Genomic DNA, 121,896 nt, shown 5'->3' with positions numbered 1-121,896 from the left:
ATTATCCACCTCTCCAAAACCAAGTTTTTTGGTTTATTTCGAAAACGACTGCAACGATTTCTTTTATTGTGGAATTTCAGGATTGCAGAACGTTTAAATTGGAATTTCATTAAAACATATGACCTTTTTATGAACTGGCTCATTTTTGTGTAACTCTTCGGTTTAAATATTCAAACTTCCAACGGATTTTTAGATAAATTTTCTCTGATATACCTTCGAATCGGTACAGAAAAAATACCATAAACGGAAAGAGCTCTCAAGTCGGGAAGATTACTGAACGAGATAATTATCCCAAGACACTTTCCTACGATTTTCCCTCTGACCTCCCTCTCCTTCATTCACAATACTTGTGCACTTTCAGTTTATCTCGAAAACTACTCTGAAAATTTATTTTATTTTTTGAAATGATTTTAGGAGGTAGCACAGGTGAATATTCCATACATGAATATCTATAACTGAAAAAAAAAATCAGAATCGAGATTTTTAAGATCAAAGTTTAACCTATTTAAACTGGAAAATCCAAAAATGAAAAATATTGGAATAAAATCCATAATTTTAATCAATTTGTTTTTAGTGTACAATTTTACCCTCTAAGTGTCCAAATTTAGGAACTATCCAAAATTATGAGCTCTTCCCCTAGTAGGTAATTCATATCAAATTCTTTCAATCCGTTTTCACTTAAGCCGGAACTCCCTGTAGGCAGTAGCAAAATCAGTCTTTTTTAGCTATAACTCTTTACCCCATTAATAAATTTTTATATAAATTTCTCAAGATTAAGAGAAAAATCGGTAATGTACTCAAAATCCGGTAGTAGAACTCTATCTCATGAATTCGAGTATTCCACCAAACTTGGTTGCTTTGCCTTCTCTTTTTGCATAAATAACATTGATCAATAAAGGGTTGTACGTGGAATTCTTGTGGGTGGTGTACAGGGTTTTAACCATATTATCTTTCCCTTGTTTCAATTATCCACTAGAGGTCCTAAATTATGCACGTGCTACCCCCATGACCTCTGTGACACCTGGAGGGCGACTTATGGCGCCGCTCACGAGGCTTTCCATCGATCCACATAACTCGGAGGATGATTCATTAATTTTCACACGAACGCAGCCAAAAGAGCGTGTCTGAAGGAATCCATACGTAAAAAAGGGGACACAAAGGGCTCCCCAGAGGAATGGTTATTGGAGACAAAAGAGTCGCCATCGAATCCATCACGAAAAACCTTCCCCCAGAGACTCATATCCTCTCTCTCGACATTTTCTCCCGCACCACCTCTGAGTCAGCTGGTGGCCTAAATCACTAATTGCTCCACGCAGAATGACCTCGAAACAACCCCTAGAGCCATTCAATGACCTCTGTGATATATATCCACCCTGCCCCGGACCACTCCAGTCGCCTTTTCCGCCCCAAGAAATTTGAATATTTGATAACATGTGAGAAGAAACGACCGGGCTATTTCTAAATTTCTAACTGGCGTGCTCTCGGTGCCTTAAATGGAAATATTTCTGTGAATTATATTCTCATTTGGAGATTCTTTATTTGGGGAGTACTTATATAGGGGAAGAAAAATACTTCTTTTTCTCGCTAAGAGCTAATTTAAGTAAAATTGCGTGTAAATAAATTGTTAAACATTGTAAAATCAATAAAAATCTATTACAAGAGGGAAAAATTTAAATTAGTTAATTATTTCTATGAGAAATTGAACCTCTGCTGCGAGTTTAAATACTTTGTTATACTTTTGTAGCATATCTTGAAGTTTGCATCATTCATTTGAGGGCAAGTGGTAAGGGATAGAAGTTACTGATTATCTGATATGCCAATTAATTACCGATCATTAAATTAGTTTATTTGTAATTAATTAAGTGACTATTTCCACAAAGGTTAAATATTTCAGTCTTTGAATAACAAACAAAAGCTTAAAACAAAAATTATTTGCTGAAATAACAGTGTAATAAATGAAATATAGATTATTAAATACAAAGCAGGATTATTTTTTCATATCACATTTGGAAGCTTTTATTTTACGCTAAATTTTAGCTTGAATATTTAAATCTCATTACATGATAATTGCAGAAGCTTTTTTTTAATAAATTATGCTATATAAAATTGATCCATTATTTCAATACATGTAAGTCCTTTAAAATACATCATTTACGTTCATTTCCAATAATAACAGAGCTTAAATACTTAAATATGAATTATTTTCTAAAAGCAAATAATAGACTTAAATGAACAGAATTTAGCTAGAGGTACTCAGGGGGGGGGCTATGACCCGTTTTAAGGGGTTAAGACGAAACAGAAAAATAATAATATTTTCTTAAAATAATATTGCGCAATTATTGTATTGTGTACCCTGCATACTTAATGTGTTGCTCCTGGCATATACAACCTGCGAAAGAGCTTTCCCGCAGTTTTGCTCTGGAGGTTGCTTACCAACGCTAAGACGGCAGTGGACAATTGTTACCTCTATTCACTTTTCAAGAGTCAAATGTAGTAAATGAAATGATAAGACTTTTTCTTAATTTAAGCTTTTGAAAAAATAGTAGTTTAATATTTTTGAAAATTACCGTAGGTAATTTACGCACTGAGAGAAATCCGAAAAAGTAAAAATAACAATCCGGAAATGTTTAGTTTACTGTGCAGTATTGATCCGAAATCAGTGCAATATTATGCTTTTTAAGAGTATTAAGGGTTAAAGTTACCCTTTTTCATGTTAATGTAACCCTTAGAAAGGTGGAAAATTAACATTAAAAAATTGTGATATTTTTTACACGTAAAAAGTGTTAAAATTATGAGCAAAAAAAGTTAATCGCACCCCCGTTTTTTCTCAGTGCGGAAATCTTTTTGATAAATATTACTTTGTAGTACGCGCGATTACTCAGAATAGGATAATCATAAATCAGAAAAGCACATTATTTCCTGTCAGTACATGAGTTAAAATCGTAGGGGAAAGTACTCTCCCTTCGAACGTTCATGCCTCCGAATAATGTGAATTTTCTTTAAGTTTTCCTAAGAGATTTAAACATTTCTATTAAATATTAGCTAACTTATTCTCAATTATTGATAATTATGGGACGATCATCTGGAAATCTCTTAGGTAAAGTAAAAGAAATTCACATTATTCGAAGGCATGAACGTTCGATGGGAGAGTACTTTCCCCTATATGAAAGAAGAATTTTTGAAAAAAAAATTAAATCTGGATTTTTGGGAGCATTTTATGTAAAATATTACCATTTTTGGCGAATTTTACACCACATTTCGTCTTGTAAAGTAAGTTTTGATCGAGAAAAAACAAAATAGGCTACTTAAAAGTTATATGCTTTTTTATTTCAATTGAATGTACTCTAATGGCCTCTACGCACTAGAAACATGTCCATATTGAAGAGGTCTTCTTACCCAAACGTAGTTTTTGTTTGGCTTAAAATACGTACTATTTTTTACCATATTAAAAAAAAAGAATACAGAAAACATACGGTATTTTTTTTAATTTCCTTGACCCACATAACCCCAAACTATCACACATTGAACATAATTGCCTTGGTAGTAGTGAGTGGATTCAATTAGGAACATAATATAAATTACCTGTGTATTATTAATCCCCAGAAGTATCTTCGGATTACCCTGGACTAGACTAAGCGATCACAATGATTTAAGAAGCTATCGAGCTAATGAACGAGATCCTTAAAGCTATATAGAACTACAGAAGTTACATATTAAAGTTTCTTCACAAAAAAGAAAATGTTAAATAAAATGTAAAATATAAATAAGTAAAAATTAATGATGATAGTCCTCTTCATAAAACCAGTATTTTGTGATAAATAACCCAATATTTCTGCAAGTAAATTTTATCTTTAAAATCCGGAGTTATTCAATAATCGAAAATGGTTAAAGTATACTGGTTAAAATGGTTAAAACTTTCAAAATCTAATTGAGATCGTTAACTTGTCATTTTGATAGGTGGCAGACAAAATCCTGAAAGTCAAAATACCGAATGCCAAACCCCAAAATCCTAAATAGGCAAATTAAAAAAAAAACAAAATCACGAATGGACCAAATTAAGAATTATCTTAATTAAGGGGCTACGTAGGTCTCGCAAATTTAAAAAAAATAGCATTTTTTTTACATGTTTTTCTCCAAAATAGAAAAATTAGTTTTCGATGCTCGGTTAGTAAGTGTCTGGTTAAATGTTATACATTTTAGACCTGAGGAAGGAGCCCTAAAAAAAATCTATTAAAATCTGTGTGCTTCTTAAAAAAAAATCTTTAATTCGACCTCTTAAGTTTATGAAAGCACAATATTATTTTAACTATATTTTCTGAAATTTTTATTTCAAAATTTTTAAAATTTAGCCTTTGGGACCTGATTTTTCAAGTTGGTTTTTGAAAAAAAAAACATACTTTTTGGTGGACAAGATTTTTCAGAGTACCTAGGTATATTCATCTGACCTCAAAAAATTGATATTTCCGTTTAGGTGATGAGTTAAACTCGAACTTAAACTTGTTTATTTTGTATAAAATTTTGCTGAGAACCAAAACCAAGTTTAATTTTATAAAAAATGTACCATTTAAGTAAGACTTTAACTCATCAGTTAATAGGAAATATTAGATTTCTGATGTCAGATGAATATACCTATTCTGAGGAATCTTTTCCACAAAAAAGGCTGCATTTTCGAAAAAACTCTTCGAAAATCAGCTCCCAACTGATAAATTTTTAAGATTTCTATATGAAAATTTCAGAAAATATTGTTTAAATTTATTTGTTTTTATTTATTATTAAGTTTTATTTACTTGAAAACTTAAATAAAGATAAAAAAATAATATGTCGAAAAAAATTAGAGAAAATATGATGTTTTCCAATATTTTTGACCCACGTGACCCCTTAACTAATATAAAACTAATAGAATTTTTTAAAATGCGGAATATTTCAGTTTGTCCTAACAAAAACAAAACTAATAATTAACCGAATCTTAACTTTTTGTGATTTCGACCTATTCGGAATTTTGGTTTTTTGAAATTTGGCTTTCTGAATTTCGACTTTCCATATTTTAGCTTTTAAGATTCTAACCGGAATCACTCTTTTACATTACGGCTGGTAGGGAAAGTCTTTCAAAATTCACACATAATCTGGATTTGAACACTTCGTTTTTCCCATATTTCTTTGATAAATCTGACCTGATTGTTCAGGAAATGTTTGAGTTAATATTAGCTATTAATTCATATTACCAAAGGCCAAAATCTGTTATCTGTTTTCCAGGGTATTAGGTCCAGTTCCAAATTACCCCATTCCACCCTATGCAAAAATTTGCTCCATGATTTCCAATTACGCGAATTAAATATGTATGATTGAGAGAAAAGCCTTCAAATGATTTATTTGCACATTAGCTAATAATATTCCATCTAATGGACTGTTTTTTACTGTCAGTAATTTGATTTAATTTTTTAAAAATAAACTTTTAACATGAACTCAATAAAATCTATGTCAATATGAACACGAATTATAACCCGGATCGGATTTATTCCATTACTATGAAGTTCGAATTGTATTGAAAACGTTCCAGTCCTTATAATGACTTTCTAGGAGAAAAGTTTTATTAATTTCTTTTCTGTAGTACAACCATTATTATTTTTTTAATTAAAGAATTATTTTTAACATTCTTTTATTGCTTTTCCTCTTGCATATTATTTAGAGCAGAGGTGTGCAAGAACCGTTGAAACCGAATAAACGTCAAAATAAGTTTGTTCAGCTAGTGTTTTGACCATTGACCTATACGTTTCATTTGACGTTTGTTCGGTTTTAAACGGTTTTTGCACACCTCTGATTTAGAGCTTTTGCAAAGAAAAATGCACAAGTGTCTTTGACTCTATTTGCTAATTTATTTTTCCAAATTCGTAAAAGTCTAACATTATTTTTCCTAACAAAAAGAGGAAAAAAATTGAATTATTTGCTACGCTATTTGCTGACAAAGGTCTCCTGGCCTGAAGGAAGGCACCGAATTTGGGGAAAAAGCATGAAAAGCTGAGAGTCTTTTTTTTCCTACGCCTGTCGACCCAAGATAATATTTTTGGATGATTATAAGCGACACTCGCTTATTGTTTATTCACCTAAATAACTATGCGTTTCATCCTCAACCTCATTGTCCAATTTTCTCGGGTCTCATCTTCAGCTTTTCCCCCGTCATCGTTGTCGCCTACATTTGGTCTTTTTTTTTTTGTTTCTGCCCAGGGAGAAAGTTCACACATAGCCTAGGAAAATAGGAAGGTAAATATGTCAATTTACCTTCCTCACAGAGAGGCCCACCCACAATTTTTTTGAATGTCTCCTTCAGGCCGGCGCCCCCGTAACTTTCCGTCAAACAAAAATGTCTGAATAATTAAAACACTTTGCCAACAGGGAAATTTAATATTTAGGAAAATTCTATTTTCCACCCAAAATGCATCAGTGTGTGTGTGTTTTTTTTTTAAATATTACACCAGTGAATTTTCCAACAATTATTTTCATATTGATAGCTTTAAATTCACAAAAAGAAGCTTTGGGTTGAAAGCTTGATATAGAAACCAAATGGACATTAGTTGGAAAATTCTTCTATTTGCTTTATAAAAATAATTGTGGTGATGTTAAATAAATTAGAAGTATGTGAAAGGGCACATCCTCTGGAGTTACACGTGTATCAAACACTTGCCTACGTAAAACAGGGCACCAAAGAAAAGCCCAAGGAAAAGCCTCAAAGGGTAATGAAGAAAACGGATTAAGAATACTATAACCGATACTGCTTACAATTAAGGAAATTATTCGACAATTCTAAGGGAATAAACTATCAATTAAATTATCAATTAACACATACTTAAGTTAGTACAGAAGAAGTTAAGTTAATTGAGTTAATTGAATTTAGGGTAATAAAGCTTCAACTAACATTTGCAAACTTTGCTCAGTAGCAAATGCTTAGTGTTTTTATTATTCAAGAAGCAGAATGCTCAATTATCCTTGCCAAAAGAGAATCCTTACATTTTTAAGTACATCCAAATGATTCGGTGATGGTATTGATTGCTGATCAAAGCTAAAAATAAAGTCGTTTTGACTAGGGAACATTTTTTTTGAGGGAGAATTGATTGATTGATTACTTCTTTAGTGTACTTGGCCTATGTAAGGCCATTGTGTACAATTACAATATGAGGATAGCTTCATATTAAACTGTTACCCTTAATCTAATTGACAAAATTGCCCTAGCTCAGGTCTGACCATGAGATCAGAACTCTTATGCCCTAGACACACTTACGACTTAAGCCGGGACACGGCTCAGTGGAAAATAATGGAAATGTAGTTTAACCATTATTTCTAATATAATTACGCTAAGCCGTCTCTCGGCTAATCCTCATGTCTGTCAAGGCCCTTACAATATTTCAAAATAGTCTAAACCGTTAAAGCTTTTTACAAAAGAAAAAGAGATTAATTTAATTTAATTCAGGTACGTTTTAAGACTTTAAGAATAAATTTTGTAAAATAGAAATTAATAAATGTAATTTAATAGCTTGAACCTCTTGGATCCTAATTATCAAAAAATCAGGGCGGGCTTAAATGAATTAGGAATAGGAAATGGGCCCTAATTGTTCTTATTTCCAAAATACGATTTTTTTCAATTTTCTTGCCATACATTTGTTATTTCGAGCAAATTAATTAACCATTCTGAACACATTTGATCTCTTAGGAAAGGAATTGAATTTTTCCATATTTTTCCTTCTGCCCAATTCATAAGAATAAAAATATTCCAATGGTTTTTTTTTTCGAAATTCCCTAGGAAAAAATAAAAAACGTCACCTCGTACCTGGGTGAATTTAGGAGGTCACAATTAATGAAAAGCTGCAAAGGAGTGTTACGCACGATCTCTAGGTATACAGTCCCCGTTCTGGGGGTAGCATTACACACAGATCTTCGCAAGTAATCTTTAATATTTCCGGAAAACTCTGAGATATTTTGCAGTGATATAGCCGGGGAGAGTCGTTGAATTTTTCCCGCTTTTCCCAGGAAATTTCCTAACGATTTTCTGGAGAAATCTCAAAAAGACAACCGGAAAACTCGTAAGTTTTTCCAAGGGATATTTCTAGGAGAGGTTGATGAACTTCTTCCCGTTTTTCTAGGGAAATTTCCCATAGATTTTCTAAAAAAATCATCGGAATATTCTTGGAAAACTCGGGGATTTGTTTCACGGATATGCCCGCGGCAAAGTTTGATGAATTATCCCCACGTACATCTCAAAATTTTCCAAATTTTCCTGAACAATTTGGTTCAAATGTAGTAAAAAATGGGGGATTTTTCCCAATTAAATCTACAGGAAAGACTTCTGAATTTTACCCACCTCTATGTAGAAATTTCCCTAGATTCCCTAGGGGCACAGAGCTCGGTCGCTGCCGGGCAATTGGGCGCGGTAAGGCTTGGTCTCCTTAAGAATCTTTCAGGGCAAAAGCCCAGTTACAATATTAGAGACGCTGCTTGACCGTTTACTACTTTGACAGTTCTCAAAATGTAAGTAGGGTTAGTGTCGAAACGCTGACGTCGCGGTGACCACTAATAGTAACGTGCTTCAGGACTAACAAAAAGTGATACATTTAATTGAGAACATTATTTACTGTTTTTTTTATTATTATTATTCTACATAAAGCAATATTTCATCTTAGATTACGTTTATTGTTTATTTCTTGTTTTATTACATTTTGACGTGTTCATCAGCAATATATTGTCATGGACCATATTCATTAAGGAACCAGAAGCTTCAAAATCTTACAAAATGCGACGTTCAAAGGTTCCAGATCTGACTAAATCAATACGTCAGACTTACTAAAATTTACTTCATTAGAACTGGTTTTTGCTACTTGGGCATGTAATACATTAAAAATGTATAAAGATCATATAATTGAAAAATAAAGAAAATACAAATATAATCATATAAACAATATTTTGAGAACAAAATAAAATATAAAGTTATTCAGTATCTCCATAAATACGACATTACACCGTATTGGTTCTTGTACAACCTTTCCCATTGCAATTGATAAACTTTCAGGGAAACTTTTTAAGAAGACTGATAAATTTCTTTGGTCGAAGTTGCAATGCTGCGAATCCAACAAATTTTGTTTACTTGGGCAAATAAAATTCAAGCGTGTGATCAATAGTTCCGAAATTCGTTAAACTTCGGAAATACTCGTTAGCATTTAAAATTCAAACATTGAGCCTATGACTAAACTCACCAACTTCTTCCGTTGTTGGCTTCCTGAACGGAGCCGCTGCAGAGGTCTGCCCAAGAGTTGATTCCAGTGTATCTCTAGCAATGTACCCAGAAGTCGTGGGAGAATGTCCCAATGTGGCTGGATGCTGAAGACCTGACGTGAGTCCGAGTGGATGAAGCCAGGAAAAATTCATCCATAATTTGTCTTACACCCGATTCATATTCAGTGTCCTCCTCCTCTCTCTCCCTTTGGCCAGAGAGGGGCCTCCTAGCCCTAACCTCGTCCGCCCGGGGTTTGCTGTTGGTTAAGAGGTTAAAGGGCAAATGTGGCGTCTGGAGGTGGGGTTGGCAAAACAACCCAATTCTGATGTTTGAGGCTATTTTCTCCTCAATTAAAGTCTTCAAAACACTTCAAAAAAGTCTTTCTAGAGTTCCAAAATCCGAGAAAACACTGTCCAAGTGGGAGAGAGAGAGAACGAAGGAAGAAATAAGGTGTCCAAAAACACAGGAAAAGTCGCAATAGGAAAAAAAAATAATGAAAAACTTGTCACACACTCAGAAGGGGGTTTTGCCTCCCTTGAAAAACCTCTCAAGCACTCGGTGAATTTTTCTTTTAGTTTTGGGAGAATTAGTAAATGCTCCTAAAAACGAATTGCACTTTTGATACTTGTCTAATGATATGCTCGATCTAACATTTAGTTTTTTATGCACTTAACTAGCCAATTAATGATATGTATTTGATTTCAAACGATGGAGCTCACTTTGGAGTTCACGTCGCTTCGATATGTTTTTTCGTATGTAACATTAAAGAGAGGGACGAGAGAGCGATGGAAAAACTTTTTACCATTCGGCTGCTTTCCGGCACAGAACGTGAGGGGTTCCCTTTCGGTCCGGGCATGCGCCACCATCGTTTTCAGCTGGCGCCCCCCTTCGATAACATCGTGGAACCCTCGGATAAACCTTCGAGCGGGAGGGTTTTTCCTGCTGAAACCAGGAGATGACGCTTCTTATTTAACGAGGAAACATCTTATCACCAGTGTTGTTATTTATATCGCAAAATATATATCAATCTTGATAACAAAAATAACAAAATAAATATTTCAAAGAATCTTCTCTAAATAGCGAAAGGGAAACAAAAACAAGATAATTTATTTACTCACCTGCGATTTTTGAGATAATTATGAGAGAAATTTGATAAATCCTGAATAGATTATTTTCGCATAGGGTGAAGTCGTGATTTATAGATACGTAAGGCCATTTTAGGGAGAGGATATTACTTTCCAAGACTTTATATCAACCCTGAAGAGGCAAAAAATCTAGAAAATATTTCTTGGCAAAATTAATTGATAAACCACTTCAATCTAAAAGCCATTTTCTGTAACATTACGGATAGTTAATTAAAATATTTAGACCTCTAATAGCATTTTGAACGTTCCGTCTTGAAAGTAAATACTTGTATTTCAATAAGTCAATTACAGTTCTCCGTTAGAAGAATCTCCTTAAACAATGCGAGAAAAGCAGCAAAACAAATCTCCAAATCTCAGAGAGACGTCTTTCATAAAGTTAATATATACTCTTTAAAAGTATATTTTACAAATGAAGACTCATACCAGGGAATAAGGGGGATCCTGCTAGTTTAAGATGCGATGGATCATTCGTTGTTTATCTAAACAAATGTAACAAAAACACTAATCGACTTATTTTAATAAAGTCTACACTAATGAGTACACTAGCCCACAAAATCTCATGATAATTTTCTGAGTTTTGGAAATAATGCCTTAAGGGGTTACGTAGATCAAAAAGACTTAAAGAAAAGCATTAGGGTAAGTGTGCCAAATTTCGGCATAGTTGCATGCAAGCGTCAAAGTCTCAAGTTTGAAATGTAATATTTTAAATACAAGTTGATTTTTTTTATTCTTTCTTTTGTAAGAGTATTGCTTGGAACCTTGTAAAGAGTTTACCGTCTTTATTTACTCTAAAATCATTTTTAATACATTTTAAAATGAATAAAAATATAGACATAGCTTTGGTGCCCTATTTCGGCCACTTTCATTCTCATAGTTCCTTGCCCTTCATGAATTCTTTTAATATCTTTTTCACGTCATTCGTTCGTCGAAGCTACTTTTTTTGTTATTCATTTGCATTGTATAATCTCTAGAGTACGTAGAATCTAAAAGTTCATGAAAATTCGAGTAACAAAAAAGGTGGCCGAAATTGCAAGCTGGCCGGAATTTGGCACACTTACCCTATGTTTTTTCTGAGTTTTTTTCAACATGATAAAAAATTATTTATCTCAAGCTCTTACGCATGTAAAAGTACAACGTTTAAACTATATTTTTAATATTTTCATTTAAAAATTTTAAAAATTCAGCCACCGGAACCTGATTTTCGGAGACGACCTTTTTGAAGAAAAACTTAATTTCCAAGATTGGGCAATATTTCTAGAAGTAAATACATCAAAAATCAAAAATCAAAATAATTCCTGCTAGCATACGAGTTAAACTAGTTCTTGAACGTAGGATTTTTGAAAAAAAAATTGATTTTTTCAGAGTGTTTAATACAAAAAATTACCACTTTAGACGTATTTTATACCACGTTTTGTCTTGTAAAGTAAGTTGTGATTCAAGTTGTGTTAGAAACATAAAGTCCTTCGTTCAAGAACTAATTTAACTCATGTGCTATATTTAGTTTTTGAATTTCCGATAATTCTACTCAGAGTAATTTTGTCCACGGAAAAGTGATGTTTTTTCTAAAAGTTCTCCAAAAACAGAATCCAATATTGTTGAATTCTTAAAGTTTTTAAATGAACATATTACAAAAAATATGGTTTAAATTTTGTACTTTTATATGCTTTAGAACTGTAATTAAATAATTTTTTTTTATTGTGTTGAAAATATTGGCGAAACATGATTTTTCCAGTCGTTTTGACCCACGTAACCCCTTAAAGTCAAAACATTAAAAGTGTCTCAATATGCCGGCTCTCAACTAAGTAATAAAGTAGGACAGTGTATTTTTCTTAAAAAAAAAAGATATTTTTGATAATTCCTTATAATAAAAATTGTTTAATTTTATTTGTAGAACAAAATACTTACTTCAATCCATAATTGGTCAATAATGTGATGTTTTTAAAAATGCGAAAGAAGATTTACTACTTCTTATAAAACAAAACGAAATGATTGTGACACAACTGTCAGAGGTAGGGTGGAACCTACACTTATGGATGTTATACACACTTATTGACAACGCAAAAATATTAAATTATTACATACATTAAACAGATTACGAGATATCAAAATAATGTTGATTACATCATAAATTAATAATTTTATAACATTTCGAAATCCGTTTTACGTAAGAACTTAAGATTTTTGCACACTGTCCATAAGTGTATAACGTAGATTCCATCCTACAAGATTCCTTTAGAAGTTGATAGTATGACGGTTTCTAAAATATTCATAATATGATTAATTGTATGAGCCTAGATATTTTTACTAGAAAAGTATCTTCGTCCAAAATGGACGAAAAACTTCAAAAAGAAATTTGAAGCTTTTCGCTTCTAAAAAAAATTAGCCCAAGCTTTTTCAATGTTTCAAAATTGTTCTTCAATACTGATTTATCATATAATTTATAATGATTTATCGGATGTGTTTTCTAGTTAGTTCAGCTGAACTTTGGAAGTTTTTGGAATTTTTACGGAGAAAATAAATCCTATTTTAGGAAGGGAAAATGCACAAGTAAAACTTATCTGTACTTGGTTTGATGTGTGTAACTACAAAAAAGCAAAAACGAAGATAATAAAAGAATTTTATAGATATAATTAGGGGAAGGTTTTCATGTTTCGCACTTACTCTAGTTTCAAACACTTCACTGTAATTCTTTAATAAATCTCACCTGATTGTTCAGGAAATGTGTGACTTAAGCCTAGCTATTAAAGTACATTGCCACTAGGTCGGATTGATTAATGAAATATGGTGAAAATATGAAGTGTTAGAAGCCAGAGTGTGTGCGAAGCCTGAAATAAAAGTTTTCTGAATATAAATACGGCTCTTTTTCAATTATTTTTCCTTTAAAGATAAATATTATTTAATATAATTTGGAAAATTATTTTTAAAAAAAATTATTAGAGTTTGATATAATTTCTCTCTATGCTCATTACAACAGAACATTGCTTAAGAATTACAATACCTCATCATTTACAGATTACACAGTTTACCATTAAGGAAAATATTATTAATCGTATTGAAATATGTTCAGTCCAGGTATTCAGTTCTGTTCTTTAGGAGGGATCGAACGTACAACTTGGAGAGTCGCGCCAGGGATCTGACCATCAAAGAGCTAACAGCCTCCTTAGTAACTATGATCTACAAGATCCTCAGAATCTCATCTAATAGAGGAAAGTGCCCATGCCTTGCACGGTCCCAAGCTTCATAATTACTAAATTTTTCCCATGTTTCTGAATAAATGTGACACCGAAATATATTTTAAAAACAGGACACTTTCCTCTAGCTTTTAAAATATGGCTGTGATGAGTCACATTATTTATTAAAAATATAGGAAAAATTTAGTCAATATGAAGCTTTGGACCATGCAAAGCATGAGCACTTTTCCCTACTGCTATTTATCATGAGGATTTGTTACAATTTTAGTTATTGTGAGTCCTTTTAATTACGAAAAGTTACTTGAATTCAAATTCAGTTTTTGAGCAGTTAGTTAAACTAATTACCCAGCGAACATTGAATGCTAATCTATTTCAGTTCATCGGAAGACATTTGTATTTTGAGCTCAATTCTGCTAACCCTTAACGACACTCGCGTGACAGTGTCATTTCTATATATTCGGTTAGCACTTTTTATTCAAGAACTGCTGACCGGTTAGCATATTTTTGCTGACCGACTCAACAATACTGTGTGACTTTTAGTAAATATTTAGAGAGAACAAATTCTCTATGAATCACCTATGAACCTAGTGGTTCTCAGAGGGTTAAAGCTTGAAATGTGCTAAAGAAAAGCCGATCAGGCAGTGTGAAAGAAATTTGATGTATTTGATCAATAGAGAATTTCTGTGAGTATTTGGTGATACTGAAGATGATCCTCAAGGTGGCCTTCTTGTGGGTGTGGGAGTGATGAAGGAGCTCCAACAGATTGAGCATGTAATAAAAATAATACCATGCCCAAAATAGACTGCAAGTGCCGCGAAGAGCGATGTACGTTGAGCAAGAGATGAGCGTTAATTAAATCCAATTATCGGTTAATTAATGTGTTTCGGATGATGGAAGGAGAGATTAGAGTGGATCATCTATTTCTGGGTGGTGAGAAAGATACTCAAAAGTGCCTTCAACTGGCGTGACCTATTCTCTTTGCCATATTTTAGTAACCATACAATGTCCAACCCTCAATTTCACACGACAAATAAATTAAGAAATATTTCACTTTAAAGTTAAAAGACAAGTGCATAGTGAAAGTTTTCCGTTTAGTCAAAAGTTTGAATTGTCCCCGAAACTTTTAGTATTTTCCCTGCCTCTCTGCATTGCAGATTGTTGAGCATTTTTCCAACAATCCCTCTTTTTCCTCCTCTCACTAAAGCCTACCCAACGCAACCGAATGCGAATATATAGTGTACGAAATTGATGATAAATGAACATCATAAAACACTATTTCCGTGGCATTTTTTCCCATTGAGAAGGTCTTTTGTAGGGGCTTTTCTATTTTTTTTTCGGTTTGTGGTGCTTTGAGGATATTTTTTTGTGATTTATCGCAGGTAATTGGCGATATTTGATCTCATTTGAATTTATTGTGGGCAGTTTCTTTCCTTTCAGAAAGGGTTATTGTCCGGGGCTAGGAATATAAATCTCAATATCGATCGTTTTTTGTACATAATAATATTTTGAGAGGGTGACGGGGTAATTAAATTGAAACTTTGGTTGAGATAAGAGTTTCATTGAGGAGAATAATTTATTTTTATAGTTCGAAGAAAGTGTTCTTACACGCAATGTTTTATTTTCGGCCAAATGTTTACTAAACACTATTTAATTATGGAAAAATAATCCTAGTTAGCTCATTAGTTCTTTTTATTATCGTGATAAAAATAACCTTTTTATTTAAGAATAGAATTTTAAAATGAATAAAAATATGGACATAGCTTCACTGAGAAAAAAACAGGGATGCGATTAACTTCTTTTCCTTATAACTTTAGCACTTTTTAGGTGTAAAGAAATATATCAACATTTTGTAATGCTGATTTTACACCTTTTTAAGGGTAAAATTAACATGAAAAAGGGTAACTTTAACCCCTACTACACCTAAAATGCGTAATTTTTACACCAATTTCGGATAAATACTGCTGGGTAAAATAAAAATTTCCGGAATGTTATTTTAACTTTTCGGATTTCTCTCAGTGTTTGGATAATGTTTTGGTCACCTTGATTCTGATAGTTCCTTGTCCTTCAAGGCTTCTTCCAAAATCTTTTTCACATCATCTTGCTCATAGAAACGACATAATTTCTTATTTTTGTCATAGTATAACCTCTGAAGTATTCAAAAACCAAAAATTCATGGAAATTTGATGAAGAAAATAAGTGGTCGAAATTGCAATCTGTCCGAAATTTAGTACACTTACCATTCTTTCAGCAATTTTTTTCCTCGACTCCTTGAGACTTTTTTCTATCCATTTTTTTAATTGATTTATTGCAAAATTTCAAGCTGTCGATTTCACTTTTCCGGACTTAAGAATAAAATCAAGAATAATCAGTTTTTGTTTAATTTTTAATGATCTTTCTTCACAGTTTATTGTCGTTTCTCGACACTTCATAAGCCGAGAGGGGATACAATTTTTCTCTTATTAATTTCATTTTCTTCTATAATAATCTTTCACTTTTAGCAATTTTTTTTCATCTTTTTGTCATGTAAATCGAAATAAAACTTATGATTCTTTCCACATTTCTCTCAAAAAGTTTTTTTTTCTAAATCGTTTCATGTGTGATTATTTTTGCATTTCATTTTTTGTATGCAAGTTTATAAAGGTTTTTTTTTGGTAATTAAATTTTTATTTCTTATGTAACAAATATGATTCTTTTGGTAGATTAATTAACATTGCATTGGTTTTTCACGTTATCAAATCAATCGATTACAATTCAAATGTATTCTCACCTTTTTTTTAATAAGTGTGTATAGTAACTAGGTATCATTATGGTAAGATAAAGTTGTGTGATTTTTTTGTCTTCTTTTTTATTTAAAATGACTCTTCTCTGTTAATGAGGAAATTTTTTTTAAGTTTCTTTTAGTTTGATTTTTTTTTCTTATTAAAACTTGAAGATCTTAACTATTTTTGGTTTTTTTTTTCTTGAGAAATTTCTTTTTTTTTTTTCATTATTAAGTGTATGTTTAAGGATTCTCATTTTATTTTTACGCAATAATATTTTTTTATCTTTGTTTAGTTTTTTTTTGGACCAATATTGCACTTCTTACGCATGTTCCTCGACTTCTTGATCTCTCATCATTTCGTGCCATTACGCGCAGCAATCGAATGAAGCAGGAGAATTACTGAGTTGAGGTGACTCCTTTTTCATTCTCATTGACAGATTTCTTGGGATATTTTATGAACTTCCTTCATTTTTTGTCGTTTTGATCTGCATGTTTTAATAAGCAAAAGAAGTTGCGATACAGCTTAATGCAATGCTCAGAATTACTTTTGTTCTGTAAAGTTATGATAGGACCTGTAGGGGGATTCTGTAATCATATGACAATGTCATATAACAAAATTTGAATTGTTTTATATACTAAATTCGGGAAAACTATTCAGAAGTGGGATTCATGTCAATGACTGAGATTTTCATAGAGCTCTTTGCAATGGTCATTCGATGCTCACCGGCTTGTAATGTTGTCCCACTTCAGAAGTTAACTACGAAAATTTGTCATATGACATTGCCATATAATTATAGAATTCCCCTTCTGACTAGATCTCACTCGAACTTGCTGAACTGTCAAGCGTATCTTTACAAAACAAAAGTTATTATGTGCTTTTCAAAAGAAAACATAAATTAATTTGAATGTTTTTCGTGAGTATCAATCTTATTTATCTTTACGATTTTATAACTTAAAATTTCAAAAAAAAAAAATTAGATTTTTATTTTGAAACGAAGAGTCCCACAGACTTAAGGAATCGGAAACCAGACAATCCGACATTTTCAGTAGCATTTTATTGTTAAAGATCGATTTAGGAGCTTAATAGCTTACGATATTCAGGATTGCAAAATATTCGACTTCGAAATTTCGAACAAGTTTGATCCTTAGAATTCAGATCCATAGTCGAAAAGGATTCAGCAATATACAGGATTTGAGACCTAATGCTTAGCCACGTGGCTTAGGGCCCTGCACGGTGAATTTGATCTGTACCCGACTTGACCTGTTGAAATTTAGTGCTATACGACTCGGCCCGACCCAGCCTAATCCGTAAAAAATTATTACTTGTACCCTACCCGACATGAAGGAAATGTAAATGTACCCGTCTGTTTTTACTTAACCCGATAAACATTACTACAATACTTTTGTTTCATTAACACAATTAAAACAATTTAATAAAAATAAGAATCTAACATTAAAGAAATTTGGAGGTATATATGCCCTATATGCCCATGATTCCCGAATTTATTTTAAATAACATTCACTTTTCATTACTTTCGTTTGACGTAAAAATACGTCAAATACAGATGGCGTGCCAATAGCTGTTAGTTTCTTCAAACGAATTCAAATCTAGTTTTGACGGTTTAGAATAACCGAAAATTTCTGGTGGCTAAGAAACCGATTCCTTAAGTCTGAATGACAAATTTAAATTTAAAAAAATTGTTAGGCAAATGATAAAATTAAAATACTCTATGTTTTTGTGTATATTTTACGACAAACTATCTATATTTGACATTTAACAAAAATATATTTTACTTTAAAGATTACTTTCATGCTTTTATCTCTTTTTAAGTAATTTTTTTTGCTCAATATTTTCTCTCATTTCCTTTGAATATCAAATTTTTCTTTCATCTTTTATAAGTAATTTTAATTTAATTTATACTCTTTTTATCTATCTGGATGTCTCTTATAAATTTAAACATTTATTTCAGTGTGTGTCTTACTATTTTTTGTCGTTTTACAAATCATGTCGTAAGTAAAGATTAAAACACTTAAGTTTGTTTTTTTTTTGCTAAACTATGAGATCCATTCACAGAGAAGGGAGTTCATAGAAAAAATGTACAATTCGGTGAATTTGTTTCCATCTTTTTAGAAAGATCTTATTCTCACTTCTGGATGTAATTCCGTTCATTTCTTGTGTGTTTTTTTTTAGTTTTTTTTTAATCTTCTTTTTTTTGTATACTATAAGGCAAGGTATATGATTTGAAATATATTCCATTGTGGTTCGATTTTACAAATTCATAATTTATTAAAATTACATCAATATTTTCTCAAGTATTTTCTTCAACATATTTTTTGTTTCACAAAAATTTTCTGCTCAAGTGTCATCATTCTACAATTTACAAAAAAAAAAAAACAATAAATTTTCTTCATTAAATTTGTTTTTCTATGTATCTCTCTCTCATTTTAATTAATGGTTTTTCTTCGAAAGGTTTTCCTTGGCTTTGGGTTTCACTTAAGTTAAGAGAAATCGTTTAAGATCAAATTGTACAGAAAAATTTCTAATTTCTCAATTTTTATCTGCTATCTTTCCTTTTACTTTTTCTTTTCTTTTTTAGTAATAAAATGCAACATATAAAGTGTGACAAATAGGCCATCGTGATTGCGAACACACACCCAACAAATGAAGGAATTTCTCAGTGTGTTCTGGCTGAACTTTGCTGCTCTAGAATCCATCCCCAACGATCTTCTATTCTCTTTCTTACCCATTGATCTATATTTACAGGATATCTTTTTTTTTACTTTTTTCTTTAGCAATGTTTTTTTTGGGGCATTGGCGCTAATATCACGGTTAGAGATGTCCCAAGTATATGAAAATTTACTCTCATTTTCTTTCGGTAAAAATTTTTACACACTAGAGACAATTTCTTTTCTTTTTACTTTTTGGTAAGATAAGAAAGTTTTTTTTCTACGATTTTTTTGTGTGTTTTTTTTTTCTCTATATTTACATTTGACTCGATGTTAATCACTTTTGCAATTAAAAAAATAAAAAAATCTTTTTGAATCATCCGAAAGGGCATCGCATGTCTCTCTCTGAGCCCAATGGAGGAGAGGATGCAATATTTTCGGAGAGGAACAAATAGAATTTTATCTAAATATTTAAATAAATAAATGAAATAATTAAATCCAGGCCCTTTTTCTTATTGGTTGGGTCCCAATGTGACTAAAATGCTTTCGATTTTAACTAATAAAGGCTTTTATTCCCTTAAAGTGGGCATATTTGTTTGTGACAGTTTTTGGTACTTAAGTTTTCGTAGTTCAAATTCTACTGAACCGATTTAATTCTTTCATGGTGAATGGTAAAGGCCTTCGAAATGGCATCGATTCTAAGAACGAGAGAAGTTCGTGGATTTTATATTTATGAATATTTCTAATATAGCCGTTTCTCGGCTTAAGCCGAGAGACGAATTAGTCAGAAACTGAAGATAATGTAATCTGATCATTACTTTTATTATAACTCCGTTAAACCGTCTCTGGGCTTAAGTCGTAAGTGTGTCTAGGGCATTAGGATTTAGAATCAAGGATTACCGTTTTTTGCGCAAATTTCTATTAAATGTGAACATTTTGATTTCTGGAGGATTTCTTAAGCGCAACATTAATGCATTTTTCATACAGATAGAAGCATTCTAGTCATCATATGATGTCATCATATCAGTACCTAAAGAAAAATTGCTCAAAAGTTGAGAATCAGTGAAAACAATTTTCTAAAAAAGCCTTCTCAATTGATAAACTGAAAGTGATAATATTGTCCAATCCAACACAAAATAACGATACTTATAAAGTACAAAACACATAGTTTAGTCGACCACTGAAGAAGGTCCACATCCAGGACCGAAAGCTCTGGGAAAGATTGAAGAAGTGTTTTTCTTTGTGAAGTGACTTCAAATTCACTGGCCACCACCGGAAAGTCCCCTATCAATACACGTCACGCCAGTTCTTCATCCAATTATTCACTAGTTCTAGAGAATTGACAATCAATCGAAGGTCTTTGACTAAAACCTTTAGTAGAATTAAATCGGTTAATCAGAATAGGACTTACGATCATCAAAGTCCCATGAAATGACAAAACGGTTTGACCCAGATTACGGGCGTACAAGTAAATTCAAATCAAAACCGTAAGCATTTTTGTTATCTACTAGACCCAATCAACAAAAGAATATAGCTTAGGATCTCAAACACAAAATGCAATGGAATAAATTTCAATAAAGATATCAATATTAGAACTTGAAATCAAAATTCAACCATTTCAAATAAATCCTAAATAATTTCACCTGCAAAAAGGAGAATTGTCATCGTAACAATTGGTGTACCTTCTCATGAATATTCATCAATAAAATTTTTAATTACAAGTACTTGGTTCTCTTTCGAAATGCATTTTATACACATGAAAACAATGATTTAAATCCCTGAAATCTGACAGAAAACTTCTCCTTTTGGAAAAAGAGCTTCTTTCTTTTATTTTTCAGGGAGATTTTTTTAGCGAATATTTGCGTCAGTTCTTCGTATTCTTCAAACGACAATGAATTATTTTAGCGATAATATGAACTTTCTTGCACTTTACTTTTTTAAGGAGTGTTTTTTTTAGGTAAATCTTGAGAGTTTTTTTTTTATCTTACAAAATTCTTTAGTCACTCTAAATGTAACTCCATTCTCTCATCTCTCTGAATATTTAATAAGCTTTTCATGTATTTTAGATATGACACATGGTACAACTTTGTCGAAATAAACAATTCTGTAGTTCGTTGGTTTGCAAAATCTCTCTGAGATTTAATTAAAATTATTTGAAAAATAAATAACAATTAAAGTGAAACAATTAGACAGATAATAAAAATAGTTTTTATTTCACTGAAAATTTATCTCTATTTCTATTTGTTAATTTAAAAATATTATAGTTACCCTAGACACCAACCTATTTTAAGTCACCTTGAGGATACTGTCTGGATATTTAAGAAAATAAATTACGCAAGAACAACAAAAGATATTAAAAATCCCTTTAAAGAGTCTTTAAAGAGCCTTTTCAAAATAAAAAAAAAGGTTTTCGAAAATTAGTATCGAAAGCCCAACAAATGACACTTTTCACTATGTAAGGTAAATGAAAAAATATTCCTGTCTCATTACTAAATCCCTCCACAATCACTTAGTAACTCCTTTGATATCTCGCTACTGTGATAATGCATAAATTTCAGTAACTTCATGGAAATTTTTAATATGAAAATTCGATATTCAGTTTGAATTTTCGGAATATCAATGACATTTTGAAAAATAGTTCTATTAATATTCTAGCCAAGACACTTTTGGAGAATTTAACTACGACTGTGAGCACACAGAGTCCTTTATTATTCTCGAACCTCATGGATTTTTTTCTGAAACTCTGCAGGGCCTAACATCCGACTGATATGGTTAAACTTAAGCTTAATTTCGAAAGCAGCTCCAGATTTTTTTTTTAAATTTTCGAAAATGACTTAAAAACTTATACCATTATATCGGAATAAAATTATATCATTAAAAAAGCAACTATTTTTTAAAAAATTTCCACTAAATTAGGAATTTTAATTTTGTAGACCATTTTCTAATAATTTATGAACCTGTTTAAATCCATAGTAAAGTGTTAGTTATACGAGTTTTAGGCTAAAGGTTTTACCCAGTTTCGTAAAGTCTTGAAACTCCAAAAGACAAGCATTTTCTTGGTTTTTCAAAATTAAATAGATTCTTAAAACAATATTTCCAAAAAAAAACGTCAGATGAGAAATTAGAGAAATTGAGCCATATGGCTAAACCTTATGTCTGAAGTCCGTATTAAGACATAAAAGCAGTGCAGAAAACATATTTACGGAAAATTGTATAACGTGAGTTCGAACATTCCGCAAAGCTGGAACACTGCGACCTCTATTATTTTACTTAATTTTTTAATATTTTGTGTATTTCAGTATTTCCGTATTTATACTGTATTTCTTTTAATTTATAACTCAGGTGCCGATCATACATTAAAGCTAACTGAAGTTCAATTTTTAGAAATCAAATAAAAACGGAGATAGGGTAAAAAAAAGGGTAATTGAGCACCCTCTCTAATTTGGGAAATTCGAAAATAGAGATAAGGGCATAAACGATCTTTAACCTGGTTTAGATTTGAACCAGATAAATCTAAATCAGGTCAAAAACACATGTTTAAATATTCATTCAAACTTTTCGTTTTTATACAGATTCTGACTATGGTATACTTAACAACATTTTAGACCCTCTCCACGAGATCTCAAAATAGGTTGGTGTCTTGGATAAACGTTCCCAACAGTTGCAGGAAAGCAAAGGAAACACTGAGAAAAAATGAATAATTTTCGTTTTTTTATGTTTATTTCCACAAATTTCCCTGTAGAAACCTGAACATTAGTTTGTCTTACGTTTAAGTATCTCTTATACTTGATTTAACACATCTCGCAATGAGTGTTCTGTTCTGTACGCGGCAATGACGTGGCAAAGGGGATATTAATTAATGCAAAATGAGCAAGGTTTTTTTTGTTTCTGAAAGAGAGAGACTTTTTGGAATTTGGTAACTTTTGCACAACTATTTAATGGAAATATCTTCTTTGATTAGAGGGAGTTTATTTTATTAAATATAAAGATTGTGAACTGTGGAAGGAGATTTGATGTACTCTGAGTTTTTGTATTTTTTTCGTAATTTTTTTTTGTATTATTTGTTTTGTTTTTTTTTTCTTGTATTTTACTGTAGAAAAAGCTTTTTAATAGGTGATTTGTAGTTTTTTTTCATGCAGAGGTGTAAAATGTTGAAGGAAATTTTTGTTTTTTTGTGGATGAATTATTATACTTCCTAAAGAGAATGTAATCTTTGTTCTCTCACTTTTTTTTCTTTAATTTTTTATGACAATAGGGTTAGTTTAATTTAATGCTTAATTTAGATATTTTTTTTTCTTTGTTTTATCATTCTCTTTAATAAAGGTAGTAATAATTTATTTCTCTTTTAATTTAATATTTCTGTCAATTCCCAAGAAGCTTTTTTGTATATTTTATGTATCACTTACGCCTAATTATACTAAGTTTTTTTTTTATTATTTATAGTATTTTTTATCTAGTTTTTTTTTTTCAAAGTTTTTTTTGTGGATATGGTTTGGCGTTTTATGTCTCCGTATTTTTGTTCTCCAGCTATATTTTTTTTTAGTAAATATAGACTGGATAGAGCTAATCATGTCCCCTCTTTAACCAATTATTCTGTCACTTCGGTTCCTGCAACTTCTTTCTTTCCTATAAGGTTTCTTTTGGTAAAAAATAAATTAAATTTCTTTCTCTCTTGATTGAAATTTAGAAATTAAGCTTGTTTACACTGCAAGCAGAAACATTTGGTGAATTTTCATTCATTTTTCTTTTTAAGTTCTTAAAGAATATTTCCTTTTTTTAATATTTCTCTGGATTACGCAACAATCAAAGCTAATTTATAGGTTTTGCTATTTTTTTAGCTTCTCCAACGAATTCGTTATTCATCTTTCTTTAATTTTTTTCATCAACTTATCTAAAACAAATCTTTTTTTCTTTATATAAAGCTTAAGGCAAATTAGTTCATCTCCGTGTATTTTTTCACCCTTGTTTTTAGTTCATATAGTTTAATATATTTTTTAAAAGTTTTTCTTCAACTGTATTCACTCCAATATTTACTTCCTGCACTAGTTTTTTTTTTCTCTAGAAATTTATGTATTCTTCTGCAAATATAATGATATAAGCTTTCAAAAAAATAATTCTTCTCTTTTAGTGCAATCTTTCTTATACCTTTTCTTGTATATAAAGCGCTTTTCTTGCGATATTGAAGAAGGAAAAAATACTTGCAGTTCATTTTAGTCATCTTATCTCTTATTTTATATCTCTCAAAATCCAGTTTTTTCGTCTATTTCATGCCATTTTTAGTGTAAAATGTCTTACACTCTCATTTACCATTTTTTTTCGTAAGTTTTTTTCTTCAATGTATATAAAATGTAAGTAGTGGAAGGCTTTTTTTCATGGTTTCATCATCTCATCTCTCTAAAACATCTTAAGATTTAAGATAAGTTTTTTAATCTTATCTTTTCTCTCTTTTTTTTTCTAAATTATTTACACAAGATCAATATAAATTTCACAAATGATGCATTTTCTCCTCCGTTGAGACAAAAAAATCAATCACTGCCACAGTTTGGTTGTAAAATTTGCAATTACTGAAAAGATTGAAATATCATTAGCTTTTCTTAAAAAAAATACTTGGTTTTTTTTGGAACACAGAATGAAAGATGTATAAAAAGATGTGAATAAAATGAAAAAGCCATAAATTCATTATATTAAACTCTCAAGGACTTGAGAAAAATTGTCCTTTACTTTTTTTAATTTTTTTATAAACGATTTTTAATGTGAAATGCAATGAATGAGTAATAATGTGAATGGTAAAATAAAACATGCAGGGATTTTATGTACAGCTTGATATCTTATTGAAATTACTTAAAACCCTATACATTGAGAAAACGATGCGATGAGAGAAAACTATGGATTCTTTTATTATAAATTTAAAGATGGGCCGTTATTGATATCCAATTAGACTAATTTTAGCCCCTTATTATGAGACACATACCTCTAAGTGAGATAAAACAGGAGCCTTATCATTTTAACTCCCAATTCTCAAATTAAAATAGTCTAGAGTCTAGAACTCTAATTTAAATAATGTAGAAATTAAAGATTTCCAATTAGGGGGAAGTGGGGCATCTCTGTATTGGGGAAGTTTTGTAATTGGACTTTTTCTATTATTTTTAAATGAAACTAGGCGAAATTATATTAAAATTTAGCTCAACAATCCCATTGTGAAGCTTAATAGAAAAAAAGGAGAATTTTAAAGCTACCCCAATTCAAAGGTGCCAAATTTTCTGATTAGGGTAAAGGCTCATAATTTTGGACAGTCTGCTTATAAGTTTGAAGTGCGATATTTTCAATACTATTGATTGTTTTTGTTACTCCCTTTTTAGAAGGATTATTTAGAAACTTAGCAAACTATTTATCGTCTTTTTTTCACTAAAATTAGTTTTAATATGTTTAAAAATGAATTGATATGCAGAGGTGAATTTGACTCTTATTTTGAACAACTTGGTTGTATATTTGGACAGCTAATTCGACTCAAAAGGATGCCCATTGTTCTCAATTTCAAAAATCTATCTTACCAAGTCCTCTTCGGGTTTATGTAAGGGAAACGTAGAATGTCACAAGAAGCCCGGAAGCTTTTCACATCATTAATTAAAGTGAATTGACTTCGGTACTCCAAGTACTCGCGAATTCGCTCATTCCCTGACCTTTCCCGGAGCCTTTTAAGGCTTCTCTCACTACATCTCGTTCGTAGAGAATCTGCTCTTTTGTTTCTAGAGACATTTACACAATCTAATCATCACAAACTTCACGAAATTTCGAGGGAAAACCACCTGTCCAAAATAAGGACTATCACCTCACTTGGTGTACCTAGTAGAAAATTGCCCATTTTTCACGCGAAAAACGTAATGCACAAGGCAAATCTTACTTCAGGTCAAATGTACAAATCACCATTAATATAAATCAATACAATATTCAATAATTTCACTGTAAAACAGCGAGGAAAAATTGTTAGTAGTTCACCACAGCTAAATAAGACTGAAGTAAGCCACGAAGTTCTGTTATATTTCTCGTAAGCAATTGCTCACACTGAATTTTCAACAAAGCAATTTTAACTCAAATCAGATTCAAAATTTAACGTATTTTGTTTTAAAATCTTCTAAAAAGAACAAATATTTAGATAGAATTCATTATTCATCAAATATTGGAATAAAAATCTATATTTTTAATCAATTTATTTTTAGTGTCCAATTTTACCCTCAAAGTGTCCAAATTTAGAAACTGTTCAAAATTATGAGCCTTTCTCCTAAATCATAAATCAATATTTAAAAGGTAATTCAACCTACTTTAATATTAAAGAGAACTTTTAAAAATTGTCAATTTCAGAGACAAAGGGACCAGAGACTAACAACGAGAGCACACTATTGCCCATACAGGTGAGCAACTGCTCTTCAACAGCTTAGTTAATTCAAATTTAAAATTAAGGTTTGTTTGGTTTTGAAAAATCCGAGTCATCTTTGAGACAATTAAAGCTCAAAAATTTCTCTTCAGATTTGAGAAGTTAATCTTGAAATAAGACCATAAAAGATGATTTTTATCAAGGGGTTATTCATAAGCAATTAGAGTGGTTTGTGTTGCCATTTTCTTGAAAAAAATAATTTAAAAAAAATAGTTGTTCGAAGCCTGAGTCGTCCGAAAGTAGTGCGCTTCCCCTAACTGGTTTGTGTATTAACTAACTATTTTCTAGTTGTTACATTCATTTGGAAAATAATTAAGTCAGAATTACTAAAATGTTTACTCACTCACATACTGCTATATAAATAGAAGAATATAAACAAATTACAAGTTTTCCAAAAGAAAATGACACACTAACGATCTTTAATCTTAGCCAAGACACACACCACGAAACTTAGTTAATTTTAAATGTCGTTAATGACTTAATTCAAATTAAGATCTATTCCTACAGTCGAATTTAAACATTCTAATAAAATAATTAAGAAAAAATTATAATTTTTATTGATCCTCCTGATGATAAAACCAAAATTCTCATTTTGCAAAAAATACACAAGTGGTTTGTGTCTCAGACTTTTTTTGCAAAATCTGTATAGTTTTCAATCAGATCGCATCGCCTTATTCTAATCCAGGCTTTAGCATGCAACATTTCAATTTTCCACATGATAATCACATACCTACGTACTAATTTGAGGGAAGAAGATCCGTGATAGTTTTTCATTGTTATGAAACAAATTTTTTTAGGAGAAATATTGATCTAATTTTGCGCTAATTTGTGGCTTTGGTGTTTGTGTCTTGTGTGGAAAACAGACCAATAGAGAGCTACAGAAAACCAAACCAAAAACCAAAACCAAAATAAAAGTAGAAAGTGATAGAAAAGCTCTCTGGAAGAGAGCTTTCTCTCGCTATTTCTATCATTTTGATGTGCATAGGAGAACTAACACAAAAAATTCAAGTGATAGTGTGTAGAGATTTGTTAGTAAATGAAAGAAAATAGAAGAAGAAAGTGAAACATAAGACATGTAAAAACGACGTTTGATGTTGGAGGAAAAATGCCACTGAGTGAGAGAAAATTGCATCGCGACTCTTCCCCAGAGATAATTATAATGAATTTTACAGCTTAAGTGAGTCAAGTGAAGCGATTGAAGAACGCCTAGAAAGACCCAAACTGGGCGGTCCACTGACCAGTGATGTGGTGCCAAACAATTTGTACCACCCGATGACAATATTGGACAAATTTAATTCATCCAGCATTATTTGAGCCACCCCCATGAACACTTTTTTGCCCTCGATACGCCCGTAGTCACCCCAGACAGTCACCTGCAGAGAGAGAGACATTGAGAAAGTCAATCATCCATCCCCAAATCCACCTCCAACTATTCATCAACTCCCATTGAGGAGCCACTCACTTGCAAAATACATCCTGCAAATGGTTCCCGGAAAGAAAGTTGCTGCTGATAAAGTGGATCGAGTGTCTTCCTGGCCGTCGTTGTCTTGGCTTTGGCAATGCACTTCTTTCCCGACACTAAGTACACTTTAACGTACGGTGCCGGAAGCACTTTAGAGCCAGGACGTGCCTTCACAACCCCAAAAAAAATTGTGTGTTGAGAGAATAGAGAGCACAAAATTGTTAGTCTTTCTCCATTTTTGATAAATTGTTGTTACGAGAATATTTTCCTCAAGAAAAATTACTGCGGAAAATTGCTTTCATTAGTTACAAAATTGAGGACTTATACAACAGCATTGAATGAACGTTTTTCCTGCTCGAACTCTACAGAAAGAGCAGTATAAAGGTGCTATTCCAATTAAAAATGAACATTATTTTTTCTAGTACTTTACTGTTTTTTTTTCAAGTGATTCTGCATTATCGACTTTTCTTTGTATTGGTTTCTGTATCGAATATTTGATTGTAGTTAATGGCCGAGGATATAGGAAAACAGTCGAGACAGAAACCAACTCAAAGAAAAGTCGATTATGTAGAAGCACTTGAGAACAGAAAAGTGCTAAAGAAAACATGTCCATTTCACTTTTTTTCATTTTTTAATGATTTCTGAGGTATATATCACGCTGTTTGCCGACCGATTCGTTTATCTGTTAGTTACACCTGGTCATCATCAGACATAGAGGACAAACGGTGAGAGATAGCGACTTGAAACTTTTAATACCCATTACTATTATAATGTAGCTTTACCCAAAGACTATCAACATGACTTTTATTTTCCCATCCTCTTCTTATCCCATCCAAAACAATTTTGCCAGGAAAATATTTTGACTACAAAACCAGAATACCCTTGAATCATTCTTAATAACAGTTTTTCAAGGTCAAAGCCTAAAAGGGCCCTAGAGAGAGTCATTCCTCTCGTTCAGTAATGACATTCCCGATTTGAGCGCTCTCTCAGGTTGCGGTTTTTCTTTTACCGATTCGAAGGTATTTCAGAGAGAACTTACATAAAACCCGTTAAAAGTTAGAACGTTTAAACCGACGAGTTACACAAAAATTCACTTTTTGCGGCAAACGTTTGCACACAGTTGTTTACATTGTTGACAATTGAAGTGTCAAGAATATCGAAATTCGAAATGGCAAAACAACAATTTAGGCTTCCGGTAGATTTTCGAATAGGTTTAGCTTGACTTTGGAGTGGCTTTGTCTCTTCTAAAGGTTATTACTGAACGGAGCCGTCGGCTTCTTTCAGTAATACCCTTTCGAAGAGATAAAGCCACTCCAAAGCTAAGCCAAACCTATTAAGCCTAAAGTGCAAGTTTTCGTACCCGTCGCTTTAGCGTTGATTGTTCTGCCATTTAGAATTTTGGTATTCTTCACACTTCATATGTAAACGTTTGTTGCTGAAAGTCAATTTTTGTGTAGTTTTGGAGAATTCTAGGATGGTAGAACATTTGAATTGCAATTTAATTAAAATAAATGTTCTTTTGATGAATTTGCTCACTTTTGTGCAACTCATCGATTTATATTTCCAAACTTTCAAGAGGTTTCTAGGTAAGTTCTCTCTGATATTACTTCGAATCGAAGAACAGCCAGCGCTAAAGCGGTGAATATGTGAACTTGCACTTTAGACTTTGAATCGATTTTCGAACAGGCTTTGGTGTAAATTTGTCTCTCGGGAAGGTTATTACTGAACAGAATCACTATTTATCAAACGAATAGTGTAATATTTGAACACTTGGAAAGTTTGGAAAGATCTTTAAATTTCAAACGACTCTGAATTGGTTTCAAATTGTTCGGAATCGGTAATAAACGCATTGAGATCCATCCAAACAAAATTACCAATTTATTTATTTATTTACAGATTATGTCGGTCCTAAAAAGAATTTTCAAGAAGGTTAATTTGCAAAAAGTTCATAATTTCGAAAACTTCGTAACCAAAAATTTCAAATTTTCGGAGTTTTTTAAGATTCATTGGTTGTAGGCGCATCTAGCGTAATTTATGGTAATTCTTTTAGATTCTAAGAATTCTATAACTACTTGACTTAGTGATTCCGCAGATTGCTTTGGATTCTAGTAGAAATGTTTCGTTTCCAGGAAATCTGTTATCCAAAATTTTTGAACCTTTAGAATTCGAACTCGTAAGTTTTGAACCCAGAATTCGAAAATCCGAAAGTCTAAGAACCAAGAAATTTCGATCAAGAGATGTTTTGTTTTTCGAAAGCACTTTTCCAAGTTTCTCGAGGAAAATATTCTCAGTTTTCATTTCAAAGAGGAAAGAGAAAGTTTTGAACTTACCTGAAGTCCCCTGGCTCTAATCACTTCCACCTCAAGGTAGCCTTTCTGGTGGCAGAGGGAAAGTTGTATGTCCCCGAGGGCTGAAGCGCCTAAAACTTGACGCCCTACGAGCTGTCCTGGCCCGAGACCCTCGATGAAATCCGACAGTTGCCCCCCGTCCGTCGTTCGCAGGGACGGAGACCACCTAAATAGTTCGCAATCGCGCCAAAAAAAGATCAGAATTAGTTGGAGTGATCCTACGAACCTCCCTAATAAGCGTGTTCTTTAAAGACAACAGAGCCAAAAAAATCAAAGTAAAACCAAAGAAAGAGGAACAAAAAATTTGTAAAAAAAATGTTTAGAGAAAGTCTTTTTGTTGGTGCAAATCATAACAAAGAATGGGGTTAATGTTTGAGAGTCTGCCAAAGTGAAGATAAAATGATAGTGACTGTTCTTGATGGAAGATCAGGTTTATATCTGTTAAGGGATGAAAGTGATGCAGAATGTTAAATATGGTACAAAATTTAATGTCTTGTTTTCTTTTGACCATTCAACAGGGAGAAATAGAGATCAATGTCTTCCCAGAGAGACATTTTCATTCAACATTAAAGAGGTTATTAAATAAGAACCATCTCTCAATTTATATTTTAGATTTTTTTTTTCTAAAATGAGTGCTATAAGAGAAATTGCATAGAGAGGATAAAAAGTCATGGAGTAACAAGAGCGTATTCTGTAATTTTTGATATTCAGAACAAGCTCATAGTTTAGGTCACGCCCCGTTTCAGGAATTATGGACACTTAAAGTTTACTTTTTCCATTTCTATAGTGCGATATTGAAATGCTACAGTGGCTTCTAAGGAAAACTATACTACTAATTGTACAATGTGTCACGCCCAGTAAGAAAAATAGACCACGCCCTCATGGTAATTAAAACGAAAATGTTTCATTTTTGTGGGCGCAGCTTAGAAAAGGGCGTGGCTTATAATTTTTATTCTTTCCTTTTCATGTTTTTATTTATGAATAACTCCTGGAATGAGGTGTGACCCATTTTTAAGGGTTGGAGATTAATTGAAAGTACAATACTACCCCACTAAAAAAACTGGGATTTAAAGAAAAAAACTATGCTTATCTGAAAGAGGTTCCAAAGTTACCTATTCTGTGGATAAGAAAATTGTTTTTTTTTTCTCTCAATTTTAGTGAAAACAGTTTTGTGCTGGATTTTCATGCAACATGCCAAGTTGAGCAGAAGAAAAAAGGGGAGCTTAGGAGGGCTTCTTTGCCTGATGGAGAAAAAGTGCCAAATGAATGTGGGAGAGCATTTCCTTTGGGGGTGTTGGAAAGTGGAATGCAACATATTTTGCTATATATTGGAAACTTTTTCATGCAGCATCACTGATTTATTCTTTATCTCTTAGTCACGTTCACTTTCATTTATGTGCTTTTTTTCACCATGAATGCTGCACAATTTTACAGTCAATTGCACATTAAAATGGGAAGAAAAGTATAGTTGTATTATTCTTTATTTTCTTTCCATTTTATGAATTATATCCTAATTTCAATTCTGAAGAACTGACTAGAAAAACTGCATTAGGTAAATTTTTTCAGGCTTGACCACGCGAAAAGTTGTACAGAAGTGACCATTTAAAGAAAGCTCCCGTATTTGCTTAAAAAAAATAGAAAAACTTTGAATTAATGAAAATGACATTTAACAAAAATCATGATAAAGTATTCGGTAATACCTTATTAGTTGAAAATTCAATACGTCAGTATTTATTGGATTTGTAAGAACTGTCAAAGATGCAACTCGCCCTAAAATAGTTATTGACAAATACTTAGTTTTTTGAAAAATCCTTGACTAGAATTTCGAATGACTTCTTAACTCCAAACGATCACTTGTGAATGAAGAAACCGTTAATTTTCTAAGGGTTTAAAATATTTTTAGAACACTTTAATTAAATATAAATAGTCGTATGGTAGAGATTGGTTCTTTTCTTCAATTTATTTGAAACCGGTCGACTCGAGGGCACTTTACCTTACTTGATTTAGTAGTTATTTTAACAATTTTTAGCAAATTTATCAGTCTTTGAGATAATCGTCGGAAATTACCAAAAATTCAGTCGAAAACTTCGACCTTTCCAGCTGAATAGTAAAGCCTGAAGACATTTAGCCTGTAAAATTTGGCGGTAAGATCATGGGATCAGTTGAACTATCATACACTCAGGGTTTAAGATCAGAAATTAGGCCTATTTGCATAAATGTTCTTTATCTGATTTTTTTTTTTTTTTTTTATTGATAATTTTTACCAATTGAATGAATAGTAATGTCAATGTTGCATATTGGCAAAAAAGTGAACCACCTAAACAATAGAGGCTGGTAGGAGAACGAGTTTCGACATGAAAGCGGTACTTCAGTCGATACAAATATTCGCTGTCACTGATCCCAAACACACACCGAGAAGGGATGCTGTGACATAGTAACGGCACTGACTGCTCACAGAGCTGTGATATAGAGCGGCTACCCGTATCGGGGGATAAGATAGAATAGGAGTGGGGAAGCATAAGGGGCCCAATTGGTGGCCTGGATGCATCGGAATATCCGAAATGGAGAACTGACCCCTGGCAAAATCTTATCTTATCTTTATCTTTACCAATTGAATATTTCCGAGGATCAGCTTGAGTCTACTTGATACTCAATAATATATACACTGTGCGAAAAAATTTAGTTTTTTGTGGGTGTTTCTGATGAGAGTGCAAAAACTTGTTAGAGGGTCATTTAGGGATCTCAAATCTGAAATCCGTTTGTCCGGGTCACGTCTGGATTTTTTTTAAAACATGCATTTTTAGTTTTCTGCTGTTTTCTAAAATTCTAAAATTTATATCTCTGGTCCTAATTATTCGGTGGTAGACACATAATATTAGAACAAAGCGCAATTTCATCCTCTATAACTCTTGTGAATATATCAAGAACCTACGATGAAAATAAAGTGTATTTTTTAAAGATTTTTTGAAAAAGTGCTCCTAAAATTATGCATTTTTCTGTATTTTTTCCATCTTCTAATAATTCTCCCACTTAGATAGAATATTTTATATGCCAACTACTATGCCTAAAAATGAGTAAATTTAATATTCTTTCATATCTTATTAGTTTAAATTTTCTATATTAATTCGTTTATTCACAATAATTTATTGAAAATAAAGTGCATTAAAATCTCTTATTATATATCGCTCCTTGGAAATTACAAGGGGCCAACTCAATCTGAGCCATTTTTCAGGAGACAGCATGAAAAATTCAACTTTGTGTAAATAATTATCTCAATTAAGTATGTTAATAAAAACAATTTAATTCTTTTCTATTTGTATGAGCATTATTATAAACATCGAAACATACATATTTTTACCTTTCAAAATATGTTTTTTATGAGTTAGCTCTTTGTCATTCAAAATGATGCGCAAATTTTCATGAAATTAGAATGACACGGGATCAACTTGCTTAAATTAGTCCCTTGTTTCACAAAAATTTAAACGATAAATCTATTTTGTGCCCCTTGACTTTAAACAAAATCGCGCAAGCAATCATAAATAGAAAAATTTTGAAAAACTTTTCTAATAACGAAATTTATTGACTCATATCATCTGAAATTTTATTAAATTCTCTGTCTGAGTGCATTAAAACCTCAAAATCGCCAAATAGTGAGTTGGCCCCTTGTAATTTCCAAGGAGCGATGTGATCTTGATTGTGATCTTGATGTAGATTATTCTTAAGTGCTAGAAGTAATGAAAAGTCACCAGACAGAACCTACGATACGTAGATAAAAAGACCAATCTCTACTATGTAATTATTATAGGGGAAAGTGCGCTACCTTCAGACGACTCTAGCTTCGGACAACTCAATATTTGCTATGTTCTTAATGGATTTGGCTCATGGATCTTTTAGGGAATTTTAAGGCATTGCGCTAGCTATTAAAATATAATATTAAAGTGAGTTAAATTCATTAAAAACATATTGGAAAAAATTATTTGTTCAAAGCTTGAGTCGTCCGAAGGTAACAAGTTTTCCCTTAGTAATACTTTTGGTATTTCGGTAGTCCAACTTTTAAATGGTCAAGCCCTTGAGTCAAATCTCATAATTTCTAAATATTTCTGCAATATTTCTTAATGGCGGTGATAAAAGGAATTAAGTCAGCTAATAAACTACAATTGCTAATATCTTATATTTACGTTAAATCTTGATCATCCCTAAAACAACAGACATCGAAAATATTTCAGCAAATCCTTCTAAAGCTTCTTTCTCAATAGTTTTTCTCCGCTTAATAGAACTCCATCTCAAGTGTCTTAAGTTTAGGGTTAAAAATTTTTAGAACACTTAAATTTAAAAGTAAATCAGTTTTTTTCAGTGTTAGTAGAGGTTTAAAGATACACACCGAGCAGCCACATAAAAATACAGAGAGTTACAACACGAGAGAGGAAGTTAAGATTTTTTTTTAAATAGAAGAAAAAAAGAAAATTTGGTTGCAAATCCCATTGAAAATTAAGTAATATTTACACAATGAACTGCCTAAATAAATAAAGAGATTACAACACCAAAATTTTGCTTTAAACACTTATTACGAGAAGTAAAGAAAAATAGGAGATAATCTATTTAAAAAATATTTAGAGAGAGTCAGTCTAAATAAGAAATAATTTTTGCGATAGACATCAAATGCAGTTGAGAACCAATTTTTTTTTCTGAGAAGAGACACAAATAACAGAAGGAAGATATCACAGAATAGAGCATTATCCACATGTCATTGAATATTTAACTCCAGGAAATATTTTAGTCTTTAGCGTTTGCTGATTGGCTGGTTCACTGGCAGCATTCAATGTTTTAGCCAATCAGAGCACAGTATTTGAATAAAATATTTGATGGTGCTAAAAATTTTTACCTGTGAATAATGGTTAACATAAAATATTTTTTCAAATAAATAAAAAATTGAAAATTAAACGAGTAATCCCAAAAATTGCAAAATGACCAATTTCAGTGTCAATCTTCTCACACACCAAATTAAATTTGAATAACAACAAAATAATTTTGATAAATCGCACGCAATTCAATCGATCTTGATTTTTCGTCTAAAACTGACTTGAGCTTTTTTTATTGTTAGAGCTTTCGCAGGATCTCTCTCTCTCTCTCTCTCTCTTGCTCTCTCGCACTAAACATAAAAGAATCATTTTGCAATCTCGAGTGGCGGTCGAAAGGAAAACTTACGATGAGCCCTCCGAACTGGAAATTGAGTGGAGGCTTCCCGCGCGACATGCTGACTGACTTCCGGTTGGGGCAACTTCAACGGATCTTTGAATACATCCTGACGATGATCTTTTTCGATGTGGCGGCATCGCAGCCTGGTCTGTTCATTAACACACATACAACAGATCATTTAATTTGTCAAACATTTGTCAACTCTTTTGCCTCCTGATTTTCTCTTCTCTCTTTCTCTTCTTGGCTATATCCCTTTTTACAAATGTATTTACACAGTGTAGAGATATGTGTTAAATATTACACAATTTTTTACACAAAATGGTTTCAACGATTATCCTTTTTATATATATATTTTTTTATTTTGTGTAGTTTTAGCCGAATTAAAAATTATCAAATCCTAATTTAGAAGCATTTAAAAAATAATTTATTGGTTTTTCGTTCTGAAGGAGGTTTTATCGATTTTATAATAGAAGAAAAGCAATTTTTTCTATACAAAATCATAAATCGAAAAGAAATGTAACATCATTTTACATAAAAAATTTAATTTTTTTTTTAAATCGTTTAAAGTTTAATAAAGTTTATATTTAAAGAATATTTCAACACGATAGTCATTAAAATAAGAAGCTACTCACTTCTATTTAAAAAACACAATTTAATACCAAAGCTTTATTAATCTTATCAATATTAACGTGTATTGAAATTCATTGGACCTGAAAGACCCAGAAATAACAAAAAGACCTAATGAACCGATAAATAAAAAAGAAAATTTATTTCCTATTACGTTTTTCGGAAATCGGCATGGGTTTAATTGATTTAACGGTTTGAATAGATACTAAAATTATGTTACCTTAAGATCAGTTTTGAAAAGTAATTTATGAAAGCTTTTGGTAGCTGAGCTTTTCAAAAACAAACTTTTTCCCCTTTATTATAAATCTTTAATTAAATCATAAATCAGCATGGGTTTAATTGGTTTAAAAAACGGTTTCAAAAGATATTAAACTCAAATAATATGAAAATTAGTTTTGAAGGAATATTTGTGAGAGCTTTTGGTCGCTGAGCTTAATAAAAACATACTTCTTTCACTTAATTTTAAGATCTTTAACTTTAAGATTTTAGCTTATACGAAATACGAAACACTTTTTCATTAATTTACAATTTTTCTGTTCATGCAAAATGAATGTGAAACTATTAAATCACAAAAAAAATATTGAATGAGAATATCTTTAAGAATATATCCTCGCAAATTCAACGACAACAGCCTCTTGAGAAACTTATGCTCAACTTGTTAACACTTACAGGAAAAGATTTAACCATAAACTACCTTTCGATTCAAAAGTTAAAAGCGTTATAATAAGTGCTTGCTGTGAGAAATAATTTCTTTTTATAAGTATGAAAAAAAGAAAATTTCTCATTGACTGAACGGACATGAACGAAAAAGTATAATAACATTACAAAATCTAACGATTAAAGTAACATCTGATAAGAAGCATTTTTAATGGAGAGCAAGCATCCCCATGGTAAATTCTCGAATCTATTCAGCAAATAAAAGGAAACTTTCAAATATATCTAAAGACGTTTACGAAAAGTCCATTGAAAAATGTGTCAAATGAAAATATTTCGGGCAGAATCACATTGACCGTCAAATTTTTACCGTCATCATCTAGGATCCCTAACATCGTAATTTTCAGGATGAGTAACCAGATGAGTAACCCAATTTTCACTTGAGCAGAAACAGAAAAATTCCTGCATCCACCTTACTAAGATTGAACAGGGGTTATTTCGTGATCTAGGCAAGTTCCTTAAAGAGGTCATCCGGTTCAGTTCTAGGTGAAAGCAGAATTTCGTTCTGTCACTGCTCTGGTTGAGAATTGGGAACTGGCTATCACTCCCAATTCCAAATCCTAATAAGAGCATAGACAGAAAAATTCCTGCCCCTATCTAGGTCTGAAGAGAGGACCTCTTGTTATCTAGACGACTGTTTTGAAGAAGTCCTCAGACTAAGTTCTAGGTGAAAATTGGATTCCCAATCATAACAAAAGCATAGACAGGAAAAACCAGCTTCCATCCAGGACCGAACAGGGGACCACTTACGATCTGGACGACTGTTTTGACGAAGCTTTTACATTTAGTTCTTGGTGAAAGTAGGTTTCATTCCGTCTCTGATCTAATTAAGGATTGGGGACTGATAAATCACTCCCGATTGCCTATCTTTACAAGGCCATAGACAGAAAGAAAGCAGTATCCATTTAGGACTGAACAAAGGATTTCTTGCTACCTAGGTGACTGTTTTGAGAAGTCATAAGGCTCAGTTCTAAGTGAAAGTAGGATTTCGTTCCGTCCCTTCTCTGATTAAGAATTGAGGATTGCATATTATTCCTGATTCCCAATCCTAGCAAAAGTGAACAGGGGACCTCTTGTTACCTAGACAAATGCTTGTATCTGCTCTGGTTGATAATTGAGGACTGCTTATAATTTGAGATTCCCAATCATAACAAGAGCATAGCATCATAACAAGGGACCTATTACGATCTGGAAAATAGTTTTGAAGAAGCTTTTACAGTCAGTTCTAGGTGAAAGCAGATTTCGTTCCGTTTCTGCTCTTGTTAGTAATTGAGGATTGAGGAGCACTCCCGATTCCCGATCATGAGAAGAGCATTGACAAACAAAATTCCTGCCTCCATCCAGGATTGAACAGGGGACCTTTTACTGTCTAGACGTTTGTTTCGAATAAGCTCAGTTCTAGGTGAAAGTGGGATTTCGTGCCGTCTGTGCTCTGGCTAAGAATTGGTGATAGGGTACCAACTTCTAATTCCCAATCCTGACAACAGCATAAGTAGCTATGATTGTTGCACCTACCCAGGACTAAACATGGGACCTCTTTCTATCTCTAGACGAATGTCTTATCACTCGGACTACGGCTTAACCCGTAGTTCAAAGATAGTCCACCCCCCTACACAACGAGAAGTCCCCATCCAAATCAATTAGTAAAACCTTAACGGACAATGTGATCCTGGCCTTAAAATAACAAAAATGGTAGGATCTCTGGAGTTGTTAGCAGCTAAGTGAAATGCGATGGACTCTAAATCTCCCTGTGAGAGAAAAGTCTTTCTCTCAAAGATCGTCGAAATGGGCTTTTAGATCAATTCTAATCAATTGGTATCTCATTCTTGATTTTGATTTTAGAACTTTCGCTGAGATTTGTGTTTTGGTCGATAGAAATAAAAAAATGAATAAAAACTTGTGTGAATCGAATATTTGAATTTTTTGGTGGTGAGAGGAATTCGTTTCTGTCTCTGTTTTTTTTTTAATCAAGATTTTGCGTTGTGAAATTTATTAAGCGAACCTGTCGCCATCGCCACTTCCCTCGCCGTCACTGGAGGCCGACGAGCCTCTCGAGAGCCCGCCACGCATCTCACCAGGCAGCACCTCTTCACTCCGATGCACCGTAAAGGAATTCTTACCCTTCTTTCCAAACCCCAACCGTCTCTTCCGACCTTTGTGTTTTAGCGAATATTCCACATTATTATCTTATCATCTAAATATTTTGTATAATTTTGTTTTCTTTTCCTAAGATATTCAAACAGATTTTGCTAAAACAATCACAATGTCTAGAAAGCCAAGGATTTGCAAGCTCTAAAAGAGATTTTTCTTTTACTTTTTTTCCTAATTATTGATATAATACTTTTTTTTGGAATCCTTCAATTTGCTATTTGATACTCTCGTGAGAGGAAGAGAATTTCTTGCGGTATGCTACAAAGGTTACTTTCTAAAAATGTAAGAACTTCTGAATGAGGACTTACCGGTGGCAGAGAGTTGGGATGTGGAGTTACTTTTCTTCCCCATTCCCGCACCAAAATGCTCACGTTCGCGAATTGGTGTTTCACTTTTCGGGGATCGTTGTTCCGGTTTCCGTCTCGAAGTATCCAATGAACCCTGAAGACCCACCGCTGTGTCACTCAGGCTTCCATCTGCAATTGGAATGGAATTAGAAAACCGTAAATAAAAAAAATTGAAGAGGTCTTGAGATTAGAGATTTAGCCCAGTTTCTGTAGGGCCTACAATCCTAAACACCAAAATTAAAAGGTGAACATTTTCCAAAAAATCTTTCAAGACCTAGCCGAAAGCTTTGGAGATAGTTGATGTATTTCCCTGAGTGATTGCCTCTTCCCGACGACTTCCGGATTTCCCTATTGTTGATAATTTCAAAACCCCATCCATCGTATTCAAGTACAACAATACCGTTTACTCGAATCAAAAACAGAATAAAAGTTCTAAATAGTTACTCACCAATCTTATCTTCAATCGTGCCTTCGGCTGTCGAGGTGCTACGATTGAAGGAGCTCTGCTGGGAATCTCCTCTCTGCTCACGATCACTTAGATCCCGATCGCGATCGCGCTGCCGGAAGGCACTGCGTCCATTACCATTGCCCTCTCTCCGTCGCTCCCTCACATCGTACTCCCCGCTGCGCCGTGGAGTTTTCAGGGAAGTACGTTTGGGATTTGTTTGCAGCAGGGCAACACCACGACCACGGGATTTGGATGGGGAGGAAGAAGAACGAGAAGCATTGTTAGCCCATCTACTGGATCGCTTACTAACTACAGGAGACTTATCATAGTGGAAATACTCTGGGGTCTCATTGATACTGACTGAACTTCGATCATTAGTTCTTTGGGTCATCTGAGCCACGATCTTCTGCAGCGTAGACAATTCGTCCAAGCTGCTAGATCGTCGCTTAGTAAATCTCGAAGATCTCTTGGCAGAAATTCCATTGAAGGAGGAATTTCTACCACGCGAAAAGGGAGCTTCAAAAACATCATCATCCCCGTCGGAATTTGGAATGTCTTCCTTGGAAGCACCTGAAGTGGAACATTTCTGAAAGATTTCTTCGTCATTTCCGGAATGCTTTTCTTCAGACTCCGCTTGGACAGTTTGAGCCTTCCGATTAGATTTCTTCGGAAGGCTCTCGTCATCATGCGAGTTCTGATTTTCGAACCCAATAGCCTTTTCCCGGATATATTTATTGAGTTTCTTCTGACCTTCAGACCCACTTCCAGTATTATCTTCACTCCCGGAAGCACCCTTGCAACTCTCATCACTCAGGAACTTTGTCATTGAAGGTTTTTCTAGCAACTGAGTTCTAACTTCGTCAATAATAGATCTTATAGAGTCAGTATCAGTATTTTGCTTAGAGACTTCTGCAGTTCTTGCAGCAATGGGAAAATATTCTTTGAAATTGAGTTCGACTTGATCAGAAGTTTTCTCTTCAGAAAATTTGGGAATTTCTTGATCCTCCTCTTCATGAACGTCTTTTATTGCTTCAATTTGATCTTGTTCTTCGGATTTGGTATCCATCTTATCGTCATCTTCGTCCTTGGTAACTTTGAGTAAAGTTTGCTTGGAAGATTCTCGAGGAATACCTTTAATTTCTTGAGGAAGTTTGTAGAAAACATTTTTATGAACACGTTTCCTCTTCCATCCGGTGTCGGAATCATACTCAATATCTATTATTTGATCATCAGAGATCAAGGAATGAGATCTACTAAGACGAACCCCTTCAAAAGGCATCTCAGCAAATGGTGGCTTTTCTTCCCATTCGCATTTGTTGCACAAAACCCAGGGATTTCTTTCAGTAGGGGAATTTTGCAGAGAATACCTCCCAAAGACTTCCTCCCGAGACGGAAGGGGAAAATCCCCAGGGAGGGGTCGAAACTCAGGATACTTTTGAGGAATATCAGATAGGATAGGTACCGAAGAATTCTCGGGTCTCTCAAGGTTACTGATACAAGTTATAGATCCTGATTTGGTTTTCAGAACAGTTTGATTGGAGGAGTTACCGGTGGAATTGTAAAACTGACTAGAGATAAGAATTTCACCAGGATCTTTCTCTTGATTGCAGAACATAGAAGGAAGATTCTGATCGGAATATGAAGACTTTAAGATAATCTGATTGTCCTGATTATTCAAAATTGAGATAGTTTGATTAGAAACAGATCGTCCGTTCTTGTAACGTTCTTGGTGGAAACTGAACCTTCCCGGAGTCTGATGCAGAATTATTTGATCCGGAAATGACGACGCTAGAACTTGGTTTTCAATAGGATTTATTTGCCTTGGTATCAAGGGAGGATTTTGCGAAGGAAGCTGTGGAGTAGTTTCAGTTTGAGGAGTGAAGATCTGAGAACTAGTCAACCTACTATCTAAAAGTTCTCTAGCAATTGCAGAAGTTATCGAAGTAGTTCGATCAAGTTTTCGACTATTGATAGGTAATCTATTTGGGTGATATTTGAACTCCCCAGGAAGGGAACTAACAGAAGCTGTATGCCAATTTAGGGGAAACTCTCGCTGCTTCTTCCCACTTCGATGGGCGCTTCAGAGAGAATGCAGTTTTATGAACTGAATTTAGTCAGCTGTCCAGGAAAGCCTTACCTCAGCCCTCGTGATCCTCGTGGTCTCTCCGATTGCGTGGAGAATGCACTCGATGTCACACTGACCACTGATTCCATGTCCGAATCACCAAAATCGCCCATGAAATCCTTGTCCGGAGACAATGAATGCCTAGGTCTGAGTCTAGGCTCCATCGAATGCATGGCCAGATCACTGTCCGACAGTCCCGTATAGTGACGTTCCCAGCCACCCATTCCCGTGCTCCTGTACGTCTGCTGATGGTGCTGCGTATGACGCACCCGATGGCGCGCAAAACGCCCACCACCAGGACGTTCATCAAAGTCTTGTGCAAGTCTCTCCCTGATTGTCGCATTGCGCGACGAATGTGGCACCTACAAATCAAAACTAATCACCACCTGGCCTACGTCAAAGCTAAAGGGGATACCTACCTGTGGCAGTTGGCGCTTCTTGGGTGAGCCTGTTGGTGTGGCTGTTGCCGATCTAGATTGAAATCGTGGAGCATAAGAATGTGTTGGAAGAACGGGATAGTCATATCTGGAAATTGTTGGTTGAAAAGCGTTTGCATGAGTTTGGAAAATCAACCAAAAGATAGAGAGAGAAAGAAAAGAAGATGGTATGAAGGGTCCTAGCAATTACCAACTACAGACAAGAAATCTAGTTAAAATCTAGTATATGATGAATTATAAGATCATTGGATGTGAAATACAAGGCAAGAGTTGAAAGGATTAACCGAAACTTAAAATAACCTAGTAGAACCTAAACCCTAAGACCTAATTTAGTTCGGGTATAAAACCTAATTAAATCTAGCCCTAAAGATCGGAAATTTCTGAATTTTTATGGTTTCTTCGTCTCTGCCTGGTCGGGGAGCTGATATCCTTCTGCCCCAGGAAACGTCGAGGCTGTTGCCGCCTCTGCCTGCCCGAGGATGTCTTCGCTCGTCTCATGCGCAACCTTTCTTTTCAGACTAAGTCGTCCTAAGAGTCTCTCCTGTCAAATTTATCGACCTGTCATCGTAAGCCACGGGTAGCGGAGTACCTGACGAATTAAAACCCCACCACTACCGCCGCTACCTAATGAAGAGCCCTATCATCTTAGGCCCTTTAAGAGATGAAGTCACTTGCGCTTTAAGACGTCTCGCCTATCCCTATAAGTTAGTCATCTCTGGGGCCAATTGACGACGTCTCTTCGACAGAAATGTGGAGTAGTAGCTACAGAATGGAAACCTACCACCGGTAAATATGAAGATCCGTCGTTATTGGCTTGACAAGAATAAGGCCGCCCACGTTTTCAGACCGTTAAATAAACCGTTAAGTTTAAGGTTAACCCTATGTCTTCTGAATGTCGTTGGCCCAAGACTTGGTCTCTTCTTCCCGTTCTAAAGGTCAAAAAGTTTCGAATTATTTTTAATTTAGGTTCCCTCAAGATCTTTAATGGTCAGGAGCCTAGCATTCAAAGATTCTCCAAATACACTGATTGATTTCTCTAGGATCTATCATCAGTGTCCAGTTAGATTATAAGGATTGAATTATAACTTCGATTAAGTTTCCCTTAAGAACATTAGGTCCTAAGCTCTGGTAAAGGAATTCACAAAATAAAAAATACAATAAATTTTGAATCTCTGTACGGCTAGGGGAATTTCTTAAGTCCTAAGTATTAAAAGATGCGCCTATAACTGAAGAATGTACTTACACTAGAACCTGCACTCAGGGATGAACCTAATTATCAGGGATGGGGTTGCCAGTCCCATACCCCGTTGAATCAAGTACAGTAAAGTTCCCTGGATGCAATTCAAACATCTTTAACGCTAAAAAAAATTCTTGCTGACCTAAAGGGATTAGAACCCGGGACACTTGCATCAGAGATCGAGCGCAATACCACTTGACCCATTAAGTGGTCTTTAGTGGGTTCCTAGGTTCCTTTCAACTCTGCCTGTTGATGAATAGGAAAAGGATTCAGTGGAGGAATAAAAGTCAATGGAGAGCAAATGAAAATCGAGTGCAGGGGACACTCAAGGCAAAGAAGGTAACACCCCACCTAAAAGTTTCAGAGGCTTACCTGTCATCAGGTGGAGAGAGCGATCCCCGCCTTGGGCTACCACTGCGATAGTTTTCACTTGGTGCTGCCGAATGACTACGCTGACTCATTGCAGCTGCTCCATTGCGCCTCGTGTACGACTCCTGCTGCTTATGATACGTCTGACCCACCCCTGAGACGGTGCGATAATCACGGGAAACCATACCGGCCACTCGCTTCCGGCCCTGTGGTGACATGTCACGCCTCGAACGCCGCACCTCGTGCAAATCGATCTGAACGTTAGGAAAAATGGACCAAAATTGAAAAACGATTAGCTTTGAAGACCGTAGAGCTTAGATTACAGATTTTAGATTTTGGACTTTAGGACCAAGGTCCGAATCCTATTGCGAGATACCCATAAAGGAGGAAATGTGGCTTTTTATTCTGTGGTAATGTCAAAGAAAATTATTGCATGGGACTTAGGGCTTGTGGGCACTTACAAATAAATGTATACAATGTATAACTTGTGGCTACATACAAGAAGCTTTTAATGCAAAAGTTCTAAGTTTGTAAAAAAAAAAGAGCTTTCAACTACGGCATGTTTCATCCGTTGAGACATAATTCAATAATAAATATAATTGAGTGTTTCATATAAATCTAAAAATAAAATAAAATATAAATAGATTAAGTAAAAATTTATTTATTTAATAAATATTTTCAATATAGTATATGTTTTATTAAAAAGCAAAGCTCAAGAACCATTCCAAAAAATTAAATAAACTCTTCAAAATAAATTTAATTACCTTTTGAAAGTGTTTTTGTTATGTGTGTGTCTGTATTGAGGTATATTATTTTTGTATGTACCAAAGGTGGGTAGAAGGGTTCTTTTATTAAATGGGAGCGAAGTCTGGAAGGAAGTAGGTTAGTGTGTGTTTGTTTTACGTAAATAATATTTATTGGTAAATTGAAATGTCATATATTTAATTAACATTTTCTTTATCAACCTCACACAAATATGTCCATTTTTGGTTGAAAGTGAACACTTAGAAAGCTCAAAGGTTACAACCTGTTGAATTTTCAAGAGGTATTGCTCCTAAACTTATCCCAAATCAAGGGGTGATTAAATTTTTAAGCTTCAATGGCAAAAATGGCAAATTCTCAGCGATTTTTATCGAAATATCGTTGAATCGTTGAACGATTTTGAACGATTTTGAATTTGACAGATTAAATGATTTTTAACGATTTTTTCACGATCATCAGATCGCAGAAATTTGGACAAATATCGCCATATCGCGTATTAATCGCACACTTAATCACCCCTTGTCCCAAATACCGTGTCAAGTGTAATAATCTAATGCTATAGGAAATTTTTGTCTTCAATTAGCTGTCAAAGAGAGATTTATTCATTTAAAAAGCAAATTTCTAAACAGGCTTTTCCAAAACCAGAAAATAAATAAATAAAATAGAGACTGAAATTGAGAAAAAAATTAGTTATCAGTTAACCTTTAGGGATAGATATTCTTTGCCGTGTTATGAAAAAAAAGACTTTATACTTATGAAAAAATCTGAACAGTCATATTTGCGAATAATTTCAGAAAGAAAATCGTTAGATGGCACATTGAAAAAAAAAGTCAAGAATTATGCAAACGATGAAATAAAAAGATTTTCTATAAAGCAAACTTGACTACAGAAAAATATGAATTCTTATAGGTCCACCTTATTTGGGGTAAAATAAATAGGGAAAGAGCTTTTTTTTGTTCTTCATTCATTGCATCGTTTTCCAGCGGAATTTTGTAAATAAATAAATAAATATTGGGATTTAGAAATTAGAAATATCAGAGCAAGATTTTCATTTTTTCAAAAGTCCCCCCAAACACGGATTGGGGCTGTTTTTTCGACGCGAAAACTTCAATTCAGATTTTTTATAAGTATAAAACGGTTTTAGGAGAAATCAATTGAACGTAAAGTTTAACGAAAGAACTAAGGAAAATAAAAAAATTATATATATTCCACCTAATCTGAAAGGATTCCAAACAAGACGAATAGAAGGGAAACTTAGAGAAAAAAAATAAAACCAAACAAAAAAGTTTCTCTTTACGAAAAAGGACAATTAAATCGTTTAAGGAACAAAAGAAAGAAAATGAGATTTGAGACATTTGGCAAACTCATGTTCCCCTGCTCATTTTACCTCAGGTGGAGGACTTGATGAACTCCCTAAAGATGACAAACTAGCACCATCCCGGCCAGCCGTAATGCCATCAATATCGCATTCAGATGTATCCGAATCGCTTAAACGAGACGTCGTACTTGGTGGTGACAAATGATCAGTGGGGGTTAATATGCTTTCCATTTCATTTGGATCATCTTTACGCAACTAAAATTATAACACAACATAGTTTTCTTTTACCAAAAAAACCAAAAAAAGAATTTTTCTTTTTAATCTTTCAGTAATTTGGCCTTTTTTAACTAAACCTTGCAAGAAATACTTCATAAAATCTCTTTAATTCCAAAAGTATCTAAACCTAAATAGTTTTTGGCTAAGGCTAACATATAACCTATCTTTCTTTCCTATAAAGCAGCATCAAAAGGCAATGACGAATGAGGTTAGATCGGATGAAAAAGAAATATTTGTTCTGGAAGTCAAAAGTGTACGTTTTAGTGTTAAAAACTAAGCATTTTTCTTCGTCTCTTATCCAGCGACAGATAAAACTCTCAGGAAGAACGTTCAAAGTCCCCTTGAGTGTTTCCCGCAGAAGGAAAAATATATACTTAGATCAAATTGGTTGATATTCTGCTCAGAGATTTTTCAAATTGAGTTTGACAGCAGTGAAAGCTTTATAAATAGTAATGAGGTTATGTTTTGTGGTTACGACACAATCAAAAGAGCCATCTTTAGTGTCAACAGTTAAAGAATTAATTAGACCGATTTTCTTATTTCGTAAAGAGGTTATATTTCCGTAAGATTTTCGTAAGGTTATGTTTCCTATGACTTCAGAAAAGAAAGTCATCAAGAAACACAAAATATGTTTTAAATATTTGAAGTTAGGCTTATGGCGCATACATACTTGAGAAATTTAGGTCCATATTGAAGCAAATTCACCACGCTTGTATGGGAAAAGATCTTCAATATGGATCTAAATTTGTCTAGTGTGAAGACGCCATTACACAGGCTATAGCTTTTTAAATTTGGTTATGAACATATTGCATCACAACTTCAAATTTAAGACTTCGGCTAGATTGAGTCTCACTACAAGGATCTAAAGCAGGGGTGAGCCAGAACTGTTTGAAACCGAATAAACGTCAAATTTCAGTAGGACTGTTGAGCCTTGAGAAATTGGAGGGATAAAGCCCGTCCTGACGAAAACTCTTCTAAGCCAACGGTACCAAACACTGTTCAGCTGGGTTGGAAACTTTGAGAGATGCTATAAGGACGGCTAACCGCAAGTTACGATATTGCTAGTTCCGCTAAATACGAACGTAAGTGCTAAATTCAACAGTCAAAATTTTCCAAAACTTGTTAGGGCAGAAGCTCGTATAACAAGGGAATAACCAGGGGCATGACGTTTCCAATGTTTTCCATATGTTTCTAGCGTGCCGATAAAACTTTTGACTTTATTAGCTGTTTTCTGTCATTGTAAAATGAATTAAAAATAATACAAATACAGTAGACTCTTCGATATCCAGCACTTCGATATCCGGGCGACAGCTGCCAAACACTGGCGGTTGATATATTCAAAATTATTTTCACTAAACATGAAGTTTGTCCAGAGTGAATTAAAGTATTATTAACATTGTATCGAAGTTTTTAATACATAATTGTGATAAAAAATGAAACATAAGCACACCATGAAGAAAATTCTCTTTTTCTTTGTCAGACAGAAAATAAATTCACACTGCACAAAATACAAAAACCGTTGATCATTAAAAAAACCTAAATGTCATTTTGTCCCCCAGTCAGCCGGATATCGAAGAGTCTACTGTACAAAATAAAAGACAATTTAATATAGAATAGGCAACCAAAAACCCCAAATTGGCAACCTACGTAGTTTTGAAGATATCTCGTGAAATGTGTACGAAAACAGGAAAAAAAATTACACTAAAACTGTTCGAATTTTTCAAAGCTAATGTCATCCCCTGGGAATAATTATAAAACCGTTTTTTATTTCTTGTTCCAATCGTATATTTTGCCAAATCCTGTATAAGAAATGCTGCACGGTACCCTGTACGTCCTGAATAACGTGCCCACGAGAATTTTTACTTTACCCGTATACTTCATGTGAGCAACATGTAGTAGGACTGTTGAGCCTAGAGGATTTGAAGGGAGAAAGTCCGTCCTTACGAGGACTCTTCTAAGACAACAGTTCAGTGTTGGTAGTAACTCTGCGGGGTACTGTAACGGCTAACTTCAGAAGGCATTATATCGCCGATAGATGGAGTGGTGTGCGCCCGCGCCCGATGGATTTCCCCGAGGGCGTACACGAATTGGTTCTCCAGTCGACCTACAACCGTGAAGCTGAGAGGAAGCTCGATTCGTGGCTCCCCGGGAATGGGCAATGAGGCTGTACTCAGGGAAACTGAAGTACAATTTTCATTCGACGTTTGGTCGGTTTCAAACGGTTCTCGTTCACCTCTGATCTTATGGTTATTTTTGCGGCAAAGTTTCATACATTTGTCAGTTAAATGGGGTATATATTTTTAATTTGATCTCATATAAGATTGGTCAAATTGGAAACTCAAAAGCTAATGAAAATCTAACCATTGCAAAACTTAATTTAAGGTTAGGGTACAAAATGTTTTATTGTTAGAATTCGTACGATCTCTCTTGTAGAATTAGAAATTCGAAACACTTAAAGTTAATCTAAGGGCCTCGACAGACCTGAGGATTAGCCGAGAGACGGCTTAGCGCAATTGTATTCACAATAATGGTTAAACTACTTTTCCATCATTTTGCACTAAGCCGTCTCTCGGCTTAAGTCGTAAGCGTGTCGACGGCATAAAATTATCAGGATATGTGTGACATAACCTAAAAATCTGGCTTCCATTTCAATCCCAAAACTCACAAAATATATCACATTGAAACTCTGAGAAGAACATCCCCCAATTGAGAAAAAAAGAGAGAGAGAAAAATGATTTTGATAGAGAAAAAATTAAGAAATGAACAACATATCATCAGCATTAACCACAAATCTTGAGTGTACTGTTTTTTTCTGAGTTTATCTGGTTGTTGACACAAAGTAAAATTGTCATCGGAAAGAAATCAACTCGAAAATCGATAACTAAATAAGATAACGGCATGCCAGTTAAAATTTCAAATATTATAATGTGGATTCACTAAGATTTATAGAACAAAGACAGTTGTCAAGTCAAGTGTTCATCGAACTAAATGTCAGTTTTAAAACAAATTATTCCAAAGAAGTAGTCAAGTAAGGATTATTTTGGTTACTTCCAACGCAACAAATCAGTAAAAATATCCAACAGAAATAAAGAAATTCAAATCAAACTGCATCTGCTAGGGATTTTTCTAGTAATTTCCTTGAAATTGTCTTATTATCAAATGAAATAATAATTTTCACGCAGCTTTTTGTCATGTAACTAACTGATTGTCAAATGCTCAGACAGTTGCATGCAACTAACCTAGAAAAATTAAATATTCATTTGATAACATCAAATTTCAGAACGAAAACTTCAAAATTCTCTGCTGATGCAAAACAATGCAAATAAATATTGCTGTTAATGTTGATTAAGATACAAGAGTTCACAAGACGGGGAGAAAGAATGGACTAATATCGAATGAGACGTTTCATCGCAAAACTCTCTGACATTGTGCAAGCGAGTTGCACAAGGGCCATTTTTTTCGGTTTTGAGGGGATTGGTATAATTTGTGTGTTAAACGTACAGTATGATTGGGTGAGTCCTGGTGTGGCTGCAAAATATACCATTCCGCCTCGTCGTCAAGCGGATGGTTTCCCAGTTCGAGGTTGACTTCACCTAAAAAATCATTGGCACCGTATCGAACGTAATCCCAAACCGTGATCTGGAAGCCAAAGAAAAGGCCATTAATCAGCCATTTTGGTATGGAAGCAAAACCAAGCGTACCTCCAGCAATCTATTATGTAGGTCGGCCCGCCGAAGGCCCGAATATACAAATGTTTGGCCCCACCGTGGATCACACGTACTGGCGAGTGTTTTCGTTCGTCGTTTTGATTTGTCGGAGCCAGGCAGTAAAAAAATCTAACAGAGGGAGGATGGCACTGTCAGAATCCGCACAAGGAGAAATTCCATCTTAGGACGCTTACCTTAACGTAGGGATTGCGAGCAACGCCGTTGGCTCTCACAGTCAGTCCAGCTGCACAGATGATCGTGACGATCAGCTGAAGACTAGGAGCCTCGAAGCCCAGCTTCACTTGAATCCGTCCACCGACGTTGGGATCGTACGGAAGTGGTCCGGCGGGTGTTAGACGATTGGCGTATCTCGTCGCTGTGGCACGATTGAGACTGTGAAGATCCGGTGAACCCGGTGACGTCACCAAGACACTAGGTTTATCACGTCTATCGTAGATTTCTGTTATGGGAATAGAAATCAAAATCAGACATTTTGCTCTCTGAAATCCTCAAACGCCTGAGTCTGGACCTAATAAGTAGTTCGACAAGATCACGCATTGTCAATCCCCTAGGATCTGTCAAACCGATCCTCACTTCAATCGACCCTCAGATACGATCAATTTGTGATGTGTAGGTGTTTGTGTGTGTCTTCTCATGTACAGTGTGTTGTGTTTGAGAAAGTCATTGGGGATAATTCTACCCCTAATCTCCTATTCAGAGAAAATTATCTCTAGAGTCCTGATCACACACACAGTCTCACACAATTCTGAACAAACACCTGGCCAAATTTTGAACACCAAAATAAAAAGACAATAAAAATCGAGAGTTTGTGTGATAAAACGGAAAAAAATATATCAATGATAAGATCCACCGGAGATGATCCAGCGTGTAGTACCTGGCTGATGTGTGCGTACAGGTGAGTGAGATTGGCGCCACGATGCCTGGGCAGCCTGACGGTTAGCTGCGATCACACGCGACACGATCAACTCGACTTGAGGATCGTGGCGTCCCTCGAAAACAATGTCGTATACCTCTTGGGCTGTTTTGCCAGGCAATGTTCGGCCATTCCACTCAATTACCTCGTCTCCTGAATTGCAATATACGGAAGAAGCGAGAGATAGAGAAATCAAAAACACGTGATATCTTAGCACACATAATCTATTATCAGGAGGTGAACAAGTTTTCGCGTTTTACTAGTAAAGATCAACAATACCGTAAAATAAGTTGAACACGATCCCTTGATTAGCGCGACTCAATGATCAGGTAGTCTTGTCTACGAGATCTGCCACTAAGATCTTCTGAACTACTCTGTTACTTAGCATAGGCAACTGTTCAACGCAGCCTGTCAATTAGATCGTTTGATTCGCAGGACCCGGTAATAGAGTCGTTTGATATACGCGTTCTGCTGGCAAAGGCTACATACCAACCAGTCGAAAAAGATCAAGTCAAACTGCCCACGAGATCTATCAACAACGCTTTCTAACCTACGTTGTCACTTGGCCTAGGCAAATATTCAACGTAGTTTGTCAATTAGGAAGTTTGATTACCAGGATCGGGTAATAGGTTCGTCTGATACACGTGCTCGACTGTAAAGTTCGACATATCAACCAGTTGAAAAGGATTCCTTGATCACCGCAACCGTACGATCAAGTCTCTCAATAAGATCTTCTGATTTACACTGTCGCTTATCCTAGACAACGAGTTTGTCAACTTAGTTTGTCAATTATTGAGTTTAATTAGCCTGACCGGGTATTAAAGTCGTCTGGTACACGCTCTCTGCTGACAAGAACAGCATGCAAATCAGTCACAAAGTATGACTTAATTAGCGCAACCGACCGATCAAGCCGTCCTATCTGCGAGATCTGCTAACAAGGCCCTCAGATCTACGCTGTTACTTAGCCTAGGCAACTATTCAACTTAGTCTGTCAATTAGAACTTTTGATTAGAACGATCGGGTAATAGAGTCGACTGATATATGCTCTCTGCCGACAAGTTCGACATGCCAATCAATCAAAAAGTATAACTTAATTAGCACAATCAAACGAGCAAGTCTGCCAATAAGGCCTTCGAATCTACGCTGTCACTTAGCTTGGGCAACTGTTCAACGTAGCCTGTCAATTAGGACGTTTGATTAGCAGAACCGGGGAATATAGTCGTCTTAAGTTCGACATACCAACCAATCAGAAAGGATACCTTGATTAGTACAAATGATTGATCAAGTCGCCCTAAGATGAATACCTTCTGATCTACGCTAGCACTTAGCCTAGGCAACTGTTTAACGCAGTCAAAAAAGGTCACTAGATAAGCACAATCTATCAATTAAGTCGTATGGCGTTTGATCATTGTTGCCGTCAGATTGACCGATCACTTACGTTTCTGTTCTTGTTCACCCCCTAGCCTTTAATAGTACATTTAAAGCCACATCGAGATATTGCAGTGATACTTATAGGATATTCCAGGATAGAAAATAAAATCAGGGTTAAATTTATATTTTTGTATGGCGAATCCCAAAATAAAAGGAAAATAAATTCGTTTAGGGTACAGTGGGACAACTTAGAATTAAACGTAAATTGGAATCTTGAAACTTCCTCATTGTTTGAGATGGGCAAAGGATAAAGACCACGAAGAAATGCCCTTAATTGTAGGTCTTGTACTTCCTTATGATATGAGGAATTCTGAAAATTCCTATTTAGGTTCTGTTCTAAATTACCCAATTGTACCCTATGTAGGACAATGAAAGTAAAAGGTTAGAAAGGAAGTCGCATGAAACTCACCTGGTTTTATATAACCCTCCTGATCGGCTATTGAGCCACGTTTGACTTGGTCAATGATGGCACCACGTCCACCGCCTGCTAAAGGAACCCCACCAGCCACTTTTAGTCCCAACACATCCGCCCCATCGACGCTCTTTCTTAGAATCATGTGCCCAATCATTCGACTCCCATCTGCTGACACTTGCCAACTAACTGGATTCTGCAGAATCAATTAGTTTGTTTTTTTTTCTTTCTTTCTTTCACCTCGCCTGGACAAACACACACATATACCAAGGGATCATGTGAGACACCCCCACACCTGCCTACTCCTCAAATTTTTTTTTCCGAAGTGGGTCCTAGACAATCATCCCCAGCTCCAGAACGAAAGAAAAAACTTGCAGAGTGTGAGCAAAATGTGCTGAGGGTGGCCTCTCGGAGATAAATTGCCGGAATGGCGGATGGATGTGGAAGATGTGGGGAAGAGCATCAAACACTAAAATGCTCACACGTGAGACACAGATAAAAATGGAAAGATTGTTACAAGAAGAAGAAGAATAGACAGACACTATAAGATGGAAGAACATCCAAAGAGTGATTGAAAGTCAGGCTAAAATTGCTGTTTCGGCTTGTCTTGACCAACAGGAGGTCCCTTACTTGATGATTCGCCAACGTGCCCCCTGTGACCCTCCCGCCCTTAACACACAATTTACATCACAAAACTTATTTACAGACACTTCTTTACGACTAGGACGTCCTTTTCCCGACAGATTTTCTTCTGCATTCTGCATTCCTAGACTTTCTTATTAAAGTTTCAAAAATTTCTTATGACATGTACAACATATTGAAATTAAATATAAAGTAAAAAATACATATATTTTTTTAAGTAAAACACAGAAATCACAGAAACTTAAAATTGTGGCAAATTGCGCAACATGCAAAAACATCATTAATAACTCCTCATTCCCAACATCATGCACGAAATGCTAATGGCAAAAACGGATACTTGTTCCAAGTCACTCTCCACCACCAAAAAAGTGGATGACTCTTGAGAGTGGGCGGATATAGCACATTTCGAAGTTGACCAGCAGAGACGACATGTAAACTTTTGCTCTTTCAAATTGATTCTGAACAAAAATTATTGTTAAAGTTATTCTCTTAACATGCACTTTGTCAGTTTCAGAATACAAGACGCGTAGATGTATTTTCTAACCTCAAAATCAAAAATTGAATAAATATTTGAATAATTTGCTGCAAAAAAATTGCTTATTTGGGGTAGTAATTACAATATCCCTGGTAGGGTAAGACGGGGTAATTCGAAATCATGTCCATTTTGGAATTTCGAGATTTTTTTAGTACAGAAGTACAGAACTTTACACAAGAAATTTTGCGTTGTTATTTTTTCCTTTTTCCATCAAAAACCGTTACAAAGTCGCAAAATTCCAAATTAGGCATGATTCCAAATTACCCCATCTTACCCTAGAAGTTTTCACGCTGACAAAAATGCGAAAATGTTAGTATAACATTTCGGTAACGTTAATTTTATCCTTACGCTAATAATCCGAAATCGGTGTAAATATTACCCTGTTAAGGGTTACAGCTACCCTTATGATAAAAAAAAATACCCTTAAAACTTTGTAAAATCAACACTGAAAAAGTTATTCTCACGCCTAAAAAGTGTAGCAGTTTTGCTGAGAACGTTAATTCTACTCTCCTTTTTCTGAATTTACTGAAGAAAATTTACGATTTTCGCGACTAAAATCGAATACTAATATTGATCATTACTATTTATTATATACAAAAAGTATAAAATAAATAAAAAAAAACTTGTTATGCCGCATTCATTGCAACTGTAAGGATACAACAAAAAATCTAGAGAAATGTACTTAGGAGAAAGGTAATATTCACGTAATTAAAATTACTATCGTAAAACTTACGTCTTCCTTATTTTACGATTTTAATTATATAACAAAATATCGTACGGGATATAATTTTTTCTTTCTTCGAAAATACTTTGTAATAGTTTTAGCTGTTGTTAAATAAATCAGTGAATACAATAAAGAATAGGGGAATGTAGGCATGATACGCACACAGTGAACCTTCAAACAATGCGAATTTTCTCTTTTTTTAAAGGACGGTTTACCAAAAAAATCGCAGAGTTTGAAGGTTTACTGTGTGCGTACCATGCCTACATTCCGTTAAACTGTCAGATTGACATCTGTTATTAAATTTGTTACCAATCTTAAATGAATTATTTTAAATGAAAGCAGTTCTCGTTATCTTCCATCTTCCTGGCGTCACGCGCCATCATGCGTCAATTCCATTTCATTTTCCCTCACAAATTATCTTCAATTTATCTTTTTCCAACGCACAATTACCAATATTTTTCAATCTGTCATTCTGACAATTTTAGAACGACGAAATATGCAAGGGGGAGATACTACTTGGAAGTGTTGTACACTGAGACGGAAATACTGCGGAAGTGGAAGTCAGAAAAACTAAATAATTTTTACGCTTTTCAGTTAATTACAGTAGGAAAATTAAAATTTATTTGCTTAATTTGATAAATTTATGTTTTTTTTTCGTTGCAATTATCGTCAATTCCTCATCAAAATTCTCTTAAAAAAATCAAGTATCGTTGAACTAAACTTTTACTGACTTTCTTGAAATTCAAATACCGGAAGTTCTTGGCAGTGCTTGGAAATGCAGGAAGTGCTGAAAATCACCTATGGCACTTCCGGAAGTGCGGAAGTCCATGACGTTTTCCATAGAAATTTAGGAAGTACTGGCAGTGGTGTGTACGATTTTGCGACTAATATCTCCCCCTTGGAAATATGTGGCTTCACGTTTAGCGATTCTATTTTCAGAATTCTAATATTACTCATTATCCCAAGTAGCAAAATTTAGTAAGTCAAAATTACAATTGAGAATAGATGCGTTTATACCGTAAATTTGACTTCCAGAAAATTTCAAGAGTCGTCTGCTTAACCGTTAGATCTGACGGAATTGTTTACTTATTATTTATTTATTTATTTATTCTATTTACCTCAAGTGCCTTTATGTAATTACGTTTCGCGGCCACCGCGAAAACAGTGAAAATGTTAGAAAACACTTTAGCAGGTTGTATATGCCAATCATGCATAGTAATTTCAGGTGAAATTATCGTAGTATTTAGATAATGCCTAAGGCATACGAGAAAGCCGAGAGATGAATTCGTCAGAAAGTGATGGAAATGTAATCTGTTGGAGATATTCTGTACAACTATGGCAATGCCATATGACAAATTGCATTCAAATGTCAGTAGGGAGATTCTGTAATAGTATGACAAAGTCATATGAGAAATTTCCTTTATTGACAAAAAAAATGACAAAATCCTCATTGCTTTGCGGCATTCATTCTTAAAACGATTTTAAAACTCGTAAATTTGAAAACTGGTCAAACTTGTAACTTTCATGGAAAGTTCTTTTACCTTTTCCTGCTGGAATTTAAAATGTGCCATTCCATTGCAATTTTGGCCAAACACGACATCCTCTTATACTAAAGAGACTTTCGTGTTAAGCCCCTGTGGGTGAAATTTTCGTTAAAAATCCCAGTCTGTACTGAAGCAATAAATAAAATAGCAATTAAAATTTATATACTGTCCAAAATGCAGAGGGATAATTTATCGTGACGGTGGGCAAAGCTACTGAGCATACGAAAAAAGCACACACATAGATGTTAAAGTGCTAATAGGCAAGCAAACTAGAGCACTAAGTATTATTAGAGTATCGCTAGAACCACACTAAGGACACTCACTTAAGAGTAACAGATCTAGCAAAGAGAAAAGTAAACCAATGATTTGATGGATGACAATGGGAGAGGAAGATGATATTTTTTTTTGGGAGCAGGTCAGAGAGTATCATCGTCTTTTTTGGCTGTGGAGGAATTGCTGATACCTTTGTGCCATCTCCACGATTGGAATCTTCACTACTGGTAAATGTGCTGCTCGTGTCAATGCCAGAATCCTTAGTGGCTGAATCCTGACTGCCCTGACGTTCAGCATCCCACACACTCCAATCCTCCGAATCTTGCCTGTCGAATCGTACGGTTTTCTTTCTGCGTTCCGTGAAGCGTCGACTGTCCGCCGTGTCCTCCCAGTACGGATCCGGTTCACTAGTGTACCTGTCGTAGGTGCTCTGGGTGGACGCGGAGGATGTAGACGTGGTGGTGGGCGTGACACTGCTGCTGCCACCAAAAGATGTGCCCGCCACCTCGCCCACAATTATTTGCGGATTGTGATGCCCCGGCACCTGCCGGTTGTGATTCGTGCGATTGTACGTGTTGCGATGATGGACATCCAACCTGCCCGGTGGATGGATGTCACTGCCTTGGACCACCGATGATGAAGTCAGGAGACGCGAATGAGACTCAAGCACTTTCCCGTGTCCCGCTGCAAATGCAAAAGGCCAACGCATATACGGATTTATACGGGACATCTCAACAGTCTTGCTCACAAATCTCGGTATTACTTCAAATGACCGTTACCCTCCTTTCTTTGTGTCCTAGACACACTTACGACTTAGGCTGAAAAACGGTTTAACGTAATTGTAATCAAAATAATGATCTGATGACATTTCCATCAGCTTAAGCCGAAAGCCGGCTTAGTTAATGGGAAACTAATAGAAGTGTAATCAGATCATTATTTTGATTAATTACGTTAAATTATCCTTTGACTTAAGTCGTAAGTGTGTCTACAACATTAATATCATACTTTACAGGAATATAAGGACATGTTTTTCAGCATCGGATGACAGAACTATCGTACTACTCGATTTTTCAATGGTGTCCTTAATGAATCTGAGCCATAACATATCGTCGGTTGCGGCTACCTCTGTCGTATCTGCATTTCTTTTGTGTCAGCATTTCACGCAAGAGGGGACGTCTGTATTGTAGCTTGCTCCGAATGCAGATACAAAACAAATGCAGATACGACAGAGGTAGACGCAACCGACGATATCTCTAAAGGTCAAATGAATTAGGCAATATAGTAAAAACCGAGTATCGTGAAATTTCCATCATTCGAGGCTAATAAACCTTGCCCTAATATTGAAATTTCCATATAAGCTCTACCAAGAAAACATTTAAGCACCGCCCACTTCAGAAGCTAAGACTAACTAATATTTATTATTTTTAACTAATATTACATTCCTTGGTCCGAAAAAATGCCAAAGGAACCCATAAAGTCTAACTTATTCCAAAAAATCAGACCACGCCTCCAATAGAATTTTTATGTAGAATAGAAGTAGTGCACAGAAATTTTCCAAAAACTTCATTATTTTCCCATGGAAGTGGTACACCTTTGAAAGGTTCTATTTTAAATGTCCCCCAATTCAAAAGTGTCCTACTTCACCATAGAGAACAAAGCACTTGCAGAACAGAGAATAACAATCAAATTCTTTAGGCGGGGACTCTGCAATCAGTGGGCGGGGCTTGAAAAGAAGCCTCGCCCTATAAAAATGAAAACAAAAACGTGTGGTCTTTGAATGGTCCTGTATGTTATCATTCTCTATGGCCTCATTTGATCTGTCAGTATTCAATATAATAAACATTTTAGTGATTATAACTTTTGAAGGGGGCGTGTCCTAAAATTATTTTAAGGCAGAGCTTACACAGGAATATCAATCTTCTCTGTAAAATATGAGATTTAGAAAGGGAATATAATTTCACTTATCTGAAGGGGATCCCCCCCCCCAAATGTCTTCCCTCTAAAACACTCTCTTGCTCTCCCTGGAACTTTTCACTCCCTATACACCCCTAACAGACAGAAAGCTTTTCCGATGGCAAAAGAAGAGACACTCTAATGTGATTTCTGTAGGGGGCGGAAGGAGAAACATGTGTGACACAGATGGTGGGAAAATTGCATCACAACACTCAGATACTTTTTTAAAGCCTTTTTTCTTCTTCTTCATGGCAATTACTAAAAGAGGAATTTTGTGTGATGGTCTCGTACAGGTGACTTCAAAATAACACTTTCTATTCAATTTTGGTTGACACTTTGTCTCTTCAGCTCTTTTGAGTGCTTCTCTTAAAATGATATTTGATTTGAAAGTTTCCGCTGATAAAATTGTTTTACCTCTCTTTGACCTATTGTGGCTAGTTTAAGGAGAAATATTTGTTTTCAGTATGACAATAGAATCTATTTAATAAATAAACATCCTACAGGTAATCACAGTGTTATAAACTCTTTAATACTTTTTTTTAAAATTTCATTGCATATTCTTATGTGATGATAAAATTATTGAGAAAATACAGGATGGCTGAAAAAAAATGCAACAAGATTCAGAGCTCATAGCTTTCAAACCACTTGTGACAGCGGGTTCATATTTTGCATAATTATAGCTAATTATATTAGTTAAAAGCTCACGAAGGCATTTTCGAAAATATTTTGTAAAACTCCTTAAATCTGTTATGGGTCTCAAATGTAACAATTTTATGATGGTATACTTTATGCGTAAGTCAGAAAGAGCTATTAGGGTTCTTTAAAATCTGAATGTAATTAAACTTTTCATTTTTCGAAACATATCTTGGTACAAGGCGTACAAGGATAATTGTAGCATTTTATTTAAAATGCTTCAATGGAACTCTAAAAAAATACTTCATCGCTAGTCATCGTCCTTAAGGCGGTCTTCAGATTAGAGGCTTAGCCTAGTTCCCAAAGATCTCAAAATCCTGAATAGCGAGCAATTTTATTGCTTTTTGAATATCTATAGGGCACTTATCTTTAATAATCCAATCCTAAATTAAACTTATCCAAAAAATCGTGATTTGACGATAAATATCTCCAAGCAAATGATCCGTGATCGCAAGCAAACTTTAAGCAAAAATTGGAAAATGACCTCTATATGAAGATTTTAAAGATCCTCAAAAAAAGTTATAAAAAAGTTTTAAAAACACCCAATTGCTCAAACATCTTGTCTCACACAAGTTCAAAAGTAGGATCATAACAAATTAATAAATAATTCTGTTGTTTTTTTTTAAATAAAATGATATTTTTGAAATTTTCCTTAATTTAGATCATCTTTTAATACTTTATTAAAGACAACACTAAATTTTTCTCGGCTTTTCCTTTATCTCATCCGTGCTCTGTATCTCAAGGCCAACAATTTCAGAAATGAGATGACCACAAGTTTATTTAGAAACCTAAAATCACCTCTGTGTCTTGTTCTAAATGACTAATTATTTGGAGGAAACTTTTCACAAGTAACTATCCTTTTGTTAAGATTATCGTCAGCTGCAGAGACTATTGTCGTATCTGCATTTCTTTTGTGTCAGCATTTCACGCAAGCGGCCGACGTCTGTATCGTAACTTGCACCAAATGCAGATCCAAATTAATACAGATACGACAACTGTCGATGCAACTAACGCGACGTCATGACGTTATATTAGACGGTAAAATGTGGCGGTAAAGAATTATCCGAAACTATCATATACCAAGAGCTTAGGATCATCAATTAGATGTCCTTTGCTTTTTTACCTTATCCTCTACTATTAAATTTTACATGCTAAATATACTTGAGGATAAGCTTGAGTCTATTTGGGCCTTTAGTCACTAATATCACATTAAATAAAAGGTATGTAATTATTGTATATTCTATTAGAATATCAATTGTTTAAGGCACTTTTCCTCTTAAAATTAACAACTGCAAAGATTGTATTAATCACCAAAATAGAATAGAAAGTGTTACTGAGTCACAATGATGGTGATTGATAAGACAGAATGTTTTTGATAGAGTGCATTAGGTAATAATATAAAGAAAAGGTTACACAATACAAGGAGTGATTTCTTAGTCGCATTTCATGCTGCTCTTCATGTTTTTTTTTTTTAATTTTTTAATCAACACTCACTCAAAGAAGCACAAAACCAATTCACTGTAAATTCTTAATTATTTTTTCTTACTGTATTTCCTCAATTTATTAACACATAAATACAGAAAATTTCTACAATGAAAAAAACTTGTGATAGAATATGTGGTTGAACAAAAAAAAATATCATAAGAGTTTGAAGCCATAATTCAATATAAAAACAAAAATCTTGAAGAATTTTTCCTTTACCTTTTTATCATTTAAATCACAATTCCATCACGATCCAAAATCACATCCAAATTGATATGATTTTTAGTGACATTTTATTTGTAAAAATTATGACTGTAGAGTTTTGTGTTACTCTTGAAATGGAAAAACTTGTATAGAAAAATTTCAAAAAAAAAAAATGTTCAAACACCAAATACAGTGGTAATATTTACTCTGTTTCTGCTGAAAACAAACTCTCAATATAGAATGTTATTTTAGGTAGAGGTCTGGGTTGAGAAGGGAGACAAAATGGGTGTAAAAGTAAAAAAAAGGAAAAATATAGAAAAAAAAATAAAAACAGAAAACAACAAGACTTTTTCAGCAAATGGCAAAAATCAACCTAGTATTGATTGATTTGCACATCGTGTCATGTGAAATATCCGTCAAAAGTGAGTCAATTTTGTTTGGTTTAGGATGGAATAAAAAAAAATAAAAGGTAAAAAACAATCATTTCACCTGCTTTTCTCACACTCCATCCGCATCATCGGCTGATGCAGTTGCAGCAAAAGAGGTGTTTTCAATTTTCAAAACATTCATTTTGCCAATCACTGAGGTGATTTTCTCACATACTACAGATTCTGTGACATGAAAAGTGGATGGATTTTCCAACAACAAAGTGGGAAATGAATGTATCAGACACTTCACCACCAAATGGGAAATTTATCATACACACACAACAATCAACTTCAGTCCATATGCCCAGTACTTTTAAATTAACAGATTTATACATTTTTTCACTCTTCACACTTTCCCAGCTAACCATGCATTTATTTTTCAGTTAATCAAAAAGTAATTAGGGAATCAGTATTCGTCATCACTTTCTCTAAGATGAAATTAGTCTTTTTTTACACAAGTTTGAGAGCATTTTTTATCATAAGCTTTCACTCAGTAATATCCTGATAAATGGCGGTTCTGGTAATTATTTAATTGGTTTTAAAAAATTGACATTTCCACTCATGCCAGATTCATGGACCCATACCTCTGTCGAAATATCAAGGCCCTATAGACTTAGACATTGACTTAAGTGGTCTTCAGACCATAGGTTTAGCCCAGTTCCCGCAGGCCTCAAAAACTTAAATAGCGAGCAATATTATTGCTTTTTGAGAACCTAATAAATTCGATAAGAAATTAGAGTAGTGGCTAAGCCTTATACAGGCTTCAGACTAGGGACTTATGGCTGAGACTTAGCGCTAAAGTTATAGTCTGAAAAGATCGGATTGTGGCTAAGTCCAAAAATTCGAAGATAGATAAGTTCTCGTTGAAACGAAGATTTAGTGATAGTGGCTTATCGTTGGTGGCCCACCTTTGAGCGGACTTGAGACTAGAGATTTAGCCTAGTTCCCGAAGGTCTCAGAACTCTAAATGGCAACCAATTTTATTACTCTTTCAGAACATACTAAGTCATTTGTCCTTAATAATCCAATCCTAAATTAAATTTTCCAAAATATCTTGACTGATACGATACGATGTAATTTCTCCATCATGCTCGAGAGAGAAATAATTTTGTACATAAACGTTTGAAAAATGCACTTTGTTTGTGTTTTCGGAAAATGCCATTTGACAGCCCGCCAGGTTTCATTCAAAGTTGTCAAAATCTAATATGGGCAAGCCCCTGACAAGTTGCCTGAAATTTGAAGCCACTTTCTCTTACTTCGATTTAAATTTATATCGGATTTTTTTTGCACTCGCGACCGTTACTCTAAATATTTAAAAATTGAGAAGTTTTTTCGTATTATAAGATTCCTTACCTCGTCGAGGAATAAACATACTAAATTTTTGTTTAAATACATTTTTTCCTCGGAGCACTGTGAGCTGAGTCCGAGATCAATTTAGGGAATTGGCTTCAAATAGCTCCATGTAAAAAAGTCAACTTGCCACGTGCTTGAATATGGGCTTCAGTCTTAAGGCTCATCCCGCTCAGCTGCATAGCTTAACTTCTTTAATTTCTTATCAGTAAAGATTTTGTTCGAAAATTTTGATTTAAAATAAGATTATTAAAGATAAATTTACTTATCAGATTCTGAAAATCAATAAAATTGGTTATTTAGGATTATAGAACTTTCGAAAACTGGACCAAACCCCCGGTCTAAAGACCGCTTATTATTATTAATCGTATCGAGACACTTTATTTGGTATTATAATGTAATCATTACAAGGTGCTTCGTGCTGAAGACCGCTTAAGCTCTATAAGTCTCTATTTAGGTCTGAAAAGGTTTCTGGCTCATCCTCAGTCACCAATAAAGCCATCTCATTCGGGCTTCAGATTTTAGGCTTAGCCATACGGCTTAACTTCTCCAAATCCTTATCAGTCAAGTTTTTTGGAAAATTTTGAATTAGGATTGGATTATTATAGGTAAATGATCTATTAGATCTTGAAAAGGAAATAAAACTCATTGTTATTTGGAATTTTCAGATCTTCGGGAAATGGGCTAAACCTCTAGTCTAAAAATCGCCTTAGTGAAGAACTGGCATTAGTTTCGGGTCTGAATCCGGCCTTAGGTCTGAAGCCCATAATAAGCATTATCCACGAGAATTAAGATCGTTACCCATTAAGATCAAATTCATTGAATCACTATTGAACTCGTAGTGATGCTTTGTTGCATCCTAAAATAATACTGCGACTAATAAAATTTAGGCGGATTTTACGGTTTCTTTCAGTCCGGTTGCGAAGTATTTATTTTTGATCAAACAGATCGCTAGCCTTATGAGCTAGGTAGACATACGGCTTAAGAGGAAAGACGGTATAGTGGGAAAATGATGGGATATTAATCTAATCATTATTTTGAATATAAGTTCGTTAAGTCCATAAGCTGTCTATCGACTAAAGTCGTAAAGCTACCAAGGTCCTTACCTCCTAAGGATAAGGCTTGAAAAGTAGCTTTCAGTTAACGTTTTTAAACTTAGAATTTTAACCGGGCTAAATAATTCAGGACCAAAAAGAAATGTAAAGGCATTCCATATTTGAGCTTTTAAAAATAACCTACGTAAATTTCCTCTTTGCGTAGTTTTGTATAATATAGGTGCACTACCGGCTTTAGCTATATCATAGATCATTAAAAAACCATTTCTGTGAAGCAAAATCCTTTATGAAGTGCCTGTTTTTGAATGGTATGAAAAAACTCGAAATTCAAGTAAATCATTTAAAAAATAAATTCTCCAGACTGGTCATATTTTTTGATTCTGAAAAAGTCAACATATTGAATTTCTCAATCATTAGGTATATAAGAACGAAATGTTAATTGGGCTGCCTTCAAAACATATTCTAAATAAAATTGCAGGAAACGTTTTCGAAACAAACCAAAAGGAATAGTTCTGAAGGAGAAAAAGGGATGGAAAGAAAAAGATAAAACTTCTTTAGATTTTTTCGATTTAAGGTCCCTATTGCATTACCTTTCACACGACAGCATTATGGAAAAATTCCCAGTAAGTTTTTGTGTTAATTTCGTATATTGTTGCTCTACTATCCAACTCAAAAGACAGTAAAATTGTCACACAAACGGAAAATCACATCGCATTCGTCACATTTGTGTATTTTTGTACCAACCGAAGAAATCAAAATTAAACGACAACCCAACGTTTATCATCAGACGGAACCGAAAAAAAAGCCACAACCACCCCATTTGTGTCTCTCATTTTAGATTGTGAGTGTTTTATTTATGGCACGTCCCTGGACTCAATATTAGACTCCAAAATGAAGAGGGTAAAAAAAAATCATCAAAATGCTCCAATATCGCAAAAATTGACTAGAATCTGGTGGAGCTGAAAAGAGGTTCTTCTTGGCTTTCTCCCAACACATTTCTAGCCCCATAAAAAGTATCCTCTGATGGCCTGTGTCACCTAATATGCTCGTTCATTTTGACTTCGACACATTGAACACATTCTCCCCATTTTGGCCCCCGCCAAGTGATGCAGACTGAGAGACGCAAATGCCCTAATAGGATTTGCCGAAGTTATTTTTAAGTGTCACTTGTTAGATTTTGGTGGAATATTGTCGCATGCTTTTAGGCACTTTCACCCCCTCAAACAATCATACAACATTTTAGCACACATATTTAAGTTTGAACACAAAAAAAACGATAGGGGTTGATTTTTATTTCCAGCAAAAGACATTGGAGAGACAAAGCGTAATTGGGGTCATTTTTATTGAATTAGGGCAAGTGCAACAGAGAAAATGGGGATACCCCTTAGTGCACCAGCTGCATCAATTGCTTCGAAGTCGCACGATTACATTCAGCCATATGGAGATCCTTAGTTGTTGCAAAAGTCTTACAATAGAGAGGAAAATGTCTTCAATAAAATGAATGATTTTGACCTGAAGATGGAACAAGATAGAAGAGCTTTAAGCTCATGGATAATAATTTCGATTGAAAGATGTGTACAACTATTAATCTTTTCTTCAGAATTTATAGTAAGAAAATTCCAAAAAATCAATGATAAGCTTGAATGAGCTTAGGGAGACTATAATTCGTTTATTGTAAACCCGTTTTGTTTAGAAAGTAGACTGGCATTTTTTTTACTGACGTTAATCTAAGCAAGACTTTCAAAGGACTGACGTAATCTTTATGTTTATTTTGGAAAAAGTAATTATGGTAAAAATTACGTAATATTGAGGTAATAAAGTATGCTATTAGATACCTAAGTAAATCATTTACTAGAACTAATCTGCCCATGCCTTCAGACAGAAAGGAAATACTCAAATTCCTAATCAAAATTCGAGAAAACACTCTGTGTATCCTAATGTATCGTCATCAAATTTAATCAAGATAAAGACTAAGATACTTTAAGAAGAACAGTGCAAGATGCAGTTATCTATTTTTTTTTCAGTACATATTCAACGGCTATGCGCCTTTCGTATCATTGTTTGTTCCGAAACCCAAGAACCGATTAGGCAAAAATTCTGAATGGATCAGAATCCCGAAAACCAAAATCTCGAAAGCACAAAAATGGGAATAGACAATATCCCGTATGATCCAAAATTCCTAAACACTAAAATTTTGAATAAGCCAAAATCTTGAATATTCAATAACGCGTAAGCTAAGTTCCTGAATAAACTAAAATTCCGAATAGACCAAAATCCTGAATGGATCAAAACCCCAAAAGCCATTTCAAAAAAACGACAAAATCCCGAAAACCATAATCAGAAAAGGAATAAAATTCCGTAAGTTAAAATCCTGAATAGATCAAAATCATGAAAGCAAGAATCACGAATGCCTAAAAGCCTAAAAGCCTAAATCTGAAAAAGGCCTGAATCGTTCGAAATACCGAAATCTTAAATCTGGAATGGGCTAAAATTCTCAATGGATCAAAATCCCAAAACGCCAAAATTCGTAAAGGGCCAATGCTCCGAATTGGTTAAAATTGCTGAATGGATCGAAATCCCAAAAAACTCAAAATCTGGAAAGGGCCAAAATTCTAAATGGATCCAAATGCCGAATAACCGAAATCCGGAGATACCCAAACTCCCTTGGACTGACCTACGGCTTAAGCCTAGAGACGGCTCAACGTAATTTTAATAAAAATTACAATTAGGGTAATATGGGGTAATTTGGGATCATGTCTATTTTAGAATTTTGAGAATTTCTCAGTGTTTCATATGGTCAAAGAGAAAAAGAAAACAATGAAGAAGTACAAAACTCTACATTCGAGAATACTTCTTTGTTGCTTTTCCTTTCGATATCTAAAACGGTTAGGAAATCTTTAAGTTCCAAATTAGACATGATTCCAAATTACCCCATCTGACCCTAAGTTGTATACTTTAGACCAGAGGCGTGCAAGAACCGTTTGAAACCGAATAAACGTCAAATGAAACATGTACGTCAGTTGTCAAAACGCTACGAGGACAAACTTATTTTGACGTTTATTCGGTTTCAAACGGTTTTTGACCACCTCTGCTTTAGACTAAGACTACATTCCCATCAGTTTCCCACTAAGCCGTCTCTCGACTTAAACCGAAAGTCTGTCTAGGGAAGTACAACAGCTGTGAATGAATCAAAAATGCACCCCAAGACGCAATCAGAAGACTTGAGTTTTTCTTGGAATTAGTAGGTAAAATTGTAAAGTACTCACCCAAATAATTTTTAAAAATCACTGTGCTAATGTCTACGATGATGGATCAAAGCACTTTGGTCAAATTCATGAGAAGTTTCACAGAGAAATATTTGTCTGATAGATAATTTTAGATACTTTTCCACAACAGTTGGAATTCGGTGAGGGCTAAAAATCGATGGATATTAATAGAGAGGGTTGCCAACAAAGTTATTGATAAATTTCTTTTTCCCACCACGAAAAAAGAACTTATTAAAAGAAATTCCTGAAAATGCTATACTTATACGACATAATCTCTGCAGAAGCAATAAAGAATCTTTTTTTTATAAATAAAAATTTTACAGAATGGTACAAGTGTAGGGGACCATTTTCTCAAGTTTACCATCAAAAATGGAAAAATTGCTGGACCTCGAAAGATGAAGAATTCCTCGGAGAACCACACGACCAAATGACAATTCTCCTGGTTCATTTGTGTATCTGTATGTTTGTGTAAAAGTATCTTTTTTTTTGGGGGGGGATGGGGGTGAGTGTAGTTAGTGTGTGCGGGGGGTTTGGGGTTTCTGGGGAGGTTTTTGAAGAGGAAGTTATACCGAAAAGTTTTACCTCATGCGGCACATGGAAAAATCCATAAATCTGCTCAAGTGGCCGAGATGCCTGGAGTAACTTCCTCTTTGAAACATACGGAAATTTCTCGTGTGAATTGCAGCCAATAAATTATGCTATTAGGCGACGTGTAGAACGACAAATAACAGCAATAATAATGTAAAATCCACTCTTGGTCATACACTAATTGCACTTCTCTGCTCTCGTCTTTTGCGCGCCTCTCAATGGCCCAAAAAACGAGGGGCAAAATTTATTTATCACGCCATGAACACCACACACTAAAACTTAACCAGAAGAAGAAAAATTACCACAACTTTTTGAAATATATACACACACTCTAGAAAAAAAATAATTCAACCACCCCAAAAAACGCCCAAACAATTTTCTCAAGTAAAATTTCTTTGGCTCTTTCTTATTTTCAGTTGTGATTCTTTCATAATCACAGCTACAGCGATGCTGCGGTTTACTCCAAGGGGTCTGTCATATAGCATATTAAGAGGACTTAGAATTTCTTACAGTCATAAAGACACTACTCTATTTCCTCACTGACATCCATTGCAATGGCAACAACTTCCCTTAAAACTAACAGAATGTGATTCTAGATGGTAATTTGGAACGATCTTGTTAAATAGAAGAAGACAAGGCTACCTTGAGCTACGATAGTATATTCATATACGATTTTTTCTCGCATATTTCCTAAAAGAGCTTTCATCGGAAATCGTATATCAATGTATCCTCACAGTTCAAAATAGCCCTATCTGCCCCTATTAATTCTTCAAAATATCAATTTCGTATGGTCATCACCAAAAGCGCTTAAATCAAAGAATCGATTGGATCACGCATGCTGCTCAAATTAAGAGATTATGTGGGGCAAGAAGTCAATAAACAAACATAATATTTTCTCTAATTTTTTTTGGAATTATAAAAATATTATCTATTTCAAGCTTTTAAGCATAAAAGTACAACATTAAACAATATTTTCTAAAATTTTCAATAAAAATTTTAAAAATTTAGTCTTTAGATCTGCTTTATGTAGATTCAAAAGAAAAACATATTTTTCGTTCATATCTCGTTTTCGATTTTAGATCAACCTTCTCCGAGAAATCTTGCTCAATGAAAAGTTTGTTTATTCAAAGAGGTCTCCAAAAATCAAGTTCCAGAAACTGAATTTTTTGAATTTTTTTATGAAAATTATATAAAATATAGTTTAAATGTTGTACTTACATGTCTAAGAATCAAATATCTAAGAATAAAATATTTTTCAAAGGCTGCCTAAATCCCGAAACTCAAAATTCCGATAGGGCCAAAATCCCAAATGTTCGAAATCCTGAAAGGGATGAAATTATATGGAAGATAATTTGTAGAATAATTTCCCTTTGCCTCCAGCAAGCGCGGATATAATCGTGGGAGTAGCTGTGACACTTTTAATCAGGGGCATGATATTTCCTATCTTTCCCATTATATTTCTAGCGAGCCGAAAAAATTTTTGAGTTTATTACCTGTTTTCTGTCATTGTAGAATAAATTAGTAAAAAATACTAATGCAAAATAAAAGCCAATTTAATAACGAAGTGGCAACCGAAAACCCTAAATTGGCAATCTACGTAGTTTTGGAGATATCTCGTGAAATGTGAACGAAAACAGGGAGAAAATTACACTAAAACTGGTCGCATTTTTCAGAGCTAATATCATCCCCCTGCTTTTAATAATTCGGAATTTTGGTTTTTGGAATTTTGGCTTTCGGGATTTTGACGGGGACCCAATTTTTATTATGTAAAAAAAAATAAAGAAAAATATACAGTATTTGTTTATTTTGGCCAACGTAGGCAAAATTGTTACGTAAACTCGAAAGGAGCCTCCGATAGGACGGACTTTACGACAACGACGTATGGTACGTTTTGGAGCGAGCTGATAGAGAGTCGCCATGACTGAAGGCGAGAGGTCTGGTGCCTTAAAATGGGACGTTCTAGCCACCTGTACGTAAGTAAGTAATCTCTTACGTAGCCTGTTCGCTAAATCGTTGGTTTGATCAGCAACTGTTATATCTTCATTTCCTCTGTATCTTCATGAAAAAAAAACCACGCAATGAAATGTTTTTCTCAAGAAATTCGAATACAGAGCGAATGCACATAGCACAATTGCAAATCCAATCGGAAAAATATGGACTGGCTACTACCTCGACCAGGGGCATGACATTTCCTATGTTTCCCATATGTTTCTAGCCTGCAGAAAAAACTTTGGAGTTTATTCGGTGTTTTCTGTCAATGTAAAATGAATTAAAAAATAATACAAATACAAAATAAAAGACTATTTAATAAAGAATAGGCATCCGAAATCCCCAAATTGGCAGCCTACATAGTTTCGGAGATATCTCGTGAAATATGTACGAAAACGGGAAAAAATTTATACTAAAATTGGTCGCATTTTTCAGAGCTAATGTCACCCCTTAACCTCGACTATATTCTACAATGTTGGTCCCTGCCAATTACCAAGTGAAATGGTATAAAAATGCAAGACTGGTACTTTAAATAATTTTCCTTTAATATGTTTCTTTAAATTTCTTTTGAAGTTTCAATAGTCCAGGTATTATATCAATTACCTAGTTAACTAATTTTAAGCTAGCCTGGCTGGAGAGCCTACATATATCTGTCGAGGAACACGAATCCTTCATTCAATTAACTTCACTCTGAATCTTAAACCTTCAAAAAAAGTATCAAATTTAACACTAATAGGTCAAATTTATTATCAAACCGTATTCCAAATGAAAGAATCACAACTTCAATAAGCTAAAAGGAGCTTATTAGTAGCTTTCTCGTCGTCATTACTAGCAAATTCCAATAAATTTGTCCAACCACCCCCTTCTCACACATTTTTTTCTTATGTACTTCACCCTGTGCAGCCTTTCTCTTAATTCAATTTAAAGAACAGAGAAGGAGACAGTAGGAATACGAAAAAAAAAACATAAATAAATAAAGCGAAAGATAGTGAAAAATTGTGTGAGAGAATTAAAGAAAAAAACTTACATAATTTAGAGCTTTCTTTTCATGTGATATATATATTTCTTTTGCTTTCTTTCACTCTCCCGCTTAATTTATTTCCTGCCCCGGAAGCTTTTTTTCTGGGGTGGAGGGTTATAGAGAAGAGGCACCAAGAGAAACACTCTGAAGGATTTTTTTTGTTGCTGCTTAAAGTTGCAAGTGAGGCACAAAAATAGGAGAAAAGTCGCACAAATTGTCAACTAATTTAATTATAAGCCATTCCACAATTGTCCAGTTTGACCGTGAAAAAAAATACTCTATTAATCTTTCAAAAAAGCACTTTTTCTTCTCACTATGTAGTTTTTTTTTTGCGGGAGCTTTTGATGAAATAAATTTTCACTCGTGTTTCTTCTCTTTCCCGGAAAATTAACACTCAATCTAGAGAAGATATCTTTTTTTTTTAACTATTTTTATTCTTCAAACTCTAAAGAGGGAAGAAATCGTCACGCCAACGATACTCTTTCAGAGTCTCTCCGCAGACTAAATGCTTCTGACTGAGTTCAACATGGAATTTGCTCTCATTTGCAAGTGTTATGTTTATATTTCTACCCTCCATTGAAAAGGTGCTCTAGCAGAGAGACCAAGAGAGAATCCAATGATGGAGAGAGAGCTTTTACACCACCCACTTTTTGGGTGGAAAACATATTTCCATTGATTCATTTTTGAGTTGGCAATCGAGGGTGAGCCATGTGACCTGTGGTGCCCGTGACGTCAAAGAGCTTGAGAACCTTGAGAGCTTTCTTCAATATCAAACCCCCAAAAAGAGAGAGAGCCCCCACGAAGATCGCCGGAAGTGACGATGGAGCAGCCGGGTGGTTTTCTCTCTCTCTCTCCCTTTCAATAAATCTCATTCTCCATTTTCGTAGTAATTTCAGCCGGTAGCAGCGCGCGAAAATCCCACGACTAAGGGAACCCCCTAGGGGAGCTTTCTATGAATGTGGAAACTTTTTGCTCTTTCTCTCTCTCTCTCTCTTTCGGTCTCTCGCCCCCAAAATAGGGTGGATGTGACGCACCGCATCGCAATCGATAAGGCACTTTGCTCCAACATTTTCTCTGCGTCGATTGTTTACGGTGGATTTTTCTCTCTTTCTCTCTCTCTCTCTCAGTCATCTCGCCCGGACAAATTTTCCCAAACCCCTTTTCACACACTCACCACCTAAAACCCTACCTTCCCCCAGCCTCCCCAAAAACACCCTCAAAAGTGCGCGTATACTGACCGAAGAGGATTTGTACGACTTTTTGAGCTCACCTGCCGCCCCAAAACTTGGAATCTTCCATTCAACTCTCGGCGAATTCCCAATCTCACAGGAGATGGTTTTATCTGCCCTCTCCCGCCCCCCAAAGTAACTCCCCACAGAATAAAGCAGAGAGAAAAATCAAAAGTTTAAAAAAAATTAAAATCTTTCAGTTGAATTTCTTCATGAGAAAGTTTTTTTGGGCTTTAGAGTGTTGAAATAAATATTTAACAACTCTGGTTGCACTCAGAGAAAAATCGGTCTTTAGGGTAATTTTTCAGATACTTTTGATAAAACATAAATTTGTTTACATACTCCAAAGAAAGTCAGGGAAGAAGATAAAGCTCTAATGCTTCGAAGAAGTTTAACCTTTAAAAGTCAATCTGGATATTTGTTATTCAGAAATAAATACCTTTAATGTTACAAGAGAAACTTAATCAAACTCTAAGAAAGGATATCAATATCAATTTAGAACTTAGTGGTCTTACTCATGAAATACGTCATACATCCTATAAAGTCTTCCTTTAGACTTTAAAATCGATGTAGAGTACCTTAAAATTCCACTTAACCGAAAGTCTATTTAAGAAAATGAGGTTATGGTTGTGTTAACCTAAAAAAAAATAAATAAACTTTAATTTAAGGAACTAAATAAATCCGCGGCAAAATGTGGCAAGCCGAATATTTAAAAATTCTAGAACTTCCAAGATAATGAATTAAAACCCAAAGTTAACTCGAATTAAAAAAACTAAAGAAATCTGGGGCAAAATATGACAAACCGAATATTTAAAAAATTCTAGGACATCCAAAATACAGAATTTTGACCCGAAGATAACTTGCATTAAAGGAACTAAAGAAATCTGGGGCAAAAAATAACAAACCGAATATTTAAAAAATTTTAGGACTTCCAAAATATAGAATTTTGATCCGAAGATAACTTAAATTAAAGGAACTAAAGTAATCTGGGGCAAAATGTGACAAACCGAATATTTAAAAAATTCTATGACTTCCAAAATACATAATTTTTACCCGAAGTTAATTAAATTCAAGGAACTAAAGAAGTCTGAGGCAAAATGTGACAAGCCAAATATTTAAAAATGTTATGAATTCCAAGATACAGAATTTTGACCAGAAGATAACTTGAATTAAAGGAACTAAAGTAATCTGGGGCAAAATGTGACAAGCCGAATATTTAAAAATTCTAGAACTTCCAAAATAATGAATTAAAACCCGAAGTTAACTTGAATAATAGGAACTAAAGTAATCTGGGGCAAAATGTGACAAACCGAATATTTAAAAAATTCTATGAATTCCAAAATACAGAATTTTAACCCGAAGTTAATTAAATTCAAGAAACTAAAGAAGTCTGGGGCAATATGTGACAAGTCGAATATTTAAAAATTCTAGGACTTCCGAGATACAGAATTTTGACCCAAAGATAACTTGAATTAAAGGAACTAAAGTAATCTGGGGCAAAATGTGACAAGCCGAATATGTATTTAAAAATTCTAGGACTTCCAAGATACAGAAATTTGACCCAAACTTAATTAAATTCAAGGAAATAAAGAAATCTGGGGCAAAATGTGACAAACCGACAATTTAAAAAATTCTATGACTTCCAAAATACAGAATTTTTACCCGAAGTTAATTAAATTCAAGGAACTAAAGAAATCTGGGGCAAAATATGACAAGATGAATATTTAAAAATTCTACATTTTCCAAGATAAAAGAGACTAAAACTAAAGCTTAAAGATGGATTTAATCGTCAGATCAAATTGAAAATAACCTTCAAAAATCCTCATTTTGAAAGTTACAGTTAAACAAATTTAAAATATCCTAATATAAGTAATTATTTTCACAAATATATCAGACTTTAATCTTATAACGTTCCTATGAATTAAAAAAATCTTTGAAAAAAGCAATATTTTCCTTCTACATAGTGGAGATTTAACAAATGTTAGAAACATCTTGTATAACTCTCTATTCTCTTTCTTCATTACACAAATTTGACAATAATAAAATTACTTGCAAAAGAAATTTTAAAAAATCTTCAAGAGATTTTTCTTATTTTCAGTCCTACAGTTAAAAAAAATGAACGAAAATGTGTCTTTAATACATGTGTGTACTAAATAAAAAAAGAAAAGTAAGAAACTTTTGGAATATATGAATATACTAATCCATAAGTATATGAAAATTATAAAAGTAGATATTTTAACGTTTTCAAAGGATACTAAATATTAATATAAGTTTGTACTAAATCTTCGACAAACCAAAAAAATCGAGATATATGTTTTTTAGTACAAATATTAAGATAGAAATACACAAAAATGAATGAAATGTCTCTTATCTGAATAATTGACTCCTATAGTCTTAAAAATTCTATTATTATTTATAGCTTTTAAAGTTCTAAAAACTAGTACTAATTTCCAAATGTGCGATAGTAGAAATTTTTGCCGAGTACAAAAATACATATTGCAGCAAAATTTCAGTGTAAACTCCGAGCTAAAAGTTTACATTGCACAGAAAAGATAAATTTTCCAAATATTAATTTCCCCAAACGCCATTTAACCCTGAATTGCTCTGAGTGAAAGCTCTTTTTTTAGGGTGACGCGAGAGTAACCTTGATTGAGTGTCATCGTGTGATAAAAATCGCATACAACAATGGAATGAGGATTAAAAAAAAGGAGAACCCTCTCGATGTAAAAATGTATTTTGTGGCGAAGGACACGCCAGGGGGGGGGGGGGTTAGGGAGCTAAAAGTGCCTCTGTCTCTGGAGGATAGACAAAGGTCGTCAATATCGCGATGGAAATAAATCAGACAAATTGCAAATGAATGCAGTTCTTTGGCTACAGTATCATTCTTCCCAAAATGGGGCCCTTCCAAGGGGCATATCATCGAGGAATACCGAATACTAATTCTGCAGATATCAATAATATAGTGAATGGAATTTAAGCCGTAGTCACACTTTCGATTTAAACCGAGAGACAGCTTATCCTAATTATAATCAAAATTAAGATTTGGTTAAATTCTCATCAGTTTCCCATTAAGTAAAGCGTTTCTCGGCTTAAGTCGAGAGACGGATTAGTCAGAAACTGATGGAAATTTAATCTGATGATTATTTTGATTATAAATATGTTAAGCCGTCTCTCAGCATAAGTCGTTAGTGTACCTAAAGCATTATGTCCTACGCACAATAACTTTTGTTTTGTAAACATGTTTTTGACATTTGAGTGAGAGTGAATGAAAGCGAGATCTAGTCATCTCGCTCTCTCTCATTTGAAATTTTGAAAACATGTTTACAAACAAAATTTATTGTGCGCTGGGCATTACATTGCGAACATTCCAAATATTTATCGAATATCACGAATATTTTTCGAATACTGTGAATAATTTGGAATTAGATTCTATAAAAATTATTGTAGAGTAATATCAGCTGTACTTTAGTGAAGAGCCCCTTGGCCCCATCTCGTTCTCTCCTTCAAAATTTAGAGCAAGAGAGATATATGGTGTATTGCAGATAGGGAGATAATTTTGATTAATTGACTTAGCACCAAGATTGGGGAACTTTCTATGATGTGAATATTCATATATATATATAGTAGCTGGGAGAAGATGAAATCAACTCTGCGCTAGTCAATGTCAGTGTCGATGGAAGTTGGACAAGGCAAAAAAAAGGCGAGAAGGAAAGCTCTCTCCTTTCCTGGATGGGAGCTTTTCTGTGGGGGATTTTACACCAGGGCGCAACGTCATCCCTTTTCACAAGCAACGTGGGTGGGTTAAAGTACACTCACCCACGCCCAAGCCACGTGGGAGTTGGAGCTAGAGAGAGTCTCCCAGTGCATTTCATGGAACATAGTCACAGATGACGTCGATGATTTGACTCCCGAGGGTTGATGCGAGAGGAAAGTGAGTGGGCAAGGAGTTGAGATTAAAAAGCACATAGGAAGGAAAAAAAAAGCTTTCGCTGTAATCAAAGTGCGGGGTTGGGTTGCCTTCAATTGCATCAACGATGATGAAAGATGATGACAAGAAAAGTCACTCCACATCATTCTCATTTTCCACCCCAAATTTTCTACTTCTTTTTTTTTGCCTTTCTCTCTATCATCACCCTCATGATTTTGTATGTTGTCTTGTAAAATCTGGGTGGTGTGTAATTTAAAAGAATGTTGCGTGTAATTTTGTAATTTTTCACACAAGAGTGGGCGAAATATGTATCCCATTCAAACTCTACTAACACACTCTAACCTAGAGTAAATTTACAAAGGGAGAAGTATCTACAATAAATTTTTCTTTTGCAGATTCACACACAGAAAAAATGTGGATAGTATTTTTTATCAATCAAATGCTTTTGGCTTTACTAACCAAAAGCTATTTGGCAAAGATCTCTACTATTTTACTGCTCAAACTCAAAGAGAGAGCAGCAAACGGTAGAAGATATCAACTTTCGGTCTGCGGTGGCCCCCAATAAAAACAATATCTCCAGACGAAACGACCCCTACGATTTCTTTTATTTCATGAATACGTTTTGAATGTGTTCTAGATAAACATTTTGTCCAAACACACATTTCACTTAAAAAAAAGTCGCCATCTTGAATTTTTCTAAGTCGACGCTTAACCATTCTAGGGTCTAGAGGTCCTACTTTTTAACCCATTTCGTTAATTTGGGTTTTTTGGAAAGGTCTTGAAATCACTAATGAAGCGGTTAACATTAAATCTAACAAAACCGGTAAAATTGACCGGTTTAAAAACTTTATAAAATTAACACATATTTAAACGGTGCAACGACTTTATCTAACTTTATGAATTTCTTAAAATATGCAAGTAATATATATTTCAGTGTTTCAATTTTAAGTTTTTTCTGTCTTCCAAGAAAATTTGTCAAGAAAAACGACCAAAAACCAGCAGTAGGCTTAATGTTAAATATACGTAAATAACTTATCTTTTTCGTATTTATATTTTCTTTGTCCGTATGGTTATAACTCATCGTTCTAGAATGATCATTTTTTACGAATTTCCGATTTTGAAATGGTTTTGTGATTTATAAATCACTTTAATCGCTAGTACATCAGTAATCATCAAAAGACCATGCGAAAAAATAATTCACGGAGAGCTCTAACTCGTGAGTTCGAGCATTCCGCAAAACTGGGAAACTTTCTCATCTCTTTTTCATTTGCTTCAGTGACCTTTCGGAATTATCAAGAAGTAAGAATATTTCTTTTTGGCTTTTCAAATAGATTTTAGAATTTTTCATACTCTACTTGTCAGTGGGAAGATTATGATTCTTTGTTTCTAGAGCTTTTGTATGACGCTAAAGTGAGTTTTTTCGTTTCTAAAAACATTTTCATGTTTCTGAATTTGTTTCCAAGTTTTAATAAATGTTTCTGTGTTTCTGTATATATTTCTATTTTTTCGCAAACTTGAACAAATGGTTTATGTTTCTACCAAAATGCCGATAAAAATAAATTAATTCATCTAACAAAACTTTTCGACTTTAGAAACGAAAATAATATTGTTGCGGATCTACTTTAAAGCATCCTTAAGGAAGCCTATGCAGCCTTAAAGATGCTTAGGCGCCCTTAAGGAAGCCTAGGCAGCCTTGGGGAAGCTTAGTCAGCCTTAAGGAAGCCTAGGCAGTCTTGGGTAAGCTTAGGAAGCCTTAAGGAAGCCTAGGCAGCTTTAAGGAAGCCTTGGCAGCCTTAAAGAAGCCTAGGAAACCTTAAGAAAGTCTAGGCATCCGTAAGGAAGCCTAGGCAGCCTTAAGAAAGTTTAGGTAGTCTTAAGGAAGCTTAGGCAGTTTTAAGGAAGCCTAAGCAGCCTTTTAGGAAGCCTAGGCAACCTTAAGGAAGCATTGTCAGCCTTAAGGAAGCCTATGCAGCCTTAAGGCATCCGTGAGGAAGCTTAGGCAGCCTTGGCAGCCTTAAGGAAGCCTATGCAGCCTTAAGGAAGCCTATGCAGCCTTAAGGAAGCCTATGCAGCCTTAAGGAAGCCTATGCAGCCTTAAGGAAGCCTATGCAGCCTTAAGGAAGCTTAGGCAGCCTTGAGGAAGACTACATGTGAGCAATACATAGCTATTTATCCGTAATCGGATTTTGTGTAATTTGTAATGCTGATTTAAGAATTATTATTTATTAGAAAAATAAGACTGAATCATAACTGATCTAAGTTTTATTATTTTTATTGCTTAATCATAAGAGGAATTTATTCAATTGCAATTACTTTTCAGCGTTAAAATATAAAGAATTTAATAAATTGTAATTTATACAATTATTTTGATTGCCAAATTATCAAAATAAGGCCAAATCTATATCTTCTTTTATAGATTTTGATTAATAAAATCAGCTCTTTCTGTATTTTCAAATACTCAACTTTTCTACTTAATGGGAAGGTCCTTGAAGACCGAAAGTCACTGACTGCAATCTTTCAGTCTGTGTAGAGGTAAGTCATTTAACAGAGAACAAAGACTATCCACACTTTTTCTACACATTCATTCCAACAGGAAATAGGAGCCTATACATTTCAGGACATTTACAATGTAGATACTCGTTTCGTCATATTAAACAGCATCTTGATACCGCAACATATTCAGTAAAACCGGTAAAACGATCCTTTGAAATTCAAAATTGCGCTGTAAGGCAAATAAAAATTTCGTCCTACCTTCAAACTCCGGCGTTGACCGAAGATCCTCCTCGGAACTGCTGAAGGAGCGCTGCTGAGTTAAGTATGGACCACCAAGTGGTCTCTTATGCTTCTTGGGAACGTCCATCAGGCTCTGCTGCTGATGAGGCAGTTGCGGCTGTTGTGCGGCAAAGCGTTGCTGTTGCTTCGGGTGCACCAAGTGCGGATGTTGCCTCATTAAACCATCAATTTCGCCCTGATTTTTTTTTCCACAAAAAGAATAAAAATAAATAAATAATTGAGCATCCGTGTGGCTTTCAGCATCCCCAAAAACTCATTTCCAATAATCCATTATATTACGTGATTTCTATTTTAGGAAAAGTCATTTTGAGTCCTTTCTAGCTACGGTTTTTCTCTATTCAGACACTTCCATTTAAGTAATTCAGCTGACAAGAATATTTAATTTAGATCTAACAGTGACCCCATCAATAAAAGATTCTAATTCAACTTTTAAATGCCAAATGTGGAATTATATTTGGACACATTTGATTTGATTAGTAACACGGATTAAGGTAATAAACCCCGAATTAGATTACCAAATTCAGTTAGGGGAAAGCTTTCAAGCTTCGCACACTCTGGCTTCGGATACTTCATATCTTTCCCATATTCCTTTAATGAATCTATCTTAAAACTAGCTGTTAAAATATATTGCCATAGAAAGATAGATAAATTTATTCATCAACAATGCTTTCGAAGTAACAGTTTCATTTGAACGAGATCCCGTGTAATTTTCAGCGTCTACCGCCGTCTTAGCGTTGGTGTCCAAACTCCAGAGCAAAACGTCATGCTCAGATTCATTAAAAGAATTAAGGGACAATGTGAAGTGTATGAAGCTAGACCGTGTGCGAAGCCTAAAGGCCTTCCTCGAATTTTATTTTAAAAGAGATTAGGGAAAGTATTTGCCAGTCCATTTAGGTTTAGTAGCTAAATGGACTGGTAATTGGGTCACCAATTGTCGTATTGTTCATACTGTGAAAATGCACAAACCTGGTAAAATCGAGGATCATCCTCGGGATACATTCCCGGCTGTGATTGCATCTGCATCGCCTGTTGCGATTGCATAGGCTGCTGCGATTGCGACTGATGGCCCATCATGGAGCCCATGGGCTGCTGCTGCATCCCATATGCCTGCTGTCCGGGATAGGGCTGCATGCCCGGATATTGTGGCTGCATACGTCGCTGTCCGGGACTTATGAGATCTGCCGCACTGTCTCCCATCCTATGCGTAGGCTGCTCCTGCTGTGAATATTGACGCCTCAACATACTTCCAGATCGCTGTAGCGGAAGATTCTCCTTCTCTGCAGCACTACGTGCCCTCTCTAGCTTTGGGCGTTTATCCGAAGGATCGTGTGGATCGAGGCCCATCTGAAAATGTTCCTGCTTAAGATGTCAATACCCCTATTCACAGTAAATTTGATTCTAAAGATACTCACATGTGCCATATCTGATTCCATACGATTCCTCAGCAATCCATCTGCCACAGTGTTCTTGTGAATCCACTGACCAGTCTTCGACAGAAGCTCCTGCTTCTTCCGACACAAAATGCAAACCCATATCGTCTGATTTATTTTCCAGGCCAAAGGCGGACGGGGTGATGAAGTCAGGAGAAAAAAGAAGAGTAAGATTAGAAATTCACAGTATCATTTTATGCTAAATGGGAAAGGGATAGAGGAAAAAGCGAAATTCGATATGGAAGTGACTGGAATTTACATAAAAATTCACAACCATGACGTCATCAGTCGAATGTGTAATACGAGGCTTATCGGCGGCTAAACTCTTTTCCTTCCCGTCCCAATCTTTAAGACATTTCACAGCCCGCAAAAATGGTCAGGAATTTGGCAATGTGCCAGTCACATCCGCTAAAAATCCCACACATTCGACCTCCTCAAAAAAAGGAGGTGGCAAAGTGTTCCAACTTTGCAGAATGCCCGAATGTGACTTTAATGCTATGCCCTAAAAATCAATTTCGCACTAATTGTTTTTCGATGAAGTGGTCAAATTTTTGGGAAAAGTTCTTTATGGTTCCGGCATACCTTTTAGGTCAGGAAAATTTCATGAAATCTAAATTCACGTCCTTTACTTTCTAAAAAAATGCATAAGTTTATCGCACTCTTTCCGTCTCAAAGTTGTACTGAATTAAATTTAATTTGGCGTGATGTTTAAAAGAAAAAGAAGAAAACTGCGATAGAATAGGATAGATATATACAAAACTTTAAAGAAAGAAAGGGATATGAATTTTGTCTATGAAATTTTCCTGATCTAAAAGTCGTGCCGGAGGCATTACAATTCTATCCTTTTTAAGAATATCAATAATCGATTTAGAACATTTGAGACTAGTCTAGAATTCCAAGACCTTTCCAGGAAACTCATACTTTCCTCAATCGACTGAAAAACACGCTTTAAATACTCCCTTTATTTTTGAATTTTGAGAAATCGATAGAAGAAAATAATCACGAATACGGTCAAAATTACCCCATGATGCAATGGACAACCTGACGCCAGCAATAGTCAGCAATGGTGACTAGCAGATGTAAGGTCGATGAATATATATAACCATTTCTAAAGAATTCGAGCAATAAAAGGGATTTTCCCAAGCCAAACATCGACAAGACATTAGCCACAATCCTTCTCCATCGTCTAATTTCAATCCAATTGATTTGCATTCCATTGGCGAATTTTGATAGGGATTTTCTTTTGGAAAATGCACATGGGGCAACATATGAAGATAATCATCTCTTGGCGTAAGATAATTAAGAGACGATGAGATTTAAATTACACATCCCACACACCCCATCATTCATCTTTTCTTTCCAGCCAACACAAAAGATACTCTCCAACATTTTTGGGATGAATCACACAATTCTTCTGCAGGATGCTTCTCCATCAGAAGACATATTCTAATCATCTTTTTGGTGGGCAGGGCTCTAGAATTTTCTGCTACCTCATTTTGGGGCAGAAATCCTTGAGAACTATCAGTGGCACAAGAAATCGCTGTGCATTGTAAGATTCGGCATGATTAACTTCGAATCTAGGCTGAATATCCAAATGAATTATACCAAATGCAGATTATTCAGAGACTGATGTGGCTTTAAATAATTCAAAATAATTACCAAATTAAGCATAAGAGTACTAAAACATGCGAAAAATGCACTATTTGAAGATGGTACGTTAGGAAGCTAGCCACCTTTCCCTAATGATAATAAATAGTTTGTTTATGACATCAGAAACTAGGAAAAGACGGTGATGGACATGGAAAGTTTCTGTCCTTAATAGGAATAAATAATGGTGCTATTTCAATAATAAAATTAATCTTCTAAATATGTTTTTAGTACATGGCTGTGTCGTGTATGTATACGTTATCGACTTTTCTCTGTATTGGTTTCTATCTTGAGTATTTTCTCCAGTCATAATCGTGTTCTAAGACCACCAAACAGTCGTGATAGGAACCAAATCAAAAGTAATCGATAACACATAATCATAAGAGAACAGACATGTACTAAAAATAATGTTCCGGAGAAAGTTTTTCTCTTTTCATTTTTCATTGAAATAGTATCATTAGATTTCTTTTCCTATAAATTCAGATAAATAAGAGCATAGGGGAAACTGGGGCACCATCAAACACAGACTAGTACCAAACACTGAGATTTTTTAATCCAGTTATTCGACTTCAGAGGACAAGACCTATAGGAATTTATAGGCACTATAGGGATGCTTATCTACTGAAAAAATGGTTGAGATAGTCCAAGTAGTTAAGAAATAAAAATTAGTGTTTGGTGCTACCCCGTGTTTGGTGGTGCCCCAGTTTCCCCTAATCAACATAAATAGCCTCATTGGCTATATCATATAACTATAATAATAATAACATAACTTCATTCTATTTTTTGTGAGCCAAGATGGCACCTCTGTCGTTGTGTATTCTTTGTAACTATATGAAATAAATTAATCTTGGGGAAGAGAATAGAATTTCTAGTTAAGAAAAAAAAGAAAAAATCAAATATTCAAAGCTTGACGCTATTCGGACACTTTCCCCTACTTGAAAATCATTAAAAATATTTTTTTCTGCACATTAGACTGATTACGCTCTTATTGAACTAGCTGTATAGGACGTTCCCCTAGGACATCAAGTCTATATTTATAGCCGTTTGGCTATGATTCAAATTAGACGACTTTTGACAAATGATGTCCCGTATTTTTCGCCTGTGCATCTGTGCATCACTTGACATACAAGCCAAACGGTTTGAGATAGTGACTTGGATTTTAACAGACTAGCTTATCCATAGCTGTCAGGTTTTAAATCATTAATTTATACCATCATGAAACCCCTAAAAATGTTCTTTATATGTAAGTCATAGAAAACTTGAAGACTTTTCTACCGATATCTCAATCATCAAAATCGAACTATGTGTTGCTGAAGATTGGAAAATTATTTAATAGTGAAAAATTATTTAATTATAACCACCATTATTTTCTCCTGATAAGTCATTTATTATATTTTTGACACATTTATCATCAAAACCGGTTAGAAGGGGTATTCTGTAACAGAATGACAATGCCATGTAACAAAACTACATTTATTGACGTGGCAAATTCTGGATAATTACTCAAAAATGCAATTTATACCAAATACTAAGATCTTCATAGAGCTGCTTTTAATGAATATTCGTAACTATTTTTTTTACAAATTTACACAGAAAATTTGTCATATGACATTGTCATATTTTTACAGAACTCTCCTACGGGACATAATTTATAAATGCGACCGAAATAGAAAGAAAATAAGAAAAGTTTAAGTATTTAAAATTTTAAAAAGACTGTGTAAATTTAAGTATTATCCTTGGCCTTATCCCTCAAGGGATCAAAATATGAACATTTAAATAAATATGCAAAAGTAACACCATGCTCTAACCAGTTTGTGTTTACACAAAAATCCCTTGGAAAGACAAGAGATATCTTCTAGAAAAAGAAATCTAATGTTAGATTGTGAGGCATTTTAAATCAGAGCTTTGCCCCATTTTCTCGAATCCCAGTGAGAGACAAGGATTCTCCCTTCCCTCAACCAGACAATCTCCAAGCCCGACCAAGAAATGGCACCAAGAAACGTGCCAAAGTCTTGTCGTATCACTCAATATCATTCTGTCAACTGCAGCAATAATAATAACATGTATAAAATTCAGAGGAGATATATACATATAATAAAAAAGAGCTCATAATGCGACAGCTTTTTGGTATCATCCTCGTGTTTATAAAAATATTTCACAACCCCATCTCCACGAGTCAAATGAACAAATCCATGGTGTGCATTAAGTTGTTGCCACATCTCTCATATAGTTGGTTCACTTTGAAAAATGCTTCTGCATCGTATGGAGATATTGCAGAAGCTCAGACTGCTACTTCTTCCACTCCCCAAAGTGCATGAAGAATCACAGTTGGGGGTGGGCTAGAAAATCACCATGTGCAGAAAGGGGGGCGGGGTATAAAATATGCCATGTCATGACATAGCGACAAAAATCCCACGAAGAAAAGGTTAAAGAATGAAAACCTCTGACTCAATCATCACAAGAAATGGCAAGGAAAAAAAAAGATGAAGAAGTAGCCAAAGTTCAGGAAGGGGTACCCCCCTCAAATTTTTGGCTGTCGAATATGGTGAAATATATATTTATTTGAGGAAAAGTGGCGCCATAAGTACTGGAGCCTCGAGTTTTGTTCTTCGCCTCTCATTTCTATACACACTCTTTTTAATATCATCCATGCTTCACCCCTTCTTGGCCTCTTCATTTACTTAAATTTCCTCGCTATTGCTCTCGAGCCAAGAGGTGAGTCATTGAAAAATTACTTTCCCATTCAAAAAATTTCCCATTATTGTTGTATATTAACGAAATGTTCGTCTATCCAACCAACCTCCAAAAATGAAAAAAGACTAATGTCAGTATAGGAGAATGGACCATTATTTCGGACACCTTAAAATTAGGAAATTGTCTTTAAATAATTAGGGTGGAGTAACCACTTATCGCCATGTTTAGGAAAAGAGGAATTAATTTTATTATAACTTTTGAACCCTTATCACAAGATAACTCAAATTTGACACAAATTTGACACTTGGTATATTTGGTAAGAAATATTGGATTCGATGCAATTGCTTAAAATATTACTCTAAAAAATGTTCAAAATCGTAAATTCAAAAAGAATAATTATTTTTTTTTACTCTATACGTAGCAGCAATAAAAATACAAAGAACTTTGCGGCTCATTTATTTGACAAATCGTGAAAAATAGCGATTTCAATATAAGTGGCGAAAAGTGGGGTACTAGCGAGAAGTGGTGATTGCACCCTAATAATTACTTTTTCCTTCTAAATAAGGGAAGAGAACCAGCGATCGTCGGGAGTATTCCTCGGATCGTCAGGTTATTCTTAACCATATTCTTGCACCAATTCAAATGAATTTTAAAAACTATTAGCTACTTTTTACCATTTAACTCTCACAAAAGCGCAGTGCATTAGTTCAGATTTAATTTATAAATCTAATTTTCCGTGAGATACCATATTAAATTCGTGACGATCCGAGGTACAGAGTACATAGTTGCAATTTTATCTATTTTTTATGAATTTATTCTAAAAAATTTTAAATTCGAATGCAAAGATATAGTTAAATGGATCACTAATATACCGATTAGCACACACAAAGATACCAATTAGTATTTTGAGGCTTGTATTTTCAAGTAAATATCCAGCATGTCTCTTAACATTCCGATCTGGGGTACTCTTCCCTTATATATTCTTCGATATTTTTGAAATATTGTTTAATGTCTACATTGTCTTAATTTGTTTTTTTTTTGTTCCCCCCCTTACCCTTTTGTAGGTCTAAAGCCCTTCTGCTTAATATGACCAAGAACCATTTCTAAAAAGGCTAAAATACTAAATAAATAAATAATAAATAACAAACAACACAAATAAATTACAATTTGTCCCCTTATAAAATTCACTCACACACATTTAAGGCTGTCTCTTTAAAGGGGCTGTCTTAATTTGTGTCAACAGTGATAGGTTCTTTAGATTTGCAGTGAAATCTCTCAGGGCAATCCTGTACTTGTAAATTATGTTCACTGCTCTCTCCATGGAGTTTGAGCAGTAAAAATTGGCATAATGTAAGCGGTTCGTAATTACTGAGATTATGTTTCTTATATCGGACACTTGTTAGGGTTTTTTAAGTTTATAAATTTACATTTATTTATTTTCAATTTACTCTATATAGAATTATGCCAAAGTAACTATTAAAAATCGTTGTCAATAATGTACTGGACAGACCTACGGCTTAAGCCGAGAGACGGCTTAACGTAATTATAATTAAAACAATAAATAGACTCCATTCCTATCAATTTCCCACTAAGCCGTCTCTCGACTTTAAGCGTAAGTCTGTGTAGGGCTTAAGTGTCACGATACTTGAGGTTAGATAGATAGATAGATTATATGGAGAACAGACACCTAGGCCCTTTTTGAGCCCCTTATGTCTATCCAAAAACCCTACTTCAACTTTTTTTTAAACTGGATGAACTGCCATACAGTAGACTCTCTCAAATTCGGGCATATGGGACCGAAATGTCAGCCGAATTAGACAGAAATTCGGGCGACAAACTTTTTGAAATGCAACGATTTTTTATTCATGTGCATATAGATATTGAGTTTACACACTCATATATAACGTAAATTGCATGAAAATCCCTCAATAATGCAAAATCACATCAAAACTAAGAAATACCATGCCAAATTTGAGCATATTTGATTCACTTGATAATCATAATCCAACTTGAAAAATGACAACAAACTTTTTTCAAATGTAACCGCTGCCCGATCTTAAAAGAGCCGAATTAGCGAGAGTCTACTGTATACCCTGAGCAATTGCCATTTTAACAATTTTTATTAATCCTTTTTAGCTCGAGCTACAATTTTCTTATAATCGAAAATACTGATTAAAAAGATTTTTAAAAAATAAAAAAAAATAATAAAATCAACTAACTTGCTCTAAATTCCAAGTATTACCCTATTCGTCGTTTATTTATTTCCCATTAAATATACCAAGTTTTATTTTTGTCTGACCATCAAAATGTTTTATGTTGCACCCCTTACCCGTGGACCATCCTGGTCCAGAGAGGCGCTGAATGTGTGAATCATCCCTGGCTCCCTGCCAGAGTGACATAAAAGAAAAGGGCATAATCTCGTGTGCGCAAAATTTGCATTTTGATCACCAATCAACAATGGAAAATGACGAAAGGAACTTGAGCATAATTGCATGAAGGGAGGCAGTTTTTTTTTCTGTCATCAACCCCCTTTCGCCCAATGACTAGAGCAAGGAGAAAAAAAACAATCCACCCTCTGGCGCACATACAATTGAGAAATCGGCACGTCTGACGTCAATCACATCTTCGCATTGGCGCAATTTTGCTATTTTGATTCCGCGGACTCTGCCGCACAATCAATAGCAAATATTTACCACTAATTACTGTCATTCACACGTCAATTGAATAATGAGTCTCAGGGATGGTTGATGCTCTCTTTTGCCTCCCTCTCAGAGCCAAAATACACGGGTGCTATGGGGATCATGGGTGGAACGGGGGTGGGAATTGAGGGAAATACTCGTGGGTGGATCATACCTCAAAATGTGTCTGTGTTTTCATGGTTAGATTTGCGTCATTCTCAAATCCAAAACATTCCACACCCAGGGACAAATACACCCGAAACCACAGCGTCTGTCCATTCATGAAAATTCATCTCCAAACACACAAACACACCCCAAAGATATTACGGAGAAAAATGCTCCAACATAGCTCTCTGAAATTTCCCAGGATTACACTTTTGACTCTACAGAACATATCCAATTTGTATAGGGTCAGGGCACCTCCTTTTTAACGTTCATAGCTTTTTGTACAATTTTAAGTGAGGTTAAAAGACGACTTATGTGTTGAACACATCTTCGACTTAAGCCGAGAGACAGCTTAACGTAATCATAATCAAAATAATGATTTAGACCAAATTCCATTAGTTTCCGAATAAGCCGTCTCTCGGTTTAAGCCTCAGTGTGCAGAGTAAATTATAATTACGTTAAGCCGTATCTCGGCTTAAGTCGTAAGTGTGTTCTGAACATAATGCTCAGATGGCAAGGGGTAGGTAAATGTGCCGCACACGGTTCACTGGAGTGTTGATCTGTCGAATTTTTCCAAAAATGATGCCGATATGCCAATTTCTGAAAATATTGTGCCGATCTGTCGGTTTCTCAGCAAAATAATGCCGATCTACCGATTTTTAGCTCCAGGTCGGTACTATTTTTCCGATAGCCGCTCGTGGTTCACTCTGAAAGCCACTTATTTACCCCATGTCAGATGGATAGAACTCAAGGCTACTTCAAACTTATTACCCAACAAGGGAAACAGGGGCACCACAGAATACGATGTAGTACCAAACAGTACGATGTTTTAAATGGATACTTGAGAGCACGAGACTTGTACGAATTCAAAGATACTATAAGGATGCTTGTCCACTGAAGAAATGTTCGTCATAATCCAAGTAGTTTATAAATAAAAATCATTGTTTGATGCTACCCCATGCTCGGTGCTGCCCTAGTTTCCCCTAATCAATAATTTTTTTTATTATTAACGCTGAGTCAGAAAAAAATCTCGAATGTATCTTGAATCAGCCTTCTTTCAAATGATAAGTTCCAGAATTTCACAGAAATTGAATCAGACAAATGGTTATCAAATTATAGCACCGCCTCAAAGAAATATCATGTTAGTCTAGATCTCAAAGAATTCATATGATCTCATATGTTCGACATCCTACATGATATTTTTGGTACTTCACCCGATGGCTGTCGAATTTGTCCATCTTGGTCCAAAACCGAAAAACCAAAAATTAAGCAAAAATTGCACAAAATTCGATTTGAGCTGTTCCTTCAGCCGCCATATCCGGAAAATCAAGACTGAAAGGATTTTAACCCTAAGAAAAGACTCACCGACTATTAGGACGACGTAATATCTGAAATCATTGCCTATTTTGGAAAGGTTTTGAAAGTCTTTTTGGACGAGACGAGACCGTCTGTCCATCTGGCTGTTATCACGCCTTGAGCCCAAACGTTTAGAGATACAGACTTGGGACCTTTGAGAAACCCCTCCAAAAGTTGACCCTGGAACCATTAACATTCCTCTCCAACCCCCTGGCAAGTTGCCTTAAATTTGAAGTCACTTTCTCATACTTCGATTTAAATTTATATGGGAATTTTTTTTGCACTCGCTACAGTTATGCTAAATATTTAAAAAGTGAGAAGTTTTTCCGTATTATAAGATACCTTTCCGTATGGAGGGATAATTATACTAAATTTTTGTTTAAATAAATTTTTCCTCGAAACACTGTGAGCTGAGTCTGAGATTAATTTAGGAATTGGCTTCAAATAGCTCCATACAAGGGGTAACTCATAATCAATCAGATTGGCTCGAGTTCCCAAAAAAATGTATAGGTTCCCCGGGTTTCCTGGAAAAAATGTATGGGTTCCCCAGCCAGATTGGCTCGAGTTCCCCGAAATGAGTTACCCCTCGGCTCCATATAAAAAGTTGCCAAGCGCTTGTTCCTCTAATTTCCCCTACCAGTTATGCTTTTTGAGACTGTTCCAAAATGCATTGGGCGATTTTTTTCATTTTTGGATATATTTTAAAGGTTGTAGAGGCGGTAATTTTGTCCTTATACGAAAATATCATTGAGAAATGCCTAATAACGATTTTTCAAAGTCAGACGTTAAAAAGGCTCTGGAGCGCGTATTTCTCAATTAAAGGGCTTAATATTTGAGCTCGTTGGAAAGGTCTTAAAATATCTGACAAGCCTGAACCGGATGTAATCGGTTATGAAGGGGTAGTGAATCGGTCTACAATCGATAATGATTTTTTACCCGAAATTTAATTATATTACTCCTAAAGTATTTTGGGCATTTTGGGCAATGTTTTGAGTGATACATGAATCGGTTTAAATCAGTTGTGAACTGGTGAACGGTAAATGTTGCGAAAGTACTTTTGAGATATAGCAAATTACGAGTTCGAGCACTTTGCAAAGCCTGGGATTGTTTGCCATCCCTTTTTTATGAATTACTCCAAAAATAAAATATTAGTATATTTTATAAACTTTACTTAAAATAACATTTCGCTAATGATAATTTTACCCTTACGATATTGATACGAAATTGGTGTAAATATTACCTTTTTATATATTTTAAAGTTCACAGTTACCCTCTTGGCAAAAAAAGGTAATTCTACCCTATTTTTTCTTAGTACTGAAAATAGTGAGTAATCAGGCAAGGGTAGTATTGGGTGCCTTAACCCTATGAATTTCAAATTTAAAGATACATTCACAAGAAGAAAGGGTTATATGGCAATAAAAACTCCATATAATGCAAAAGTTCATCGACAACACCCCGCCCGTTTGAAAGAAAAAAGCCACCCCCTCAATATCTGCATCAATTTGCTCCCCAACAATGCTTTTTTCTGGGGGAGGGAAAAACTGGGGAGAAACGATGCGAAAACACCACAAAATGGGAGCGAAATAACACCCTTTTCGGTGTGGAAATTGAACCTATTGGCTGCAGCTGAAAAAAAAAGCTCCAAATAAAATGATAAAGAAAGCTCTTCCACCCAAAACAAAGTGCAAAAAAAGCCCTGAATATAGTGCAAAAAACCCATGGAATGGCAAACGCGCAAAAATCCAAAAGCGTGTGCTCAAATCGACAATCGATGGTGTGTGAATGACGTCATTCATTCATTTCCCTTGAAAATGGTAGATTCGGGTAAAATTTTTAGGGGCGGCGGCATTATTGGTAAACTCAACGGCGCCTTTTGGCGGCCACGGCGGCGCAAAGCACAAATTTCACATTTAAGCTCTCTCTCTCTCTCTCATTTTGGTCTCTCTTATTCTCTCTATTTTCCCATTTTTCACACCTACTCACATCTCACAGAACTTCTCTCATCAATCGTACCAAGAAGAAAATGCCTCACATAGACAATTGTCTGAGCTTTTGCAGAAGCTTTAGAGTATTTCTGTAAAAAGCTCTTCACACAAGAGACTATCATCGAAATTTTCATTGAGTTCCTTTTCTTGGAATTTCCACAACTTTTTTTCAAAATTCACGTTACCGTCTTTTAGCCCCTTCCTAGTTCATCTCTCTGGCCCTAACCAATCCTGCTCCCTGACTTTTAAACACGCGATTTTAGCCTTAATGCGAAAAATGAACCAGGTATTTAGTAAGATTCTTAGTGGATTCATGTGATACACTGTAATTCTCAGAAAATTTCATGTCCTCCGAATGGGATCAAACTTTCCCAAAGAGTTTCTGGCTCTTCTCTGGATCATAAAAATTTACAGAAACATATTGCAAAAAATAAAAGAAAGAAAAGCTTACTTTTACGTAAAGGTTACCATTTACTTACATTAAGTTTTCAATCTAGTTACAAAAAATTTCTGGGGATATAAAGTCAGCAAAAGAGATTTTTAGAAATTTCTTAAAGCAAGAGTGAGCTATTTTCAGGGGCCAATCAAGCCTAACAAAAAGTGAAGCTATTTTTCAGTTTCCCTTGTAAAAATTTTGCAGCTATTGCACCGCGACTTAAACAAATTTGCTCGTAGTTCTTATACTATTTCGGCGAACATTATGAAATATGTGTTTTTAGATAGCTTTTAATACACGATTTCCATATACATCAGAGTGATAAGTCAATTCTCTTTAGGAAAAAACTTGCCAATAGTCTTCAGTACCTCTATGCAAAAACGAATGGAAAAATGAAATGTCGAGGAAAATGCATGTTCGATAGGCTTCCTTTTCTCCTCGAACACAAAGGGAGAGCAGTATATGACATGCTTTTCTCAACTTGTCACCGTTTTGAAGCCTAAACGGTTAAAGATATGGATTTCCGGTCTTCGATGACCTACCTAAAAACTATCCTCTTGTGAGTTCTATTACCGAAACTATCTCTCACCTCGTCCGTGCACTCCAATATCATATTCTTTTATTATATCTTAAAATTTTCATTAGCGATTTCATTTATTTTACTGCTCGAACTTAAAGAAAGCAGTTATAATTCGCTTTTGTTTCAACTTGTCACCGCATTGGACTTTAAACGGTAAGAGATATTAATTTTCGATCTTCGGTGACCCCTAATACAATTATCTCCTGATGATTTTTTTTCCTTTTAAGCATGTTTCTTTGCTTTATTGATAATTAATAAACCATAATAATGAATAATTTTATAGATACAGTAGACACTCGCTAATTCGGCTTTTTTAAGATTGGGCTACTTTTTAATTCGGGCGGCAGTTAAATTCGAAAAATGTTTGTTGACATTTTTTAATTTTGATTTTGATTATCGAATGAAGCAAATATCCGTAAATTTGCAGTAGTTTGCCGAAGTTTTGAAAAAAAAACTTTGCATTATTAAGGGGTTTTTCATAAAATTTACGATAAATATGATAAATATTTACTTAATATGTGCATGCAGATGAAGAAAAAATCTTTGCATTTCAAAAAGTTTGCCGCCCGAATTCCTCTCTAATTCGGGTGACATTTTGATCTCAAATGGCCGAATTTGAGAGAATCTGTTGTAATAATAAAGGATGAAAAATTGCCGACACTCAGGACGATATTCATTGTGAGTCCTTGTAAAAACGACTTTATCCTTTCGAAAAAATACTATTTTGTCATCGAATTACTTAAGATCGGCTATACCGATAATGATAAAATTTGGTATGGAGTCAATGTATGACTTCAGCTATTTATTTATGGATTATATCTCCTTCCCCCACCCCTCCTTCCAGTAGCCCCCATACAAAATGAGGACCTTTTTCATTATAACTTTTCTCTGAGAAGAAGTTAAAAGCTGAAATTTTGCATGAGATCAATGCGAATAGTGTTTTAAGGTAAATTTGCATCGAACATTGCAATATTATGGCCCTTAATCCATTCGTAGCCACAGCATTACACATTAAACGCGAATTGAGAGATTTTGGAAAATTAATTGATATCAAAATAATTGCAGGATAAGAATTTTTAGTGACTAGTCTGCCAACATAGGTAGAAATACATTTTTTTAAATTATTTTTTACCTTCACGGAAAGTTATACAAAATGTATGCACGAATTTATGCACGAAAGTTTGATATCGCGTCGATTTTGATAATATTTTTCTTTATATTCTTTCCTGATTTGATTTCTGGGAGGTAAATTCTATTCTTAGATACTTACTCTATCTAACTAAATGGAGTTTGAGTAGGGTGTCAATAGGTTCTGACACGAATACTTAAAGTGTCAATAGGTGTTCCATTCACCCTACATTGACTGAATAAATTGAAATGACCTCTAAATTGAATTGGCGGGCTTTCTGAGGTGGTTAATCTTATGAATCTCAACCACAACAAGCTAATCAAAGCTTATCATGAGTTTCCAATACAACAGCAAAACGCCCACACCATTAAAAAAGTGAATTTTGCACAATATGGTAGTATAAATGGGAAAATACAGAAAGAATTATAACTCATAGAGCTGAGTAAATTATTGGCAAACCAGGCGCCTCCATCAAGAGTCCTGATCGTCCTGATGAACAATCCAAAAAAAAATGTACAATGGAAATGAATAATTTAAAAACCACAGCAAAGGAATATAATTCTCTGACCTAAAAACTAACAATACATAGTTTGTACGTGAATTTGAATACTTTAGAGATATTTGTGGTCAAAATTTTCATTTTGTTTTTCACATTTAATTGCAGCTATTGGAACTCCCATGAAAACCATTAAAATGTTCTAAATTCTGCAACATTTGGTTTTAAATTTTGAATTCTTTTGGCAAAGTTTTAAGATTTTTATTTTGAAATGTGATTAGTGTTACTTTTTCGTGTAATATTTTGGTTGTTTAGACAAATTTTTGCTTGTTTTTTTTTTAACCAAAACACTTTAAAAAGGTAATTTTTTTATGATATTTTGTACCTAATTTCAAGCATCAATTGATTTATTCAACTCCTCTATCTACTGTGGAAACTTTAATTTCCTCTTTGATTGACGAAGGAAAATTATTAACTTTTCAATTGACATGTGCATTTTCAATTGAAGCCATACCATTTGTAAAAAGGTCAATCATGTGACAAGTGATATCTCTATCCACGTTCATATTATTGTGACACGATGTTCACACTTAATGCCGTCAACTGAGAGATTTTCACAATAAGGCTATACTTCATGAGAGCAACACAATATGTGGAGGTATACCCCTTTTAAGGAACAGTTATTGTACGGGGTATTGTATTTGAGGATTAACCTGAACATCATTGTCCCACCTATTCCCTTTAGTCCCTTCTTTCATTGGGGCTGCAAAAATCTCTCACACAATAAAATCAACACCGCATTTTCTTTTCCTCAACGTAACCCTCCTATTGTTGCATTATGCAACAAAATAGTGTGAAAAACCCAAAGAAAAGACATTTTCTCCCTTCGGCTTTTGTGATGATCAGAAAAATGTGGAATAATTTTTCACCCAGGAAAGTCACCACAAAATGAAAATACCCCACATATAAACCTCAGATAGCATTATTGCGTCCAGGAAGAACTTTCTTCATATCATCTTGGAGGAGTAAAGGCATATTTTTTTTTTTTTTGGACAGGAGGAATGATGCATCAAAGTTTTAGTGAAAACAGGATACAATAACTTACCTTGGTACTCCGAAGGGTGACTTTTCCACCACATCTGGCACAACATCTTATGCTGCAATAGTGACAAATATGTCCGATGCCATCGGCAAACTTTGTCTTGAGGCAAATGTGGCAGGTGGCATCAAGTTCCACGCCAGCCTTCTTCTGCTGCTCCGCTCTGTGTCTTATTGTATCTTCCAGGACGGCTACTTCGTCCTGCTTCCGTCTGAAAATTCCACAAAAATCCCCAAGGAAAAAAAATATAGTAACCCCATAGCCAAAAGATTTCACAAAAGACTTTGGCTACAGGGTTCAATTTGAATGACTCACCTCATGATCTCATTTTCGCGCTCCTCCTCCTGCTTTTGACGCATCATGACCGACTCAATGATGGCACGCTCCTCAGCGGTCAGATGCGATAGATCCGGCATATCTGCCATCTCGACTAATGGTATCACTTTAGTAACCTTCTTCCTCGCCACTCACACTCACAGTGTCACCAAGAATCTCTTCTCAAACATCCACCGTGGTCATAGTTTGTGCGTGTCGTGGAAAAAAGTGCGCAATTTCATGCGCAACACTTACACTATTAGCCACCTGTACTTTATAGTGTCCATTCACAGAGTCTAAGTCCTCAAAATCACTGCACTTTTCGGACATTTGTACCAAATTCTTCTGTACAATTTATGGTGTGTGTGTTTAGTTGTTGTTCCAACATTCACTTTAGCCACTCCTTCCAGGGGGAGCACCTGAAGTTAAATAGAGAAAAAAGATTTAACATGTGCAATTTTAGGCCACGCCCCCTTCAAGAATTAAGACTAACAATTCCTTTTGTTGCATTTTTTTGTGTTAGATATGACGATCATGATACATTTTCAGGACATGGAATGATTACATCCGGAGGGTAGAGCCAGAAAACATTTGTGAATAGAATTTAAGCCACGCCTCTTAAAGGAATTTAAGAAAAATGCTAAGAAAAGAAAAGTGAAAAAGGCGAGCAAATGAAAAATTCGTCAATCACGACTTGACGATGACCGCGCCCACTTTTGTCAAAACACTGTATTATATTTTATATATTTGTCATTTCGATTGAGACAATTTGAACTTTAGTTGTGGCCAGCGCCATCTTAGCGTTGCTGACCAACCTCCAGAGCGAAACGATCGATAAAATGCAAAGAATACCAGCAAATTTCTTCAAAGGCTATATAAACTACAAAAAAAGCATTATACAGAAAATTTTTTAAACACATTGTTACGATTCTGAGGTAAGATAGAATCTTCAAACCCCTCGAAATCACCCTCAAACAGGGGCATGATGTTTCCTATGTTTCCCATATGTTTCTAGCGTGCCGAAAAAACTTTTTGAGTTTATTAGCTGTTTTCTGCCATTGTAGAATGAATTAGCAAATAATACAAATACAAAATAAAAGTGAATTTAATGTAGAATAGGCAACCGAAAACCCCAAATTGGCAACCTGCATAGTTTCGGAGATATCTCGTGAAATTTGTACGAAAACGGGAAAAAATTTACACTAAAACTGGTCGCATTTCTCAGAGCTAATGTCACCCCCCTGCCCTCAACTAACTCACGACCGAAAAAAGAGCAAAGATAAGCTTTCAAGTCTAGGAAAAACACCGGGATTCTTCTTGTAGACTTTTATTACTTCACTGATACATTTTTCTTTAATTCCCGAGGCCAGATGGGCGCTTTGAACACCAGGGTTAAGGAAATTCTCCCTCACTTCGGGGTGGATCTTTCAGAGATCCCCCATGGTCAAGCAGGGACAAATCCGGAAAGTCTACTTAAATTCTCTCACTCTCTATGGTTGCATTTTTATATACATTGCTCGCAAGAATTATAAAGTAAAAGTGAAAAAATCGCATACAAAATCGTAACAATATTTAGAAATTATTTGAATCAAATGAGAAATTATACTGAAACAAGAGACCAAGGCCAGGATGTGAGGGCCATTGGTGTAGAGGGTAAGAAAAGGAATCATGAGGTAGTGCTCTAGGCAGGGGACCATCAAGCCTAACAGAAAGTGAAGCTATTTTTCGCTTTTCCTTGTAAAAATTTTGCAGCTATTGCACCGCGAATTAAACTAATTTGCTCGTAGTTCTCGTATAACTTTGGCGAACATTATGATATATGTATTTTTAGATAGCTTTTAATACACGATTTCCATATACATCAGAATGATAAGTCAATTCTCTTTAGGAAAAAACTTGCCAATAGTCTTCAGTACCTCTATGCAAAAACGTATGGAAAAATGAAATGTCGAGAGGCTCCTGACTCTACGTGAATTGTCCCTTTAGTATTTTTTTTGGGTGTTGTATACAGGCGTACCGATTGAAGCTGTTTCATAGATCACTAGAAAACCGTTCCAGAAAAGAAAAATTGGTTGTAAATATCGTGCTTCTGGATCGTGTGACTTTTAGAGCATTGCAATCACATTGGCAAGTTCTTAAGCTTTTTAAAAAATTCAAATTTGACTTAATCGGTTGAAAAATAGGTTGCCCAGAGCGGTTAAACTTTATTTTATAAAAATTCGAAAGTACGAATTTTCCAGTCATAAGTATTTATGGACGAATACTGGCTTGGGCTACCTTTAAAACATATCCGAAAATAAAAGAAATCGTTGGGGCCGTTTTCGAAATAAACCAAATCACCGAAGATCATAAGTTGATATCTTTTACGGTTTGATGTTGGTGAATGTGGTTTGTTTACCGGTTTGTATCGGTAACAAGTTTAAAAAACGAAATTTACAAATAGTTAAATAATATACTGAAAATAGGTAAATTTAAAAGTTATTTTTAAACAAAATGCCTTTTTAAACAAATCAAGTAATGTATAAATCCTGTCCCAAGAATACACACTTTACAATCCGTGTAATAATTTGTTAATATGACTGATTTGAATCATGCGGTGCAATTTAGAAATATACTATTATTTGCAAAATTGTTTATAAATGTTTGAGAATTTCTGTTTGTGAAAAGAACAAACAGTGCCCGTCAATTGATCATGTTACGAACAATGTTTGTAAAAAAATACGAACTTCTTCGTAATTTCGTAACTTCGAACTTCTTCGTCTTCGTAAATGTTCGTAATTTTTTACAAACATTGTTCGTAACATGATCACTTGACGAGCGAGAACAAAAGAAACTTTTACGAACATTTCGTAAATCGATTTACGAAATATTCGTAAAAGTTCGTAGTTTTTTTATAAACTTTGTTTGTCTCTTGAGCATCTTATGTTCTTTAACAAAAATTTGTTCGTAAATGTTCGTAAACACATAAGGAAATGTTTGTAAAAGTTTGTCAAACAAACAAAAATGTACGGACAAATGTTTGTAAAAGAACGAAAATGCTCGTCAAGTGATCATGTTACGAACAATGTTTGTGAAAAAATACAAACTTTCACAATTTTTTTTTGTGGGTTATGCCCAACGAACAATAACTTTCGTTTGTAAATATGTTTTCAAAATTTTATATGAGAGAGAGCGAGATTACTAGATCTCGATTTCATTCACTCTCATTGAAATGTCAAAAACATGTTTACAAAACAAAAGTTATTGTGCGTCGGGCATAATGGGATTTACGAGCATTTTATAAATCCCCAATAGGAATTCACAAATATTTACGAACAATTCTACAAAATATTTTTTCTGTATTAATTCAACTAAAATGAAAAGACGTGTACGTGCAACATAAGATTTGAAATAATTTTACGGTCTTTGTAATAAACTTTAATAAATATCGTAATATATCAATAATTTTGGCGTTCAATTCACAAATTATTTAACATAAATAGTAAGCTCAATCTAAGAATTTCCCAAAGTGAGGCAGTAACATCTTCTGGAAAGTATATTAAGAAAACTTATGCAGAAAATGTAATTCAAAATGATTTTTTCCTTCTCTGCCAGAACATGCAAAATACTTTTTCCATCATGTAAATCCAAAAGAGTTTGCCAAAATGCGATAAATCCTGGAAAATTGTATTTTTCCACTCAACTGTTATTCTTGGGGGCAAAATTGTCCCAAAAACTTTCCTTCGTCTCGTGTGGAAATTTCTTTTTGGGGTTTTTCTCGCCAGGCTCTTGAGGAAGGGGCGCAGCAACGAAAGGGGCACAGTTGTGTGTTGGGGAGCCTCCATTTGATGGTGAAAAAGGGAAAATTCGTACATTGAACTCCGTATGCAGATGGCAAATAGAAGGCAGTATAAAGTGGGAAAGTTTTCTGCAATAATTCTGTGGTGGGTAAGAAATTTAAACATTTGGTTTGAAAATGCAGGAGAATCTTTTGTTGTAGCAATTTCTTTCTCATTATTCGATTTCCTGCTGCAATTTCCGCTCCACCGAAAAGGGAGTGTCTTTCCTTCCCGGTGGTCTATAGTGCACCTTTCTCTCCCTTCCTCACCTGGCAAACCTCATCGGCCACCAGAGTGGGAAAGTTCGGTGGAAAGCTCTCGAGACAAAAGTGCACAAAGGAAAATGTGGGATTCACATGAAAACACTAAGCAAGAGGGAAATGGAAACTTCACTTCTCTATGGGTTAAATTTTCGTGAAAATCGCTTCTGTTGCACCCAAGTTTCAGGTGTTGTGATTGAATGAATTAAGTGGTGTTGGGTTTATTTTATTGAGCACAAAATTTTCACATGGAACTCCTGAAGAGGGAAATCTTCGAAATCTTACTTCTTGTAAACTACATAGAATGCAGTTATATAAGTATTTGAAATATGTTTAAAAAATATTCCATATTCTTATATTCTTATTCCATATTCAAATATTCTTAAGGCTTCTAGGGGGAAGTGGGGCTACTTTGAGCTGTGGGGCTACATTGTTATACGATTTTTTCGCATACTATTAATGGAAACTGGTCTTAAACATGCTGTAATTTGGATAGACAAAGTAATTGTGGATCTAAATAAAATAATTGTAAAAACCAGCTTCATTTAGAAATAGGCGAATAAGTCGTATAACAATCTAGCCCCGCAGCTCAAAGTAGCCCCACTTCCCCCTAGATGTTGGGAGAAATTTTCAAATTTCTGTCAAAAATTGCATTTTTGACAGAATTTTGAGGTTTCTACATACAGCATTGCAATAGTAGTTTTCTTCAAAAAAAGCAATTTTTGACGAAAATGCTTTCAATGTGTAGAAGCTTTTAAAGATTTTAAAGGAATTAGAATTTTCCGAATTAGATACAAACTCAATTTATATTACTATTTAGATAATATTTATAATATAGTCCTATGTAAGTACCTTATATTTTTGTGCATGAATAAAATTCAAATTCAAAAATTCAAATTAAATTTGAAATTGAAAATTTGATTCTGTAAGATATCTTATTCAATCAAATCAATAAAAGATATTTATTTGCAAAAAAAAATAAAATAAAATTATAACTTAGAAACAAACAGAATATTTTATATGTATATGCTAAATTGTATAATCATTTACACAAACATCTAGCTCTACAGCTATATTTGTCCGGAACCAAGAACTTCAATCATAGCTTTAAATTTTTTTTAAATAACAATTACCCTTCAAGCGAGAATAATTAGGAAATTAGGAATTACTAAATTATTCCGAATATAAGAAGTGATGTAGTTTCATAGATAAGTTACTTTCGCAAATATGGGAAGGCGTTCAGTCTTCGTACACGCTCTTGCATCGAAAACTTTATATTTTTCGTCCCATATTATTTTAATGAATCTGACCAAGTAACAAATATATATTGTAATCATTGTAAAAGTCAGTCTCCTCAAGTCACACATTTTCTGAAAAAATAGGGTAATTCATTAAAGAAATATGGGAAAAATATGAAGTGTTCAAAGACAAAGTGCTTACAGAGCCTTAAAGCTTGGAATAATTTGGAATAATAAATAAATTATTAAGAAATTTTGTTATATTGTTTATTTTTAAATAGTGATCCAAGAGAATCTATCTTTCCTCATAGTTAGTTTGAATATGATTCATATTCGATTAACAAATTAATCTTGAATAAAACTTGAACTGAGCGAAACTGTCCCACTCAACCCCTTGGCAAGTTCCGATTTGAAGCCAATTTCCTAAATTGATCTCGGACTCAGCTTACAGTGCTCAGAGGAAAAAAATTATTTAAACAAAAATTTAGTATATTTATCCCTCCATACGGAAAGGTATCTTATAATACGGAAAAACTTCTCACTTTTTAAATATTTAGCATAACTGTAGCGAATGCAAAAAATCCCATATAAATTTAAATCGAAGTATGAGAAAGTGGCTTCAAATTTCAGGCTACTTGCCAGGGGGTTGGTCCCACTCTTTCCTATAGCTTTTTTTTGCAAACAAAAACTAATGCTCAAAATCTTAAATAACAAGCTATTTTTGCTTTTCAGGATTTAATGGGTCATTTATTGTAGTCCAATCCTAAGTAAACATTTTTCAATAAATTTTTATTGATAAAAATTTATAAAACTTAAAACAAATGGCTAAGCCTTACGTGCTGGATACACCTATAACTCTTACAAATTAAGCCAAAGAGACGGCTTAACGTAATTATAACCAAAATAATGATTAGGCTGCATTTCCATCATGCTTCCCACTAAGCTATCTCTCGGCTTAAGCTGTAAGTCTGTGTAGGGTACTAAAGACTGTATAGGGTATTATGTCCGAAAACCTCTATAACTAAAATTTTAGTTTAGGATTTTTTAGTGTTAGAGTTTGTCTTAATTTATTAAATTTTTTAAATATGGTTCTAATCTATATTTTTTCAATAGACCTTTGAAGCTAAATATATATATATTTTAATTCTATGACACTTTAGAAAGATAATCCGATATAGTATATGACTTTTGCAATCCAAACATAGACATCGCACCTCCGCAATATGAGTGGCATTTTTAGAATTTTTCGATTAATACAGAATTAGCGAGAGAATTTTATGCACTTTCAGGATTAAATTTTATCTCAAAACGTTTATACTGAAGATTTTCTTAAATTTTAGATATTTTTGTTTGCTGCATAAGTCTCGTTTCCGAGATTTTCTCAAAAAGATTGATAAAAGAGTGGCATACTTGCATCATACACACAACTTAGATAAAATGATAATTAACTACAAAATTTATTTTCTTTCAATTTATAATTTGTTAGAAAATGTTCTTGAATTAATCTATGCCATTGCATATCTATGCTATCACATTTATGAAAAATTTGAGTCTAATCCCCAAAAATTTTAAGTATACACTGAGAAAAAAACGGGAGTGCGATTAACCTTTTTTCCACATAACTTTAACACTTTTTAGGTGTAAAAATATATCAACATTTTTTAATGTTAATTTTACACCTTTTTAAGGGTAGAAACAACACGAAACAGAGTTACTTTAACCCCTAATACACCTAAATAGGGTAATATTTACACCGATTTCGGATCAATACTGCACGGTAAAATAAACATTTCCGGAATGTTATTTTAACTTTTTCTCTCAGTGTAATAATGACGTACTGCACAAAAACACTGTACTTTTTTTTAAATTTTCAATTTTTCTCAAAACTCTTAAATATGTTTTATAAAGTTGTATAAAATCAGAAAAATTATTCATCAAATGACTTCAAAACTCCCAAATGGTAAGTGCCACTAAAATCGCGGAATATATACTAATATACTGATAGCGATATACTGATTTGTGATTTTCCAAATCAATTTTTCAAATACTAATTGCTAATTCCTTTTGTATCATAAAAAGCTTTTTCACCATTAACTTATTTTTGAGGAATTACACCATTGAAAAAAGTAAGGTTGAATGAAATTTGACTTGCTGGATATCTTACAATCCAGAAAAGGTTAATGGCTAAGAATTAAGAAAATTTACTATCTTCAATCAGGAACAAAAATAAGCAAAGATAACAACCAAATCTAATTTCTCTTGACTCGAATACAAGAGACTAAACGGTTTCAGATATTTACTTTTACTTTTGAATGACCCTTAGTAAATTAAATTTATCTAGCGGACATTTTCTTCAATTTTCCACTTAAGTATTTTTCTCGACGATATTTTCATGAAAAATTCGCAACCTTATGTCTGTGAGTTGGTGCCAAAAACACACAACACCCAGCCTTAAAAAATTCATGAAAACCTCCGATTTTCTCGCTAGAGCATAAAGTCTAGAAGCCAAAAGTGCATTGACCAAAAATTGATAAAACCACCCCGTTTTTGTGCAGACGCTAAAGGGTTACAAACTCAGGGCATAGAATCGCGACTCCTAATTCTGTGAATCCTCATTAATTGTAGACTATGTAGAGCATGCTAAATGTATTTTCCCGAGTATATCTGTGCTTTTTTTGTGTCTTTTGCCATGCGTTTCAGCAGTTGCACTGCAAGAAATCCATTAGGTTGGAAAATGAGGTCGGCGGCGTGCTCTTACATCCCCTACCTCTGACTAGTTTTGCAAATATTGCAGAAAAAGATGGGTGGGATAATTTACCGCCCCATTCATTTTCTCTTCTCCTCCACTTTTCCTTTCCAAAGTCGCAACAATTTTCCATCGATACACCAGAAAATGCGATTGTGGAAAAGGGAAAAAGCTCCCTTTGTCGTGCGTGAATTTTCCCGTGCGCAAAAGGAAAAGCAAAAAGGATGAGAATGTATGAGGTAACCACCCTCTTTTAGGTACTATAAACGTTATTAACCTTTTACCGGTCACTCATTCTTCAATAGTCACCCCCAACCAACCCAGGAACACCCCAAAGCCCACCCACAAAGTACTGTCTCATAGATATTTATAGAAAGATTCAATACAGAATTTGTATGAATATTTACTCAAGTTATGAAAAGTTACGCGAAATATTTCAGGGCAAGTTCAAATTGAAGAATCATTTTCCACTGAAGTTTATGGTTTACAAGAATATTTTTAAAAATATATATGAAGAATTTCTTGAGAAATTGGAGAAAATAACATATGAAAGAGCTTTTTCAAAAGCTCTTTTGGTTGTTTATTGTTGGTATATAATTTTGGCCATTAGTGCTAAGACGGCAATGGACGATGACGATTTGTCCACAGATTTGGTAGGATTCCTTTAATCCCGAAAGTATTATATTAAAAAGCTTTGCGAAAGACTCAAATAAAAGTGCACTTAGCAACCTTCTTTCGTGTTTAATATATACAGTGGACTCTCGCTCAATCGGCTTATTTTCAATCGGGTGAAAAAATTTGTTGACAATTTTCACGTTTCATTTTATAGAAAATTTCCTCGAATTTCCTTTAGTTCCTCTTCTTTTATCGTGATTCATTACAATTGAGCGCTTTTTGTGGAATTTACAATCACTTTGACTCCCGAATCTCTCGATAATTTGGATGACATTTTGCCCCATATGCCTAATTGAGAAAGAGTCTACTGTATAGTGAAGTTATCAATAAAATAATGTCAAATTTAATTTGGACGTTACGTCAAAATTAAAATTGACAATACACATTGAGTCAAAATTAAATTCTTATTGCCAATAAGAATGATAGACTCTACAAAAATTTCTTATAAATTTTAAAGACAAATTTTATTAAATAAAATGTCAAAAATCGGCGGTATTTCACTAATATTAAATATCAAATTATTATAGATTTTTTATCACGAGATAAAGGATAATAAAAAAGTTTGTAAAAATTTGCAAATGTTTGTTAAAAATTGTTACTTTTGTACACAATATCAGGATTAACAAAAAGTCTTGTTAAATAGAGGTCATGTTGTTGGCTTTCTTGTAAAATTAGCGATAACAAATTGGGAGTTTTCGTAATTCATATGTCCTCCATTACCGCCTCGTTGTAAGTTATTGTGTAGGGCAAGTAACTGTTTAGAGAACAGATAATTTTAAATAAATTAAATTGAACTGAATTCAATTGAACGTTCTACTTTACAAACAATAACAAAACAGGATGCATTTTTAAAAGTCACACCCAATCCATCTGACACAGGGTAAGAGGTTCAACGTTAAAACATTAATGACCACCCAGATATCGTCATTGCTATAGAACTTAATGTTAATATTTGAATAGTAGGTCTTAAAAAAGTTTGATTTTCTTCACGTGAATGGCAGATGAATGAAATTGCCTTTAGCACCTCCTATTTTTATTTTCAAATATTGTACAAACAGTAGAAGAAATAAACCAATGAACCAGTAATATGTTGTACAGTGGAACCTCCATAGAGTCAATGTCCAATAGAATTAACAGCTATTATTTACACTACGGACTCCAGTAGTATCACCCTGAACTTTTGATATTAAGAATTAGGTGTCGCTGCGACAGGGGAAAGTGGGGCACCTTTGCAATTTGGATTTTTCACCTATTCTTAAATAAAATTGAGCCTTATTGTGATACAATTTAGGTGCACAAACAGATTGAAAAGCTTACATTATGATATGGCTGAGTTCTACTTAAACATACGAGAAAAACCCTAATTCAAAGGTGCCCCACTTCCCTCTATGTGTAGAGAATAGTATAGTGACAACATTAAACAATTTTAAACCTAAAATACGTAATAGTAAAAAATTACTATTTTTATTTCCAAATATTTTTTGGGAGGATGTTTCTGATCCAATATTAATTGATTTACGAAAATGTCCAATTTTTGTCTTTGAGTAAATACAGTGTGACCTCGATAGATTTAACTAATTATTTCCAGGCATATTGATATTGACTCTATTGGATGTGTTGACACTGTTCGTGCCCGATGTTACAGAATCTCTTTTGCAATCACTTTACTGAATCGTTCACAAATTTTGACAGTTTATCACTGATCATTCCACAGAGCTACAGGTTAATGCATTCGCAGAAGAAAATTATGCATACAAAACAAACAAATTCAACATCGAATTTTGGAAAATCGACTTTTCGATTATCGAATTAAAACCAGTGATATGGCCATTTGACAATTCAATTTTGACCCCTTATGGCTCGGGTGAGTCCGATTCCTCTCGTTCAGTAATAATCTTTCCGTATATTTGACTCTATCGGAGTTTATGTACATAAGTTCATACACGCACTAGGAGCAATTTCTTTAAAAAATGCCATTTTAATTTCATTTTTATTTTTTTAATTTCCTCTATCCTTGTAGGCAGAAACGTCAGAATCTTTTAAAAAAGGCAATTTTTGACGAAAATTGCTTCTAGTGTATAGACACCATAAGAGAGAACTTCAATCTCTCATGAATAAGACATAATTTTAAGGTTACCTCCTACATAACCTCACATTTTGGTAAAAGCTCTTAACCAAATTCTAATCAATTTTTGCAAAAAATATTTTTCAAGATTTTTTCTCATTTATTAAATATATTTTCATACTACAGTCCCAATTTTTCTCCAATAAAGAAGTCAATTAAAATATCTGTGAGATCCAATTTTATTTCACTTTTGGGGATTACAATGAAATTGTTTTGATGAAAAATTTCTCAGAAATGTACGCAAAAATAATTCAGTATTGCATACAATTCCATGAAACAAATAGGCCCTATTTATAGATGATGATGAAGATAGAGAATGTAAAAATGGATGTGAGCTTGGAGAAGAGGAGAAAAGTTCCGAATTGATTGAATTACAGCCAAGAAAGACGCACACGATGGATTCTATCGAGTCACACAATTATAGTGATTTCCCATCGCACTGATTCCCTGAAGAGTAAGCTATATCTCCACCTCTTGGGTACCCCATCCTCTTCAGTAAAGCTAACCCAATATATCTGGGCGAAAAGCATGGGAAATCATTTGATAATTTCCGATAGTAACAATCACACTTTGTTGGTGAGTAAATAACACCATTTTCACCAATAATTTCATCCACTTCACTTCAAACCGAGTGCCCTGCGCGTGTTTGTGCAGAAAAGAGGGACACAGAAGAGAAAAAAAATATGTATTAAAAAAAGACCGTTGGAGTTGGGAGAAAAGCTCCTTACGAGTGCTTTCGAGACTATATATATATATCCAAGCAGTTGGATGCTTGCGGGATAGAGTGCAAGAAGAGGAGCTTTTTCCATGTTCTTTTTATAGAAATATAAACACTCCACAGTTACACATACACACCCCAAAAAAAAGCAGTGATAGGCTCAAATAAGCTTATACGGTGATTGAGATTCTTTTACCCAATATCGAGATGAGAATATTTGGAATTCAGATCGTTTGCAAGTTTAATTATAAAAAGTTAATTTTTTGAACGAATGAATCCAAGATTAACAAAAAATAGACGGAACAGATAGAATTTACTCAATATAAGGGAAGATGGGGTAGTTTCACGCATGCTTTACTTTCAGAAATAAATATTTTTAGAATAAAAAAAATATTTTTTAATATATAATGATTTTCGGCCAATGAAATAGTGGCCTTAGCCAAGGAATAAAGGAGGAGAAGATCAAAGGTCAAAATCCCGTGTTTCAACTTCTTAAAAAATAATTATTAACATAATAATTAACAAACGCATCATAGTTACTTGAATATGGTTCATATTCGTTTAACAAATGAGTCCTGAAAGAAGTTCAACTGTGTGAAACTACCCAATGCTATATTTAAGGCTATCATATATCTAATAAAAAAGTTGAATTTCCAACAAGTTTTTTTTAATTGACATAGAAAAAATAAATCAAAAAATTAACCTTTAAATAGGTGTTAATACGCTTCTTAATCGTCAAAATTTGATCCTGGATATTAATTTAAAAATGTTTTGTTAAATGGTATAATTTTTTAAAACATAGAAACTTTATATGACGACCGGTAAAGGCACTAGAACCGAGAAATCGATTTTCTAAAAATTCAATGTTAGTCTCTGGGCTGACCTAAGGCAAGGTGGCTGTAACGAATTTAGGATCTTGCCTTAGAGCGCCATGGGATGTAAAGAAATCCATATCAAAGACAACAAGAAAAATCTTTAAAAGGCTATAATTAAGAAAGATATCAAGAATTCAAAGTGCAGAGCCCCAAATCCCATGCTCTGTGAAACCCCAGACCAATTGGCAAAGCAAGAAAATTCTAGATTTGACCACTGAGGAAGGTTTGGAGTTCGAGCCGAAAGCTTTGGGAAGAATCGTGTTTTTCTAAGCTATCCCATCCCCCGACGTTCGCCGGTTCTCTATTATTTATGTTAGTTTAATGTATCCTAGGTTGCTTCTACGACGGATTTTTAACCATCTATCCTTATAAAAATGGGAATATTAATGAAAAAGCATAATATTATTTGCATTTTATTAAATGCATTAATTAATTTTTTTAACAAGGTGAAGATATTAGGGTCGGAAGTGGTGTACAACTGAAAATGAAGTGCTTGGAAGTCTTTGGAAGTGGGAGTATCCGAAAATAAAGTCTTCTCTGTTTAATTCGAAAAAGTTAGTTGACATTTTACAAGTCCGGTTATGATAACAAAGCGGAATAAATACAGCTAAAATTTATTATGGCTTAATTTTTGTTGTAATTTCGCTACCGAAATATTCTTTTGAAGTTTAAAAATTTATTCACAATATTTATTATTTATGAAAAATGTGTCTTTCATTACACAGATAATATTAAAATGCAAGACAATCTACCGCTAGAAATTCAAAATAGAAGCAAAATATTAAAAAATATACGTAAAAATAAATCTCTTGAGAATTTTTTAAGTTTTTAAATGAGATTTTTCATAATATTGAATAAATTACAGATTTCTAAGTATGAGAAGTGCATGAAGTGCAAGAAGTGCTGGAAGTGCTGGAAGTATTGCAGCTTTTTCGGGAGTCTTCCAAAATGCTGGAAGTGCAAAGGGCTCTCAAATTGTGGAAGTGTCTGGAAGTGGTGTACACATTTTCACCCTAATATCCCCCCCTCATTTTTTTACTTTTCGAATTGGTCCCTGCTGTACAGGTGTTCCTGGACCGTAAGTCCAACTAGTGTAAAAATAAAACTCAGTAACCGTGTTTACTACTTCCCTAGTTTCACTTAAGCTTCAGTTCGTTCAGTTCCGTTCAATAGTGTAAAAGCCTTTGGTGTTTACTTTTCTAAGTAAGTCTTTAGGTAATAAATACTCAAGAAGCATTCTTTTTCTTAATATAGTCTTGTAGAATTCTCTAAATAAGGTGTTATAACCGAGATTCTCATAATCTGCTTATAGTGCTCTTAGTTCCATCATGGAGATTACTAAAAGCAAAGGGCTTAAGACCTTCTACAGGAATTTCAGGATAAAATTCTTATTTTAAGCATTTTAAAAGTGCATTAAAAAGCTTGCCAAAGCATCAGTTCTATGTTTGCATAAGGCAGCTAATTTGCTTTTTTGGTACTACTTTAGGGGTAAGTGGGACACCTTTGAAATTAGGATCTTTCTCCTATGTTTAAGTGGAATTGAGCCATATCATCGTGTAATTTAGCTTCATAATATGGTTGTGAAGCTAAATTATATCACGATAAGGCTAAATTTTATTTAAAATTAAGTGAAAAATCCCAATTTCAAAGGTGACCCACTTCCCCCTACGTGCTTAAAAGGTTTCTGAGGTCCTTAGTCCTCAGTTATTATTCAAAAGTATGATGTATGTATACCGTTTAATTTTACGATACGTTGTAAATATATTTTGAGTCATATAGTCTAGGGATAGGATATATCTGACGTCACAGACTAGTAATAATAATAATAATAATAATTAACGAAAATCGTATATGTTTATGATGTTTACTTTTTCCAGTCCTTTTCTATCGTTTATCAGTGAATATAATATTTGATTTAGATAGATCCTGTTTGTCATATAGGGGAGACCGGGGCAGAATTAGCCACGCATGGTATTAAACAGTGGGATGTTATAGCCGGTCTTAGAATAAATATTGAGGAAACCACTACTTATTCGAAATAAACCCTTCCTATTCTGAAATATTTTTCAGCCTGGTACAAACATTTTTTGTACAAATTATACGCAATCAAAAATTTCATTTGCTGGCTAATTCTGCCCCGGTCTCCCCTAAGCTTTGGTTATTATATTACAAAATAATGCGTTTTAAATTTTAAATATTCACAATGTCTATCGCTGTCTTACCATTAATTACTAGCCTTTATAGTAGAACTTTAGAAAAGAAAAGCTCTTTCACAGAGTCTCTTTTTTACAATTATTTTTTCACTTTCATTTCAAGTGTCTAAACTTTAAAGTTTGGGCCTGATCGGATGAGGTCGGATTTCATATCGGATCACAAAAGCTGAGATTCTAAGGAATCCCTTTTAAAAGAAAGCCCAATCATTAAGGCAAGTCATCCAGAGTTTTAACCTACTTTCCGAAAGGGACAGATGGCATACAACTCTTAGATTCATCTGGATGCCCTATTCCATTTTCCCCAAAGTCACGTTGGATTTTTCATTGCAACAAAAGAAATATTGAGGTAAATGGAGATAAATTTTCCAAAGTACGAATAGGAAAAAGACAAATTGTAAATTATATACCTAGAAAGAAGATTGTTGGAGCTTTTGATGTTTGCTGAATTTTTTTGTGAAGAAAAGCACTTGTTTCTGCAATCTCTTCAGCATGAAAGGCTTTTTGTCTCTCCCTCTTGCAAATTTCCCTTCTTTATAGCTAAAAAACAAATGGGAAATTTTTCCGTAGCACAAATTTCTTCACACACACAACACTCGATGGTAACAGAAGAATAGAACACTTTAGTGAGATGCAATTGTTGGTTATAAGGAGATTTTTTTTGGGGGGAGGTGCTGTGTGGCTGGTGCAGCCAAAAATTGTTGAGCTTGTGTCCAGCTATGAACCCAGAACTTCCAACTCAGCAGGTGAGAAATCCATGGGCCAGTAAAAATATGGCGATGGGCATTGTCATCGCTTTTCCATCATGTCCGTGTTTCTTCCTCTTTCTCACCATATCCCAGAAACACGGATGGCACTCTGAGATGCCCCCCAGACACCATTCACTTGTCCTCAAACGCATCCAGCCACCAGCATCACGCCAATCACTCTGATGGCCAGGGCAAATGTATTGCTTGGTAACCACCAGGCGCCCTCATCGAAAAGCTCCATGCTTATCTATCCTCTCCTCTTTTTCGAATCAAATTTATCACTCTTTTCTCCAACAATCGACACTGAGGGGGGGCTTTTCAAACACACACACGCGCACAGCTTTCACCAGACTTTTCTTTTTTTTTCTTGTTCCTCTCTGCGATGACAGAGTACAGGAAGGACGTCCAATGGGTGGGAAAACTTCAATCTACCAGATGATTTTTCCATCCACAAAACTCTCTCAGATCACCCAATTTTCCCACAAACTCCATTTTGGCAACACAAAAAGTCTCACTAATTTTTGATTTCTCTAAAAAAAAAACAGACAAAAGAATCCCACACAATTCACACCGAAAAAAAAATCACACCAAGATGGAGCCCCCGATTTTTCACTGTAACCTCTGCCACCACTACGGCCACTTTTTCACACTCTGTACCCTCAGCTTTGGGACTGCGTCAGATGCACAAGGAGCACCACACACAGCACTGCCCGAATTGCAAATCAAAATTTTCACAAATTGCCTTTTCCACCACCAAAAGCTCCCAGCAATTGAGGCAAAAGTCTTCTTCAGCAACTTTTTTTTTCGGTGGCTATATATCTCTTCTCCAACTATGAGTGTGTGTGTGTGAGTTTCACCTAATTTTCCACCAATGCACAAACGCGACATTCTCACCGTCGCCCCCTCATTTTCTCACATTTTTCCCATCATTCTTGCAACACTTTCCCCATGAATTTCTGCAAGATATCATGAACCACAAATCACAGAATTACACAAAAATTGTTCTCTAGCTCAAATTTTCTCACTGAAAATCACTTTTTTGATGACTTTTGTGGTGTATGCCGTCCTCTTGACGTCACAGAGCTAAGTATTGATTTTCTACATTGCGAAAAACTTGATATTCGATGTTAAAGCTCCCCAAAATGGGGCTGATTTTTGGGTTGTGTTCGCGCAACTCCAAAATGGATGGTTTTGGGGAAAAGCCCCACAGATGGCAACAAAAGCATTTTTGAATTTTCCAATATGAACTTGTAATAAAAGAAAAACTCCTTATCCAGGTGTGATATCCTTGAGAAAAATGTCATCAAGAAGTAACTTCTAAGATCCATCATATAAAGGATAAGGTCAGTTATATACCTTTATTTATTTTTAGAGTTATGGCCTCTACACATTGAGAGCAATTTTTGTCAAAAATTGCTTTTTTGAAGGAAATTCCCTGCAGCGTTGTAGGGGGAAACGTCAAATTTCTGTCTAAAACGTAATTTTTGACGAAAATTGCTCCCAATGTGTAGACGCCTTAAATCTTTACTTTAAATTTAAATTATTTTCAATACTTCAAGATAAACCAAAAGAACATTTAGATAAGGACAATGAATAATCGAGGATTTATGTTTTCTAGGCATGATTTTTCTTCAAAACGAATTGATTTATCATTCTAATTTTGAATTTTTTTCTTAAATTCTATATAAAATTGCGTCATTTATAATCCTCGGCGAGATAATACGAGAATAACGAACACGTTTATTAGAATCAAGATTCAAAATCTGCAAAATATTAGGAGGGTAAAGTGCGAATAGGCTTTACCTCTTCTAAGGCGATACCCCCTACCTAAGGTACTTCCATCTTCAGATAGAGATTTTTTCCAGTTCCAGAAGGTCTCAAAATTTTAAATCTAAAGAAATGTTATTGGTTCTTCGGAATTTAATTAATCATTTACCCGTGATATCAAATACTGAGAAATTCAAGAGATTTAGCCATATGGCCTATACCTTAGGTATGCAGCTCATATTATGGTCATATAGAATCAATAATTTTAGAATTTTAAGAATAACAAGTATTAAAATAACCTCAATAAAACTGTAGTTTATTACTCTTTCCACCATTATTTTTTTTATTTTTTCTTATTTAATATTAAGCCTCTTTTTTTAATTTCTGTTTCTACACCATTATTAAAAGCATTTTAATCTAATCAGATCAGCTCTTTCGCTCTTTAGTATCTTAAAAGGAAAATCTAGTACTATATCTTACACTTAGGGGAAACCGGAGTAGATTAGCCACTAAATGAAATTTATCATTGCGTATAATTTGTACAAAAAATGTTTGTATGAGGCTGATAAATATTTCAATGAATAGTAAGGGAAGTTTAGAATAAACAGTGGTTTCCTCAATATTCTTTCGAAGATAAACTATAAGATGCCACTATCTAATACTATACGTGGCTAATTCTGCCCCGGTCTCCCCTGTATGTAAAAGATGCAAGTCGTTTCACTTATTCTTTTCGTGGATTTTAAGGATATTAAAAAAGTTAAGAAGGAAAGCTGGAAATTTTATGGAAAATGAAAAGATAGGGGAATGATTTCTTCTAGGAAAATATACTTAGAATCCTTCTCTACAAATCATTCTTTGACACGAACATCCTAGAATTCACCATTATATTTGGTGGCCTGGAATACATTGCAGTACGCATTAAATTCGCGGGTGTTGATGTGTCTGTGCTTTCTGCATACTTTCCCCCACCTGTGGTTGCTTTATCTGAGATGGAGAGTCTCCTAGATCTTGCCATAACTTACAATAACCTAGTAATTTTAGGAGATTTTAATGTTAATTTGGCTCGCAACTCCGGCATTAGTGCTCGGCTGCTTGATCTACTATCTTCCCACTCCGTTCTTCACGTGCCCTTAAATCCCACCAGGCAAGGGTCACTTCTCGACCTCATTATCCTCCCAATCTGCGACCAGCCAAGGTTGTTGCATTGTGGTCAAAAACCATTGCCTGGTATTTCTGATCACGACTTGGTCTTTGGCTCTTACAACTTTCGGTTGCCTAGACCTAAAAATCGATACAAGGTTGTTCCCGATCTTTCAAAGTGCGACCAGGCGCTGGCCTTATCCGCAGCATCTGAAACTAACTGGGCTCCTCTTGCCGAGGCCTCCTGCTCTTCTAATAAGGTATCTATCTTTGCCGACATTTTGAATGACCTGTTCATTAGGGTTGTTCCTCGGAAACGTGTCCTTATTCGGGATTTGCAAACTCCCTGGATTACTGATGAGATCCTCTCTCAGATTAAACGCCGTGATTCTGCGTACAAGAAGTGGAAACAAACTGCTTCTGTCTCTGACCATGAGAACTTTAAAAAGTTGCGGAGCAGGGTAGGTGGGTTGATAAGGAGGGCTAAAAAATCGCATTTCCATAAAAATCTGAATCCCCAGCTCCCATCCAGAAAGCTCTGGGATAATGTAAAGAGGCTTGGCCTGCGACCGACCGTTGGCTCTGTAGCCGATGGGGCCGTTGGTGCAGCTGAGCTAAATCAATTTTTTTCATCCTCCACTCTTGGCTCTTCTGTGCCTTGTTCTTCTTTTCCCGACCCGCCCTGGGAGGGTTTCAGCTTTACCTGCGTGTCTCAGGATGACGTAGTGAATGCTGTTTCCCGAGTGAGGTCGAATGCCATGGGGTGTGATGGGATTTCCCTTGTTTTCATAAAAATTCTACTCCCGGTGATTATTTCAGTGCTCACAGATATTTTTAACCACATAATAACTACTTCAACCTTTCCTTCATCTTGGAAGATGGCATTAGTTGTTCCCATTCCAAAGATTTCTAACCCTAAATGTCCTTCTGATTACAGGCCAATCAGCTTGCTTCCGGTTTTATCAAAGGTTTTTGAGTTTCTACTGCATGAGCAGTTGACTCAATATTTGGAGGATGGCAAGATGCTATGTGATTTACAATCGGGCTTCCGAAAGGGTCACAGCACTGTGTCAGCTCTCTTAAAAGTTAGTCATGATATCTCGGCAGCCATTGACCGAAAACGTTTTGTCATATTGGTACTGCTTGACTTTACGAAAGCCTTTGATAGCCTTCCGCATGATCTGGTCTGTTATAAACTTTTCAACTTTTTCGGGCTCTCTTCATCTGCAGTCACCCTTTTCAATTCATATCTTAATGGTCGATCTCAAGTTGTGAACTTTCGAGACGAAGTGTCTCCCCCTGCCTTCTTGTGCAATGGCATTGCTCAAGGTTCTATCCTTGGGCCTCTTCTTTTTTCTCTTTTCATTAATGATTTGCCCTCTGTCCTGCGCAGCTGTTCTTATCACCTTTATGCGGATGACCTCCAAATTTATGTTGAGGGTGACCCCTCAGACCCTTCTTCAGCGTTTCAAATAATGAATGAGAATCTCTCAAAAATTGAGCACTGGTCAATCTCCAATGGATTACTTCTAAACCCTAAAAAGTCGCAGGCTATTCTCATTTCTAAAAAATCTGTTCACATTACTCCTTATCCTCTGATTCTTCATGGTGAAGTTATTCCTTTTTGTGAGCAGGTCAAAAACTTAGGAGTCATCTTCAATAAAAACCTCTCTTGGTCAGATCATGTGTCTTCTATTTGCCGTAAGGTCAATTACTCTCTTTATACGCTTAGGCGCTACCGGGACATCACACCCCGTGACACACGACTGCTTTTGGCCAGAGCACTTTTGCTCCCTTTTTTCAATTATGGGGCCGAGCTGTTTTTTTTAGCGGATGCAGAATCGATGCGCAGACTCTCGGTGACCTTCAACAACTGTATCAGGTATATCTGTTGGCTTAAACCTCGTGACCACATTTCCTCGTATAGGAATGTGTTTGTCGGGTGTGACCTACCTTCACACTTGCAAATGCGAGCCCTCACGTTCATTTGTCGGCTTCTTGTGTCGCGGTGCCCTGAATATCTAGCGTCCCTCTTGACGGACGGTGGTTCGGCCAGGTTGAGGGGGTTCATTGTGCCGAAATCTGTTAGTGAGACATTCCGTCGCACTCTCTTTGTTAGGGGAGTCTACCTGTTCAACTCCCTTCCTCCTCTTACGAGACGATCGGTTGCTGCTATAAGGGAGCACTTCCTGAACTCATCTGAGTAGCTCTATGAATCTTAACAATTTTTCTTTTCTTTTTTTTAACTCATTTTTTATTATTCCTAAATCTTTTTTTTTCTTTCACTAATTATTTTTTTTTATTTTTTTTGCATTTTTATTTTTTATCTTTCATCTGCCACAAATTTGTAAGAGGGAAATACCCTATTTTTTGTGATGAATAAATGAATTGAATTGAATTGAATTGAATTATTGAGAGAAAACAAGTTTCATAAAATAATTTCTAACCTTTCTTGAAAATCTTCATCTTAGCATATCTGAGAAACTTGAGGTGATAGACCATGAGTTTCTTTGGGAAAAGTGTTCAGAAAACCCTAAAGAACAAGGACACATTGTTTTGTCTAAAAAAAAATCAGTTTAGATGTACTGTCTAATGAATTCCAAACTACTTCTGAGGTGTAGCATCTGCTGCGAGATGGCTAGAGCAATAAGCAATCTTCAGACTAGAGGTTTAGTTCCAGATCATTTATCTTTAATAATCTAATCCCAAATTAAATTTAAAGTTAAATTTTTCCAAAAAAAATCGTACTTGATCAGAAATTAGAACAGTTAAGCCATTTGGCTACGCTAAACATTAGATCTAAAGCCCATATTACGGCCATTACGAAAATCATGACGATTTGCCAATCCTTTTTAATTGATAACTCGTTATCAAATTGATATCATACTGCGAGAGATGCGCCTAAAAATCAGGAATGATATTCTCTTTCTTTTGAGGAAAACTATTTAATTTTATGCAGCCCTCAGTGGTTGGTTGGACATGAAAAAAGAATGTTCAAGATGTTCAAAAGGCAACTTACTCAAAGGAAGCTTCAAATTCAATCTTTCACTGATTATGACAATTTATTTAACAACTCACTAGCACTAAACGCCATCACTGAATACTATATCGACTATAGTTCTTGACCAAAAAAATCATCTTGGTCTAAAGAACTGTTCACCAAACTTTATTTGCATACTAAAGAACAATTAAAAAACATATGAATTGAGAAAACTCGATTTGATTTTAATTTTTTGAGGGTTACTTAATTCTATTACAAAAAAGAGTCCTTGGTTCTATATATCTTCCCCGTTGGTACACATACACACATTTTCCGGAGTTATTCACAATCAAAAATCACGCGGCACTATTTAAAATTGAATAAATTTTCAAGTAAGTTCTAGAAATCTTATAATGCTCAATTGGCTCAATTGAATTTAGAATTAAGCTGTGAAAACTCGCGATAGCACCGTTTAACCTCAAGTTGTAAAGACTGACTTCTTTGTCTGAATTAACCTCAGCGCAAATCACGGTTTCTAGGCGCTTTTATAAAATTTCATTGAGTAGGGGAAATTGCTCACCCATCATGAATTAAAAATTGATTAACTTTTAGCTATGTTTCTCAATAATGTGACACATTGCATCCACTTTAAAAACTAGGGAAAGTTCCCAATTTTTAAAATACATTCTGGAATCACATTTACTCAAAAATAGGGAAAAATTAATTATTACGAAGCTTGGGATCATGCAATGGGCACATTCCCTTACTTCAGAAATATTTTAGCAAGATTTTCTTCTGAATTTTCACAAGTTTCTGCTTAGCAAAAAAAATTATGCAAAGTTTTCGACGAGATATACTCCAAATTTCAAGCCGACTACAGCATTAGTGGCAATAAAGGGAAATGTAGACAAGCTAATGCTTTCCATATAAATTTCGAATCAAGGAAATGGAAGGGCCTGGAAAGCATTTTAGGGGTTACAGCATATTATCTCTAATTTTTTTCTACATAATAAATTTTAATTTTAATTTCCGTATTTAAGCATAAGCACATTTTAAACTATATTTTCTGAAATATTCATTTAATAAATCTTAAAAATTCAGCCATTGAGATGTGATTCCACTGGGATCTGAAATCATACTTTTCGATGGACAAGATTTCTGTAGTTAACAAAAAAAAAATTTCCTCTTCTATAATTGAGTTTGATATAAAAATTTCAGAAAATATAGTTAATATGTTGTGCTGCTGATATACTGAACAGCTCGAACTATTTTTTCTTCATTTCAGCGAAAAAAATATAAAGAAAATAATGCCGTTCCTTTTTTAGTCTGCGAGACCTACGTAACCCCTTAACAGTTTGAAACACAAGGGAAAAAGTCGCCTGAAAACCTCTGAACCTCTGAAAACCCAAAGGAAAAATAGATATTCTGGAAAAACAATTTCTTTGGACTATTTAGGATCGATAAAATTTCAATTCTTGTGGATTATTAGAAACTAATAACGATGTTCAAATCTAGGATACTTTTTGTAGGTCCCTGATCAGCCTGATTAATTCTTGAACTAAGATGAGCTAAGAAAAATATTGCTACACTTACCTCCAATATCCAATCCATTGCTGAAATTTCTCTTCTGTTCAGCGTTATAAAGAATAAAAACTCAAAATTTTGTAAATAATCTTTATTTCTTGCTCCTTAGAATTTATATTCATTTTTAATATTAAATATTTCTATATTTTTTTCTGAAATTCTCCTCTATTTCACTTCCAATGACTTTGACTTTCAGTATGTTTCTATTTTAGAAGACGATAGATGAAATCAACAGAAAGTGAAATAAATCTATCCATGGCAATTGATTTCTAACAAGATTGCGCTTCTCTGGGGGAACCTAATGAAAATTATAATTATAATGATTTATTAAATTAGCATCTTTCTTTTAACTTTTCTACAATATTTACATGTACTCACATCTAATGAGTGAAATGCAATATTTTTTCATTATTGCAAATGATCTTTTTCTCTCATATTCTTTTGTGATTTCAATTCCAATCATTTTTTTTTTTGACTTGGAGACCTTTTTCCTTTCACTTTTTTTCTCCCTCACTAATCCTCAACCCCTTAAGAAAAACCTTTCCATGGTATCCTGAAATCAGTCTTTGTGTTCGTTTTTTTCCTGTTCACATTTTTTGTGCTCAAATTTTCTGATAATGCCGATTATTCGTCTTTTTTGTTTCTAAAAAATGTAATTTGCTAAAATTCTGTAATTGACAGTTGAAGTTTGAACGAAAAAACATCGAATCAGTGTTGAAAAATTGGATAGAAAATTGTGTCCAGACTAAAAGTGTACTAGCTACAGTAATTGCATGATTCTGATTTTTTTTATCAATTTATTGAACTTCCTCTATCTTTTAGCTTTCCTTATCAATTCTTAATAGTCTAAATATTGTCTGACATATCTACTATTGATCTTCTGACTAATCAAGTCATCCAGGAGATGGAGCATTTTCTTTTCTGCAAATCCTGCAAATATTCTCTCAAAGAAATTAACAACACAAACTGATCAAAAAAAAGAACATTTTCAAATATTCAATTACACTATTTACATTGAAATATCCTAATAAGATTGTTTCTCTCAAACAAACTGTCTTTTTTTTAGTATTTTATGTACATTCTTCAAAAAATTACTTGAATTCTTTCAATGGCATTTGATGCCCATTTTAAATGTTTGCATTCCTAATAAAATTTGCTAATTTTTCTGTGAGAAGATTTTTTTGTTTGTTTGAATTCCGTAGTACGATACACAAAGATTTCTTCTCTCTTTCTCTCACTAAATTTTTTTGTACAAAAAAAAAGAAAAAAAGAATCTACAAGTGAAATCACAATATATTCTTACACCAATATACAGTAGCGTACCTAGGCTGTTCGGCGCCCTGGGCAAGATTTTCATTGGCGCCCAAAAACAATCGATTATCACAAAGGCAAAAGAAATCTTGTTTAATCGGTTTTGTAAAAGTAAGACCTTTTTCGAAAGTATTTTTCGAAAGATTATTTCGAAATGCACCCCACTGTGCTATACACCGGTGAATCTCGGGAAATCTCCCATAGTGGTTCGTTCCTTAGATAAATTTTCTCCACCCTCCGAACTTCCCAAAGTGTACCCTGACTAAAATAGAAAGTCTACCAAATTCTGTAATTTTCGTGGCATTGCTACGCTAAGTTCGAAATCTGACAATGTCATTCGAGCTTTTTTGTCATATCACATGAGTTCGAAAATGCAATTCATTGATTTTTTTAATGAAATCCCTTTACTTGATGATTTTATGAAAATACAGTACGTCTTGGTTGATTTGTTTAACAAAATTCATTGCCATTTTTTATTGTCAGAAATCTCAAATATGTGACTTCTGATAATGCCACGTGAACTGATGGCAATGTCACGCCTACAGAATCGCATTTTCGAAAAAGCTCTCCTCAGATTCGAACCCAATTTGTCATATGGCATTGCCAGAACGTAACAGAATTCCCCTCCTGTTCCATTATTTTACACTAAGACAAATATTTTATGAGGTATATGGCTTTAATCCTCCTCAACACGATGACGACTAACCCATGTTGACACTCAAGACATTTCGAAATTCGAACAGAAATCACTAAAGCCATCACGCGGACGTAACATGAAGTAAAAAATATCTTTATCGCTTCGGCACACCTTTTAGGTCAGGAAAACTTCCTGAAATCAAAATATGAATCTTTTTCCTACTCACATGTTTTGCATATATTCATCTAATTTTTTAACACTCTTCTTCTTCTTTTAGACATCACAACAAATTCAATTTAGCTCAAACGAATTTGGAGTGCGAAAGAATGAGACAGACATATGCAAAACGTGTGAAAAAGAAAAGCATGTGAATTATGATTTCATGAAATTTTCCTGATTTAAAAGCTTTGACGTAGCCATCAGCTTTCGAAACTGATTTTCGGATGTGTTTTTCTTTTGAGAAACTCCAGTAACAGTAGAATTTACCTTTTTCGAAAATCTATTTCGAAATTTCTCAAATTGATAATATTTCTTTTGTTTCTAATTTCTGATAAACAAAAATTTGAAAAAATAGGAATTTCTAAATTGATAAATTTCAGGTAAATAATTATTCTCAGTCATTTGAATCATTTTTGAAGATTCCAAACCCTGCTTTTCATGAAAAATAAATAGAATGAGACTCAAATTAGATCTCAACTTTTCGGATTTTTCGGAAAACAAATTGACATCTCTTTCTTTCTTTAAAGTTTAACAATTGTCTGTCCTGCTCTTTCGCACTCTTCTTCTTCTTTTGAACATCACACTAAATTAAATTTAGTTCAGTCCAATTTTGAGTCCGAAAGAGTAGGATTAACTTAAACAAATCTTTTGAGAAAGAAAGGGAAGCAAATTTTAGATATTTCTTCGATTTTAGCGCCCAGATGAATCTCCCCTCCGCCGTGTCCTAGGTACGCCACTGTTTAGAAATCAATTGTTTTAACAATTTCTCACGGTTGATTTTTTCCGCAATTTCTCTCATCAACATTCAACAATTTTGCGAGTGTTTTCTGTCATTAATACTATATCATTTTTTTCCTCAATCTCTTTCTTAAAAATATATATTTGTGTTTTTTTTTCTTGTAATTGATGTGCCAATCATTCACAGTAATTCATCTTGATCTTTGCCTCTAGATCACTTTTCTTCCCTGAAACTACAATATCCGACAACAAATAATAAAATAGTAAAGAGAAAAAAGAAGTTGTAGACCTCAACTAGCGACTATTTTAGTAAAGATCCTCAAAAATTGGATAACTTGAAACCAAATAAAAATATTTAAAAAAAAAACTGAGATGGCTGTAGAATAAAAAGGGTATTATTTGGTACGGCTTGGCCGTTTCTTTTTTTTTCTTTTTGGGAGAAATATTTTAATAATAGCTCATTTTGCAAGGTTTTTTGTTTTTCTCTAGACCTCAAAAAACTGTGTATATCGTGTTAAAAACAGTGCAAACGTTTTTACAAGTGAAACAATTTAAAGGGGATTTTGGAAGATTGCTTTTAGGTATTACACCGTTGATCGAATTGTCGTGTCGTTGAGGAATCGGAGTGGAGTGTATTCAGATTGAGGGCAGCATACATACCAGCACCGGACATTGCGGGCAATTCGCGCGGTTTGAGGCCTCCAGCGGGTATCTCGACGTCAGAACTCACCACCGGCAGCATATACCGATGACCTGTCGTGTGATGATCACTGCTCTTGATCGTGCTGGCTATTTCCGTCCCTGCTTTAGTCCTACAAGATCCCACGGCAGCGGCACTGGACGAATGCAGATCCCGTCCCTGGTTCGATATGACAAACTTGAAGAATTCATATGTTGACCAGCAGATCGCCGTGGCAGGCATCGAGTACAGTACTCGTGGCATGAGGCCCTTGAAGAAGCCCAGAGGTCCAGCTCTCTCGTAGATCTGCACACAAACGTATTTTTCATTAGCTTTCTCTCTTTCTTTCTAATGCACTTTCCCTCTAAATCAGGATAAATCTGTCTCTAAAAATTAGATTATCGTACGATGGGGTAATTCCGAATTATTTCAAATTCGGAACTTTGAGATTTCTTCTGTTTTAGATGGACAAAAGAAAAAAAAACAGAAGTACTCTTGTATTTTTTCGTGATCTGAAACAGCGAGAAAACTTCAGTATTCCGAATTGCCTGTCCAGTATTCCGAATTGCCACATCAATTTGCCGTAAGGTCAACTAGGGTGGAATCACCAGTTCTCGCCAGTGCCCCACTTCTCGCCACTTACATTGAAATCGCAATTTTTCGCAATTTATGAAATAAATGAGTCGCAATTTTTTTGTATTGTTTCTGCTTCTACGCATAGAATCGAAAAATAATAATTATTCGTTTTGGATTCACGATTTTGAACATTTTTTAGAGTAATATTTTAAGCAATTGCATCGAATCCAATATTTCTTACCAAATATACTAAGTGTCATCAAATTTTTATCAAGCAAAATATACCTTTTTGGATAAATAATTTGTCTATTGAATATTTAATTGCACTTGTGGAATACATAAAATTTGTATTTAGTCAATTAATATTTCATTTTATATTATTTTTGTA

The 121,896-nt window shown here is 34.5% G+C and overlaps 2 protein-coding genes across 15 annotated transcripts in view; both read right to left on the bottom strand.

Moving 5' to 3' along the window:
- Positions 1-18,391: 18,391 nt before the first annotated feature.
- Positions 18,392-110,976, bottom strand: LOC129799265 (regulating synaptic membrane exocytosis protein 2). Of its 14 annotated transcripts, none has more exons than XM_055843000.1 (23): positions 109,539-110,976; positions 94,464-94,882; positions 94,155-94,359; positions 79,866-79,991; positions 79,420-79,809; positions 78,412-78,628; positions 56,665-57,158; positions 52,754-52,952; positions 50,875-51,066; positions 50,174-50,439; positions 49,974-50,108; positions 49,774-49,911; positions 46,066-46,251; positions 43,920-44,170; positions 42,293-42,398; positions 41,886-42,235; positions 39,749-41,826; positions 39,262-39,429; positions 38,805-38,955; positions 30,248-30,431; positions 27,918-28,085; positions 27,694-27,828; positions 18,392-24,587 (listed from the first exon to the last, which is right to left on the bottom strand). In XM_055843000.1, the coding sequence occupies exons 2-23, from the start codon at positions 94,571-94,573 to the stop codon at positions 24,585-24,587; spliced, it is 6,252 nt and encodes a 2,083-aa protein (XP_055698975.1). In that variant the 5' UTR covers positions 94,574-94,882; positions 109,539-110,976; the 3' UTR covers positions 18,392-24,584. The 14 variants fall into 14 exon arrangements, with proteins under 14 accessions (XP_055698975.1, XP_055698983.1, XP_055698986.1 ...); XM_055843008.1 differs by having other exon boundaries at positions 39,749-39,924; XM_055843011.1 differs by lacking the exon at positions 46,066-46,251 and having other exon boundaries at positions 39,749-39,924; positions 42,293-42,344.
- A 7,302-nt stretch (positions 110,977-118,278) lies between these two features.
- Positions 118,279-121,896, bottom strand: part of LOC129799275 (mitoferrin) — a 15,254-nt gene continuing 11,636 nt past the window's right edge. The window contains exon 5 of the mRNA XM_055843021.1: positions 118,279-121,238. Within this exon, the coding sequence (XP_055698996.1) occupies positions 120,831-121,238 (408 nt within the window). The 3' untranslated portion in view covers positions 118,279-120,830. The remainder of the gene's footprint in view (positions 121,239-121,896) is intronic.

Source organism: Phlebotomus papatasi, chromosome 1 (genome assembly GCF_024763615.1).
Source record: "Phlebotomus papatasi isolate M1 chromosome 1, Ppap_2.1, whole genome shotgun sequence".
NCBI lineage: Eukaryota > Metazoa > Arthropoda > Insecta > Diptera > Psychodidae > Phlebotomus > Phlebotomus papatasi.
The sequence above is the reverse complement of the archived record's forward strand: the minus strand, read 5'-3'. Positions and strand labels throughout refer to the sequence as shown.

Coding starts and splice junctions, on each gene's coding strand:
- LOC129799265 (XM_055842996.1), bottom strand. CDS start 94,573: ATGGCAGATATGCCGGATCTATCGCATCTGACCGCTGAGGAGCGTGCC. Junction 52,953..56,664: donor ATCGTGGAGATGGCACAAAG/GTATCAGCAATT, acceptor TTGATTCTGCAG/AATCCAGTTAGTTGGCAAGT. Junction 42,399..43,919: donor CTCTCTCCACCTGATGACAG/GTAAGCCTCTGA, acceptor AACAATTTCCAG/ATATGACTATCCCGTTCTTC.